Source organism: Bos grunniens, chromosome 5 (genome assembly GCF_055505025.1).
Source record: "Bos grunniens cultivar Pamir isolate PY7600 chromosome 5, Bosgru_T2T1.0, whole genome shotgun sequence".
Classification (NCBI taxonomy): Eukaryota; Metazoa; Chordata; class Mammalia; order Artiodactyla; family Bovidae; genus Bos; species Bos grunniens.
In genome coordinates, this window is record NC_141169.1 from 94,620,127 (window position 1) to 94,764,305 (window position 144,179).

General features: G+C 39.6%; 1 protein-coding gene across 1 annotated transcript; it reads left to right on the forward strand.

Moving 5' to 3' along the window:
- The first annotated feature begins 8,798 nt into the window (after positions 1 to 8,798).
- Positions 8,799 to 105,586, forward strand: SLC15A5 (solute carrier family 15 member 5). The gene is given in 9 exon segments (XM_086404076.1): positions 8,799 to 9,159; positions 11,695 to 11,917; positions 23,556 to 23,725; positions 33,860 to 34,080; positions 41,408 to 41,594; positions 58,609 to 58,797; positions 68,873 to 69,001; positions 97,531 to 97,639; positions 105,439 to 105,586. Coding segments are annotated over 9 exon segments (1,737 nt in total).
- The last annotated feature ends 38,593 nt before the right edge of the window (positions 105,587 to 144,179 follow it).

Sequence of the window (144,179 nt, forward strand, 5' to 3'; positions counted from 1 at the left end):
TGAAAAACTGCTTAGCTTAGGTAATTACATGTGTTTGAATAAAGTCCCGAGAATAAAATTTGCAGAGTTTGAAGAAACAATGAAATCAGTATCAAAGTGCTATTTATAACCATATATTTTTAAATTTTCTGTTTTTTCTCCTGCATAAATTTTGAAAGGACAGGGACGATTTTCTAACTCTGGGGTCCAGGGAGTGAGAGAGAGATGAGGAGCTCTTCCTTTGCTTTTTACCTTCTCACCTCTCAAATTGGATCCACAGGGACAGTACTACAAAGATAGAGATCTAGCTATAACCATGGTAATTGCATCTTTTAAAATAGTTAAATCTTACTTATGCCCTGTTCAGAGTTTACATATACGAAAAGTAAAATTTATAGGAAGGCAACTGTATTACTACTGTGAAAAGGATATATTTCTTGTAAATTTCCAGGATCTTTAGCAAGGGAAATTAGGATCTAAAACTAGAAAGGGCTTTAAATATCATGTAATCCAAGGGCATTAGTCACCATGAAAGGAATCCGAGGTCCTGAGAAGTTAAGTTTATTGTACAAATGTGTGTAGATAACAAGAGAACTGAGTCTAAAAGCATTTCTACAATGTTATAAACTTGATTAACTATAAACTTTATTGGTCTGGGTCAATTTCTAGTTTTCAAGGTACTCAACCTTCAGAGCTCTAAGACAGATTATTTTACCCAACTACAATGCTACAGAAATAAAAGTGGCATGAATTTTACCACAGGACAAGCTATCAATTAGTTAAGTAAGCTTAGACAAATCACTTCACCTCTCAGCCCCTTCAGTTGTAAAACACTGTAAAACAAGGTGATGGTGGTGGTTTAGCAACTAAGTCATGTCTGACACTTGCTTCCCCATGGACTGTAACCCACCAGGCTCTTCTGTCCACTGGGCACAAATACCCTGTTGCAGATTTAAGACTGTATAATTTTGATGTTAGGTGCCAGTCTATCTAAAATTATAAATTTTAAAAACCAGATGCCACCAGTCTTACTCCTGTATCTATGTTTCCAATCCTTCTTCCCCCTATGGTAAGATGCTTTCCTTAAGCAAGGCATCATTCTTTCAAAACATGTCTATTAACGACCAAACCTGTACTCTAAGCAAATGATTAGATTAAAACTGGGGGCTGGGACTTCCCTGGCAGTTCAGTGGTTAAGACTCTGCACTTCCAATGTAGGAGGCATAGATTCAACCTCAGGTTGGGAAACTGAGATTCCACATGACTTGTGGCGTGGCCAAAGAAAATTTGTTTTTAATGTTTTTTAAGTGGAGGCCTTAACATTCATCAACATCTTAAGTTTTCAAGGTCAGTACCATAGAGAGTAGTAATTTCCTCCTACAGATCTTCTCTAAAATTGGCAAAACCCAAATCTGAGGTGAATGACAAGAAATTAGTTTTACCTTCATACTGAGTAACATAGTACATGATTCAACTGCTTCCTTTTTTCTTTTAGTGAAGATATAATTTAGTATTAAAAATAACAAATTGTTTAGTAGACTTGGCAAAATTTTAGAAATAGTGACTCAAAAAATTAAAATTTTAAAATAGATTACATCTTGTGATGAATTTTGAAACAACTAAAACAAATTCATTTTCTTTCTTGAATAAAAATGTTAACTTTTTCTTAAGGTTGTCATCCTGGCATATGTTTAGCAGGGGCTATAGTCTCCTATAGTCTTCTCTAGGTGCTTTTCAAAGGTATGACATGGTGCTCCATAAATTCCCATGAAATATACGTATTATTCAGTAGAGGTGATTAAACAGCAATGTTCTGAAATACTTTTGCTTTGGAATATTTAACATCGTTACAAAATGTCATTGGGGTTATGTTTCACTTCCACTCAAAGCAGGAAGTAACTCTTCCCACATATACACAAAGGGAACTCCATTTCCCTGTTTCATCATTGATTGGATATTCTGCAGGTGCCCCAATATGTCAAATGGTAGAGATAGTTTGACTCCAGCTCTGTTCCTTAGTGGGCTTCCCTGATGGCTCAGTTGGTAAAGAATTTGCCTGCAATGCAAGATACCCTGGTTCGATTCCTGGCTCAGGAAGATCCGCTGGAGAAGGGATAGGATACCCACTCCAGTATTCTTGAGCTTCCCTTGTGACTCAGCTGGTAAAGAATCCGCCTGCAATGCGGGAGACCTGGGTCCCATCCCTGGGTTGGGAAGATCCCCTGAAGAAGGGAAAAGCTACCCACACCAGTATTCTGGCCTAGAGAAGTCCATGGACTGTATAGTCCATGGAGCTGCAAAGAGTTGGACATGACTGAGCCACTTTCAATTTCACTTAACTTTTTTCTGTTCCTTAGTGTTGAACAGTACGACTATCCACAGCAATGTCTGCTATGTAATGTACTCATCCTCCTTGACACTCTTACTTCATCATGCTGCTGCTGCTGCTGCTAAGTTGCTTCTGTCGTGTCCGACTCTGTGTGACCCCATAGATGGCAGCCCACCAGGCTCCCCCATCCCTGGGATTCTCCAGACAAGAACACGGGCAAGACACATATCCAATTAGTACTAAAGACTCTACCTTCAATTTTCTAGCAAATCCTGGCATTTCTTTTTTTCATTCATTTTTGCCTAGGTTACTATGCTAGTATTTTAGGTAGTGGCAGTAGTAAAAGCAGTAGTTAGGAATTACTGAGTTTTGTCAATACCTCTTAACTGGGGTCCATACTTCTGATCGTGAGTGGAAAAAAAATGATTTGGTATGAAAGATTTTAGCCTTTTGTATCCTGTGTTATTGTAGAAATATGTTCTATTCAATGGGTTCAATATATAAAAGAGGGATGACTTCAGGACCCAGTCCAAATTCAATATTATAAAGCCATTTATGATCTAGATTTTTTCTTATCCCTTAGCTTCCTGACTCTTTTCTCCCCGACCTTGGAGCTCCCCAATCTAAGCCTTTTGAATCCTTAAAAAACTAAAAACAGAGCTATCCTATGATCCAGCAATCCCACTCCTAGGCATATACCTTGAGAAAACCATAATTCAAAAAGATACATGCACCCCAATGTTCATTGCAGCACTGTTTACAGTAGCCAAGACATGGAAGCAATCTAAATGTCTATCAATGGATGAATGGATAAAGAAGATGTGGTATATATATACAATGGAATATTCCTCAGTCATAAAATAAGAATGAAATAATGCCATTTGCAGTGACAAAGATGTACCTAGAGATTGTCATACTGAGTGAGGTAAGTCAGACAGGGAAAGATAAATATCATATATCACATATGTGGAATCTAAAAAAATAGTACAAATAAACTTATTTACAAAACAAAAATAGTCACAGATGTAGAAAGCAAACTTATGGTTACCAAGGGGAAAAAGGGAGAGAAGACTCTTTTCCACTCTCAGCCACTAGACACAAACTGAAATAATATTCCAGGCACTGTTCTAGGAAAAAGCATATAAAGATAAATATGAAACTGCCTCTATTCTCAACACATGGCCAGTGAAGAAAATGGGGAGATTGTGATTGACATATACAAACTACTATTAATATATATAAAATAGGTAACTAACAAGGACCTACTGTATAGCACAAGGAACTTTACTCAATACTTTGTAATGACCGTATGGGGAAAGAATCTAAAGAAGAGTGGAGAGATATATATATATACAACTGATTCACTTTGCTGCACAGCAAAAAGTAATACAACCTTGTGAAAATTAATTTTAAAAAAAGTAAAGTGATCTGTATTGTGGAGAGTATGTCTTCTGTTAGAAACAAGCCTCATTTTATACATTTCCCAAGGGTGAATTGTATCCTTCTAAGGACAGTTAGGACTTCCCTGGTGGCTCAGACGGTAAAGTTTGTGTCTACAATGTGGGAGACCCGGCTTCGAGCCCTGAGTTGGGAAGATCCCCTGGAGAAGGAAATGGCAATCCACTCCAGTACTATTGCCTGGAAAATCCCATGGACAGAGGAGCCTGGTAGGCTACAGTCTATGTGGTCGCAAAGAGTCAGACATGACTGAGCAACTTCACTTTCACTTTCAAGCGATTTCAAGGACTTCCCAGATGGTGCTAGTGGTAAAGAATCCACCTGCAATGCAGGAGACACAGAAGACACCGGTTGGATCCCTGAATAGGGACGATCCCCTGGAGGAGGAAATGGCAATCCACTCCAGTATTCTTGCCTGGAGAATCCCATGGATAGAGGAGCCTGGCAGGCTACAGTACAGAGTCAGAAAGAGTTGGACCCAACTCAAGCAACTGAGCATGCACGCAGGGGATTCAGGCATAGGTATCACTTCCATGGAAATATTTCTGTGGACTTTATTTTTATTGGAGTATAATTGCTTTACAATGTTGTTAGTTTCTGCTGTACAGCAAAGTGAATCAACCATATGCATACATATCCTGCCCCCCTGCTCCCCGACAGCTAGCATTGCTATAAGCTCTACTGCACTCTCTTCTTCCTCCACCACAGCACATAACTCTCTGGAGTGTAGTTCTTGCTTAATTGTTGATATTCCTCACTGTATGGTTACCCCTACCCAGCCAAGTTTGCTATTCTGTCATCATGGGCTCCCCAGGACCTGGTAGCTACCCGGTGCTCAGTAAATATTGCTAGTGGTCAGATAGGGTTCATTAGGTGCATAACAATGCCTTTGTTTCCTTCAAAACATCCTAAGAATATCTCATCTTAAACTGTTTTTTCATTTATTCACTCAGGAAGTCAACTAGTCATGTATTCATATATAGACATCAAGTGTATTCTACCCAATTACTAGAGTCAAGATCTGGTAGCAGATTTTAAAAAAACAAATAAATAAGCAGCACTTCTTGTAGAACTGCATGAGTAAATGTTATTTCTGTCTGGTATGTCATACTCACTCTTAGCCACTAGACACAAAGTGAAATAACATTCCATGCACTGTTCTAGGCAGTGAGGTATAAAGATAAACACGAAACTGCCCCTATTCTCAACACACGGTCAGTGAAGAAAATGCAAACTAATTAAAAACTATTTTTTAAGAAAGATGTACACAGTGTCTTAAGAACACAGAGAAAACTATCTTTGAGAATCAAAGGAGTATTTGTTATTGAAGCATGCTGCTGCTGCTGCTAAGTCTCTTCAGTTGTGTCCAACTCTGTGCGACCCCATAGACGGCAGCCCACCAGGCTCCACCATCCCTGGGATTCTCCAGGCAAGAACACTGGAGTGGGTTGCCATTTCCTTCTCCAATGCATGAAAGTGAAAAGTGAAAGTGAAGTCGCTCAGTCGTGTCCGACTCTTCCCGACCCCATAGACGGCAGCCCACCAGGCTCCTCCGTCCATGGGATTTTCCAGGCAAGAGTGCTGGAGTGGGTTGCCATTGCCTTCTCAGCAATGTACATTTCTGGTACATTTCCAATGAAACCCTTGTGGAATCTGATACATTCAGGCACTGGGTGCTCAGTAAAAATCATGGGTGGTCATTAGGTTATCAAATAGGCCTTTGACTAATTTCCTCTATTAGATATGATACATTAAATATGTATTATATGTATAATATATATTATAAATATATAACATAAATAATATATATATACTAAACATGTATTATAATAAATTTCCTCTACTAAATATGATAAGTAAAATTTTGCATTCCAAAAATGATACAGGCTCTTTAATTTCAAAACATGCCTGATTTGTATTATAATTTGACATTAAATATCAAGATGTCTAAAAACTTTCCCACACTTTAACCCAGTGATGTTATTTCTGAGAACTAGCCTAAGGTTGTAGTCAGGGAATGAGAACTTTTATGCACAAATATTCATTAAATTTTTGCTTATAAGGTGCCTTCTCTTTTAAATGTGGGCTCAGGGTCCAGAGTTAAAGAAAGATTGACATAACTGATTTGAGACAAATGTAACTAACCCCAAGTGGAGGAATAGTTAAGTAAGCCATGCATCTGTCTATTAATGCAACCATAAAAATTCATGTTTACAAGGAGTTTGCAATGGCATGTTAAACTGCTTATAACATTACCTACAAAAGGGGTAGAAAACATATTATATAATAATTGTATACAATTATACAACTGAAATATTTAAATCTTGCTAATAAAAACTAGCCATGAAGGGACAACATCAAAGGAAATGCTTCAAAAAATTCAGTTTTTTTCCTTCTATTTTTAGACATTTTCCAAATTGTATCTAATGTGTGTACTTATTTCTATAATGGGGGGGGGCAATGTCACTTTATTAAGGGTGGCGTGGAGGGGGAAGGACAGAAAACAAGCCTGAGGGTGTTGGTGTTAGGATAGGATTGTATAAAGCTAAAGTATGCCTAAATTTCCACTTAAGGACTCAAGTGTATTCATAACGACAGTATTCAGTATTTCTGGCCAAGTGTTATTCTCAAGTGGAGTTGAGACTTGTCCTTTAAGTTCATTCTGAGCTCAGTATTGAGAAATGCTTTCCTATTGTTTCAACTTTACTCAGCAAATACTGTTGCTTTGGGGAAGCCCAGGTGGTTCAGTGGTAAATAATCCACCTGCCAATGCAGGAGACAAGGATTCAATCCCTGGAGAAGGAATGGCAACCTGCTCCAGGGTTCTTACCTGGAGAATCCCATGGACTGAAGAGTCTGGTGGGCTACCGTCCACGGGGTCACCAAGAGTCAGACACAACTTAGTGACAGAGCACACACTGCACACTCCCTGGTAACCATCCCCTGATGACAGGTTCCCACCACCTGAGTCATGTCCTTGGGCAAGAATGCACACAGGAGCCAAAGAATTCAAACACAATCATCACCAGGCCCCGGTAAGAGGTGGTGCTACCCTGCTTGTGAAATCACACTGCAGGAGTTCTTTGTCACATACTGGCTAAGTATTAATATATCAACCAGTGGCTGGGGACGATCTTTCCCTTCCATCTGGGGTGGAAAAAAAAAAAAACAAAAACAGTATCACTGAGGGTTCTTTGTAAGCCACAGAAATCAAAGGGGGCTAATTTAAACCAAAACTGATTGTAAATTGAGTCCTGGGACTTCCCTCGTGGTCCAGTGGTTAAGACTTTGCCTTCAGTGCAGAGAGTGTGGGTTTAAGTCCTGGTCAGGGAGCTAAGACCCCACATGGCGCTCTAAAGAATCAAAGCATGAAACAGAAGCAGTATGGTAACAAATATAATAAAGATTTGTCTTAAGAAAAGAAATTGAATCCTTTACAGAAGGAAAAACTAACCATGTCTCCCTGAAGAATGTGAACCAGAACAGTCCTAAGCTCTCCATCAGGGGCACATGGACAATCCCTATTGGGTAGTACCATCAGACTCGGCTTCCACCAGGTCTAATCTTATCAGTCCACTTATGACTAAAATTCCTTGTGGAGAAACAGCGAAACGGCCATCTTAGACCTGTGCTGATCTCCCTTGGCCAGAAGAAAGCCCCACCAGGATCTCGTGGAATAGAAGGAAGTCATTCCTCAAAGGTAAGGAGGACCACACTTTGGGGTTTGCCCTACACAATCCCAGGGTGTACCTGTTTTTCAGGAATAACTATAAATAGCATCACTTTCGCTCACAAATATGTGTAAGTTTGGATAAGAAATTGCATGATTACTCCACACAAAGGAAAAACAAGGCATTGTTAACCAAAGGGGGAGAAGCAGTGCTGAGCTGGTGAAGATAGCCACCATCCCAATCAGACCCTTAGAGGAGGCAGACACAAAGAGTTTTGCACCCAATCTCTCAGGTCAAAGAATCACAGTCAGAAGTCTTTGTCAGTCTTCAGCTTTCGACTCCAATATGAAAATAACATTTCTGTACTCACCCCCTATGTTTTGAATTATTATGACTTTGACCCAATAATTCTACTCCCTTGTCTTCCTATGTCCTTCTGCTAAACTCCTAACTGTTAAAATGTTATCTTTTTACTGCTGCTTTTTTAGCTTAATTTGTGCTCTCCTGCTTTCCAAAATAGAATGTTAACATCCATTCAACCAGCTGGAGGGTCAGGGTGATACCAGAGTCGATACTCCCCAAAGCATGTGTAGGATAGCTGCTGTACCCCTCTTGCTGACTAATAATGAATCAAATAGCGCCTTTTCATTCTGATTTCCTCTGAGAGACTGTTCTACAAGCATGGGGTCAACTTAAAGGAACACGGTTTTTGTTTAAAAATTTCTCCTTTCATTAGTGCACTTAAATTACTTTCTTGCAAACTCTGCTTGTTACCTAAATGTACTAGCACTTTTGTTACCTAATTAGCTTTCTTATCAGAATTCCAACCAAAAATAACAAGAAATGTAATAATGATAAGGTGTCCTGCCCCCTCCAAACAGATTTCCTTTCGCGCTTTATCTCTAGGTACTGTTCTGGCTTGTTTTAATTAAAGTATCAGAAATTATTAGACTCAAATTATTTCTTGATCTAGTGCTCAAATTCTCCTGAAAAACTGCTTCTTCTGCCTCCGTATTTAAACCTTTATCAGTGTGAGGCAGATGAGTTTCCACATGTATGAAACTGGATTCATGTAATTCAGTATAAATTTTAGAGGAAAAGCCTAATTTAGCCTCTAAGTAATTAGACAAACAAATCGGATTTGGCCACACTGAGCTACTATGGTTTAAATACTCATGTCTCTTCTCAGGTTCTCTTGGATCATCAAAATGAACATTAAGGTGCAAAAAAAGCCTTATGAAATTTAGCATGGAGTTGTGAAATTCAAAGCAAAGATCTTATTTATTTTTTCGTAAGAGAGATGGGGGCAAAAATCACCAAGTTCAAACCACTAACTTAAGTAGTATTCAAGGAGGGTAGTCATGTCTGTTACAGGCTTTAAAAACACCGATGAGAGGGTGCCTTTAAATCCCAGCATTGAGAAGGAGAAAACCATAAGACATATTGGTTATTTGTTTTCCTCATACTCTGTGAAAAAAATTCAGGTTGGAATCTGTTTACTTCTAGTAGAGCTGTGTGAGAGGTTCACTTTATTTGAAGTCGTCTGCAATACCATTCCCTTCTGTACTGTCAAGCTTGGTTATGGCAATTACCAGGCCGCCATTTTGAACTTGTGTCTTATTGGAGCGTCAATCCTTACCCGGGTGTTTGCAGGTTGGCTTGCTGATGTCTGCCTAGGAAGAAACAAGCTGGTCCATATTTGCTTATTTCTGCATTTTCTAGGTGAGTGTCCACTTCTGACTGGATTGTTTTACAACTTATTTTAGTGGATTTTTATTAGAATGTTTGATTTACATTATTCCCACCTTGTTTTTAGCATAAAGTGTAATAAATGAGCCTAGAATGTTGTTTCAATTTATTTTATTCTCTGTATAATTTGAGGGATACTAGTAAGTGTGTATGTATGTATGTGTGTCTCTGTGTGTTAGAAGTTGCTTTGATACCTTTATCATTGCATTGATTATATTTTATATTAATTATCTCTTCAAATGTCTGTCTTCTGTAGAATGCCCTCCTTTTCCCCCTTCCTATCACAAGCCCAAATTTGTGACAAATTCTATGTGAAATGTGATGTTTATTTGCTTCACAATTAAAATGAAATGTGCTAAAAAGGTGTTTTGAAGTTCATGTAGAATAACTGAGAAACATTTTCATGAAAAAAATGATCTTTTAATTAGTCATATAGTAATTAAGATTGCATTTGATACATGATTTCCATGTTATGAGCTATGGTTACCTGCTAAAAAAATGAGTGAATTTAACACTATCCTGGGCTACTTTACATAACAAAAAAAGAAATATATCCTTAAAATTTTGGGAGCAAAGTGATTGTAAGCAATATTGGTAAAATATCAAGTTTGTTTGATAAGGTATAGAGACCAAGTTGATGAACAGTTTAGAAATTTAGACTGTGAGGTTCAACATGGTCTTCTAGACACAAAGGAGTTACTGAAGATGAGATGAACACGTTTGGGAAATCTTCCAATAAACAATCACAGTGAGAGGTTAGAGAAAACAGAAAATCTCTGGATGCTGGTCTAGTTGATGGAGAAGTATCAATTCAGGAAAGAGCATAAAACAACAACAACAAAAAACCTCATCGACTAAATAAGAGCACAAATATGAGGGAAGGACAGAAATTAACTCCAAGTTCTGAGCTGAGAAACTTAGGAAGGTACTTCATCAAAACCAACCAGTGCAGCAGAAATGCAGTTTTGGGTGAGAGGGAAGATGATGAGGAAGTGATGGGTAGCAGATACTCAGCCTATGTACATTTATATCAGATGGCCAAGTACCATTCACTAAATCGATCAGCGTGTGATTCAAACTTGTAAACTGCTTCAGTTCTGTGAAACATAAACTAAGTCACTGCATGGCAAATATTCATTCACCATTCCACAAATGTTTCTCATTGACTACTAGGCATTGTTCCAGATTCTGGAATGTAATAGAGAAGAAGGCAGTCTCTTTTCTTATGAAGCTAACTTTCTCAAATGGGACACGAGAAAATCAAGAAATAGCTATTTTGTTGGGTGGTAATGCACAATGATGAAAAATAAAGCTGGGGGAGTGGACAGGACAGACTAGATAGTGACAAGGCTGCTCTTCTGTATCAGGGAATATTTTCTGATGAGGAGGCATTTAAGCATGATTTACTCTTTTTTACTTGGTAACAGACTACATAGCAGTATACATATACATCAGTGCCAATCACCTTTGCAGATAAGATCATCTATATCATTTTTCTAGATTCCACATGTATGTATTGATATACGGTATTTGTTTCTCTCTTTCTGACTTACTTCACCCTGTATGATAGTCTCTAGGTTCATATGTGCCTCTACAAATGACCCAACTTAATTCCTTTTTATGGCTGAGTAATACTTCATTGTATATTGTGTACCACATGTTCTTTATCCATTCCTCTGTTGATGGACATCAGGAAATTAAAAAAAACAGGGGATATATGTATATGTATGTGTAGATGTAGAGCTGATTCACTTTGCTATACAGTGGAAACTAACACAATATTGTAAAGTAACTATACTCCAACAAAAAATTTAAAAAAGAAAAATATAAGCAATTCACGTTAAAAAAAAAAACCAAAAGTTTTCTTTAACAGGCTTCTGAGTTGCTTAAGATCATAGCGTTTTCTGTCTCTATTGATTAAGAACAAATAACCGTTGTGAAAGATGGTTTTCTCTGAGGGGTGGGAGTGCAGACATCTTTAATATCTCACATCAGGTGTTTCTGAATTGTTTTAATTTTGTTTAAATGGACTTGATTTGTTCTCCCCCAAACCCTTCTCCCATATGGACTACCACATAACACTGAGCAGAGTTGCATGTGCCGTACAATAGGTCCTTGTTGATTATCTGTTTTAAACATAGCAGTGTGTGTATATGTATGGCTGAGTCCCTTTGCTACTCACCTAAAACTATCAGAACATTGTTAATCGGTTATACTCCAATACAAAATAAAAAGTTCCTCCCAAATGGACATGATTTGTTTATATATTCTGAGAGGTGGTTTGAGTTTGAGGGAAAAATAAACTAGGACTCTGGATTCATTAAAAACACATATTGAGGGAAATACTTACTTTTAGGAAAATTATATTGCCTCCAGAATTGCCATGATTAATATTTTAATAAGACTATCACAAGACGAGGCTACATTCAGAAGAAAAACTTTATTTCTGGTGTGCTTTGGTGAGTCAGTGGTCTATGCATATTTATTTCTCTTTTTCTCCATCTACAGGCACTGCTTTATTATCTGTGGCTGCCTTTCCCTTGGAGGATTTCTACATGGGCACTCACCATCTGATTAACAACGTACCCAAAAAAGAGCAGACAAGGCTGTTTCACGTAGCACTGTTGACCGTCTGCCTCGGCACAGGAGGAATCAGAGCTGTAGTCTGTCCATTGGGTGCTTACAGCCTTCAGGAGTGTGGATCCCAGAAACAAACATCCCTTTTTAACTGGTAAGTAGAGCTAGCTAGGAGAGAAAACAGGCTTATAACATCCTTTTCCTTTTGTGCATTTCTCATTGTTTGCTCTCTGGGTCCATTTTAATGGCAGTCATTCAGCCTTTGCCATTGATTGGGCTGGGTGACAGTGAGATAAGACCTGTGACAGTGATTAAGCCAGTAGTCCCAGGAGCCTATGAGTCAGGTATAGACCAATACAGCTTAATGGCACCTTCTTGAAACACATCGATGAATTTGTCCTCCACATAAACAAGTGTGAGATGGTGTGTCGTATTGAATAGAAGATGGTTTTGGAGCCAAACAGGCCTTGGTGGAAATCTCAGGTCTACACAATTGCCTGATCTTAGTAATGTCATTTATTCTTTATGAGTTTAACCATTTCTGAAGGGTTATCATAATACCTCTTCTTGGATTTTCTTAGAAGTAATAATATGTATATTGCTGGTAGAGAACATGGCATATAGCAGTAATCAATAACTTGTTTTTCTTAGTTATGTCTACATTGTAATAGACTAATTCGGCAGGGATTATAAATTCAGCAAGAAGATGAGAAGGATGGAAGAATTTTACTTCTTAAATATCCATTAAAGCATCAACCAACATCTCTATTTCACATTCACTCCACCCCCAGCACCTGACAGAATTTCTAGTCCATAGAAATCAAACCACATTTCTATGAGTCTTTCTCTCCCAGTGAGTTCTTTTACAGTGTTATGTGTTTCTAAAGAACCAATTTTAATTATCAAATGCAAATTCAAGAAAAAAATTGAAATTTTGATCTTAAGAAAATGTAGTTCAACACTTAGTAGAGAACTTTGTTGTTATTGTCATTCATTAATGGATATCAGATATATCTGAGATATGTTGTCTTTCTTTCTCTTCTCTGTGAAATGAGTTAGCAACATTTTTCTAAAATATTGCGTTTTCCACCAGTGTTAGCAATAGATAAAAGCAAAGCAGAAATAGGATCAGACAAAATGTCTAAAGAGAACTCATATTTAAAGCATTAAATGAAAAAATTATAATAAATATTATTTAGGTATTATTACATGTAGTTATCTGAGACATTTCCTTTTTTCTTTCTGTCTTTCTTTCTTCCTTCCTTTTCTTTTCCCCACCCTCCTGCCATATTATATTAATATTACAAAGCACTCAGGCCTATTTTGGATTAAGTCCAGACGAAAGAGAATAATGCTATTTTACCAAAGGTGGAAGGAACTCTACTTCTTACAGCAAATTCTGCCTCCTTGACCTGCCCAAAGGAGAAAGAAAAATCTTTCTTTTTTATTCTATTCGGAGGTTTTAATCCTTAATTAGCAGCATCATTTTGATTAAATAAGACTCTGGAGGATTAAGACTAGAGAGCAATCAGTTGTTCTGAAAGATAGCTCTGGAGAATTTATTGTACTGTGGTCTTAGTCATTCAGAATTGTGTTTAATCAAAGTGACATTTCTCAGCGTTGATTACAAAGGAGACATTATATGAATGAAATATTTCCTCGGGGAAACGGAGGGGACACCCAATGGGTTTGTGCTTTAGGACATTGGAAAGGGGGATGAGGAATAGGGTGAAAATGAATTTCTGGAGCCAGGCCACATTTAAGATGAACACCTTTAGATTGGGTTACTTATTATTTTCTGATTTCATTAAAATCTCCAATAAAGGGATAATGCAACATTTTTTTTAAATTAAGGGTTCTGAGAAAGGGATATAAAGAATCAGAATGTTATTCTTTAACATGATGAAAGACTGTAGAAATAATAAGCTCCTTGAAGGCTGAAGATGGTTGTTTTTTCTTTCTCAGTTCAAATACTAAACTATGGAAAAACTTTTATGAACAGCTGCTTGTTGCAGTTTATAGAAATGAATGTTCATTCTATTCTTGTACATACTGCAGGGGTTGGTGGCAAGATGGATAGAACCCCTGCTGGGCAGCCAGGCAGCTGGCGGGAACCCGGCTGTGTCACTTAGGTGTCTTAGGTTTTCAGCAAGTTTCTTCACCTCTCAAAGCCCCGGGTCCCTCAGCCACAGAATGTGGATGCTTTGGAGGGCTGTTGTGGAGTTTTTATGCAACGTACCAGGGCACATTATAGGTTTTCAAATCAGGGTAGCTATGACCAATGTTATTCAATGACGAGTAAGTCATCAGCTAAAGTCATTGTCCAACTTCTGGGAAAGAGGAAGGCCATTTAGGAGAAGGTCATCTTTAAAATGAGCCGTTCCTTGATTTATCATCTATTTCTTCAAGTCAAAAATGCCCCTAGAAATGACAAGCGTAGTTAATATAATGAATTTCAGTAGTGGCTTTTGAAAAAGCAACATACCACTTGAATCCATAACCACTTGAAGGTTGCATCCAGTTCCGGTTTCAGCACAGATGTCAGATGTTCATAGTTACGGGACCCTTAATGAGATGTGTCATTGCATCTCTACCACCTAACGATCATGTGAAATAGTGTAGACTGGAAGTCTCAGGCACTGAAAGCACCACTTCCGAGTGGAGCTGCCAAATGTAGGTGAGAAAACCTCTCCCAGCCAACATCACCATCTGGTACTGGATTATCCTCAAATATGTACCTCATTGAAAGAATAAAGCTAAGCTCCCTGAAATCAAGAGGCACAGTAATCTGCCAACTTCTGCTCGTGCCATCACCCAGAACTGAACCTGGCTCTTTCAGTATTTTCCAAACGCTGAGGTGTACAATTAAGAGTTACCATACTGGAGATCATATGAGTAAATACACCTGTGCAGAATCTTTTCCGGAAGCAAACTGAATGGTGAATAATTAAGTCTGTTCATGACCGTAATTTTAAATCCTACCACAGTTAAACTTAAATCTTGCTCCCTCACGTCTCTACTTTGGGTTTCCCTGGTGGCTCAGATGGTACAGAATCTGTCCACAATGCAAGAGACCTAGGTTCTATCTCTGGGTTGGGAAGATCCCCTGGAGAAGGGAATAGCAGCCCACTCCAGTATTCTTGCCTGGATAATTCCATGGACAGAGAAGCCTGGTGGGCTACAGTTTATGAGATCGCAAAGAGTCAGACATGACTGAGCGACTAACACTCACTCATATTTTTGCTTACTTCACGTGATAATTTGCATCCCGTCTGCATATCATAGCCTGTTGTGAACCAGTTGCCAGAGTGAATTCTACATGCTGTAAAGGCTCAAATAGGATATTGGTAAATTTCTTGTAAAAGTCTAGAGACTGAATTATTCCATCCCTGAAATTTTGATTATCTGGTACTCAGTTTGACTCTACATAATATATGTCTCCTACTAAACTGTTCTGATTTAAAATACTTGCTCAAATTTAATATTTTTTATCTTAGGAAAATACTAGAGGTAAAAATCATTATCCCACAGCCTTTTTTTTCAAACCTGTTGTAATATTTTACTAAAGTATTGTCTGAGAGAAAGTGAAAGTTAGTCACTTAGTTGTGTCTGACTCTTTGTAACCCCATGGACTGTAGCCCACCAGACTCTTCTGTCCATGGGATTCTCCAGGCAAGAATACTGGAGTGGGTTGCCATTCCCTTCTCCAGGGCATCTTCCCAACCCAGGGATCAAACCTGGGTCTCCTGCATTTCAGGTGGATTCTTTACCAGCTAAGCCACCAGGGAGTATTAGAGTATTGTCTGAAAGAAGTGATTCTCAAACCTAGATGTCCAGGAAAGCTTAAAAATACTGATGCCTGGATCCTGCCACCAGAAATTCTGATCATGTTAATTTGAGGTGGGAACCAGAGGCTTTTTTTTAAAGCTGCCTAAGTAGTCAGGTTTGAGAACCACTGCTCTCAAGCAGTGTTGCCTGATTTTAAGAATCATTTGAGGATTTTGTTAAAAAATGTTCCCCATAACTCTACTTAATGCAGTGTGATGACTTGAATGGAAAGGAAATTCAAAAGGGAGAGGGTATATGTATGTGTATGGTTGATTCATTTTGCAGAACAGTAGTAATTAACACAACATTGTAAAGTAATGATATGCCAATAAAAATTAATTAAAAAACAAAACAAACAAACAGAAAACACTGCCCATGTCCCGACCTCCAACTTCTCAGATCAGAATTTCCTGGGAGCATAGCTGGGGAATGTGCATTTTTACCAAGTGCTTCAGAATTTTGAAAACAGTTCGAGAGACGTAAGAAAAGAGAATTCCACACATGGTCTGGATTTTTGAAAAGAAATAGAGCTAAACACTAATGGAAGCACTTATTTTGTACGAAGATGCTTCAGAAAATTTTGGTGATTCATGACAGTTTTTCTTTACCACTCCAGAAATCTACCTGATTGAGAAAGCCTACCTAATCCTTTAGGAGAAAAACAAAATATGAAATTACACAATTCTGCAATGGTAAAATCATAATTTACAAGATACATTTCAGCTAACAAAATCAAAACAGTTCTTGGCACAGTCTTATTAGAACTCATTTCTTATTAGTACTCACTAACATGGACATAACTCTTTTTATTGCTTTGCTTTATTGTGCTTCACAGGGAATAGAATTTTTAAGTTCATAAATTTATAAATTTTTATGAATTGTAAATTTCGTAAAATTTACAAATTGCAAGTTAATGACAGCCTTGTGTGTAGCAAGTCTATTGGTGCCGTTTTTTCCAACAGCCTTTGCTGACTTTGTGTCTCTGAAGCATCTGATAATTCTCACAGTATGTAAACTTCATTATTATTATTTTATTTATTATGGTGATCTGTGATCAGTGATCCTTGATGTTACTACCACCATGCACTCAAGGCTCAGATGATGGTTAGTATTATTTAGCAATAAAATATTTTTAAATTAAGGTAAGCATATTATTTTTTTAGGCATAATGCTATAGCACATTCAATGCATTATAGCGCAGTATAAACATAACTTTTATATACACTGGAAAACCAAAAAGTTTTTGCAACTTCATGCCCCCTGTTATATCTTGGTGGTCTGAAACCAGACCCATAGTATTGATATCTTCAAGGTATGCTTGCACTCAGAATATCTTCTAAGTTGAATACTGAGGAATAGCTTGTAAACTATTAAACTATTAAAAAACCACTAGACCTTCCAAAATTCTATTTGCCTGGGCTCCAGCCAAGTTTAACAAATGTGCCCACTCAACGTAGTAACAACAGGCACCTCCTCTGTTATCTTTGCCAAAATTGTCAGCATTCAGAAAACACTCAGAATTTCTCTCTGACATACAATGATAAACTAAAAAATATTGAGAAAAAGGAAAAAAAAAAAAAAAAGAAATTTCTTACATTTCTTACTGATCCTGCAGCCTCCCGCTTTTTCTTAAGGCCTGTATGGTGGCTTTTAACCTGTAGGTGCGTCAATAGTGACTTACTATCATCAATAAACATGCAGTGGTTCAAAGATCTTAAACTCAGAAAATGAGAAAATGATACACCTTTTTTTTAAAAAAGCAACAGAGTAAATTTGAAGACCTAGTGGGCTTTATCAGGTCATTCATGAATTGGGGAGCATCTCTTCTAACAACCAGAATGGTGCTTTGAGGGGTTGTACGAAATGGAAGCCTTTTGTAGGAAGAAGGATAGGGCATGGGAACTATTAGAAAAAGAAAATAAAGCATTATTTTTGGGTCAGGATATCTTCTTTTGGGAGTGGGTATTGGGAAGGGAATGGCAACGGTTGCACCACATAGATTGCTGCTTTTTCTCCTGAGGGATGGAGAGGTTCACAAGACAGATGACTTCATTGATGCTGACCAGAAAATTCCAGACTGGTTGATTACCTTTCTGGGGAGGCTCAAAACTTCAAGTAAGTCATGTATCTAAGTCTAGGTTTGGTATCATGGACTTTAGCCCAAGTGACATTATTTTGGGCCTGGTTTTCTCTTCAACAGCATTAACAACTGTTAAAATTGGGATGTTGACAGAAGAAAGGGAAATAAAGACAGAAAGGGAATGAGAGCAAGTTAGAAGAGTGAGAGGCAGGGAGAGCAAAGAAAGAGAATGAAGCAGTCCCCTGAATTTCTTAATTAAAAATAAACCTTTTATTTAAATTTTGCTGCCTGTCCACCAAAATTAATGATCTTCTTTTATTAAGCTGTCTTTTCTTTAATAGCATTGTTGAAAAATACTTATAGATGAAAAGTAGGAAAAATTATATAAATGAATTTATTTACAAAACAAAAACAGACTCACTAATTTTGGAAACAAACTTATGGTTAAAGAGAAGAAACTTAGCAGGGAGGGATAAATTAGGAGCTTGGGATGAACACACAGATACTACTATATTACTATTGTTTAATTGTTCAGTCGTGTCCTATTCTTCTGCAATCCCATGGACTGTAGCCCTCCAGGCTCCTCTGTTCATGGGATTTCCCAAGCAAGAATACTGGAGCGGGTTGCCATTTCCTTCTCCAGGGGATCTCCCTGACCCAAGGCTCGAATCTGGATCCTGCATTGGCAGGTGGGTTCTTTAACACTGAGCCACCTGGGAAGCCCACAGAACTGTATTTATATAATAGATAATCAACAAGGACCTATTGTACAGCATGGGGAGCTCTACTCAGTATTCTGTAATAACCCAATGTGGGAAAAGAATCTGAAAAAGAATGAATATATGTACTATTTAACTGATTCACTATGCTGTATACTTGAAACCAACACAAACATTGTTAATCAACTATACTCCAATAATTTTAAGTAGAAACTGCAAAACTTCCTCTGGTCTCTCTTTCTCCAAGTTCATGTCAGCTAGGTTATTCTTTGAAGTATTTCAGTGGGCCAGTGGTCATGCTAAAAGAAGCAGTGGCTGACAACAGCTGCTGCTGCTGCTAAGTCACTTCAGTTGTGTCCAACTCTGTGTGACCCCATAGACGGCAGCCCACCAGGCTGCACCATCCCTGGGATTCTCCAGACAAGAACACTGGAGTGGGTTGCCATTTCCTTCTCCAATGCATGAAAGTGAAAAGTGAAAGGGAAGTCGCTCAGTCATGTCCAACTCTTCACGACCCCATGGACTGCAGCCCACCAGGCTCCTCCGCCCATGGGCTTTGCCAGGCAAGAGTACTGGCATGGGGTGCCATCGCTTTCTCTGATTGACAACAGCATCCACTATGAAATCAGCGCCCCACTGTTACATTGACTCTTCTAAACAGTTCAATTTTAACCCATTGAAGAGCCACAAATCCAGGTGAAGAGCCACCATAATCCTGGTGAATTATCTCAGTATCATTCCATGAAGAATAACATATTCTCTCTGAACTCTTAAAATTATCCACTAAGACTTGGGAGACCTGGAAGTTTTCCTCCCCTCTTTCATTATGTTCTCAAGTAGGATGGAAAGCCCATTTCAAACTGTTTCTCTTATAATCACTTAAAATAAGTCTGAAGCATGTCAAAATTGGTCAGTCTAAAAAATGACAAAACATTTGAGTGACTTTAAAAATTATTACTAAATATGTTTGTTAGCCATCTGTATGTCTTCTTTGGAGAAATGTCTATTTAGTTCTTTGGCCCATTTTTTGATTGGGTCATTTATTTTTCTGGAGTTGAGCTGTAGGAGTTGCTTGTATATTTTTGAGATTAGTTGTTTGTCAGTTGCTTCATTTGCTATTATTTTCTCCCATTCTGAAGGCTGTCTTTTCACCTTGCTGATAGTTTCCTTTGATGTGCAGAAGCTTTTAAGGTTAATTAGGTCCCATTTGTTTATTTTTGCTTTTATTTCCGATATTCTGGGAGGTGGGTCATAGAGGATCCTGCTGTGATGTATGTCAGAGAGTGTTTTGCCTATGTTCTCCTCTAGGAGTTTTATAGTTTCTGGTCTTGTGTTTAGATCTTTAATCCATTTTGAGTTTATTTTTGTGTATGGTGTTAGAAAGTGTTCTAGTTTCTTTCTTTTATAAGTGGTTGACCAGTTTTCCCAGCACCACTTGTTAAAGAGATTGTCTTTAATCCATTGTATATTCTTGCCTCCTTTGTCAAAGATAAGGTGTCCATATGTGCGTGGATTTATCTCTGGGCTTTCTATAGATCTATATTTCTGTCTTTGTGCCAATACCATGCTGTCTTGATAACTGTGGCTTTGTAGTAGAGCCTGAAGTCAGGTAGGTTGATTCCTCCAGTTCCACTCTTCTTTCTCAAGATCGCTTTGGTTATTCGAGGTTAGATGGCTAACAAACACATGAAAAGATGCTCAACATCACTCATTATCAGAGAAATGCAAATCAAGACCACTATGAGGTACCATTTCACACCAGTCAGAATGGCTGCGATCCAAAAGTCTACAAATAATAAATGTTGGAGAGGGTGTGGAGAAAAGGGAACCCTCTTACACTGTTGGTGGGAATGCAAACTAGTACAGCCACTATGGAGAACAGTGTGGAGATTCCTTAAAAAAACTGGAAATAGAACTGCCTTATGACCCAGCAATCCCACTGCTGGGCATAAACACTGAGGAAACCAGAAGGGAAAGAGACACGTGTACCCCAATGTTCATCGCAGCACTGTTTATAATAGCCAGGACATGGAAGCACCCTAGATGTCCATCAGCAGATGAATGGATAAGAAAGCTGTGGTACATATACACAATGGAGTATTACTCAGCCATTAAAAAGAATTCATTTGAATCAGTTCTAATGAGGTGGATGAAACTGGAGCCTATTATACAGAGTGAAGTAAGCCAGAAGGAAAAACACCAATACAGTATACTAACACATATATATGGAATTTAGAAAGATGATAACAATAACCCTGTGTATGAGACAGCAAAAGAGACACTGATGTATGGAACAGTCTTATGGACTCTGTGGGAGAGGGAGAGGGTGGGAAGATTTGGGAGAATGGCATTGAAACATGTAAAATATCATGTATGAAACGAGATGCCAGTCCAGGTTCAATGCATGATACTGGATGCTTGGGGCTAGTGCACTGGGATGACCCAGAGGGATGGTATGGGGAGGGAGGAAGAAGGAGGGTTCAGGATGGGGAGCACATGTATACCTGTGATGGATTCATTTTGATATTTGGCAAAACTAATACAATTATGTAAAGTTTAAAAATAAAATAAAATAAATTAAAAAAATTAAAATTATTACTAAATAAATTATGGCTAATTTTAAAAATTATTAATCCCAAAAGGTTTGCTAAATTTTGCAGCGATAAGGTTTTTCCCCTTTATTTGTATTCAACACTGTGGAATCATGAAGACCAAAAAAAAAATTACCATTTATATATACTCCCAATTATTTGCAGTTCCCAGTCTGTGTTTAAAAGTAGACTAAAGAAACATATTTTTACTGCTGCTTTCAATTTTCCTTAATCACTAGTATTTATTTTGCTTTAGTGCTTTGCTCTCTGACTTTCTGTGCGAGAGGTGCTTTATATATTCAATTTGCTAGTGAGCTATGAGATGAAAGGAGTCTTAATGGTGAGTTTGAAGACTGTGGATTTTTATTTCTTTTATTTTTTTTACAGTTGATACATATATAATTTTACCCTTAATTTTCTATGGCTTGTCCTGTCCATGGATCAACAAAGACATATATAAAACGTGATTGTACTGGGCAATTCTTTTAGAAAATTACACAATCAAATAGGTCGGGTGACATTTGTTAAAATACACTTAGTACTTTATGTGAAATCTCTTCCTATACAGAGATATTCAGCACTATAATTCTTTGGTTTATAACTATATTTCACAAGATGTAAGTCTTGGAAGAATTGTAATTTTCCTTGACCCTCTTTAAAGTAATTCCGTTTACATTCCCCAGTGGTGTACTGAAGAGTCTCAGGGAGTCCTCATGGATTTCTCTGCAATACTTAGCATTTGAAACAGTGTTTCTTAAAAATTAAAAGGACTATAACATTGCTTGCAGCTCCAGCTTCTCTTTGTTATTACCAGCCACAGTTCAAGTGTCCGGCTTGAAGAAGCATTAAAGATGACCTGAGGTAGAGCCAAGGGACTCTATCCCATTGTCCTAGAAAATTCTAACTTTGTACCTCCCCTGCATGGTGGTACATAAATCACTATTAGTAGGTTATAGTCAGTCAGCTTGCTGGGCATGACCATGCTTGACATTTGATTACTTTTCCAGGTCAGTTATGGAGAGTAGATGTTCAAGATTTTGAATGGGGTGGTCATTTCATGGGTGCATACATATTCAAAACTTAATTTGACAAGATGACATTGGTCAGACCACCATATGACCAATTTTAAGATGACTCTCAGACTCAGTGTACTGTTTCTATATGTACCCCTCTTCTTCTGCCAATAAAAGCTCTTGACCACTGATTGTCAGTGGAGGGGAGTCAGCCTTTGGACAGGAGTCTGCTCTCCCCCTTCCCTGGTTGTCGTGTCCGGGGTCTTTGTGACCCCATGGACTTAGCCTGCCAGACTCCTCTGTCTATGGGAATTCCCAGGCAAGAATACTGGAGTGGGTTGCCGTTTCCATCTCCAGGTAATCTTCCCTACCCAGGGATCAAACCCAGGTCTTCTGCACTGCAGGCAGATTCTTTACCAACTGAGCCAGCAGGGAAGCCCCCTGCCCTAGTTGCTGGCACCCAAAACAAAGCAATTTTTCCTTTCTACCAACTTTGCCTCTTTATTGGCTTTTGAGCAGTAAGCAACCAGACCCTGCTTAATAAGTATGTACTTAATAAGAAAGCTAATAAACAAAGATGCAGATGGCCAACAGGCATATGAAAAGATGCTCAACATATCTAATCATCAAGGAAATGCAAATCAAAACCACAATGAGATATTAATATTACTTCACACCCATCAGAACATCTATCATCAAACAGAACACAAATAACAAATGTTGGTAGGGATGTGGAAGAAAGGGAACCCTTGTGCACTATGGGTGGGAATGTAAATTGGTACAGCCACTGTGGAAAACAGCATGGAGGTTTCTCAAAAAATCACAAATAGAACTACCATATAACCCAGCAATTCCACTTCTGGGTAGATATATCTGAAAAAAAAAAAAAGAAAAACCAAACCACTAATTTTGAAAAGAATCATGCACCCCAATATTCATAGAAACATTATTTACAGTTTCCAAGTTATGGAAACAGCCTGTGTCCATCAACAGATGAATGAATAAAGGAGATGTGGCATATACATACAATGGAATACTACTTGGCATAAAAAAGAAAGAAATTTTGCCTTTTGCAGCAACATGGATGGAATACCCTCCAGGGTATTTTGTCAAGTGAAATAAGTCAGATAGAGAAAGACAAATACTGTATGATTTCACTTATATATAGAATCTAAAAAATGCAACAAACTAGTGAATATGACAAAAGAGAAGCAGACTCACAGTTGCAGAGAATGAACTAGTGGTTATGGGGCGGGGGAATATAGAGGCTGGGGGAGTGGGACATACAGACTGTTGTATGTAAGATAGCCTACAAGGATGTATTTATACAACATGGGGAATAGAGCCACTGTTTTGTAACAACTATAGATGGAGAATAACCTTGAAATTTTTTATAAAAATTTAAAAAATGGAATTTGAAAAAAGAAAGCTAATAAACAATATTTGCAAAATCTAGCTTGCCTCATATGCTACTACTTTATAGCTTATGTTTATTAAAAGAATTAGCAATTATTATATGAAGTTACTCAATGGCAATTTTATTTTTGTTTTTGATTCCCACGTTTTATTGAATCATGAACCTGAATGCAACTGTGGTCTTTCTGGGAATATCTTATATCCAATACTCAGAGGCCTGGGCCCTGGTTTTACTTATTCCTTTTATGTCTACACTTATGGCTCTGATAACTCTTTATATGATGCACTATAACCTGATTTACCAGCCAGAAAAATGTAAGTAAATCTCACTTTGCATTTTTTTGTTTGTTTGTTTTTATGGTTTTCTTGATGCATCTTCTTCCTCTTAGGTTCCCTATAATTTCACTTTCAACTCACAGAATTTATAGAGTCTGTCACTTACTTCATAAACAAAAGTAGAAAAAAATCATATATGATCCCTTCTATCTAGCTCTCAGCTTCAACAATTCTCAGTTCATTTCTACTCACTTTTTCCCCATCCCTATTGGTAGTTCTGAAGCAAGAACTAAATATCACAGTGCTTCATATGTGTGTATATAAAAAGAAGCTATTTATATGCTCAATACTTTAAAAATATAATCACAATGTCATTAACGCACACAGAGAATTTCTTAAGATGATCAAGTATCTGTTAAAAAATGTTTCCCTTTTAAAATCTGTTTATTTTGTTTTGTTTTATAATTTATTCAAATGAAATCCAAATAAGGCCCATATATTCCAAATGGCAGCTATGTCCCTTAAACCATATATATTCCCCCTTCATCTCTATTTCTCTCCTTTCTATATTTTTTTCCTTAAGAAATCTGAACATTTCACATAATCTGAATTTTGCTGATTTCATCCATTTAATGTCATCCAAAAGGTTTTCCCTTTTTATTTCCCCTAAAATGTCTGACAGACATAGATCCTTGATCAGATTCAGATCTGATCTGAATTCCTTCACAGATGATGTTAGGTACCTCACACTGTCTCATTATCTGCTTTTGCAGGGTCAATACCCATTGTTAATTTTTGTCTAAATCTATGATCCCACTGGGGGTTGCAGGTTGGTGATATTTTATATTTCTTCCTCTTTTATTAGCTGAAATATATTCTCAATAACTATTTCATTACACAGAAGTAGTTTGTGTAAGGAAAAAAAGATAAATGTCTAATTCTTTCCCTTTAATTTTAGATTTTCAAATTAATGAGGTGAACTTCAGTGTCTTCCAAAGATGATCTATTAGTTGTTTTTAACCTATTGTTAAAAACAACTAACAGGTCATCTATTAGTGACCCTGTGGACTGGACTGTAGCCCACCAGTCTTCTCTGTCCACAGGATTCACCCAGCAAGAATACTGGAGTGGGTTGCCATGCCCTCCTCCAGGGGATCCTCCCAACCCAGGAACTGAACCCGCATCTCCTATGTCTCCTGAATTGGCAAGGTGGGTTCTTTACCACTAGTGTCACCTGGGAAGCCCATAGATTCCATATATATGCATTACTATATAATATTTCTGTCTTACTTCACTCTTTATAATAGGCTTCAGGTTCATCCACTGCATTAGAACTGACTCAAATTCATATCTTCTTGTAGCTGAGTAATAGTCCACTTTATATATGTACTACAGTTTCTTCATCCATTCATGTGTCGATGGACATCTAGGTTGCTTCCATGGTCTACTGCTGTAAATAGTGCTGTGATGAACAGCACTACAAGGTTGCTGTTGTTCAGTTGCTAAGTCATGTCTGACTCTTTGTGACCCTGTGGACTGTAGCCCACCAGGCTCCTCTGTCCATGGGATTTCCCAGGCAAGAATACTAGAGTGAGTTGCCATTTCCTTCTCCAGGAGATCGTCCCAACCCAGGGATTGAACCCACACCTCCTGCATTTCAGGTGGATTCTTTGCCCTTGAGCCACTGGTAGAGCCCTTCCACGCACAAGACTTTTGTCTTTTTGCTTTGTCTTTTGCATAGTTTATGTTTGAAATAAAATTTACCTATCTTCTTTATGTTTCTAGATTTTGAACTTTGGTGAAAAAGTTTTCCTCACTCCCAGATTATAAAAGAATTCATTCATATTTCTTTTGGCATATATATATATATATATATATATATATATATATTTACCTTTATATTTGTGACCCATTTGGAAATTGTATTAGAATAAGTTTTAAGAGTGAACTCAATTTTATCTTTTTCCATATGACTGTCATATTATCCGGCCTCTTATTAAAAAGTGTATTTTTCCCACTGCTTTGAGATGCCACCTTCCTGTATACCACCACTTGCATTTCTGTAATTTCTGTTCTCTTCCTTTTATCAGTCACTCTCTTCATATTATCTCTCTTGTTTAAAAAAACTCTGATCTTAATTTCTAACATATTTTACTTTCAGTGGTACCTTCACTGTTACCCCTACTTATACCCCTTATCTATACAACTACCACTAATAGCAATGCAAGAAGTTATATTTTTAAAAATTAAGCACATTCACCACTGGTACTTCCTTTCACCCCATATCAGTGAAGTGGGCAAGAAGGGCACAGGGTTTCCTTTTACAGACTATACTCCACGGACTTTGTTTCTGCTCTTGCACCATCCGGAGCTTTACTTTTCCACCTAGCACGTTGTGTTGAAATGATCTATTTCTGAATACAGTTAAAAATTCATGTGTCAGTTTGGCAGAAACCAACACAATACTGTAAAGCAATTTTCCTTCAATTAAAAATCAGTGAAAGTCGCTCAGTCGTGTCCGACTCTGTGAACCCATGGACTATACAGTCTATGGAACTCTCCAGGCCAGAATACTGGAGTGGGTAGCCTTTTCCTTTCCCAAGGGATCTTCCCAACCCAGGGATCAAACCCAGGTCTCCGGCACTTCAGGCAGATTCTTTACCAGGTGAACCACAAGGGAAGCCCTCAATTAAAAATAAATACATTTAATTATAAAAGAAAATTCCTGTGTCGTATACATACTTGGAATATAGTAAATGTTCAGCATTTATTATTGTTAAACTGAGTGCAGAAGATGAGACATAATTGAATTTAATGAGTTGCCAAGACGTCACAGGCAATGGCTGATGTGGAACCAGAACCCAGATCTTACTTTTCTCAGGCTAGAGCTTGTTTTTTTTACACTACGTACTGAGGCAGTGAGACAGGGGAAACATTACCCTGGAAGTCTCTGCCTTGTTTCTCAGAGCTCTGTGTTCTGTCAGTCACAGCTGGGCAGTATACAGCCTCCTGCCAGTCTGTGGAATGGGTTCATTATGCAAAAAGATGTCTGAGAGATCCTCTCAGCCCCAAAAGGCAAAAAAGAGGAAAATGTAAAGGAAGTATAAACTTTTGTCAAAAGACCACTTTGGCATATTCTGGAGTATGTAACTGTCAAGTAATTCTGCTTTTGTGAATGTGTTAGTCACTCAGTCGAGTCTGACTGTTTGCAACACATGGACTGCAGCCTACCAGGCTCTTATGTCCATGGAATTTTCCAGGCAAGAATACTGGAGCAGGTTGCCATTTCCTACTCCAGGGCTTCTTCCCAAGCCAAGGATCAAACCTGGGTCTCCTGCATTGCAGGCAGATTCTTTACTTACTAAGCCAACAGGGAAGCTTATACATAATTTTTACATTCAGATTTTCTAAATAACTATTCAGCATCCAACCATTTGCTTCCTAATCTCCTATTGGAAAGTATATATTTATCTGAATAAAGAACTACAATTCTTCATGTAATACAAATTTAATCAGCTCGGTTTACTGCCAGACTACTGTAGTTCATATGCTATATATTTTAACATGTGATAAGGTAACCTTTCTTTGGCCAGTTACAAGAAAAAATTGTATTCGTTGCAGGTAAAGTTACAAAATGTTCACCAGCGGTTTACTTTACATAATACTCTATAAAATGAATATTTTGGAGTTGTTTTGCTTTGTTTTGTTTTATTTTTCAAAGTTATATAATCACCCAACTATGGTGAAGTAAAACTCTGTCTTCCCTTTAGAAAAGTATATCATCCTTATTTTGGCTTCTTCCTCTCTGATGACTAAATTGGAACTTCCTCAAAGCTGTAATTCAAAGCCATAGGTGACCTTAAAGAAATGATTTTTTATATGCTACCTTTTATTTTAAGGTAACTTTTCAAATGTGGACCATGCATTCCATTATGTTTAGCTGTCAAGCACAGTCTTCATTTGCATTTCTTCCCACTGCTGTAATTTTGAGAACTGGCAGGTGACCAAAGAAGAAGAAGAAGGAAAAAAAGTGCATCTACCATCTAGAGTGCAATGTAGGATTTTTTATTATAATTAAGTAGCATAGATATTCATGATTAGATCAAGGTCAGAGGAGCAGACCATCAGAGCCAAGGACTTAAAGGTACAAAGAATTAAAAAATTGCTTTCTAAAGTTTTTTTTTTTTTTTTAATAGTAATGGTTACCATCTTTTAAGTTTGGCAATAAGCATTTAAAATAGCTCATCTGTTTTATTTTAAAATGTGCACACTGGTGTGTTTGCCATGCACATTTAAACTGGAGCTTGAAGTTTCAGTTGCATTTTCATTTCAGGTTTTTTTTCCAGCTTCCCGTTTCTGCTCCTGGTGTAGAAAAGCAATTTGAGGATTATAATGACAATGGATTTTTCTAAAGGCTGAGTCTACACGACACACAATATTATTTGTACAGAAGGCTTGAGTTTCCTATTAAGCCTAATAGATTAATCCAAGAATGTGGTATGATGTTTAGGTACAGATGTTTTCAGTGGGACTTCCCTCCTGACACTCAGGGATAGTTACAGTTTAAATGGATAATGGATGCTCCCTCTGCATAGACAGATGACAGCATAGTTCCTTTTTCTGCCTCCTTACTGGCTCCCTCTCAGTCCACCTTATCAATTAGGTTTATTATTTCCTCTTTCCTCTGACTAACAGTCCATCTAGTTCATTGTCCACTCTTTCTCCTTGGCCACCTTTTCTCATTCTTATAGTCTCCTAATGGAGTTGTTGTTGTTCGGTCACTCAGTTATGTCCAACTCTTTTTAACCCCATGGACTGCAGCATTCCAGGTTTCCCTGTCCTTTACTATCTCTCAAAGTTTGCTCAAACTTATGTCCATGGATGCCATCCAACCATCTCGTCCTCTGTTGTCCCCTTCTCTTCCTGCCCTCAGTCTTTCCCAGCATCAGGGTCTTGAGTCAGCTCCTCACATCAGATGGCCAAAGTATTGGAACAAAGCCCTGGAATTTATTCCAGGACCCCATTCTTCTCTCTTTACCCTCTTTCCTTAAGTGACCCACACCAAACACTCCATCTCATTTAACCTCTCCTCATCTTGAAACTCACATTCCTGACTTCCTATTCACCATTTTCATTTGGTTATCTAGGGGTCATCTCAAATTTAAGGTGACCAAACCTCAACTCTTAATTCATCCAACTGCAAATGTGCTTGCCTTTTCCATCTTCATGTAAGGGGAATAGAAGTAGAATCTTCAAATCTTCTCATTTCTTCACCCTCTCCCCATGTCAAAATATCCTGTTGATTCTTCAAAAACACTTCTCATTCTTTTTTTAACTTTTTATTTTATATTGAAGTATAGGTGATTAGGTGATAGGTAATTAACAATGTTGTGTTACAGATGTACAGTGAAGTGATTTAGTTGTACATATATCTATTCTTTTTCAAATTCTTTTCCCATTTAGGTAGTTATACAATATTGAGTAGAGTTCCCTGTGCTGTACAGTAGGTCTTTTTGGTTATCCACTTTAAATATAGCAGTGTGTACATTATATGTGATGAAAACTCAGCCATTAAGAAGACTGAAATAATGCCATTTATGGCAGCATGGATGGCCTTAGTGATTGTCAGTATATACTGAGTGAAATAAATCAGAAGAGAAAGACAAATATCATAATGGTATCACCTATATGAATCTAAAAAAAGATACAAATGAACTTATTTATAAAACTAAAACAGACTAATAAACTTAGAGAGTGAATTTATGGTTCCCAGGGAGGCAGGATTGAGGAGGGGCATAGTTAGGGGTTTGGCATTAATAAAACTGAAACAGATTTATAAACTTAGTGAATTTATGGTTCCCAGGGAGGCAGGATTGGGGAGGGGCATAGTTAGGGGTTTGGCATTGACATGTAAACACATCTCATTCGGTTCACTTCTCTTCTTCCTGGTCTCTGGTCAAGTCATCACTACCTGTTAACCGTCTTCCATCTTTGTCTCTTGTTCCGTAAAATCCATTATGCATGCAACTATCAGAGCTCCAGAGTAACTTTTTTAAAACCTACATCATATCTTATGTCCACTCTGTGTAAAATTTCTTAAAGGTTTCTCATAACATGAAAAATAAACTCCAGGTTCCTTACTTTGGCCTGTAAAATCTGACCCTGACCAGTTCTTAGACCTTATTTCCTTCCATCATTCTGAACTACAGCTTCATTGACCTTTACTGTTTCTGAGCTTCTCCCAGCTAATTTCTACTTCATGACATGCTTGGTATATGCTTCCTCTGGGTCATTTTGCCTATTTCCAATCTATTCAACTCTCAATTCAAATTTCAACTCTTTAGGTGTTGTCTACACCCTACCCCAGGCTTCCCAGGTAGAGCAGTGGTATAGAATCCACTTGTCAATGGAAGAGACACTGGAAATGAAGGTTTGACTCTTGGGTTGAAAAGATGTCCTGGGGTAGGAAATGGCAAATCACTCCAGTATTCTTGCCTAGGAAATGCCATGAATGGAAGAGCCTGGTGGTCCACAGTCATGGGATCACGAAGAGTCTGACATGACTGAGCATGGACACGCACACCTTATTTCTACAGTCTCTATCTTATCACTTCACTTTGTTTTCATCATTGAACTCACCTAATATTTCCCAGCTTGTTTAGTGTCTTCTCAGGGACCTATAGATCTTCTTCACTACTATATTCTTAAGGACCATAAAAGTTACTGGAACATAGTAGGTATGTAATAAAATATGTTGAATGAATGAATGAATGTTGGCATTCATATTTGTTGGGCATCACTTATGCACAATCACTGCAGATAGTGATTGCAGCCATGAAATTAAAAGACGCTTACTCCTTGGAAGGAAAGTTATGACCAACCTAGATAGCATATTCAAAAGCAGAGACATTACTTTGCCAACAAAGGTCTGTCTAGTCAAGGCTATGGTTTTTCCAGTGGTCATGTATGGATGTGAGAGTTGGACTGTGAAGAAAGCTGAGAGCTGAAAATTGATGCTTTTGAACTGTGGTGTCAGAAAAGACTCTTGAGAGTCCCTTGGACTGAAAAGAGATCCAACCAGTCCATTCTAAAGGAGATTAGCCCTGGGTGTTCTTTGGAAGGAATGATGCTGAAGCTGAAACTCCAGTACTTTGGCCACCTGATGCGAAGAGTTGACTCATTGGAAAAGACTCTGATGCTGGGAGGGATTGGGGGCAGGAGGAGAAGGGGACAACAGAGGATGAGATGGCTGGATGGCGTCACCAACTTGATGGACGTGAGTTTGAGTGAACTCTGGGAGTTGGTGATGGACAGGGAGGCCTGGCGTGCTGCAATTCATGTGGTCGCAAAGAGTAGGACACGACTGAGTGACTGAACTGAACTGATGCACACTTGAAGAGCTAGCTAAAATTTTAGATCTTGTTCATACTTAATCATTTCTTGTTCTTAATCATTTTGTTTTCATTGTTACGTATCACCATATCAGATACACTTTTACTTGTCTAAATATATTCATTTTTCAAAGTGTGTATTTAAGGTAGGCTACTGAAAACTTGGTCCATCAAGCAATGCTTATCATAAATTGTTACTAGGGTATAGCAAAGAAAATAAAGTCACTGGGAGAAAACACAGTAGAAGTATTATGGAAAGTTACATCATATATCTGTTGAATTTAATCATCAGATGATCAGGTTTTATATTTTGTATCTTTGTTTTTATGTTATTTCTTAGGTATTTCATTTTATCATACTTCACAAATATATTGACTATTATAGTTGAGAAATTTTTTAAAAAAACTTTTATCTTTTAACACAGCTAATTTCAGAAGCACTAATTCAAACTCCCTTTCTTTAGAAATAATAAGATAACAATATTAATTATTTAATAAGATTGGAGATATCAATTTATCACACATAAAAGCAGATCCCAATTTTCCTTGAGACATAGTGATTTGTTTATGTGAAGAAGAAATAGTGAGTTTAAAACATTATATTCAATAAAGTCCTGAATTTAAAACATAGGAAGGAAATTAGGGAAAATACCTCTGGAAATAATCTTTTATCCTTCAAACAGTTATCATTTAATAATAAAGCCTATTTGAAAGCACAGAGTAAGTTGGATCAATGCCAGTAATGACCCTTCTGACTACTTGGTACTGTTTCACGAGTTAAGCAGAGAACAGGTTGATGAGCAACTGAAGCAGGATCAGAAGGAAATGTCAGGAAGTTAAGTCTCCAAGCCCAGACCTGTTCAAATTCAGTCTCTAGACTGTTCATCAAGACATTTTTAGTTCTCATCTTACCAAAACCTTAAGTAAACTAATTGAAATAGCTGAGAAAGTTTCCTAATAGAGCAGTTCTTCATCCAATAGTAAAGAGATGTCCCAATTATTTCGTTTTTAAGGGACACAAACCTTGTCTCCTTTGGACTTCTCAGTTCTGGGGGCCTTTCATCCAAGTCTGGCCACAGTGACTACAAGGCATGAGTGACAGTAGATATGAGCCTGTCTCCTGTCAGCAATTATCCCGACATACTTCCACTTGACCTCAACACACTTCACAGAGGCAGCCAAAGAGCCTCTGCTGTAATCATTCTTGGTCACTAACAATTTGGGCTGGATTTGATTCAGTGACTTAGAGGTGAAAGGCTCCATATTCAATTACCAGGCCCCCAGCTTCCTCAATTAATCAAAGACTGACATAATAGGTCTATTACAACTCTTAAAGAAAAGACCAGATCCAATCAATATCATCACTCTATAACCATAAAAAGAAATTAATATTCTTTATTTAAATCTGAAAACCAACGCTGTGGCATTTAAATGAACTTGGTTACAATCAATGCATTTCGTCTAGAATTTTATTATGGGAAACTTGAACATATTTAAAATGATGATCAAACTGTATACTCTGAGTTTCTAAAGCAGCCTTCTTTGGAGAAACTCAAGCATGTTCCTATCTATTTCACTGTTTATCCTGCAACCATGGTTTGGTGTCTTTGTAATTTGAGGCAGGGTTTATCTGGTCTAAGGGAGTGCTATGAAACATTGTAACATTCATGATGGCACCTCTGAACTGCTAACTAAACCAGGATCTCTTATCTGTCATTGGATTAGGAAGTCCTAATAGAGTCAATTGAGAAGGCAATGGCACCCCACTCCAGTACTCTTGCCTGGAAAAACCCATGGACGGAAGAGCCTGGTAGGCTGCAGTCTATGGGGTCCCTCAGAGTCGGACACGACTGAGCGACTTCACTTTCACTTTTCACTTTCATGCATTGGAGAAGGAAATGGCAACCCACTCCAGTGTTCTTGCCTGGAGAATCCCAGGGATGGGGGAGCCTGGTGGGCTGCCATCTATGGGTCGCACAGAGTTGGACACGACTGAAGCAATTTAGCAGTAGCAGCAGCAATGGAGTCAATGAAAAGGTGAAATTTGAAAGATTATAAAAGAAGCAACAATGAGGTTGCAAATCACTAGCAGTTAAGTGATTGCAAATATCTAAAACAATAAAATGCTTCTGATGCTAAGCAACAGCCATATAAACCCAGAGGAAACTACTGGAAAAGTCAAAAGCCAGCTAATCTAATCTGAACTTTTGGTGACACTATTAACATATATAAAGTCATTTGAAGAGTTCAAAGTTTAACCTTATGTCTGAAATTCAAGGATAAAGCCAAAGCAGAGAATATATTTCCTTTCATCTACATGTCAAAATAAGAAACCACCTTCTACCTGACAAGGAAAGTGAGGATTATTTATATGGCAATTTATATTAAAAAAAAAAAAATAGTACCAGTTCTTTGTGTTAAGGCTGTAAAAGAAAGTTCAGGTTGTCTCATTCATTAATGTGTTAAAGTTAGAGGCTTCTGAGAGATTCTGAAATCTTTTACTTTGGTGCTATATTTTGTCATCTTTCTTCCCTTTTTAATATGCTCCCGTTGATCTTACCTTTTTCATTTTTCACATCGGCTGTCAGGCACCACCTTGGGCTGGTCACCAGGATGCCAGAACCCTCGTCAGAAGCTTGTTCCTTTGAATTCAGCCCCTTGGGTGCTAAAATCTTCTCACTTTACTGCCCTTCATCTTTACCATTGTTATCTTTCTGATAGATATTTTGGAAAACTGAAAAATATTCCTTTACTAAATACATAATATTTCCAATTATTTGCAGGTTGCTCCCCCCTGACAACATTTAGGGTGTTTGTTAATGTACTGAAAACATGTTGTCTGCAGTATTGCCACCTTGGTGGAGGTGTGACAAGCTGGTTGGACCATGCCAAGGACAAAAATGGCGGTCGCTGCAGAGAGCTCCTTGTGGAAGACGTAAAATTTTTCTCCAACCTTCTGCCACTCTTTATTTTTCAGCTCCTCTACAAAATGTGCATTATGCAGGTGAGGAAAGATAACTAATACTACCCACAGAAACAGTAAAATGATTGCATGATAACATTACAAGTAGACATTTCTTTTCACCCCAACAAGTGCTTCCCATATATTTCTTTAGGATGTTAACCTATAAATGCTTCTAATCATTACAGGTTCTAGCTTTTAAGGACTAAGTGGAGTCAGGTATAAGCATTCCAGAGGAGGATCTGAGTGTGGCATTTTTCCTGTAGAACTGCAAGTGTCTTTCAGTAGGTGCAGACAAGGCAGACAATACTTTACAGAATTTCCAAGGCGTGTGAGTAACTCAGAAAAATATGAGATCTGTGGGCAATTACGGGCTTCTCAGGTGGTGCTGCTGCTAAGTCACTTCAGTCGTGTCCGACTCTTAGCGACCCCATGGTCTGCAGCCTACCAGCCTCCTCCATCCAAGGGATTTTCTAGGCAAGAGTACTGGAGTGGGGTGCCATTGCCTTCTCTGCAGGTGGTGCTATTGGTAAAGAATTCACCTGCCAGTGTGGGAGATGTAAGAGATAAAGAGTTCGATCCCTGGATCAGGAAGTTCCCCTGGAGAAGGACATGGCCTCCCTCCCCAGTATTCTTGCCTGGAGAATCCCATGGACAGAGGAGCCTGGTGGGCTATATAGTCCATGGGGTCACAAAGAGTCAGACATGACTGAGCATCTGAGCAACAAAATTGGGGATAAATTAACTTTGCTTTCCTCCTTGACCAAGCCTTTAAAAATTGGTATTAACAAGTAGCTAAATTGGCTGATTCAGTTATGAAGAAATATAAATGATTATAAAAATCTTTGAAGAAATTTAAAACTCTTCATTGCTAACATCTAACTTGGAATTAGATGGCTAATGAGTGAGTTAAATCATAGAATAGTAGATTCTATGATCTATAGGTCTAGAAAAAAATCTTAGAGATTAAAATACTCAATTCCTTCATTTGTTGAAGAGGAAACTGAGACTTGAAAAAAATTAAGTGATTTGGGGTAAGTAGGTCAAACAGTGAGTAGTAGTGAAAGAAAAGGCAGAATCTTATCTTCTGACTCTTAGTACAATGCTTGCTCTAAACCAGGGGTCAGCAAATTACTACCTGCAAACCAAATCCAGCCCACTGCCTTTTTCACATATCCTGTAAGGTAAGAAGGTTTTTGCATTTTCATATGATTTTTAAAAATAAAAAAAAGAATAATATTTTGCAGCACATTATAATTATAATTGGGTGCACAATTATAATTATAAATTGTATGAAATTAAAAATGAGGTGTCCATAGAAAACAAACAACAAATTTATGATTACCAAAGGGAAAGGGCAGTAAGGATAAATTAGGAGCTTGGGATTAACATACACACTCTACTGGGTGGCGCTAGTGGTGAAGAACCTGCCTGCCAGTGCAGGAGATGTAAGAGACACGGGTTCAATCCCTGGCTCAGGGAGATCTCCTACAGGAGAGCATGGCAACCCACTCAAGTATTCTTACCTGGGAAATCCCATGGACAGAGGAGCCAGGCAGGGTACAGTCCATAGGGTCACACAGAGTCAGACACTGCTGAAGTGACTTAGCATGCATGCAGTACTATAGATAACCGACAAGGTCTTATCTAACACAAGGAACTACATTCAGTATTTTGTAATTACCTATAAGAGAAAAGAATCTGAACAAGTGTTGGGTTGGCCAAAAAGTTCATTTGGGTTTTTTATAACATCTTATGGGAAAACCTGAATGAACTTTGGCTAATCTTATATATACATAGAGAGAGAGAGAGACAGAGACAGAGAGAGAGAGAGGATGAAGTGAAGTGAAAGTTCCTCAGTCATGTCTGACTCTTTGCAACCCCATGGACTATATAGTCCATGGCATTCTCCAGGCCAGAATACTGGAGTGGGTAGCCTTTCCCTTCTCCACAAGATCTTCCCAACCCAGGGATCAAACCCAGATCCCCCGTATTACAGGCAGATTCTTTACCTGCTGAGCCACAAGAGAAGCCCAAGAATACTGGAGTGGGTAGCCTATCCCTTCTCAGCGTATCTTCCTGACCCAGGAATCGAACTGAGGTCTCCTGCATTGCAGGCAGATTCCTTACCAACTGAGCTATCAGAGGGCCCCCATATGTTGAGTGTACATATATTGAATCACTTTGCTGTATACCTGAAAGTAGCACAATGCTATAAATCAACTCTACTTCGATTAAAAAAAAAGAAAGTACAATTGTTAGGAAAGAATAAGTATAGGAGTTCTCCTTGTTTAGAAGGATGCTGCCAGCAACTAGAATAAAAGCCTCTTCTTTTAAAAGAAAAAACAATTCAGTGTTCATAAATACAGTTTTATTGGAACACAGTCTTATGTTTGTTTGTAATAGTATGTCTGTTTATGCATGCACACAGCAGAGTTGAGTAGTTGCAACAGAATCCACACGTGGAAATATTGTCTATCTGGCCTTTTACAGAAAAGCTTGCTACCCTTGTTCTAAACAATGCATGAAAACTAGGCTGATTTAGTAGATTTAACCTCTCTCTTGACTCCACAATAATAGATGGTGCAAAAATACAAAAATACCACCTCTATATATGAACATTAATATTATAAAAAATCTTAGAATGAAGAAATTAATCTTGACTACAAAATTGCTAACTGACCCATGGGCGGCCTTGAACCTTCTGTGCAAATAGCACAAATTTTTGATTCTTACCCTCATAATGTAGTGACTCCTACTATTTCTTTTGACTAAATTCAGCCCTTTTCTGCAAACTGTCATATATTTTAAAATTTGACATAAATTATAATAAACTTTGATAAACTAATTTTTAAGCATATCACCAAATCTAGATGCCTACTCTGTTGCAAAGAACAAACACTAATATCATTGATCACCTGTATGTGGCATAGTCTCTAAAGGATGACTTCATTTGTTTATTTTTGCTTTTATTTCCAATATTCTGGGAGGTGGGTCATAGAGGATCCTGCTGTGATGTATGTCGGACCTAATTAACCTTAAAAGCTTCTGCACATCAAAGGAAACTATTAGCAAGGTGAAAAGACAGCCTTCAGAATGGGAGAAAATAATAGCAAATGAAGCAACCGACAAACAACTAATCTCAAAAATATACAAGCAACTCCTACAGCTCAACTCCAGAAAAATAAACGACCCAATCAAAAAATGGGCCAAAGAACTAAATAGACATTTCTCCAAAAAAGACATACAGATGGCTAACAAACACATGAAAAGATGCTCAACATCACTCATTATCAGAGAAATGCAAATCAAAACCACTATGAGGTACCATTTCACACCAGTCAGAATGGCTGCGATCCAAAAGTCTACAAATAATAAATGCTGGAGAGGGTGTGGAGAAAAGGGAACCCTCTTACACTGTTGGTGGGAATGCAAACTAGTACAGCCACTATGGAGAACAGTGTGGAGATTCCTTAAAAAACTGGAAATAGAACTGCCTTATGATCCAGCAACCCCACTGCTGGGCATACACACTGAGGAAACCAGAAGGGAAAGAGACACGTGTACCCCAATGTTCATCGCAGCACTGTTTATAATAGCCAAGACATGGAAGCAACCTAGATGTCCATCAGCAGATGAATGGATAAGAAAGCTGTGGTACATATACACAATGGAGTATTACTCAGCCATTAAAAAGAATACATTTGAATCAGTTCTAATGAGGTGGATGAAACTGGAGCCTATTATACAGAGTGAAGTAAGCCAGAAGGAAAAACATAAATACAGTATACTAACGCACATATATGGAATTTAGAAAGATGGTAACAATAACCCTGTGTACGAGACAGCAAAAGAGACACTGATGTATAGAACAGTCTTATGGACTCTGTGGGAGAGGGAGAGGGTGGGAAGATTTGGGAGAATGGCAATGAAACATGTAAAATATCATGTAGGAAACGAGTTGCCAGTCCAGGTTCAATGCATGATGCTGGATGCTTGGGGCTGGTGCACTGGGACGGCCCAGAGGGATGGTATGGGGAGGGAGGAGGGAGGAGGGTTCGGGATGGGGAACACATGTATACCTGTGGCGGATTCATTTTGATATTTGGCAAAACTAATACAATTATGTAAAGTTTAAAAATAAAATAAAATTGGAAGAATTAAAAAAAAAAAAAAGGAAAAAAAAAAATAAACTCTTTTAGTTGCTTAAAAAAAAAAAAAAAAAATAAAGGATGACTTCACAGTGTCTTAAGTCAACCCCCACAGCATGCCTCAGGACTGATTTTGTTATCCTAAATCTGAGTCTCAGAGACATTAAGTGACTTGCAATTTGCTCTTGGTTGCCCTACTAGCAATATGGCAGCATGGCTGTCCCAACCCAGGGCGGGTATCAGTGCCCCCACTTCGCTGTTACCAACTATGCCTCTCTTGCATCTGGGTTAAAAACCCTTATACAGGCTTTCCCTGATGGTTCAGTAGTGAAGAATCTGCCTGCCAATGCAGGAGACAAGGATTCGACCTCTGATCAGGGAAGATCCCACATGCCTCAGGGCAACTAAGCCCATGCACCACAACTATTGAGCCTGTTCTCTAGAGCCCGGGAGCCACAGCTACTGAGCCCATGTGCCTCAGCTGCTGAAGCCTGGGCGCCTTAGAGCCCATGCTCCACAAGAGAAGCCACTGCAATGATAAGCCCGAGCACCGCAACTAGAGAGTAGCCCCTGCTAGTGGCAACTAGAGAAAAGCAGCAAAGCAACAAAGACCCAGAGCAGCCAAAAATATAATAAGTAAATAGATAAAATTATATTTTTAAAAATCCCTGTACAATGAACTCCCTGGGCAGTCCAGTGGTTAAGACTCTGTGCTTCAACTGCAGAAGTCATGGGTTTGATTCCTGGTCAAGGAACTAAGATTCTGTATGCCAGGCGGTGCAGCCAAAAATTAATTAAAAAAAAAAAACTCTCTACAGACTATACAGGTTCCAAAATCATATACAGTAATGTTATACCAGAAACTCCAGAGAAAATGGTTAGAATATACTTCTCAAGGGAGGCAGGTGGAACTTCCGCTGGGATAGGCTGGTGCTAGATTTTTGCCTCCAGATGAAATAATCACCAGTATAAAGGAGATCAAAGCACCAAGAATAAAACATCATAGCATGCCATATTTTAAATTTAGTAGCAATTATTGACCTTCAGTTCCAAGACATACATTTAAAATATGTTGATATTAAAGCCGATGATGTTGCCATTTGACATTACTGGCCATTCAGAGGTGAAAATGAATCTCTATTGACAGCAATTATTCCTGAATACTCAGAGGCTTGTATGAAATAAGAGTATTTAAAATTTTAAAAGGAGATGATTTCAGAACTTGAGGCAGAAGCAGAAATGATTTCAAGCTTTCAAGACATCGGAGCCTTTTCTTAGATTAGGCAATATATGAATATTGCTTCACTAAAGATTAATCATACATTCGCCACATTATTAAGTTAACAGGTTTCTGTGTCTGTGATTCATGCTGATAATAACTTTATTCCTATTAACAATAATTCTCATTTGAAATCAGTAACAGAAACTTCCAAGTTGTGCTGTGAGCCTCTCAGTCTTAGAGGAGCTCTGCTGCCAGCACTTTTTCTTAAAAAAAAATCATTCATTTTCCTCTGATTAAGGAAGGAACTTAATATTTTGATGGAACTAGGGCAGAACTAGTTAATGTTCCCTTCTCTCTTGCTGTCTTTAACCAACTATAACAATCCTGTTTACTAACCCAAGGGTCAAATCCAAGATCGGAAGATAAATTATCACCAGGACACATTTTATATAGATTAAAAAAAAATCTCAGTGAAAATGTAGTCCATCCCTGGATGGAGGCAGTTAACAGAGCAAAAGGCTCATTTTATAATCGGTGGACTTGTTAGCAACTGTACTGACTTATGACTGCTTCTCCTTATCCTTCTCAAGTTGCACACCTGATAATTAGAGAAGGAGATAGTGAAGGTTTCAAACAAGAAGTTATCATCTGGATGTTTGAGCCAGGTTGCTCTCCCAGGATGGGGGTAAAGCAGGAATCCTAATGAAGTTCACACACTGTAAGAAAAAAAAAAAAAAATATATATATATATATGTATATGGAGACTCCATCCCTTAAGGACAAAACTTGGATTGACTTTCTGACCAAGCCAATTAGTAGCTTTGTGTGCCACTGGGAACTAAAGAAATACCCTGTGCTGCTAATGATAATGACAAAGATGTGATTATTGCAACAAAGCTCATGAACTATAAAAGTGAGAAGATACACCTTTCCTCTGACACTGAGCTTTAGTTCTGACCTAACAGTTATAACCTAACAAAAGGTTTGGATCACATGAAGAGACTCCAGGTTAATGTCAGAGTTTTAGTTAGTATTAGGATTTATTTTAAAAATGAAATTCTGACCCTATGTTGAGGGTTTGCAGTGAGGCAGAGGTATTGTTAGTTGTTGTAGGTTTTTTTGTATGTTTGTTTTTAATTTCTTCTACTTTATTGTGCAACGTTTTTCATGGAATTCCCTTTTTGGTCCTCTAGTGCTTCACAATTAGTTTAAAAGGAGAGTATAGACACAAGTCTGTTTTCTCTCTTTTTTTTCTCATTTTACTTGACATATTAAAAATGAGACCCAATCCAGGGAGCCTATAAATATAGCCTACATCAAGTAATGGGTTTCTACACCGGGCCCCTCTTCTTAGGGAAAAATCATTCTTACTTACTTTGCTACCAAACACAATGTTATTTAAAGGATATACTAGCCACAATCTATTGTTTACGAGTGAAAAGAAAGTCTTAATACTTTCTGCTGGCTTTTGCTTTATTGCTGGGAAAAACAAAAACTTTACTTGCTGATATGCAATATTTGTTACCTGATTTCTTATGTGTCATCTGAAGCACAAAATTAGGGTCTTTGTTACTTTTCCAAGGGAAATTAAGAAGGAAGACTAGATGACAAAAGATTCATCATAAAGGATCAATAGCATTGTCAGTAGACTAAACAGAGCTCCTACTGACCTTTGTCAGCTCATAATCATGACCTCAAAGACATGGGGAATGTCCAACTTATCTGTCACAGAGTACAGGCAAGGGACAAGGCATCTGCCACAGGAATCTTCCTCTAAAGTTAAACTACTGTCTTTTTTTTCTCTTTTGAAATCATTTTATTTATTTATTCATTTATTTTGACCTCACCATGGGGCACGTGGGATCCTAGCTCCCCAACCAGAGACCAAGCCTGCACACACCCCCTGCATTGGAAGCTCAGAGTAGTAACCACTGGACCACCAGGGAAGTCTTAAACCACTGTCTTAATGCCTGGCTCTTTCCCTGTTGAAAAGCAGATTCCTTCAGGATATTGTCTGCAGACCGTGAATTCCAGTCTTAATCTGCGTGGATCGCTTCTGCCAGTTTCAGTCATGAATGTCATCAGTATCCTACCGTTACTCATTCTGGCTCCTTTTATGGAATATTTCAGCACCTGCCTGCTTCCCTCTAAGAGAGATGGCTCTTTTCTGTCAGCATGCATTCGTAAGTACAACTTACCATTTCTAGTAAGTGGTTTGTAACTTTTTTTTTAATTGGAGGATAATTACTTTACAATATTGTGCTGATTTCTGCCATACATCATCATGAATCAGCTACAGGTATACATATGTCTCCTCCCTCTTAATCCTCCTTGCCACCTTCCACACCACTGTAGGTGGTCACAGAGCACTGGGTTGAACTCCCTGTGTCACACAGCAAATTCCCACTGGCTGTCTGTTTTACGTACGGTAAAGTGTATGTTTCCATGCTACTCTCTCAATTCATCCCACCCTCTCCATCCCATACCAAAATAAGAAACACTGTACAAGACTCTAAGTTAGCTATGTGCTCTGGAATAGAGTCTGATTTTGACAAATTAGGAAGAAGGTACATTCAAGAGTATTGATGTCCAGTTTCTCAAGTCTCTACATGGACATCAGTGTTCCATTTTCTTCCTATCTTTTTATGCTTCTCAGAAGACACACCTGATATAAAGACTAGGCGAAATTTTCAGTGCCACCAAATAGCCTCTCCTTCTTCATGTAAAACAGTCTCTACTCCTAAGTTGATGCTGAGAATGTTTTAAAAAATTAACACAGGTAAGCAATAATACTTGGGAGGAATTAACTTCTGAACCAGCAAAAAAAAAAATTATTACAAGTTAGTACTGTGATTCAGTTTCAGTACAGTATTTCTTCCAATAGTAAGGTGCGCAACAATAATTTTCAAACAGTTTTTCCACCTTGAAATATAATTGACATTGTTGTTCAGTTGCTAAGTCATGTCCAACTCTTTGGGATTTCATGGACTGCAGCACACCAAGCTTCCCTGTCCTTCATTTAAAATTTTAATTTTTTAAAAATCATAATAGTTTCATGGATCTAAAATTTCATGTACAAATAAGAAAGAAAGTGAAGTCACTCAGTCGTGTCCAACTATTTGCGACCCCATGGACTGTAGCCTACCAGGCTCCTCAGTCCATAGGATTTTCCAGGCAAGAATACTGGAGTGGGTTGCCATTTCCTTCTCCAGGGGATCTTCCCGACCCAGGGATCAAACCCAGGTCTCCCGCATTGTAGGCAGACGCTTTACCATCTGAGCTACCAGGAAACCCATGTACAAATAAGGTCTACTTATATTTGTATATTCTCTGTACTCCTTTGGGTGTCTATTTACATATTCTTAAAGAATTATCCTTCCATTTTTAAAATAAAGATTCAGTCTCTCAGTCGTGTACGACTCTTTGCAAGCCCATAGACTGGAGCACACCAGGCTTCCCTGTCCTTCACTATATTCCAGAGTTTGCTCAAACTCATGTCTATTGAATCGGCCATGTTATCCAACCATCTCATCTTCTGTCATCCCGTCTCCTCCTGCTCTCCGTCTCTCCCAGCATCAGGGTCTTCTCCAAGCAGTTGGCTCTTTGCATCGGGAGGCCAAAATATTGAGCTTTGGCTTCAGAATCAGTCTATACAGTGAATGTTGAGGGTTGATTTCCTTTAGGATTGACTGGTTTGATCTCCTTGCTGTGCAAGGGACTCTCAAGAGTCTTCTCCAGCACCATAATTCAAAAGCATCAAATGTGTGAGTTTAAGGTACACAATGTTATAAATTGATACTATTCTATATTGCAAAATATTTATGACAATAAGGTTGGTTAACACATCCTTGACCTCATATAATTGCTACTTTGCTGTTGTTATGGTCCCCTCTTAATTTTTAAAGTGAAAAAAATGTAGGACATCTTACACAGATTCCATCCCTGGATCAGGCAGATACCCTGGAGAGGAAATGGCAACCCACTACAGCATTCTTGCCTGGAAAATTCCATGGACAAAGGAGCCTGGTGGGCTACAGTTCATAGGGCAGCAAAGAGTTGGACACGACTGAACACTGACCTCATATTATTACCATGTTGTTGTTGTTGATATGGTCTACTCTCAATTTTTTAAAGTGAAAACAATGTAGGACTTCTTACTCAGAACACAATCTATAGAGGGTAAAGTAAAATTTCTGCCAATGAAATGGGAGAGGAGGAGCATTCTGGTGACATTCTCCTCTGCCTTGCTGTGGTCCCCCAGGCACTGCCATGGAACAAGAAGATAAGAAATAGGAAAACCAAGCTCATCTGATGACCAGAGACTGGGGTCTCAGCCCCTGCTCTGCTGCTGAGCTGTTTGTTCCTGGGTGACTTGGGAAAGCCACTTAATTTTGTCTTCTAGTTCACTTTTTTAATTGAGGGCCATACCCAAGATAAATGTTAGAACCCTTTGTTCTGTAAAACTTTTGAAATCATTCAAGGTGATAATAGCGCCTAGAGCACAGTTGGGGCACAGTGTGGAAGCTCTACAAATATTAGCTAATACTAAGTCATAGTTTGCAGAGGCAGGTCTAATTGTTTGGTGAGGATAAACAGAAAGCTGAGGAAGTTTGAAACTCTTAAGAAATAGCATGCAATGGCAACATTATGTCTTATCATCTACTTGAGAAATAATTTCAATGAGAGTCAAGGCCAGGCATCTGGAAGTTTCTTTTCTCTTGGTTCAGTTCAGTTCATTTCAGTTGCTCAGTCGTGTCCCACTCTTTGCAACCCCATGAACTACAGCACGCCAGGCCTCCCTGTCCATCACCAACTCCTGGAGTTCACCCAAACCCATGTCCATTGAGTCGGCGATGCCATCCAACCATCTCATCCTCCGTTGTCCCCTTCTCCTCCTGCCTTCAATCTTTCCCAGCATCAGGGTCTTTTCAAATGAGTCATCTCTTTGAATCAGCTTCAAGATCAGTCCTTCCAATGAACACCCAGGACTGATCTCCTTTAGGATGGACTGGTTGGATCTCCTTGCAGTTCAAGGGACTCTCAAGAGTCTTCTCCAACACCACAGTTCAAAAGCATCTATTCTTCGGCGCTCCTGTTGTTTTTCTTAAAACCTCCTTTGTAGAGATCTGTGAAGACAACACAATCTTCTGGCAACCCATTATTATATATATATATTTTTGCTGTTTCTCTGTTTATAGAAGTTACATTTTAGCATATATGCCTCCTGTTATTTACCAGAGCCATCAACAAGATCACTCTAGACCACATCACAGAATAGATTTGTTTTTGGAAAGAACTCAAAGTGACTAAACTCAGTTTATCTTCAATTGTAGAGGTCTTCAGTACTAAATATTTTTTGATTTATTCTGTAAGCCAGTAGCCCTGACATTATTTATTGTTATAGGTTTAGACAAACTATAAAACTTAATAGGTTTTAACAATCCTTAAATCTTACAAACTGCTTTTTTTTTTTTTGTCTGCTAATATAGAAATCCAAACCAGTATTTAGTGAATGCCCAGCACTATTTGAGGATACAAAAGAAAAGTAAGACTTTGTACATACCCTCAGCAAGTGTACTATTAAAATATAATGAATGCAGAACAACGTGGGGGTAAATTTATATTACAAAATGCCAAAACTCTTGGCAGTCCTGTACAAAATCATGAAAATTCAGTCTAAGCTTCTGAATTATGTTTTATTACTAAAAAAATTTTAAAATTGGGTTACTTTAGAGAAATATGGTATACAATATGGATGAAAGAACTACTTTTTAAAATCCTTCCTGTGAATTCCCTGGCAGTCCAATGGTTAGCTTTCACTAACGAGGGCCCGGGTGAGGACTCAGGTACATTCTCTGGTTGGGGAACTAAGACCTTACAAGCCACATGGCGTGGCCAAAAAAATAAAATAAAATCCTTCTTGAGTATAAGAAATCTTAAATTCACTTGAAATATGAGCACTTTCTCTTGGACAATTCTCCAGTCTCACCTATTTGAAAGCATGTCTATTCTTAAAGAAGTGTATGTGTTTTTCTGGAGGGAGGAAAGTTAGCTAGAATTATCTGATATATTATTTGATGTTAATGAACTAAATATTCCCTGTGAAGGTTGGTAACAGACTTAGTGGGCAGGAAGAAAAGGAAAAAAACTAGATTCATCTAAAACATCTGAGCTATATCCTTCTGAGTACAAATTACTGAATTCAATTGTTTCTAAGCCAGACTCCATTCATTTGTTCATTTACATACTTGCTCACTTATTTGCATAATATTTTGCTCTGGGGAAATAAAGAGGTGTGATGATATGTATCTTTTAAACTAGATGTTTGCTTAAGTTTTCCATATCCTGCTTGTGATTATGGAAGATTAATAAGTTTTATCAGGACATAGAAGCATAAACCTAGAGTACTTTTTGATAGTGATTTACATAACTGAATTAATCTAACATTAAAATTCACTTTCGCTTTGAACCTAAGTGCCTTGAAAATGTGAGTGAAGTATGTAAGTATATAAATTATGAACAAACAAATATTTATGAATTCCTCATTTGAACCTAGGCACCTTCCTATGCATATCCCACTTAATCTCATGATAAATCATCATTTACTAGGTCAAGGATCTCAAAAATAATGTCTTATTTGAATTCAGACCTTCTAATTGTAAGGCCATTGTTTTATTATTTGTTATTATTATTCCACTTACTAGCTATCTATAGTTCCTTTTAATTGGAGTATAATTGTTTTACAATGTTGTGTTAGTTTCAGCTGTACAATAACGTGAATCAGTCATAGGTATACATATATACTCTCTCTCGAGTCTCCCTCCCATACCCCGATTCCTACCCTGATTCCACCCCTCTAGGTCATCACAGAGCACCAAGCTGAGCTCCCTGTGCTATATAGCAGCTTCCTACTAGATATCTGTTTCACACATGGTAGTGTATATATGGGAGAAGAAAATGGCAACCCACTCCAGTGTTCTTCCCTGGAGAATCCCAGGGACGAGGGAGCCTGGTGGGCTGCCATCTCTGGGGTCACACAGAGTTGGACATGACTGAAGCGACTTAGCAGCAGCAGCAGCAGCAGCAGCAGGAGTGTATATATGTCGATGCCACTCTCTCAATTCATCACCCCCATTCCTTCCCCCACTGTGTCCACACGTCTGTCTTCTACTTTTGTACCTCTATTCCTGCCCTGCAAATAGATTAATCAGAACCATTTTTCTAGATTCTATATATATACATTAATACACAATATTTGTTTTTTTCTTTCGCACTTACTTTACTGTGTATGACAGGCTCTAGGTTCATTCACATCACCACAACTGATTCAATGTCATTTGTTTTTATGGTTGAGTAGTATTCCATTGTTGGAGAAGGCGATGGCACCCCACTCCAGTACTCTTGCCTGGAAAATCCCATGGACGGAGGGGCCTGGTGGGCTGCAGTCCATGGGATCGCTAAGAGTCGGACACGACTGAGCGACTTCACTTTCACTTTTCACTTTCTTGCATTGGAGGAGGAAATGGCAACCCACTCCAGTGTTCTTGCCTGGAGAATCCCAGGGACGGGGGAGTCTGGGGGGCTGCTGTCTATTGGGTTGCACAGAGTCAGACACGACTGAAGTGACTTAGCAGCAGCAGCAGCAGCAGCAGTATTCCATTGTATATATATACCATATGTTCTTTATCCATTCATCTGTCAATGGCCGTCTAGGTTGCTTCCATGTCCTGGCTGTTGTAAATAGTGCTGTTTTGAACATTTAAATTATAGACATTATCAGTGTTAATTTGGAATCCTTACTGCTATTTCTAATCAAGGCTATGAAGTAAATGAAAAATCCTTCTGCCATCACAATGAGTTGGTCTTTAAGGTTCCCCCACTCCCTTTCCAGAGAAGGCAATGTCACCCTACTCCAGGACTCTTGCCTGGAAAATCCCATGGATGGAGGAGCCTGGAAGGCTGCAGTCCATGGGGTCGCTGAGGGTCAGACACGACTGAGCGACTTCACTTTCACTTTTGACTTTCATGCATTGGAGAAGGAAATGGCAGCCCACTCCAGTGTTCTTGCCTGGAGAATCCCAGGGACAGGGGAGCCTGGTGGGCTGCCGTCTATGGGGTTGCACAGAGTCAGACACGACTGAAGTGACTTAGCAGCAGCTTAGCAGCAGCACTCCCTTTCACAGTCAGTCACTCCCTGTCCAAGGACTGTAATGTTTAAGGAGGCAGATGGTGCCAAAGCTGAGATGCCTAGGGTTTGACAAGGATAATAACAGCCCAGGCAAAGAGTGAGGGGTAGAGAAAACTCATTTGGTTGGTCAAAGTAGAAATTTAACACAGGAAAAAAAAATGAGCTTGCTTTTCTTTATCTAGCTCATAACAATGCAAGGAAAGAGGGGGTTTCTGATTGAAGATAGGACATTCTTGAGTTTATCAGCTAAAGAAATTAACAAGTATATGACCGTACCAATGATAAAAAAAAATCTCCAAATCTTTTAGAACTTGGACGACAAAGGTTTGATACACACAGAGTGTTTCATCAAGACTGTATTTTCCTAACATTACATGAGACAGATGTATCTATTTAAAAGTCAGCCTTAATACACCAAAAATCTAGAATCAGTGATATTATGATGTATCCTGTGTCATAGTTTGATATACTTTGTTTTAGCTTTTTTCAGTTCAAAAATGTTTACACCATGAGTATTTCCTCTCCTACCATTAGTTAAAATCCAGTATGTGACATTTAGTAGCTAGTGCTGACACACACCAGTATTAATCTGACTAAAATTAGCCTAATTTAGATTGTTATTAAGCCTTATACAAAGCAGAAGTGCACAACGCAGTAGGTAGCTGTTATCTTGGCTTTTAAGTAACATTGATATTGAAATGCAGATGAAGTATATCCAAATATCTTCCAGGCCTTCCTCTTTAAAATAAAATTTGAAAATTCAAATCCTAATTCAAAGTTCTTTATGATTCAGGTACAACCAAGGTGCTGGTCGCTTTTTATATATATACCTTCTACTAGTTTATATATAGTTTATATGTAGTACCTTCTACTAGTTCTAATAATTGACAGAGTTTCTTTTTGGTTGGAATCAAAGTGCTTGATAAATTAAAAACCAAGCCAGGGATCCAGTTACCTTCATTGAAAGTAGGATTATTTCATCAAAACTACTTTTTCTCTAGTATAGTTTTCAGAACTGTGACACCAAGAAACATCATGGTGTATACCTTCTGCAAAATACCTGGCAGGAAGTTTTGTAAACACTAAAAAAAGTAACATGCAAATATCTAGCCTGAATAACTCATTCATTCAGTTATTAATTTGTTTAATAAAAGCACATCAATGTTTTTAGGTTCTTACTTTTAAAGTTGACATCAACACTGGAATTAAATTTGAGGTAAAGTAGACCAGAAGGAAAATAGTTTTTTTCCAGGGAAAATAATTTTTCCATGGGTTGGAGGGGGATGGTTTCCAAATGATTCAAGAGTGTTACATTTATTGTGCACTTTGTTTCTATTTTTGTTATATCAATTCCATCTCAGATCATCAGACATTAGATCTCTGAGGTTGGGGACCCCTAAATTAGACCATCTAGTAAGTCAACTGAAGCAATATTTTATGCCTTACAGATATGTTTGTGTAACTGATCTCCATGCAAATGAATGACCTGTTCCAGATTCAGAAGTTAAAACACAAACTGAAGCTGAACCTCCTGAAATGAGTTCCCAGTGGTCTAAAGAGAAACAAAAGACAGAATATGGATAGCTCAATTCAAACACAGGAACATACCACTAACAGGAGAAACAGCAAAAAACATATGCCAAGTAGCAGGTGAGAAAGATCTTCCCCAAAGGCAGAAATATATACAATGATAAAATCATAGCTATCTTTATAAGAGTGTTTTATGGACATCAGTGTGTTCTTACATTAGCCAGTTTCCTGTTTTTGGAATTTGCCAAAATCATGGATCTGAGGACAATTTCTCAAGGACTCAGTAGAGTTTCATCCTTTCAGTTGTGTTACATATCAGAGACTCATACGTTAAATGACACATTAAAAAAAAATCCATAGTTTTCTCAGTGAGGCAAATTTATCCAATGTTTGAATCATCTTTACATATTTATATTGTAGTGTTAGATTTTGCTTCAACAGGAAACGGCAAGTACAACCAAAATGTTTGAATAAATTCTGACTTAAAAAATTCATTGTGGTCTCATTTGAAAAATTATCACATGGTGGGATAATAGAATAAACTCTAAGCGATTTAATACTTTTAGAGAGTTGTCTACAACCATGTGTGTGTTCAGCCTCTTCAGTCATGTCCAAATCTTTGCGATCCTATGGACTATAGCCCACCAGGCTCCTTTGTCCATGGGATTCTCCAGGCAAGAATACTGGGGTGGGTTGCCGGTCCCTCCACCAGGGGATCTTCCCGACACAGGGTCAGACCCAGGTTTCCCACATTGCAGGCAGATTCTTTATCATTTGAGCCACCAGTGAAGCCCCTACAATGACATAGCCAATATTAAAGCATACATTATTTATCTGAATATAAGATCTCCTTTGGAACCGTGTGCTTTATCTTGTAAATACAGATCTGCTAGAGGTTTAAAATGTGTACTTTCTGATGAACTACACTCTGCTTTGGACAAGTTATGATCTCATAGGTGTTAAGAATAAAATTGGAGCAGATTTAATTTAGGTTGGAATGCAGCTTTGTTTTGAATTTTTTAAAAAGCCATTTTTCATCTGCGCCAGAGTGCAGTAGCAAATAAAAAGCAAATGCAGTTAGTTTGATGTTTCAGTTAAAATATGCTTTGCCCTAAAATATCTAGGTAGATGAACTAAATATTTGTGCTTTGCTTGAAATTGTTTGGAGAACTGTCTTTCGTTGGATTTTCCTAGAACAGGTCTCAGAGCTTCTTGGATCTGGTTGAATGTAGGTCTGATCAAACCTTCTAGGATGGAGCTTGAAATTCTGTCTAGCAAGCTGCCAGGTGATTCCTATGCTGTTGATCAAAGACTAGACTTTAAGTTTCAAGGACAGAGCAAAAAGCCAAGAGACTGCTCTCTCACATTTCATGCTTGTATACTGCCAGCAGAGGCTTAGGTAAAAAAATGCTACAATTTCTCATCAGGTCAGAGCTAAAATTCAGCAGTAGGCAATAAAAGCTGACAAGTCAACCAAAATTTGGCCAACCACTACACTCATGGGCCAAATCTGGCCTGCCATTTGCTTTTGCAGTATCTGCAAGCTAAAAGTTGTTTTCACTGATGAACATTTGCAATTGATTTGATAAGAAATGATAACTTTGAATACCAATTAAGTGAAATTACATTATACCCTCAAAAAAGCATTATTAGTTTGAATCTGATCAATAAAAAATTTGTAGAAAATGTATTCTATTTCTTGTTATATAATACTTACATAGCTTCAAAATGTTGCCTTTTGTCACATAAAACCAAAAATACTTACCGCTGGTTTTTTACAAAAAATATTTGCCCATCTCTTGTCTAATCTATTGCCTCTAAAGCTATAAAATTTCCTGGATAAAATACAATATAAGCCTTTTTATATACAACAGGTGATAACAAAAAAAAAGGTGGTGGGGGGGAGTGGACATGATATCTTTGTCTAAATTACACTAAATTAGAATGAGACGTACTGTAGAAGATACACAGAGAATTCAAATTCTAAAATAAGAAAGCCAAGAAAATTTAAAAATCTATTCTATCTACTTCGATCCTTTCTTTGAGGTTCATGGGAATATCTTACAATTTAATTGCACAATATTTGAACAACTTAATTTTTTGCATAAAGGATCTTAGTTCCCTAACCAGGGATTGAACCCATGCCCCCTGCATTGGGGAGCTCCGAGTCTTAACCACTGGACTGCCAAGGAAATTCTTGAACAATTTAATTTTCACGTAATACCTGAACATACTTGTAATCAGTTGGCTAGTGCTACCAGAACAAGATATCATACACTAGGTGGCTTTAACAACAAGTTTATTTCTTACAGTTCTGGAGGCTAGAAACCCAAGATGAAGGTGTTAGCAGGTTTAATTTCCCCTAAGTCCTCTATCCTTGGATTGTAGATGGCCAATTTCTTGCTGTCTTCACCCTTCCTTTCCTTTGTGTCTGTATAGACATGGTATCTTTTCTTCTTCTTACAAAGATAACAGTCATACAGAGCTTCCCTGGTGGCTCAGGCAGTAAAGAATTTGCCGGCCAGTGTAGGAGACCCAGGTTCGATTGCTTGGTTGGGAAGATTCTCTGGAGAAGGAAATGACAACCCACTCCAGTATTCTTGCCTGGGAGATCCCATGGACAGGGGAGCCTGGCAGGCTTCAGTCCACCCTATTGCAAGTGTTGAACATGACTGAAGCAACTGAGCACCATATTAGGCTACTGTCCCACTCTTACGACCTCATTTAACCTCAATCGCCTCTTTAAAGGCTCTGTCTTCAAGTAATGACTTTGGAGGTTATGGCTTCAAATGTATGAATTTTGAAGGAACACAATTCAGTCCATTGTATGTGTGTGTGAAATTGGGTTGCATATTATGCTAGATTGGCAGCATTTTTTTCCTTTCTCAGTGGTATGAAAGAATGTTTCCTCATATAGCTAAGTTAATCTTAGATTCAGGGAAGCATGGTAGGTGAGAAAATCAATAGTTTTGAAAGTTTTTTAACAGTAAGTAACAGTCTCCAACTGTTGCTTTCTTTACATTCAGTCAGTCATAATTCCCAGAGGCAAATCATTTTTTTAAATCTTTAGGTGTCATTTGTCTAATATTGTTGAATAATATGATTATAAAAAACATTTTTAAACAATAATAATATGTATGTCATTGCAAAACCAAAGAAATAATTTATTTTTCTGTACTTAATAAATAGGTCGGTTTCTATACAGTTGCTCAGTCATGTCCAACTCTTTGTGACCCCACAGACTGTAGCCCACCAGGCTCCTTTGTCCATGGAATTTTCCAGACAAGAATACTGGAGTGGGGTGCCATTTCCTTCTTCAGGGGATCCTCCCGACCCAGAGATCAAACCCACGACTGTCTCTTGCCTTAGAAGACGAATTCTTTACATCTCGTGCCACCTGGGAAGCCCGTACTTTAGCCTTTAACTTCCTAGCTATCTTCAGTATCACTCCCATTCTATCAACCAGCACCTGGCTCTTAGAGTTATCATCCTAAATGCCAATTCTAATCTTTTCACTTGTGTTTAATATCTTCAATGATTCCATTTTCTTCAGAGTAATTTGAAAATTCCTTAAAAATTTATGAAATGCCTCTTATGATCTGACCTCGATCTGTCTTCTCCCCTGACACCTAAATAACTTGTTTCTCACCATTCTGAAAATTTGTCTGATACTCTCATGACTGTGCTTTTGCTCAGGCCATTCATGCTGCCCTCACCTCTTCCTACTGAAACCCTTCTTTCTTTCTTTTTTTGTATTTATTTATTTATTGGCTGCACTTGGTCTTAATTGCTGCATGAAGGCTTTTTCTAGTTGCAGCAAGCAGGGGCTACTCTGGTTGCACTTTGAGGGCTTCTCATTTTGGTGGCTTCTCTTGTTACAGAGCACAGGCTCTATAGCGTGAGCTCAGTAGTTATGGAACATGGGCTTAGTTGCTCCGAGGCATGTGAGATTTTCCCTGACCAGGGATTGAACCATGTCTCCTGAATTGGCAGGAGGATTCTTAACCACTGGACCACCAAGGAAGTTCAGTCTTTCTTTCTTTAAATCATAGAAGGATTTCTCTCACTTTTCCAGCTGGAAGTAAATTCTTCTCCTTTTAGAATAGCATTATAAGTCTACAAAAACTGAGAACAATTTTTTTTTTAATCTTACCTCCCCAACTGCCCTAACAGACAACTTTATGTATAGCAGTAATAGAGTAAATATTAAATCAAATTGACATTTTAGGTCTCTTTCTAGTGAGTTTTAGTGTGCTAAGTATAGATAAATTCTGGGATGAATTTTATCTTCAAGGTGTATGCATGTTAGTCACTCAGTTGTGTCCAACTCTGCAACCCCATGGACTGTAGCCCTTCAGGCTCCTCCATCCATGGGATTTTCCAGGCAAGAATACTGAAGTGGGTTGCTATTCCCTTCTCCAGGGGATCTTTTGACCTAGGGATCAAACCCAGGTCTCCTGCATCAAAAGCTGATTCTTTACCCTCTGAGCCACCAGGGAAGTCATATCTTTAAGATAGGTAATATTAAAATTCCTTTTTTTTCAATCTGAGCTGTTAACAGAACCAAAATCTCTACTTCATTATGAACGGGCCCTCATGGAATCTAATTTAAAGTAATAATATATTTTAAAATTCCTTAAATTTTCTGTTATTCAGATTTCCTCCTTTTTTATACCTTCTGTTTTTTGAGGTCTCAGAAAGAGCAGACATTATGGATACATTTAAATGTTGAGATACAATCAAAAAATTTACCTACCAGTTTCTCTATCAACTAAAACAAACACTAAGCTATTTAAACACTAGATTGATTTTTCTGAATTGAAAGTTTGCTTATCTGAAATTTTATGCAAGTTAGCAAAAGGTGACTATCTCTAAATTTCAAGTAAATTCCATCAAGCTAAAGTTTGCCTCTGCTCTAACAATGGGATTAAGTCCAGCAATATGAATGATAACTTGAGAAATGAAATGGGTGCAGTAGATATCAGTTCAGTTCAGTCGCTCAGTTGTGTCCGACTCTTTGCGACCCCATGAATTGCAGCACACCAGGCCTCCCTGTCCAGCACCAACCCCCGGAGTTTACCCAAACTCTTGTCCATCGAGTCAGTGATGCCATCCAGCCATCTCATCCTCTGTCGTCCCCTTCTGCTCCTGCCCCCAATCCCTCCTAGCATCAGAGTCTTTTCCAATGAATCAACTCTTCGCAGGAGGTGGCCAAAGTATTGGAGTTTCAGCTTTAGCATCAGTCCTTCCAAAGAACACCCAGGACTGATCTCCTTTAGAATGGACTGGTTGGATCTCCTTGCAGTCCAAGGGACTCTCAAGAGTCTTCTGCAACACCACAGTTCAAAAGCATCAATTCTTTGGCACTCAGCTTTCTTCACAGTCCAACTCTTACATCCATACATGACCACTGGAAAAACCATAGCCTTGACTAGATGGACCTTTGTTGAAAAAGTAATGTCTCTGCTTTTCAATATGCTATCTAGGTTGGTCATAACTTTCCTTCCAAGGAGTAAGTGTCTTTTAATTTCATGGCTGCAATCACCATCTGCAGTGATTTTTGAACCCCCAAAAAATAAAGTCTGACACTGTTTCCACTGTTTCCCCATCTATTTCCCATGAAGTGATGGGACCAGATGCCATGATCTTCGTTTTCTGAATGTTGAGCTTTAAGCCAACTTTTTCACTCTCCTCTTTCACTTTCACCAAGAGGCTTTTTAGTTCCTCTCCACTTTTTGCCATAAGGGTGGTGTCATCTGCATATCTGAGGTTATTGATATTTCTCCCGGCAATCTTGATTCCAGCTTGGGCTTCTTCCAGCCCAGCGTTTCTCATGATGTACTCTGCATATAGGTTAAATAAACAGGGTGACAATATACAGCCTTGACGTACTCCTTTTCCTGTTTGGAACCAGTCTGTTGTTCCATGTCCAGTTCTAACTGTTGCTTCCTGACCTGCATATAGGTTTCTCAAGAGCCAGGTCAAGTGGTCTGGTATTCCCATCTCTTTCAGAATTTTCCACAGTTTATTGTGATCCACACAGTCAAAGGCTTTGGCATAGTCAATAAAGCAGAAATAGATGTTTTTCTGGAATTCTCTTGCTTTTTCCATGATCCTGCGGATGTTGGCAATTTGATCTCTGGTCCCTCTGCCTTTTCTAAAACCAGCTTGAACATCAGGAAGTTCACGGTCCACGTATTGCTGAAGCCTGGCTTGGAGAATTTTGAGCATTACTTTACTAGTGTGTGAGATGAGTACAATTGTGTGGTAGTTTGAGCATTCTCTGGCATCGCCTTTCTTTGGGATTGGAATGAAAACTGACCTTTCCAGTCCTGTGGCCACTGCTGAGTTTTCCAAATTTGCTGGCATATTGAGTGCAGCACTTTCACAGTAGATATAAACTGTAACAAAATCTCTTCTCATTTTCAACCAAAATGTCCTAGGTAATTCCTTAAAAATAAGAGAAGAGTTGAACTGCTATCTGAATAATTTCTTCCATTTATACTCTCTACCCACTTAATTACATTTAATATTTTTTCCTAAGAAAAAGTTCCTAATCTTTAATCCTGTAATAGTTACTTTACTTTTTCTGCAAGGATTAGAGAAATGTCAGAAAACCAAGGACTGATAATGCTTACAGTTTGTTTCATAACCTTTTTTAAAATAGTAATTACAATCTTTTGAAGAGATCATTTATTTTAAATTTTCCCAGATCATTTTTTATTCAGACATAGATTTTAATTTTTTTCAGAATAATGTATTTTATCTCAGGATAAAAGCTCAAAATCATTGCCTTAGCTTCAACAATTGCTACTAGTTGCTACCAGGAAGTGTTACAATAATACTTGGGCATGCTCAGTCACTTCAGTTATGTCTAACTTTTTGCCACCGCATGGACTGTAGCCCACCAGGCTCCTCTGTACATGGGATTCTCTAGGCAAGAATACTGGAGTGGATTCCCATCCCCTTCTCCAGGGGATCTTCCCAACCCAAGGATTGAACCCACGTCACCTGCATCTTCTGCATTGCGGGTGGATTCTTTTCCTCTGAGCCACCAAGGAAGCCCAATATTACCTATATGTGATCTTATTTAAATCTCATAGGCATCCTACAAAATAACCACCTTTTAGTGTCAAGGAAGGGCTTCCCTGGTGGCTCAGATGGTAAAGAATGTGCCTGTAATGTGGGAGACCTGGGTTCAATCCTGGGTTGGGAGGATCCCCTGGAGCAGGGCATGGCAACCAACTCCAGTATTCTTGCCTGGAGAATCCCCATGGACAGGGGAGTCTGGTGGGCTACAGTCCATGGGTCGCAGAGTCAGACATGACTGAGAGACTAAGCACACACACACAGAGCCAAGGAAAATGATAGTGAGGTTAAATAACTTAGGCCATCTGGATAGTCAATCAGTAAGTTCAATTCAGTTCAGTTCAGTCGCTCAGTTGTGTCCGACTCTTTGCGACCCCATGAATTGTGGCATGCCAGGCCTCCCTGTCCATCACCAACTCCCAGAGTTCACCCAGATTCATGTCCATCAAGTCAGTGATGCCATCCAGCCATCTCATCCTCTGTCGTCCCCTTTTCCTTCTGCCCCCAATCCCTCCCAGCATCAGAGTCTTTTCCAATGAGTCAATTCTTTGCATGAGGTGGCCAAAGTACTGGAGTTTCAGCTTTAGCATCAGTCCTTCCAAAGAACACCCAGGACTGATCTCCTTTAGAATGGACTGGTTGGATCTCCTTGCAGTCCAAGGCACTCTCAAGAGTCTTCTCCAACACCACAGTTCAAAAGCATCAATTCTTCGGCACTCAGCTTTCTTCACAGTCCAACTCTCACATCCATACATGACCACTGGAAAAACCATGGCCTTGATTAGATGGACCTTTTTTGGCAAAGTGATGTCTCTGCTTTTGAATATGCTATCTAGGTTGGTCATAACTTTCCTTCCAAGGAGTAAGTGTCTTTTAATTTCATGGCTGCAATCACCATCTGCAGTGATTTTGGAACCCCAAAAAGTAAAGTCTGACACTGTTTCCACTATTTCACCATCTATTTCCCATGAAGTAACGGGACCAGATGCCATGATCTTGTGAATGTTGAGCTTTAAGCCAACTTTTTCACTCTCCTCTTTCACTTTCATCAAGAGGCTCTTTAGTTCTTTTTCACTTTCTGCCATAAGGATGGTGTCATCTGCATATCTGAGGTTACTGATATTTCTCCCAGCAATCTTGATTTCAGCTTGTGCTTCTTCCAGCCCAGCGTTTCTCATGATGTACTCTGCATATAGGTTAAATAAACAGGGTGACAATATACAGCCTTGACGTACTCCTTTTCCTGTTTGGAACCAGTCTGTTGTTCCATGTCCAGTTCTAACTGTTGCTTCCTGACCTGCATATAGGTTTCTCTAGAGGCAGGTCAGGTAGTCTGGTATTCCCATCTCTTGAAGAATTTTCCACAGTTTACTGTGATCCACACAGTCAAAGGCTTTGGCATAGTCAATAAAGCAGAAATAGATGTCTTTCTGGAACTCTCTTGCTTTTTCCATGATCCAGCGGATAATGGCAATTTGATCTCTGGTTCCTCTGCCTTTTCTAAAACCACCTTGAACAGTAAACAGGGAACTCTAGCAGCCATTTCTGAGAGACCAAAGCCTAAGCATAGGAAAATCACACAACACAGTCAGCTGACATCTGGACATCCCCAGAATAACAATAACAAAATGTTGAGGATACATCCTCTAGTGTCAGTGTGTAAGAAATATTACACTGATCTTGGGTGTTGACTGAAAAAATATGCTCACAACCTGAAAGTAGAGAGCTGTTCCATTCGATGAGAATTTTTAGGACTTCAAGCCAGGGAGGCAGCATCTCAAGTAGCCCTGAGAAACTGCTCTGAGAGGTGCGGGATGGAGTCAGATTATATAGAAGTTTGCAACAAAGGGAGAAGATAGTCTGAACATCGAAGATTACTGGTAGTTAAGGAAAACCAGATATCTCACGGTAAGAAATTTAGCTCTCTTCTATGTATGGGAGAAGAGGGCATGACAGCCCACTCCAGTATTCTTGCCTGGAGAATCCCATGGACAGAGGACCCTTGGCAGGCTACAGTCCATGGAGTTGCAAAAAGTCGGACATGACTGATGTGACTTAGCAGGCACACATGCATGTCTGGGAAGATGCAAGCATCTGGACTCACTGAATTCATTCCTTTCACATGCACCTCAGCTATCTGGGGCCAGTAATCCTGCATTTTCACATCCCCAGCTGCCCACTCCCTCATTCCTGTCTGTAAGGAATGTCGTGTCGGCAGCTATATCACAGGGATTGTTCTTTCTTTTGGGGGCCCTCCGGGTTGAGAAATTCCCATTTGGAGGGCCAGAATCATAGATGGCTGTGAAATCCTTGTTTATAGATATGGCAAGAGATATTCCATTTCACTGACTTTTAAAAAAATTTTTTTTTTCCTTTGCATTCTTCTTCAGTCGCTGGCAATCTTGGTGCCGCCTTGTCTGTGTTGGTAGCTGGCTTCTTTGAAATACACAGAAAGCATTTCCCTCCAGTGGAGCAACTTCTTTCAGGCAAGGCTGTCACCGTCTCCTCCATGGCCTGGTCCCACCTCGTTCTTCAATACGTTTTACTCAGAGTGGCTGAAACCCTGGTCAACCCAGCATGTGAGTAATAATTTTTTTCACCTCCTGTTGGAACATACTGAGTCTTTACTCGGAGTTCATTGCCTCAGGTGGTTGGAAATCTGATCCTGCCCCAGAAATTTCCCACAATGCTTCACAACAAGCTTATGCATCATCCTCATTTAAAAAGAAATTACAGTTTCTCTTTGTTCTTTTACCACATACAGACAATGATTAATTCTACCTGAAGTTGATAGGATGGAATGGAAGATTTACTAATCTGGTTAAAGGTAGCAATCATTTGGTCAGAAACAGGAGAAAATTCTGCTAAAACTTAGAAGATAAGACCGATATGTAATCTTTCCTCTGATCTTCTCCCTGCCCTCTTCCCACCCTGTCCCTCTCATTCATAAACTCACTTATATACTCCCTCCAAAAACGACAATTGTAGTGTACGTTGAGAGTATCAGATCAGATCAGATCAGTCGCTCAGTCGTGTCCGACTCTTCGTGACCCCATGAATCGCAGCACGCCAGGCCTCCCTGTCCATCACCAACTCCTGGAGTTCACTCAGACTCACGTCCATCGAGTCAGTGATGCCATCCAGCCATCTCATCCTCTGTCGTCCCCTTCTCCTCTTGCCCCCAATCCCTCCCAGCATCAGAGTCTTTTCCAATGAGTCAACTCTTCGCATGAGGTGGCCAAAGTACTGGAGTTTCAGCCTCAGCATCATTCCTTCCAAAGAAATCCCAGGGCTGATCTCCTTCAGAATGGACTGGTTGGATCTCCTTGCAGTCCAAGGGACTCTCAAGAGTCTTCTCCAACACCACAGTTCAAAAGCATCATTCTTCGGTGCTCAGCCTTCTTCACAGTCCAACTGTCACATCCATACGTGACCACAGGAAAAACCATAGCCTTGACTAGACGAACCTTTGTTGGCAAAGTAATGTCTCTGCTTTTGAATATGCTATCTAGGTTGGTCATAACTTTCCTTCCAAGGAGTAAGTGTCTTTTAATTTCATGGCTGCAGTCACCATCTGCAGTGATTTTGGAGCCCAGAAACATAAAGTCTGACACTGTTTCCACTGTTTCACCATCTATTTCCCATGAAGTGATGGGACCGGATGCCATGATCTTCGTTTTCTGAATGTTGAGCTTTAAGCCAACTTTTTCACTCTCCTCTTTCACTTTCATCAAGAGTCTTTTTAGTTCCTCTTCACTTTCTGCCATAAGGGTGGTGTCATCTGCATATCTGAGGTTATTGAGATTTCTCCCAGCAATTTTGATTCCAGCTTGTGCTTCTTCCAGCCCAGCGTTTCTCATGATGTACTCTGCATATAGGTTAAATAAACAGGGTGACAATATACAGCCTTGATGTACTCCTTTTCCTATTTGGAACCAGTCTGTTGTTCCATATCCAGTTCTAACTGTTGCTTCCTGACCTGCATACACATTTCTCAAGAGGCAGATCAGGTGGTCTGGTATTCCCATCTCTTTTAGAATTTTCCACAGTTGATTGTGATCCACACAGTCAAAGGCTTTGGCATAGTCAATAAAGCAGAAATAGATTTTTTTCTGGAACTCTCTTGCTGTTTTCATGATCCAGCAGATGTTGGCAATTTGATCTCTGGTTCCTCTGCCTTTTCTAAAACCAGCTTGAACATCAGGAAGTTCACGGTTCACATATTGCTGAAGCCTGGCTTGGAGAAATTTGAGCATTACTTTACTAGCATGTGAGATGAGTGCAATTGTGTGGTAGTTTGAGGATTCTTTGGCATTGCCTTTCTTTGGGACTGGAATGAAAACTGACCTTTTCCAGTCCTGTGGCCACTGCTGAGTTTTCCAAATTTGCTGGCATATTGAGTGCAGTACTTTCACAGCATCATCTCTTAGGATTTGAAATAGCTCAACTGGAATTCCATCACCTGCACTAGCTTTGTTCATAGTAATGCTTTCTAAGGCCCACTTGACTTTACATTCCAGGATGCCTTGCTCTAGGTGAGTGATTACACCATGATGATTATCTGGGTCCTGAAGATCTTTTTTGTACAGTTCTTCTGTGTATTCTTGCCATCTCTTTTTAATATCTTCTTCTTCTGTTAGGTCCATACCATTTCTGTCCTTTATCAAGCCCATCTTTGCATGAAATGTTCCTTTGGTATCTCTGATTTTCTTGAAGAGATCTCTAGTCTTTCCCATTCTGTTGTTTTCCTCAATTTCTTTGCATTGATTACTGAAGAAGGCTTTCTTATCGCTTCTTGCTATTCTTTGGAACTCTGCATTCAGATGATTGTATCTTTCCTTTTCTCCTTTGCTTTTCGCTTCTCTTTTTCATACGTTGAGAGTATATAAACATGCAAATGAAATGAAAGTTTAAGCCAGTTTTCCAGACAACTCAGTGTCTTTAAATTAAATGACACTAAATTAAGTGTGATCACTAATGTTTCATAAGACAGGTTCAAAATAACTTTATTAAGTATCAAGGGTTTTCTGTATCATCTAGATGCTGATATTAATTAAACTAGCCACTTCAAAATTCATCAAAGTATTTCAGTGACTTCTTACAAAACTGCAGTATGTATGTGTGAGTGTGTGTGTGTGTATACTTATCAGTGTGATCTACTGCATCTTATATTTCTGTCTTCCTTATAAGTTCGCCACACAGAGAATCCTGATTGTAACTCAAGCCAATTATACTTTACCAAAATTACTTTTACAACTTCCTGACTCTCTTCCTGCCTCTAATGTCTTTCCCATTCTATCTGCTCAACTCAACCTTTTGAGCAATATTCATAGATGACAATTCTAACTAATTCTCTTGTCTAAAACCTTCAATTATTCTATTATCTTCAATTATTCTTAAATTCCTCAAAGCAATATACATATATATATGTATTTAATATATATGCAAATATACATATATATGACATCAAGGTAATTCTTGTAAAAAAATCAAAATAAAATTAAATGTAATTACAGCCATATATGTATGTTAGACTTCTTTTTTCTAATTTTAAGTCATTTCATTCACATGGAATAAATAATTTTATGAGATTCTAAGATGTGACTATCACTGTTTGACACTAGAGGAAATACAAAAAAAGTATAAAAGAATGTCACCACACAAATGTTTGTGACTTCCCTGATGTTTCCAGAAAATTGTTGGAAGTAGTCAGCTGACATTTTATAGGTAATGAATGAAGGTGATGAGTGAATGCTCATGTGCTCAGTTGTTAAGTCATGTCCAGCTCTTTTGCGACCCAGTGGACTATAGCTTGCCAGGTTCCTCTGTCCATGGGGTTTTCCAAGCAAGAATACTGGAGTGGGTTGCTATTTCCTCCTCCAGGGAATCTTCTTGACCCAGGGATCAAACCCGAATCTCCTGTCTCCTGCAATGCAGTTGAACTCATTACTGCTTGAGTCATCAAGGAATCAATGAAGGTGATGAGTGAATACAGTTAGGAAATTCCCAGCCAGCTAAGCAACTGTGGTTCAACATTTGAAAGCCAGTGAGATACTTTTAACCAGAGAGTTAAAAAGGCAGATCATGTCATATTAAGCACTTAGTCCATCCATCCCTGATTTCCCATCTGAAAACTGAGGTCCAACTAAGTCCACTGACTTTTCCTCTATAGAGCTCATGGGACAGGGAGCAGAAGATTTCATTTTAATTTCCAGCCTTGTTATTAACTACACATGTGACCTTAAAAATCCACTTAACCACTAAGCTTCACCTTTTAGACCTTTAAAATGGAAATACTTATAATTCTTCCTCATATCACAGCATCAGTGTAACAGTCAATGGGAATGAAACCTACTCCTGAGAATTAAATGACAAAATGTGAGAGGGTGTTTTGAACTATGAAATCAAGAATCATTCTTCTGGAAGGCAGTATGGCATAGTTGTTAATATCCATGAATCTTAAAGTCGGATGGAACTGAATTCAAACCCAGTTCAGCCACTGACTTAGTTGTGTGACCTTGGCAAAATTAGTCTGCATTTCTGAGCCTTTCTCATCATCTGTAAAGTGAGGAAGGGATGTTGTAAGGACTAAGTGAAGTATTTCATGTAAAGGAAAAAGCAGTATGTACACAGACAATATATAGGATAGACCACACTCACCATTAACAATTGTATAGCTTCCCTGGTGGCTCAGACAGGTAAGAATCTGCCTGCAGTGGGGGAGATCTGGATTTGATCCTTGGGTTGGGAAGATCCCCTGGTGGAGGGCATGGCAACTCACTCCAGTATTCTTGCTTGGAGAATTCCCAAGGACAGAGGAGCCTGGTGGGCTACAGTCCACGAGGTTGCAAAGAGTTGGACACGATTGAGTGACTAAGCACAGCACAGCACATGTGTGCTGTTATTATTGTTACTATGCTTCAGGGAAATTAATAGTCCAAGACTCAGGGCTCAAGCACAGATGTCCGGCTCACAGGTCATAGTAGAAAACCACACCTCCCACAACTTGAACACCAGGAGATTTGATAGTGGGAGCAGTATGGTGTCTTTGTCACCAGTCATCCAAAGTCCCTTTTTTCTTCTTACTTCTCACCTCCAATCCAACAGCAAGTCAGTCTTTACTCTGAAGTATAATTTAAATCTGGTCCTGTCTCATCTCTCCTTTTTCTATTCACCTGGTTTCTAATCCCAGTTCTTTTCTTCCCCATGTACACTTCTTATTTTTTAAAAATAAAAGATTTAATATTCCAGGGATATAGTGGACTTAAGTGTGAGCTGTTTAAAATATTTTTAATAAACATCACTGCTGGAAAAGTGGCATGTAAATGCACAGGTGGGAGTGTGTCTGGCAAGAAAATGCAAGGGGTCTCATGCAGTTGGAAGAATGAGGAAGAGATAAACTGGTCAAACTCTCAAACTTCTTTTTGCTCCAGGAGGGGCCCAGGTTCAATCATTTGTTTGGAAAACTAGATCCCACATGCCACAACTAAGAATTCACATGCGACAACTAAAAACTCCTGCATGCCACAACTGGAGAAGGAAATGGCAGCCTACTCCAGTATTCTTGCCTGGGAAATCCCGTGGACAGATGAGTCTGGCAGGCTACAGCCCTTGGGGTCGCAAAGAGTCAACACAACTTAGAGACTGAACCACCACCACTGTGCTGAAGCTGAGACCTGGCACAGCCAAATAAATAAATAAAATAAAATAAAATTTTTTAAAATGAATTGGTCAGCAGGGTTATGTGGTTTTCTCTAGCTACGTCAGACTTCGTGGATCTAGGAGCAGATAGTGAATTGTCTTGCCAGTCAATTTCCAGAAGGAAAGAGACAGGCAAAGAAATGAGGGAATGTGGAAGAATATGATTCTAATAGTTGACTGTGGAACTTAGCTTGGATAAAAAGAGTAGTGAGAACATGTAGGGCATGAAAGAGGTGAAAATAAGGAAAGGAGTAATGGAGTGGAATCCCTGAAGGAGGACAGGCATTTTGATGGTTGGGTCATTGAGAGTAAGCTGGGAAGATGGAAGGTGGTAGTCAGAGGCCAGTGCACAAAGTTGAGATTATAGATCAGTGACAATCACTACTCTGGGGCATGCGTTGACAAACTTTTTCTTAAAATTTTCAGATAGTAAGTGGTTTGGTTTTGCACTCATTTCTGGTGCAACTACTGAACTCTGTCATTGTGATGTATAAGCCGTCAGACAAGATATACAATGAATGGGCATGGCTGTGTCCCAATAAAACTTTATTTATAAATAGGTGGCAACTGGACCTTACCTGACGGTAGTTCACCAACCCCTGGTCTGAGGTACAAGATTCAGCATGTGTCCATAGGTGTGAGTGGCTAAGGTCAAGTCGGGGACAAGGATATTGGAAAGGGGGCCATGGAACTGAAAAACCAAGATATGACAGAATGGAAGGTTGGAAAGATGATCTATATGTATGTGTGTGTTAAAATTGCAGGGGACTTCTCTGGAGGTCCAGTGGTTAAGACGTCACTTTCCAATTCAGGAGGGTTGAGTTCACTGGGGGACTAAAATCCCACATGTATTGAGCCCCCAAAATAAAAATAAAACAGAAGCAATATTGTATAACAAATTCAATAAAGACAGAAATAGTACACATCAAAAAATATATATTTTTTAAAAACTGCCAAGAATTAAGGCAGAAGTGGAACCAGAGAGTGTAACCATGAGAGGGGAGCTGATGACTTTGAAAAATATAAGAAAATGTCACAGAGATTGGCAGCTCATAGCAAAGACAAGAAATATTAGGTGATCTAACCAGGTAACATGAAATTCAAAGTTGAAGATTTTATAGAGATGAGGGAGGAATAATGATCTGAAACTGTTAATAGCATAAAGTTCCATTTTCTAGTTCTGCCATACTTCTCCACATGTTCAAAACAAACCCCTCACCAAATGCAATAAACACATTTTAACTGTTTAAGAACAAGTGAAGTAAAAGAAATTTCCAAGAATGAGTCTCCAGTACCAGCTGCCTGAGGAAGGTAGTTATGGCTCTATAGTTTGTAGATTCCACATAAACTGTGATGGGGCATCTCTGCAAACACTACAGTCTCCACCTGGAGACACATTTCAACTTGCTCTTTGGCAACAAGACCAGCTTTCCCGTACACTGTATATTTTTTCACTATGTCTTCATAGTAAAATGATCTTCCCTGGTGGCTCAAGCAGTAAAAAATCTGCCTGCAATGCTGGTGACTCAGGTTCGATCCCTGGATCTGGAAGATCCCCTGGAGAAGGGAATGGCTACCTTTCCAAGTATTCTTGCCTGGAGAATTTCATGGACAGAGGAGCCTGTTGGGCTATAAAGTCCATGAGGTAGCAAAGAGTCAGACACGACTGAGCGACTAAAACTTTTCACAGTAAAATTAGGATTTTAGAATAGTGGCAGACTTGTTGATTACATCTATACTACAGTATGCTAAAAGAAATATCATGGAACCTAAAAAAATCAAGTCGATGGTCACCGAAGTCAAAAAAGATCAGAACACGCAAGTAGATGCCTGAAATTGGAGATCGGAGGACTTGAAAAGTGAAGTCCTATAAAAGGGAACCAGAGATTTTCAAAACGAGGAAAATGACACCAAAGAGAGATTAACCAGCAGGCAGAGAGCTGGCAAAGTGTGCTCATGAATTATATACCGCACCAGAAGTTCTAGCAAGAGAAAAGCACGGGATTAATAATTAACTAGCAAAGTAATAATGGGCCCGAATGTTCTGCTTTTTCTCACTGAAAGAAATCATCCTACTTCATCTTCCTGCCCATTGTTTGTCTCCTTGTATTTAGAAAGAGGAAAGTTCACCAGCCAAATCCTTTTTGTAACTGAGTCATTCCTGCCCAAAGCCTCTTCAGTGTTTCTCTTGCACTTTCCTTTGGCTCTTCCTGAGAAAACTTGCAAGCTTGGCCTCAAAGTCCTGCAGGTAATTTGCAGGGCACAAGACAGCTCTGGAACCCACGTCTCCTGCTGCCGATATTTGAAGCCTTTCTTCACAGCATTTTACTTCTCATCATCATTACCTTAATCTCCAATAACAATATTTGTGATGTTAAGCACCTGGTTAGTGCTGCCCTTAGTATTATGCATATCTCTGCTCTCTGCCCTCCCAGAGTTCAAAATCCAGGGAGGATGTACTGATACTTTCTCCCACCCTCAGCCTTAGCACTTCAGCACATCTGAAGCACAGAGATTCCTTTAAATGTTTATTGAATGATAAATAAAAACACATGGAGAACACAGAGAAAGCAAAATGAAAACGTTAAATAAATACAGGAAGGAATGCTATGCTATGCTATGCTAAGTCACTTCAGTCGTGTCCGACTCTGTGCTACCCCATAGACAGCAGCCCACCAGGCTCCCCCATCCCTGGGATTCTCCAGGCAAGAACACTGGAGTGGGTTGCCATACTAGGATCCCACAAACCATGAGGTGCAGCCAAAAAACAAATTTTGTAATGCATATAAAAGGATTTGCACAGTGCCTTGCACAAATAGGGGATATTTGATTTGGTAAAATTAATATTGTTACAAATAGCTAACCTTATTCAGTTCTTGTATACATCATAGCAAGTAACAGTCATACACCTCCAACAAGTACATAATGAATGATCTTACTACCATTTCATAGAGAAGAAGGCTGAGGCTTGAGAAGTTTAAGTATAGAATCTGCCTACCAAGCAGGAGACATGGCTTCGATCCCTGGGTTGAAAAGATCACCTGGAGAAAGAAACGGCAACCCACTCCAGTATTCTTGCCTGGAGAATCCCATGGACAGAGGAGCCTGGCGGGCTACAGTCCATAGGGTTGCAAAGAGTTGGACATGACTTAGCGATTAAAAAACAACCTAAAATCACAGAAGTAATAAACATCTGACCCAGGATTTTATCATAAGCTTATCTAAGTCAGAGCTCACACTGTCCACCGCCATGCTAGTTTTCTATGATAGATTGAGTTTTCCATGGGGAATCTAATGATTTATATGGACAACAGAATCATAGAATTTACTGATATCACCATGATACTATCCAGTACAAGTCTTCCCAGGTGGTGCTAGTGGTAAAGAATCCACCTGCCAATGCAGGAGATGTAAGAGGCACAGGATGGATCAATCCCTAGGTCAGGAAGATCCTCTAGAGGCAGGCACAGAAACCCACTCCAGTATTCTTATTTGGAGAATCCTGTGGACAGAGGAGCCTGGCAGACTTCAGTCCATGGGGTCACAAAGGGTCTAATACAACTGAAGCAACTTAGCATGCATGCATGATACTCTCCAGTACAAGCCTTAGCTCAATCCAAAATCCAAAAGAAATATTCAAATTGCCGTATAACTTGGGTGACTATTTTGGGACACTCAACCACCTAGCAGTTAAATTTTCCTTATAGCTACATAGGAGTGTATTTTGCCACATTTTATTTCTTGTAGATATCTGTAAACTGTAACATTGCATCAGCTCAGTTCAGTCGCTCAGTCCTGTCTGACTCTTTGTGACACCATGGACTGCAGCATTCCAGGCTTCCCTGTCCATCACCAACTCCCGGAGCTTGCTCAAACTCATATCCATCGAGTTGATGATGCCATCCAACCATCTCATCCTCTGTCGTCCCCTTCTTCTCCTGCCTTCAGTCTTTCCCAGCATCAGGGTCAGTCGGTTCTTTGCATCAGGTGGCCAAAGTTTTGGAGTTTCAGCTTCAGCATCAGTCCTTCCAATGAATATTCAGGACTGTTTTCCTTTAGGATTGACTGATTGGATCTCCTTGCAGTCCAAGGGACTTTCAAGAGTCTCTCCAACACCACAATTCAAAAGCATCAGTTCTTTGGCACTCAGCTTTCTTTATGGTCCAACTCTCATATCCATACATGACTACTGGAAAAACCATAGCTTTGACTCAACGGACCTTTGTCAGCAAAGTAATGTCTCTGCTTTTTAATACACTGTCTAGTTTTGTCATAACTTTTCTTCCAAGGAGCAAGCATTTTTTAACATCATAATATATCTTACTCTAGTAATGTTAACAAAAGTGAAGTGAAAGTCTGTCAGTCATGTCTGACTCTTTGCAATCCATGGACTATACAGTCCATGCAGTTCTCCAGGTCAGAATACTGGAGTGGGTAGCCTTTCCCTTCTCCAGGGGATCTTCCCAACCCAGGGATCAAACCCAGGCCTCCCACATTGCAGGCGGGCCACAAGGGAAGCCCAATGTTAACAACGCCCAATAGAAATTTTACCTGCATCAGTAAACTTTCTTGGAGGTATGATCAATACTGATTTGAAGAGTACCTATACTTTTACTTTAGAGAGAATTTTCTATGAATTTATGGTTGCTGGGAGGAAGAATGGAGGGAAGGGATAGTTAGGGAGTTTGGGATCAATATATACAAACTCCTGTATTTAAAATAGATAAACAACAAGGACCTACTGGTTAGCACAGGGAACTTGGCCCAATGTTATGTGGCAGCCTGGATGGGAGGGGGATTTAGAGGAGAATGGATGCATGTATATGTATGGCTGAGTCCCTTTGCTATTCATCTAAAGCTATCATGACACTTCTAATTGGCTATACTCCAATATAAAATCAAAAGTTTAAAAAAAGGAATAATGTTCTAAATTCTGAACTTTTGTCTTCTCAGTCTCTGTAATACACAGATTTGTTCCAAGTACCATCAGAGGAACCTTTATGAATTGCTTGACACTGATCAATGGATTTGCTTGTTTCATGGGGGCACTGCTTTTCGAGTCGGTCTACCTCATCTCAGAAGGTAAAAAATAGTTCCATGGTTTGCTTATATATATATATTGATTTGATGACTAGAGAATTGAGAGACAAAACCTTAAGAGAGGCTTTGCCAGTGTAGTCTTTTTTTTAATTGATCCACTTTTGCAATTAAGATAGAATTAAGATAGGAAATAGACTCTTGCTGTATTCATTAATTTCTGGGAATTGTTTTTCTTTTGATAGGAGGAGGTAATTACAGAATGTCACTTCTCATGAGACCCTGTCTGCTGTCTTTCTTTATTGTACTTTAACACAAACTGGTCATTATATTCTTATTAGGTTTTTCAACAGGGCTGTATTCAATAATGGGTCATAGACAACCCTCAGAAAAGGTAAGTCCTGTGTAAATATAGGAGGATGGGGGTATCTGGATGATCCTTTATCCAGAAATATAGTCTTCAACCAAAGAGAAATTGTGAGTTGAATTGGAAAAATTTCCCAATAGATATTTTGGTCAGAAAGCGAAAGCGAAGTCGCTCAGTCATGCCCGACTCTTAGCGACCCCATGGACTGCAGCCTACCAGGCTCCTCCATCCATGGGATTTTCCAGGCAAGAGTACTGGAGTGGGGTGCCATTGCCTTCTCTGGACTGGTCACTTACTCTAACAGAAATTTCTCTAGTTCCTCCAAGGAATCAGAATAGCTTAGTTATGCACAAACTCTCTCTCCAGGTGCTGCTGCTGCTAAGTCGCTTCAGTCGTGTCCAACTCTGTGCGACCCTATAGACGGCAGCCCACCAGGCACCCTTGTCCCTAGGATTCTCCAGGCAAGAACACTGGAGTGGGTTGCCATTTCCTTCTCCAATGCATAAAATTGAAAGGTGAAAGTGAAGTCGCTCAGTCGTGTCCAACTCTTCGAGACCCCATGGACTGCAGCCTACCAGGCTCCTCTGTCCATGGGATTTTCCAGGCAAGAGTACTGGAGTGGGGTGCCATTGCCTTCTCCGATTTTGGTCAGAAGAAACAACCAATCTGAAAAAGTCACATGCTACATAAAAAGTACTACTCTTACATGGACTGGTAGAAAAATCAAACAGAATAACATTAAAGATTAGCTGTCATGACGAAATGTCTTTGCCTGTATGTTAAATCTACAGACTTTTTCCTTTATTTGTTCTGAGATGTTAATACAGCTTAAAATTTATTAAATTTGCTTGTGCTTATTTTATGGGAAATACTGAAAGCTTATTGTTCTCTCCTTTCAAAAATAAAATACATTTTAAAATTGTAAACAAATATTCTATTCTTTACAAATAAATTTAATTTACCTACCTTCCAACTATGGAAAAAATAAATTGTATGAAAGAGAAACTCCTTTTAACACTAGGTATCCATTCAAAAAATATTTATGAGGATCCACTCTGTTCCAGATACCATATTGGGTACTAGAGATACCATGCCAAGAAAAATTAACTTACAGATCCTCACAAAATTTCCAGGGGTGTAGGGAAGCAATAAAATTGAGTAATAAATTAAATGATAGGCACAGTAGAGTTCAAGGAACAAATCTACAGTCTTTGATTGTTAAGATCAAACCCTGTTCTTAGTTAACTGAGAAAGTTAAGCCAAAGTATGTAATTATGTGAGACATGGTTCCAGTTCTTATGAGCTCACATTCAAACTGTCATAACCAAGTGTGAACAACAGAATTTGATCTCTGATGATCGGAGTCTTTAAATGTAAACAAAGCCTAGAACACCAGTATTAGGATTTTATAAGATGGCTTGGAAAAATCTTACTAAAACCTCTACCTAAACATCTCTTGACAAGCTGGCTATAAATGTGGAGATTCCCCACAAACTCCCCCTCAGAACTGATAATTTGCTAGGAAGCACAATACTTGTGATTACAGCTTTATTATAGCAAAAAAGTACAAATCGGAATGAGATAAAGGCAGAAATGCATGAAACAAGGTCTGGGAGGGTTCCAGAAACAAAGCTTGTTTCACCCTCAGAGATGTGGTACCCAACTGGCACATCAGTATGTGACAATACACAGAGCACTCTCACCCAGGAGGTCTTACCTGAGCTTCAGTATGCAGAGTTTTTTTTAATTGAGGTAGGGGCTTCCCTGGTGTCTCAGACTGTAAAGAATCTGCCTGCAATGCAAGAAGACCCAGGTTCGATCCCTGGGTCCAGAAGATGCCCTGGAGAAGAGAATGGCTACCCACTCCAGTATTCTTGCCTAGAGAGTCCCATGAACAGAGGAGCTTGGCGGGCTACAGTCCTTGGGTTCACAAAGAGTTGGACATGACTGAGCAACTAACACTTCTGTCTTATGTGGGCAGGATTGACTGAACCATTGGCCATGTAGTTGAACTCAGTCTTCAGCCTATCTTTTCTCCCCAGAGACTGGGCTGATACCCACTCTGTGGCTCAAAATCCCAACCCTCTAACCCTATGGTTGGTCTTCCAGGCTTGCCAGCTCCCATTCTGAGTCATGCCATTAACAAAAACCATTAGGTGGAGCTTAATGAGCCAACCATGAATAACAAAGACACTTCAGTCACTTGGGAAATTCACAGATTTTAGAGTTTACTTCCCAGGAACCAGGAAGAAAGGCCAGACAATTTCCTTATTACACACAACTGTTCTTGCAAATATATTTTACTGAAAATCTATTTTTACTGAGAATCTGCATTGTATGGTAGGATCTGTTATATAACATTACTGGGTCTATTACAACAATTTTATAAAGTTGACAAAGCGTCTACTCTCTAGTTGCAGTGGGCAGGCTTCTCATTGCAGTGGCTTCTCTCCTGGCAGAACACGGGCTCCAGGGTGCATGGGCTCCAGTAGTTGCAGCACAAGGGCTCAGTAGTTGTGGCTCCCTGGCTCTAGAGCTCAGGCTCAATAGTTGTGCACATGGGCTTAGGTGCTCTACAGCATGTGACATCTTCCCGGATCAGGGATGGAACCACATTTCCTGCAGTGGCAGGCTGATTCTTTACCACTGAGCCACCATGAAAGCCCAAAAGTTTATATAGTTTTGGCAGTTTGGTGCCCATTAAAGGAGGTCTACCAAGAACACAATGAGTACATCTTAGCATCATGCAATGTGAGGCAGAGGGGAGGAGCAGTCTCTAAACTTATATTGAAAAGAACATCATTTTTTAATATAAATTTATTTATTTTAATTGGAGGCTAATTACTTTACAATATTGTATTGGTTTTGCCATACATCAACATGAATCTGCCACAGTATACACGTGTTTCCCATCCCGAACCCCCCTCCCTCCTCCCTCCCCATCCCATCCCTCTGGGTTGTCCCAGTGCACCAGCCCCAAGCATCCTGTATCCTGCATCAAACCTGGACTGGAGATTCATTTCATATATGATATTATACATGTTTCAATGCCATTCTTCCAAATCATCCCACCCTCTCCCTCTCCCACAGAGTCCAAAAGACTGTTCTATATCTCTGTGTCTCTAGAACGTCATTTAAATTACTGCTAATTCATTTAATTTACTTATTTAAAATATGTTTCTATTCATACTAATACTGTATTGCATCAAGTCATATCCTAATCAGTTAGAAGCTTGTAATTGGGTGTCACTGTAGAGGTCATCTAATCTAACACTGTACCAAAAACTAGAAGATGCACAATCTTCTTCTAGTACCCAGGGAATGTTCTCTACTTTGAGAAGTAACCCATCTGTTGATAAATATATTTCCCAGAATAAATCTAGTTTTTCTGTCCACATAGCAACTCTTCAAAACATTCAATAAATATTTGGGGCAATAATGTACAATGTTAAAAGAGTAGGTTCTATAGCCAAACTCCACGGATTCCAATCCAGGTAGTCTAGCTGTGTGTCTTCAGTTTTCATGTCAATAGCAACAAAAAATAATTCATTATGTTGCTTAGAGGATTAAGTAGTTAATATGCCTAATAAGTATTCAATAAAGATAGCTATTTTGACCCCCTTCTAATATATAGACAAACCACTCCAATTTTTTTCATAGTACATGATTCCCTGATTTTTCATTATCAAAACCCCTCTATCTTGATGGATAGATAACAATTTGTCAGTATCGTTCTTAAAATATGGTTTCCAGACTCAATCACAGGCTCAAAATGGGTACATCCAAGATAGATATGTTACTTTTATCAATCTTCTCAATCTCTCTCTCTCGGCATTTTTTTTTTTTAATAGAATGCCAACAGAGATTGTAGTTACTTTTTCAGCAGTTGCATCACACCTATATTCAATTAAAACCTGAGGCTTCTTTTTTTATTTTTAGCAGTTTCTCTCAGTTCAGTTCCAATCATCTTATCACAATTTCTTTGTCTAATTAAATGCAGGACTTTATCTCTTATCCTTAATAAATGTCAGCCCATCATTCTAAATAACAGACAGTTTAAAAACTTGATTCTGTCATCTGGTGTATTTCTGGTCTTTACTTCTTTACCAGCTTTGTGTCACTGGCAAATTTAGTAAGCAAGTTTCTAGATTTCTTTCAGGTAATTGATAAAATTGTTGAATTGGACAGGACCAAAAGCAGAGCCTTGTGGAAAATTCCTGGAGACCTCACTGTAAGTTAATGGTAATCAACTAATCCTCCCCTTTTGGATATAATCAGCCGCCTCATCACCCAATTACTATCATTGAGCCCACACGATTCTCCATCATTCCCAGAATGACATCACAGACTTTTGTCACACAGTTTTTTCTGGGAGTAGATACATCTGAGTTTGTGACAGTCACTTTAGCCATCAGATTAGCATTCATCAACAAAGGCAATGAAGTTCATTTAGATGATTTGATTTTAGTGACCCTAAACTGGCTTATGGTGACTAATTAGGGCCTCTAAAAGAGAGTGATCCTTAGACTATCTGCATGATTTCAGGTAGGACACCATCTCGTTAAGAATGTTTAAAAAAAGGAAACGCTGCACTTCACTGTTCTCAGAGATGATGAGAAGATAAAGTTAAATAATGTATTTGAGCATTTTAATGTTAGAGATTATTTTAAATATAGAATAAAGCCATAGTGGCCCATTCAGTTAGAAATAAGATCAGTCTGTTTAATCAAACAACCAGACCAATTTCTTTGACAGAACTGAGCATCATGAAAAAGAACTCTATAGCTCTATGTTTAAGCATCCCACAGGCCTCCACATTCCATTTAGCATATAGGATATTTTAAATCTTTAAGGATTCATGTCAGCAGAGCATGTGTGTATGTGAGTGTGTGTGTGTGAGTGTTAGTGTATGATTGGAAAAGATGATCAGTTATCACAGTCTCCAAGCTGCATTAGTCATTTTTAGCACCATGATGGAGAATGGTGTGAATGCGGTAAATTCAAAAGATTTCTCAAAACTTGACGGTGCAGACAGATAGCTGTTAGAGTGACATTTTCAGTACAAGTGAGAAAACTGATGCTTCTGGGATCTCTAACTCTAAGTGCCTTAAAGGAGAAGATACAAGACTAAACCCATCCTCCTACACTAATCATTTCAGGAATAGTTTATCTAAAAGTAGCAATGCTAATAAAAAGGGAGTGAAGAAGTCAGTCAAACTGCTTATTTCGACTCTGTGCCATTAGCAACCAGATCAATTTTCTCACATGCGTGAGCACAAGCTTACCTTCTGACAAAAATAACAAAATGGGAATTCAGTGAAAAGTGACATCTTAGTTACGGACGTGGAGGTGATTGAAAGATCCAAAGCAGAATGTCTCAGAGTAAAAAAGGATAATTGGGCAGAATCAAGAGGTCAAGGTATACATCTTCCTGTCCCTCTTAGTCCTTCCTCTTCGGAGTTCAGCAAAGGGGCAGAGAACGTAGCCATTTAACGCCCATCAAGAGCCATTTTAAAATAAAACTGTGATCTTTTAAAATTCTCATTTAAATATCTCTGATGATTGAGACCACTGACAGCCTTGTCGGCATGAATCACTGAGTTGTTCTTGAAATGGGAATTTGCAGTTGCAGTAAACTTGAAAGAAGGAAATATTTATGCATCTGGAAAGCTATTCAGCTGGATTTCACAGGTCCGCGCCTATTTTCTTAGAGATGGGTTTCTTCAAACTCAGGTCAGTGCCTAAGGTCCAACCTCATATGGGTTTTGAAATGACAGACCCAGAGGGGAAAAGCGGCTCGCTACGCAGTAATTCACCTATGTTGTTATTCAGTCGCTAAGTCGTGTCCAACTGTTGCCTGCCAGGCTCCTCTGTCCCTGGGATTTTCTAGGTAAGAATGCTGGAGTGGGCTTCATTTCCTTCTCAGGGGATCTTCCTGACCCAGGGATCGAACCTGTGCCCCCTGCATCTCCCGCATTGGCAGGCGGATTCTTTACCACTAGTGCCACCTGGGAAGCCAGGCCATATTCTTCATTCGATTGTCAAGTAGTTTAGTGCCCCCATTCCCATGGATAATATGGCAGGCCCCCAGTGCTCCACAAGCAGGCCCTGCTCTTCCTCAGTCAGAATCAGGTGCAGAGACCCCCTCATCTAGTGGGATTATAGGTCCCAGAAACAATTTATTCTACATTCTCAACGTTTGGCTCTGCAGAGACCCTCGGCATTGCCCTGAGACCTTAAGTTTTCACAACAGTATCAGGTCAAAGCTCAAAATACCTTTCCAACATGGACCGCAAGTATCCAGTGCTATTGGCTCATGAGAGGTAGAAAGGGCAGAATTTGGAGTCAGAGCACTTGAGTTCAAACTCAACTCTGCCCTTAATAAGCTGTGAAGTTTTTAGCTCTAGGGGTTCAGAACAGGTCTCAAGATGAGTTCCTTTGGCAAGTGGATTATTTTCAGTGAAAGACAGTGGGAACCCTACTGCCTCTCCCTTAGCTTCCTAGAAAAAAATTTAAATTGGAAAGTTTTCCCCAGAAAAAAAGAGTTTTCATCAGAGATACATTGTATCTAAGATGGCAGGGCAAACATCTAATTACCAAAGGTCTATATTTATCTAGGCCTATGTGCTCAGTCTGTCAGTTGTGTCAACTTTTTGCAACCCTCTAGACTTCAGCCCACCAGACTTCTCTGTCCACGGGATTCTCCAGGCAAAAATACTGGCGTGGGTAGCCATTCCCTTCTCCAGGGGATCTTCCTGACCCAGGGATCAAACCCACATCTCCCACAATGGCAGGCAGATTCTTTACCACTGAGCCACCTAGGAAGCCACAAGATTCTTACACTATTACGTTATTATATTTATCTATATGGCAGGGCGGACATCTAGTTATCAAACATCTGCTGTCTTTCTTATCATCCTATGAATGACCCTCCTTTTTTGGAAGCTCTAGGTCCCTATCCCATTTCTTACATCATGATGGCATATATACCTCATTGTATCTTTCTCTCTTTGAACCTGTCATGTGTGTGTGGGAGGGAGGGGGGGGGGGTCCTTGTAAGGACAAGATTCAATTTTATTTTCTCCTGTCAATCTGTCTCAGGTCAGTTTCATTCTTAGACCAGCCAGAAGAACCGAGAGGGACAGAAGAAAGGATTTTGCACTCCTGACTGCACATTACTTAATTTTTCTGAGTCTCAATTTCTCCTTCTCTAAAATGGTGTCACTAACAACTTCTAAGATATCTTGGACGACCAGAGGAAATAGATATAAAGCACCAAATCAGTAAAAGCACACAAAAAATAATGATTTGTGTTGTTGGGTGGTTGTTATTGTAATTTGAGTGGGATCTCAGCATTTTCCAAGTGGGCTAGGATTATCATGGATATGATGTTCTAGTCTGGCACTTTTATAATTCTTCAGGAAAGAATATGTTCCATAAATGCAGAGCACACGTGTCCTAGTCAGCTTGAATTCTAGGACTGGATTGGGATGAGATGAAATAAAGCTATGTTCTGAGATTTTTCTTGGCCCTCCTGGACCCATGTCATTAGTGGTACACCCTTTGCAAGGCAAACTTACACATCTAGATAGAGTTAGACACACAACTGTGTTCCTGCCTGCAGTGTTGAAGTTGACTCCAGAAAGATGAATGGTTATTTGCCTTGGTAAGCATAAGGGTGAAGAATTTCTGGTAGAGAGAATATATAACAAGTGAAAGTGTTAGTCGCTCAGTCGTGTCCAACTCCTTTTGACCCCATGCACAATAGCCTGCCAGGCTCCTCTGTCCATGGAATTCTCCAGGCAAGAGTACTGGAGTGGGTAGCCATGACTTTCTCCAAGGGATCTTCTCAACCCAGGGGTCGAACCCACATCTCTTGCACTGGTGGATTCTTTAGCACTGAGCCACCAGGGAAGCGGGCATATATCAAAGCCTAGAAGTAAGGAGTCACCTGGTGCATCAGAGGAACTCAGAGAAGATCAGTAGCCTGAAAATATTCAGGGAGAATCACGTGAAGTCAGGTCAAGAAAGTAGGAGTAAAATCATGCAGGAACTTTGGCTTACAGATTTTTTTTTTTTTTAAAGCTGTATGCAATATATATGGAATCTAGAAAAATGGTGTTGATGAACCTATTTACAGGGCAGGAATAGAGACACATAGAAACAGATAGAGACATAGAAAATGGTCTTGTGAACATAGTGGGGGAAGGATAGGGTGGGACAGTTGAGAGTGTAGCATTGACATACATACACTACCACGTGTAAAACAGATAGTGGGAAGCTGATGTATAGCACAGGAAGCTCAGCTCAGTGCTCTGTGATGACCTACAGGGATGGGATGGGGTGGGTGGGAGGGAGGCTTAAGAGGGAGGGGATCTATGTATACTTATGACTGATTCACCTTGTTGTACAGCAGAAACCAACACAACATTGTAAAACAGTTTCCCTCTAATTTTAAAAAATCTGTATGCAATAAGAATTTATAAAGGCATTAAGCAAGTCACATCTATTTGTATTTTAAGATCACTGTGGATGCAGTGTAATTTGAAAAGGAAAGAAGCATGGCTTGGGAGAAGCAGGATGGGTTCAACTGAAGTAAAACTCAGGCAAGTCTAGTAATGATGAACTAGTGACAAAGTAGGCAGATGGAGCGAAATGGATGAATGTAAGCTTGATTTTAGAGGTAGGATGAACAGTATTTAGTGATGGTTTTGAGTTAGGAGGTGGTAGCATGCGGGAGACAGAAGTGGGGTCAAGGAAGTATTCCAGATTCTGCCAAGAGATAACTGGGTGGGCAAAGATTCTATATACCAAATGGAGAACATTGGAAGACAGATAGGTCGAAAAACTTATCACCTGTTCATTTTTTAATACATTAAGTTTGACCTATCTATGAGACATCCAAAGGGAAATACCTGGAGCTCAGAAAAAGGATCTGGGTTAGACATATAAATATGACAATCTGTGGCAAAAAAAATAGCATTTGAATCCAAGGAAGTGGACAAAATTATCTAGTGTGAGTATTAAGAATGAGAAGAAAAAGAGAGAAGGACCTAGGTGTTAGAGGTTGGGTGGAGGAGAAATGGCCGGCTAGAGAAGGAAGAGGACAGCCAGAGAGGTAGGGGGAAATATATGCATTCATGCGTGTATGTGTATGTGCATGCATGTGTGTTTGATGTGCTGTGTGTTCATTGAAAATAGGAAACGGTAAATTGTGTTAAATGCTACTGCGAGATCTGAAACTATCACCACATTGATAATCGGCTATACTCCAATACAAAATAAAACGTCTAACAAAAAACAAGGACCAGTAAGAAATGAAAAAGAAAATTCTAAAGGTGCTCTGAGGGTGAAATAGCTCAAACAAGTAATGTAAGGAATGGTCAAAAAAAGAAGAAATAGAAAGTATAAAACTTGGAAAATTCGTCAATCTTTTAGTTTCAGAAATGCTGCTCGATGAAGTAAATGAAGTCAGATATTAAATATCTGTATAGAACACATTTCTATTTAACAGCAGCAAAATAGTCATTAACATCATTTGATAATGAGCAATCCTTTCCCTTATATTCCCTATATTTTATATAAACAATATATGTTTATGTATAAAAAAATGCTACTGTGAGATCAAATAATAGAATGAAGAATGGAAAGTATTCTTAGATCTGCAACATTATGATCCCTAACAACTGTAGCAAGAGTCATTTCAGCAATGAAAAGAGAAAGAAAACCAGATTGGAGCAGGGTCAAAAATATCTACTAATTGAGGAAATAAACGAATCACATTTAAAACAACTTTTTTTTTTTTTTACTTCACAATATTGTATTGGTTCATCTAGTCAAGGCTATGGTTTTTCCTGTGGTCATGTATGGATGTGAGAGTTGGACTGTGAAGAAGGCTGAGCGCCGAAGAATTGATGCTTTTGAACTGTGGTGTTGGAGAAGACTCTTCAGAGTCCCTTGGACTGCAAGGAGATCCAACCAGTCCATTCTGAAGGAGATCAGCCCTGGGATCTCTTTGGAAGGAATGATGCTAAAGCTGAAACTCCAGTACTTTGGCCACCTCATGTGAAGAGTTGACTCATTGGAAAAGACTCTGATGCTGGGAGGGATTGGGGGCAAGAGGAGAAGGGGACGACAGAGGATGAGATGGCTGGATGGCATCACTGACTCAATGGACGTGAGTCTGAATGAACTCCGGGATTTGGTGATGGACAGGGAGGCCTGGCGTGCTGCAATTCATGGGGTCGCAAAGAATAGGACACGACTGAGAGACTAATCTGATCTGATCTGATTGTATTGGTTCTGCCACACATCAACATGAATCTGCATGGGCGTACACGTGTTCCCCATCCTGAATCCCCCTCCCACCTCCCTCCCCGTACCATCCCTCCAGGTCATCCCAGTGCACCAGCCCCAAGGATCCTGTATCAAACCTGGACTGGCGATTCGTTTCTTATATGATATTATACATGTTTCCATGCCAATCCCCCAAATCATCCCACCCTCTCCCTCTCCCACAGAGTCCAAAAGACTGTTCTCTACATCTGTGTGTCTTTTGAAGAACTTTCTCTGAAGATTTAAAAAATAAAGCGATGGCTGGAGGAAGCTGTGAGTAGATTTGCCAACTTCAGCAGATAAAAATACATGACACCCAGTTACATCTGAATTTCAAGTAAACTAAAATTTTTTTAGAATAAATATATCCCATGCAATATTATGGATGTACTTTGCATAAGTTACACTTTATAAAGTTACCAGTGCAATATTCAGGACATGCTCCTTCTAAAAAAATATTTCAAGGTTGTTCTCAAAATCAGATTTAACTATGGGTCCTGTGTTTTATCTGGGAAACTGAGATGTGAGTTCAAGATACTCTTTTTTAATCTTGAAAGATACTTGAGCATGTTTAACAGATGAAAATATCTGGTACAAGTGGAGAAATTAAAAATGCAAGAGAATGGGGGAGAATGGATACACGTGTGCGTATGGCTGAGTCACTTTGTTGTGCGCCTGAAATTATCAGAATGTTACCAATGGGCTGTACTCCAATAAAAAATAAAAAGTTTTTAAAAAAGAAAGAAATATATGTGAGCAAAAAAAAAAAAAAAGATGCACGAAAGAAAGGGAGATTGACTTCTTATCAGAGGGTGGATATTTCTTTCCTCTACTGAAACAGAAGAAAGGAGAGTGGGTGTGCAGGTGCAAGCAGATGTGTAGTTCTTGTATTAGAAATATACGGGAATCTTCCTTTCAAGGGTCCCAACTTTCTTCATAAAGTAGGCAGCAAACCATTCCTGAGAGCAAAAAGGAAATAGGATGAGAATGAAGAATGAGAAGAACGGGAGATAGGAGACTGTTATTTCGAGAGCTAGAAAAGATGATTTAGAAGAGAAGTGTTGGACTTCCCTGGTGGCCCAGTGGTTAAGAATCTGCCCGCCAATGCAGGGGACACAGGTTCAGTCCCTGGTCCAGACAGATTCCACATGCCACAGGGCATCTAAGTCCATGCACCACAATTACTGAGCCCATGTGCCTAGAACCTGTGCTCTGAAGCAAGAGACACCACCACAATGAGAAGCCCATGCACCACAACTAGAGAAAGCCCATGTGCGTCAATGAAGACCCAGCACAGCCAAAAATAAACAAAAAAAAGAAGAAAAGTGTTAAGATGGGCGGTAGTGTTGAAGGCGTAGTTGACACTGGTGATCATGAAGGGCAATTTCAAACCTCCTAAAGCATGATTCTACCCAGTAATATTCAGGTGCTCAAGGCAGTCATGAAACTGTCCAGTAGATTTTAAAATGGTCTAAAGACCACAACTGGCAACCCACTCCAGTGTTCTTGCCTGGAGAATCCCAGGGACAGGGGAGCCTGGTGGGCTTCCATCTATGGGGTCGCACAGAGTCAGACACAACTGAAGCGATTTAGCAGCAGCAGCAGCAAAGACCACAAGACACAGGGAGAAAGGCACAAACTCTATTCATGACTTTAAGTACTCTGGGGTAAATCTTATAGGCTATTTTCTTATAAATATGCAAAAAAGTGAGAAAGCTTTCTTCTCAAATTCTGAAATTAATGTCTGCACCATTAGCTAATTGAAGCTGCAAATGAGTGAACAGACTGTACAAGCAGGCAGATTTGGGACAAAAATCAGTTCCTGCTATAAGCATGATGTTATTTAAACTCAATAGTTCACTCTTTGAAATAGCTCCACTTAGAGATGGATTTATTAAATCAGTCCACAAAAACATATTAGGTTCCTACTATGTGCAAGTACTGGCTAGATACTGAATTAATAATACCAAGGCTGATGTTTAATTAACAAGAAGAATCTTATAGAAATATTTGACACTCAAATTAATATCAGATATATTCATTTGACTAATGCTATTACAATTACAGTTCATAGCTAATGGCATTATCGGGCTATTATCACAAAGCATTACCTCTTTTCTAAAACTCATTTCCATGATAATTCATTGAAATCATCATGAGAACACACTATCTTGATGGGTTTTTACCTCCCAATGCTCTTCAAAAGAATGAACTCACCCTTCTAAGAAAGCTTGTTATCCCAAATAGTACCCAGGCCTGTTCTGCAGTTCAAGTGAACGATGCATAGAGATTTCTCTACAGTTTTGAAAGACACTGTGTCCCTTCCTGGAAACAGCAAGCTGATTTCATTTTTATCCACAATTCCCAAGAAGTAGAAATGCAAATTTAAGTCTCCATGCAGGCATTGTTATGAGAAAAAAGTATTGAGCATGTATAGATTCAGGACCCAAGCTCCAACCACCCCTTCATTCAACAAATACTTATTTTATCTCCTTTACATGACTTTAGGCAAACAGTTCAGCCTCTCTGTGCCTCTGTTTCCTTGTCTTTAAATTGAGGGTAATAATAATTTGAGTAGTTATTAGATAAATATGAAAAAAATGGTAGAAAAGCCAAAGTTAGAATATAGTTGTTAGGTATTATTTCCTTCAGGTATCATGAAAATTAATGTGTTTTAAAAATTAACTCAGGTAGGAGAGCTATGAATCTCAAATGAAGCATTTAAATCAGGTTACTGAAAGGAAGAAGGAAAGAAATTAACATTTATTAAGTGTCAGTTATATGCAGACCTTGCTACATGCATTTCACAAGGATATTATTTCATTAAATCTTCACAACAATTCTTTGGGGGTAGGTATTTGTAGCCCCATCACGGATAAGAAGGAAATGAGCTCAGAAAGCTATACAAGTTGCCCAGACCCTATAGTGGTGGATTCCTGATTGGAAAGCTCTTTTTACTGCATAGGGTTTATTTCTCGAGATGCAGAAGCACATACACCCTGGAGAATGATGGTTACATCTTTTTAATTGCCTACTTCTTGGCTCCAAAGCCAAAAGCAGACAGTGAAGTGATAGATGTGCCTAAAATAAAGTAAGGTGTAAAACCCATTTCAGTTTTGCCTCAACCATTTTGGATGTTTGCTAAACCATTCCCATTATAAAATAAGTTTTAAAAAATCTAACAAAGTTTGAAGGAAATAATTGCTCCCTGTGCCCAACTGAAGTCCTTGAAAAATTTCAAAAGGCATTGCTGCTGCTGCTGCTAAGTCACTTCATTTGTGTCCGACTCTGTGCGACCCCATAGACAGCAGCCCAACAGGCTCCCCCGTCCCTGGAAGGTTTTTGACTTTTCAGTTCAGTTCAGTTCAGTCGCTCAGTCATGTCCGACTCTTTCTGACCCTATGAATCGCGGCACACCAGGCCTCCCCGTCCATCATCAACTCCCGGAGTCTACCCAAACCCATGTCCATCAAGTCAGTGATGCCATCCAGCCATCTCATCCTCTGTCGTCCCCTTCTCCTCCTGCCCTCAATCTTTCCCAGCAACAGGGTCTTTTCAAATGAGTCAGCTCCTCGCATGAGGTGGCCAAAGTATTGGAGTTTCAGCTTCAACAACAGTCCTTCCAATGAATACCCAGGACTGATCTCCTGATCTTTTGACTTTTAAATAAAGACAAAAATAAACAAATAGGACCTAATCAAACTTACAAGCTTTTGCACACCTAGAGGAAACCCTAAACAAAATGAAAATACAACCTACAGAATGGGAGAAAATATTTGCAAATGATATGATCGACAAGGGCTTAATTTCCAAAATATATAAACAGCTCATACAACTCAACAACAAAATAAACAACCCTATCCAAAATTGGGCAGGATATCTAAATAGACATTTCTCCAAAGAAGATGTACAGATGGCCAATAGTTACTTGAAAAGATGTTCAACACTGCTAATTGTTAGAGAGACGCAAATCAAAACTATAATGAAGTACCACCTCACACCAGTCAGAATGGCCATCATTAAAAAGTCCACAAATAATAAATGCTGGAGGCAGGGTAGAGAAAAGGGAACCCTCCTGCACTGTTGATGAGAATGTTAGTTGGCGCAGCCACTATGGAAAACAGTGTGGAGATTCCTCAGAAAACTAAAAATAAAATTGCCACATGATCCAGCGATCCCACTCCTGGATACATACCCAGACAAAACTGTAATTCAAAAAGATGGATGCGCCCCTATGTTCATAGCAGCGCTGTTCACAATAGCCAAGACATGGAAACAACCTAAATGTTCACTGACAGATGAATGGATAAAGAAGATGTGGTATATATATATATATATATATATATATATATATATATATATAATGAAATATTGTGTGTATGAGTCACTCAGTCATGTTTGACTCTTTGTGACCACATGGACTGTAGCCCACCAGGCTCCTCTGTCCATGGAATTCTCCAGGCAAGAATACTGGAGTAGGTTCCCATGTTGTTCCCTTCTCCAGGGGATCTTCCTGACCCAAGTATCGAAGCCAGGTCTCCTGCATTGCAGGTGGATTCTTATCATCTGAGGCACCAGGGAAGCTGGCAGTAATTACTGAACATCTGTGTGTGATAGAATGAAATATCACTTAGTCATACAAAAGAATGAAATAATGCCTTTTGGAACAACATGGATGTAAATAGAGATTATCATACTAAATGAAGTAAGTCAGAAAGAAAGATAAATACCATATAAAATTACTTATGTGGAATCTGAAATATGACACAAATGAATCTATGAAACAGAAACAGAATCACAGACATAGAGAACAGACTTCTGGCTGCCAAGGAGGAGAGGGTTTAGGGGAGGAATTGAGCGGGAGATTGGGGTTAGCAGATGTAGGCTTTTATATGTGGAATGGGTAAGCAGCAAGTCCTGTTGTATGGCACAGAAAACTATGCTCAATATCCTACGATAAATCATAATGAAAAAGAATATTTTAAAAACAGTGTATATTTACATGTACAACTGAATCACTTTGCTCTACATCGGTAATTAATACAGCATTGTAAATCAACTATACTTAAGTAAAAAATTTTAAATATTTTCACAGCTCCATAACATTCAGAATGAAATGTTAGTAAAAAGAGAAAATACTACCTCTTCCTCCAAAAAGAGATAGTTGAAATCTGCCTTAAATCAAAAACAATATGCTTGTCATTATATATATATATATTATATTTAGTGTGTGTTGTACTGCAGAAACCAACACAAAATTGTAAAGCTATTTTCCCCCAATTAAAAAATAAATAAAATTTAAAAAACACCCAATATGCTTTAGCACTTAAAATAATGTCATGTATACCTGAGGCATTGGGTAAATCTAGGATTTCAATACAGAATATAATGAAATGTCACTGAAGGGTTCAGACTCGACTGGTTATTGTCACTTGGGGTATTATAATTTCCAAAATAAAATCTTAGGACAGGTTCATAAATAGCACATAACTTGCAACTTACAATATCGAGGCCATTATCCAGACTTTGACTGCTGAAAAAGAGTTGATTGTAGTGGAAAACCAGCCATTTTTGGTCTTTTATAATAAAACAGAAACAATTTTTAGAAGTCAAATACCCTCAAAAGTATGTTTGATGAAGTGGTTTAAAAATATTTTTCTCCCATAAAGGTGCCCATATATGTTTTACAATATTATTATTCTGCCATATATGATGAAATAAATTCAAAGTATAAAGCAATGGAGAAAAAGCTGTGGCCATGGGCTCAGTAGTTGTGGTTCCCATGCTCTAGAGCACAGGCTTAATAGTTGTGGCACTCAGGCTTAATTTCTCCACAGCATGTGGGATCTTCCCAGAACAGGGATCAAACCCATTTCTCTTGAACTGGCAGGCAAATTCTTTACCACTGAGCCACCAGGGAAGCCCTATGGTTATTTATTTTAAACAAAATTAGTGCCTGAATTAATCCTGCTGAAAGCTCAATAAACAGATTTGTATCAAGTACCTGCCTTTTGTTCTTTCCTTAAAATTATCGAGAGATAGTCCAATGTCATTTGAAATTCTTCTCTGAAAGAAAAAAGAAAGCTTACTTTTAACAATTACTTGATATGTTTTATTGCGTGGATAGGGATATATATTGATTTAATTTTAATATATATCATATACATGTATAATATATATTACTTTGCCTTTTCCTTCTTAAGGAATATTTAGATTTTTCCCATTTTCTAATGCTATAAATATTATTAAGGTGTGCATATTTTATATAATCTTAAAGTACATGAGATAAGGATTGTCCCCTTAGACTAGAATCTTGGAAATGTGATTGCTCTTTCAATGAAGTTAAATATTTTAAAGACTCTTGAGAAGTAAAGCCAAATTGTTTTCTAAAAGGCTAATCAATTATGCCACCAGTGTGGTAGGATAATACTTGTCTCAATGTATTAATTTCAGCCCTGAGCATATTACTATTTTAATCTTCATCAATCTGATTAGCAAAAAATTATATTCCATTGTTACTTTAATTTGTATTTTTAAGAACAGGAAATTGAAATTTTTAATGTGAGGAACATTGCTTTTTTTCTTCATAAAATGACATATCATGTTCTTTGCCCATTTTTCTTTTAGTCTATCTGTGTTTTTTCTTATTGCTTTCCATGTTCTTTAAACTTAAGGGATATTATTATATCATTGCCATTTATTGCTAATATTTTCCCAGTTTTAACTAAACATTTAATTTTATAGATGAGTGTTTTACATGTGTTTTGTTGATATATACTAATAATCAAATCTATCAACCTTTTTCATTTTGATTAACTTCATCACATTTATCTATGGTTATGGAATTTTGCATGCTCAGTCACTTCAGTCGTGTCCAACTCTTTGCAACCCCATGGACTGTAGCCCGCCAGGCTCCACTGTCCATGGGATTTTCCAGGCAAGAATACTGGAGCTGGTTGCCATTTCTTACTCCAGGGGATGTGAACCCAACCTGGGTCTCCTGCATTGCAGGCAGATTCTTTACCACTGAGCTACCAGGGAAGCCCTATGGAATTCTAGTAGAATAGACTTATTCATGTGGACTTAATTTTTGTATTAAGTGAAGATAACACTTATTTGATTCAAATAAACAAGTTTCACAACATAATTTGATATATATTGAGAAAAGTTAGCTAAATCAAAAATATTCCACAACTATAGGATAAATGAACTAGACTTAGTTCTCAGGTGGTCTTAGCATTGTTTCAAGGATCTCTTTCCATCTTGTTCCTTTCCAATCCCTCTTGAGTTTAGCTTAGTATCACTCTCTTTTTAATTATATGGTTTTATGATATATAATGCATCCAGTGGCTCAATGGGTAAAGAACCTGCCTACAAATTCAGGAGACACAGGAGATGCAGGTTTGATCCCTAGGTCAGGAAGATCCCCGGAGGAGAAAATGGCAACCCACTCCAGTATTCTTGCCTGAAAAATCCCATGAACAGAGGAGCCTGACAGGCTACAGTCCATGGGGTTGCAAAGATTCAGACACGACTGACCAACTAATCATGCATGCATGCAGTGCATATCAGGTATTACTAATCATACTTCTTGTGGTGATTCACTTATAAAAATATAATAAATGTAAAAAGTATATTCCCTATGGTTTATGCCTCCATATGAATTTTGAAGTCATTTTATTAGTTTTACCCAAATCCTGTTATTTAAAAAAATAAGTAGAAGTCAATAGCAAATTTTAGGGGAGAAAGTTTTTACTATAATTAGTGTTCCATCTAAATGTGTAACATTTTTAATTTATTAGTGTTCAAAAATTCAGTTTAGTAAGAATTTTTCTTTGCATATATCCTGAACATTTCTTAGAGTTATTGTTGGCATTTTATGCTCTTTTTCTTTTTGCTGTTATGAACTGAATCATTTTCCCTCATTACAACTCACTGAGATAATCACTATTATATAGGGAGATTATTAATGTTTATGTCTTCATCTTGCATCTAACTTCTTAAACTTTCTTAGTAAATTTATGAGGGCATTTTAGTTGATCCTTTTAAGTTTACAGCTGAATTCTCTAATCTTAAGATAAATATAATTTTCATCCTTATTTTCAATATTAACTCCTCTGCTTTGCATCCTCATCAGGACACAGAACTTCAGGGCAATGTTAATACCAGAATACAGTCACATTTTATCTTTCTCATAACCTTAATAGGAATTTTTCTTAATTTTCTATTAAGCATATTTATAGGTTTATAAAGAGAATCTTAAAGGATGTTATCATAAGAACATTTCTGTTTCTTGTTCTCTAAGATTTAAATGAAGCAGGCTAAATTTTATTGAATGCTTCTTAAGCAGTTCTTGAGATCACCTTTTGATTTTTCTTACTGCTCCTGACATTACAGTATATTTAATTAATAGATTTTTCAATGTTAAATCATCTTAACTACATGGGATAAACAATCCTCAGTAGCATCAATACTTGATGATCTTTTGCTCTGTAAGATCTGGAGGAATGACACTTCTTCCATGAAAATGAAAAGGTACATTCAGACCTAATGTGTCTTTGAGTATCATTCTTTGCAATGTTTCTTTCCCTGCTATTTCTTGCCATTAAGATTTTTCAATTCTTCTAGGTTCTATTTTGGCAAATAACGTTTTCCTAGATAATCATCCTGTTTCCAGAACATTTTTTGACACTAACCTAGCATACTCATAACTTAACACTGTTATATCGTCTGATTCTTTTGTTGTATATTTTGATTGGATTTGTCAAGTTTTATGTTGTTGTTGTTACATTTTCCTGCAATGAATCAGCTCTTAGAACTGTTTAATATACTTTAAGATATTGACTTTCTATTCTATTTCCTTCCTCTCCTACTTTCCTTAGATTTGTTTTATTTTCTGATTTTTCATGTTCAGTGTTTAATTCATGTATGCTTGTTCTTACTCTAAAAGTGAAAACAGTATGCCTTTAAATGTCTCTTAATAGGATTTAAATCTGTATGCTTAAATTTGTAAATGCAATTTTCTCATTTTCTTTATGTTCTAAATACATTGTGATTGTAAATTTCATTTCCTTTTTGACCAGCTAGTTATTTAGGAGCAGAATCTTCAATTTACAGGAATTTGGTTTGTCATTAATGTTATCTAAACTTCTATAAGTCCTCTAACATTTTTCTTTGTACTCAACAATATTGTAATCTTAATTAAACTCTTACCAATCATATTATTCCTTTTTATTGAAGTATAGTTGATTTACGGCATTGCATTAATTTCAGGTGTACAGCAAAGTGCCAATTACATTATTCTAATTCTCTACATTATTTTCCTTTTTGCCTACTCTATCAAAAAATGAATCAAACTATGATGTAATCATTCAGCAGAATTATTTATCTATCTGTGTTTTTCTTTGCATTTCCAACAGATTTTTTTTATGTTTCATTACCTTGTTATATTTCATTGACATAGCTGCAATTTGAATTGAGCTTTTTATCAATATAAAAAGATCCTCGATGTCCCTTTGACATGGTTTTGCCTTTGAATTCAGTTTTTCCTGAAATTAGTTTTTCCGCTATTTTATTTTTACATTTGCTGTATGAGTTTCTCATTTTATCATTATTTTTTTAACCTTTGTTATTTTGTGTTGGGGTATTTTGTAAACAACAGTAATAATATGTATTATCATCACATTTCTTCCCTCATATGGATTTTTTTCTATTTACTCATCTCAGTGAAAGTGTGTTACTCACTCAATTGTGTCTGACTCTTTGTGAACCCATGGACTGTAGCCCACCAGGCTCCTGTGTCCATGGCATTCTCCAAGCAAGAGTACTGGAGTGGATTGCCATTTCCTTCTCCAGGGGATCTTCCCCACCCAGGGATTGATACTGGGTCTCCTGCATTGCAAGCAGAGTCTTTACAATCTGATTTACTGAGGAAAGCTCAAGGAACAGATTTACTGAGAGGCAGTATCTACTAACTGAGAATGTATATGGATTTCCTTACCTCCAGTCACATTCCCAGGTGGCGCTGGTGATAAAGAACCTGACTGCCAGTGCAGGAGACATGAGAGACATGAGTTCAATCCCTGGGTCAGGAAGATCTTCTGGAGGAAGGCATGGCAACCCCACTCCAGTATCCCTGCCTGGAGAATCCTATGAACAGAGGATCCTGGCTGGCTACAGTCCATGGTGTTGCAAAGAGTTGGACATGACTGAAACAACTGAGCACAGTACAGTCACATTCCATATTTTTGCCAAAGTCTTTTGTTAAAGATCCCCATTAAAACCCAAGTTACAACGAGAAGCAGACTGACATGAGAACGTTCTCTCCCCCCATTTTCTAGTTCTTCAACACTCTGATCATACAGTGTGATTATAACCTTCAGTCTCAAGCATACTTGACTTTCGGGTGCTCCCAGAACTCTTGTTCACCTATAATACTTCTGAAGACTACACTTCTGGGATGCAACGTCCCCTGACTGTGCTATGCCCCCATTACTTCTTGCCTGATGGTTTATGCAAGTTCCACTCCCTGATATAATAGTTTAGAAGCAGAGGTACCTGGTGCTGGGTGCTGGCTAGAGGGGTATATGGAAGGGCTTCCCCAAACATCACCAAAAAAAAACCCAGTAACTGTGCATTAGCTCAACAACAAATACCATCTTTCTGTCTAGGACTGACCTTGATTTCTGGGATGGGGGCATATCCCAGTCACCTCCTATTCACGATGTTAGTGAGAGAGGGATCCTGCTGCCTAAATAGCATAAGATGAACACGTGGGCAGATGGGACTGAAAGCAGTTTATCCCATCACCCGTGTTCATGTTAGGGTACAAGAGCATGCTGTGCCCGGCCCTATGGGGCTGCACCCAGCAAGAGAGCATACAAGCAGGGTCTGTGAGGAACAGACTTATAGCAACAAACAGTGATGTGATCTCTGCTTCCCATATGAGGATGTGACTGCTGGGCTGAATAATGGTGAAGGACTGGTGAGAAGTGAAATCTGTTGAGGACCAGTTGGAGTGTAGCTGGTCTGGCTGATAGTGAACTAGCCTGAGGGGACACTATCCCCCTGGGTGGGGAACATATCTGATGAAGCAGGGAAATTTGTGGTCAGGTCTTTAGGGCTCTGTGACCCTCAAGACACAAAGGCATTACATGAAACGTTAGGCTTCACATCACAGGGCATAAGATGCAATAGGAATAAAGTATTTTTTTCACATCAGTAGTTTTGTGCTGTTTACAGCATCATAGCATGTGTGGGTCACTATATGTATTTCTCAAGCCCATTCCTAAAACCTTAAATTTAGTGTAAATTATTTTAAGTCTCATAATAAGTTGAATATCAATCCCAGGATTTAGGTGGAGATACCATCTTAGATATTTTGGATGTTATTTGAAGCAAGCTATTGCAAAGACTGCTGTCCAGATGTTTTTAGACTGTTGACAAGATGCTAAGGAAAATCATAATTAATCATTACATTAGCACCAATAGGGAGCTGTAGTTGTACAGTTTTAAGAGTAAGAAATGAAGGTTCTGGAAATTCCCTCCTGGTCCAGTGGTTAAGAATCTGCCTTGCAATGCAGGGGGCACAGATTTGACCCCTAGTTAGAGAAGTAAGATCCCACAGGCTGCAGGGCAACTAAACCCGCAGGCCACAACTAAGACCGATGCAGTCAAACAAATAAATATTTAAGAAAAAGAGAAATAAAAAGCTCAAAATAAAAAAGAAAATGAGGGTTCTACCGAGTGAAGTTTCCCTTTACCTCTCTGTGCCTTCATCTTTTCATTAATAAAATACAAGAACTAGTTTAGATAAGTCTATGGTCCTTTTATCTCTAAAATGACCATGATAATTTAAGATAAACAGAAACATTTTATTTAGTGCCTATAAAGTCAAATGTTCGAGAATAATTACTGGCATACCTCAGAGACACTGTAGGTTTGTAAAGCAAATATAGCAGTAAAGCAAGTCACGTGAATTTTTTTCCTTTCCCAGTGTATATAAAAGTGCTGTTTACACTATACAGTCTATTAAAACAGTATGTATAAAAGACATTGTATATTAAGATACTATATTGTCTATTAAGATGGTATAGCATAAAACATGTTTACACTGTAAGTCTGCTAAGTGCCCAGTAACATATGTCTAAAAAAAACAATGTACATACCTTAATTTAAAAAGGATTCTGTTTGGGGGAAGTTTCCTGGTAGTCCACTGGTTAGGACTCTGCATTTCCACGGCTGGGGGCCCGTAGTTCCCGTGGTTGGGGAACTAAGATCCCACATACCACATAGTGTGGCCAAAAAAAATCTGTTGGAAAAATGGCACCGGTAGTCTTGCTTGACAAGAGTTGCCACAAACCTTCAGTTTGTAAAAAATGCAAGATCTGTGAAGTGCAATAAAACAAGGTATGTGGTGTATCTGTTTGTATGTTTCATGTTACTAATCCATGAGCTCCTTTGCTTAAGCGATGGAATGCCCATTTCCTGGTACATAAAAATTTCTTAAATGATTTTCAAATGAACAATTAAATCTAGCTGAGTGAGAGATGATTTAGGGGGATGGTGAATAATGCCAAATATTTTGTGAGTGTTCTTCTAGTCAGTAGTCTAACACTCATTACTAACAAGCTGGTTACAATATCAAAATACGTCACCAAGGCTTAACTGTCAGCATTAACAAACAGCACTTTGTCATCCTCCAGACTCTTCATGTGGCTATTTTTTTCTCATGTTGTTAACCTTCCTGTCCACCCCAGCTAAGACCTAGAGAAGTCTCGTTAGTCCCATTCGAGACCTATAGCCTTCACTTTGTCTCCTTTTGCAAGGATGCTCCTGATTTCAATCAGCTACTAGAAATGTCAGATGAAAAATGGCACAAATGTGAATTACGACAATAAAAGTTTATAAGCTACTAAAATAAAGTTATAGTACCTAAGAGCTGAGTCAACTGACAATGTTAAATGGAACATTTTACAACCAGTCCTGGGATAATGATAAAAAAAAAAAAAAGGCACACAGAACATGAAGAAATATCTGACAGGAGATGGGCTCATGATCAGGCTCAGGCTCCATGAGTTTGTATGAGCACCTCTCAAGTGAGGCGCAAGAAAGGATAGCCTAATGCTTACGGGGTTACCCTCTCTGTGTTCAACCCTCAACATCTATTATCTCTTTTTCTTTTCATACCAGCTCAGTGAGAGGGGGTACTGCTATCATTTTAGAGAGGAGAAACCAAGGCTGAAGCCATCCATTTGGGCAAATCCTCAACAATCAAACTATTAAATAATAGACTTCAAAAGTCTCTCTGATTCCAGCAATGCTTTTCTATATTTTTTTCTATCTCTTTCTATAGGCAATGCTAGCTCTAAAGAGGAGAAGGCAATGGCACCCCACTCCAGTACTCTTGCCTGGAAAATCCCATGGACATGGATGGAGGAGCCTGGTAGGCTGCAGTCCATGCGGTCTCTAAGAGTCAGACACGACTGAGCAACTTCACTTTCACGCATTGGAGAAGGAAATGGCAACCCACTCCAGTGTTCTTGCCTGGAGAATCCCAGGGATGGGGGAGCCTGGTGGGCTACCGTCTATGGGGTGCACAGAGTTGGACACAATTGAAGTGACTTAGAAGCAGCTCTAAAGAGCATACATAGACATGTAATCTCATATATAAAGCAAAGTTAAGCTTCACAAAGAATCTCTCTCTCCAACTTGATGCTAGTGCTTGCTCCATGTAATCAATTCAGGTGATGGTTTTCTTGACCATGAAGCACACCATGTAAATTAGCTACACAATCAAAGGCTTCCCTGGGGGCTCAGATGGTAAAGAATCTGCTTGCAATGCAGGAGACCCGGGTTCCATCTCAGAGTTGGGAAGATCCCCTAGAGAAGGAAAGGCAAAACTATGGAACCAGAAGGAGATCAGCATTAGGAAGAAAGACGAACATTAAAAATCATATTTTAGAAAGAATACTCCTATATATAAAATAGAAAAGTAATAAGAACCTACTGTATAGCACAGGGAACTCTACTCAATACTCTATAATGGCCTGTTTGGGAAGAGAATCTAAAAAACGAGTAGATATATGCATATGTATAACCGATTCACTTTCCTGTTCAGCAGAAGCTAAGAAACATTGTAAATCAACTATACCCCGATAAAAATTTTAAAAGAATAAAGGAGTATTATCAGGAGCTTGACTAGGTGGTGTGGTTCTCTTTTATTTTTTAAATAATTCCAGTCACAAAATATCTTGTGTTATTTGCAAATTTCCACTGCCTTTCTCTAACTTTTCAAGTACTACATCCTCCTGTCAGCCCCATGCATATAATACCAGGTGACACTGTTTCTCTTGTGTGCCCACCCCAGCACCCCCAATGAGAGAGATGCATGCACACTAACCCCACACCGGGCGCGTGTGTGCATGCTCAGTCTCTCAGTTGTGTCGAACTCTTTGTGACCTTATGAAGTATAGCCCGCCAGGCACCTCTGTCCATGGGATTCTCCAGGCAAGAATACTGGAGTAGGTTCCCGTGCCCTTCCTCCTCCAGGGGATCTTCCTGACCCAGGGATCCCAGGGATCAAACCCCTGTCTCTTATCTCTCCTGTACTGGCAGGCAGATTCTTTACCATTAGCGCCATCTAGGAAGCCCTGATAGTCTGGTATTTGCTGTAATTGCACAATTTCTTAGACATATTATGTTTTACCTTTAAAGATCTTACAAAATTTATATTCTTCTCCCTCATCTGACTTTGTTATGGAATAAAGATAGTCTTTTCAATTACTTATTATGGAGTAAAATTCATGCTCCAAGAAGAATTAATGTCATGTTAATTCTGAGGCTTTGCCTACTCTGTGCAAACTCCTCTTACTCTAGCCAGAGAAACACGGTGATAAAATGGTATAATCGCATGACATGCAAAGTGCTGATGTGAAATGAAAAGGACAGAAATATGATTGGGATATTAATTCGCGAGAAATAAGGAAATGGGACTGTTTGAATAGGCTTAGCAGGATGGTTTAGTTCTTCCTGAAAATAAGTGTGATGCTATCTCAACTTACCTTGACCTCTACCCTGACTCCCCCATTCAGGTACAATCAAATGTTTAGTTTCTAAACACATACACACACACACACACACACACACACACACACACACCCGCATTAAAAGGGTTACAAAATACCCAATAGACAGACACAGACATTCAGTGAAACTTCTCCTAAATATCAGATAAAGGCAGCATGCCAATGTAGCAATAAAACCATAAATTTCTATTGTAATGGAACACAAATTAATAAAATGGGGAAGTAGAACTTACAAAATAGCTTTAAACTCAATACCAGATTTCATTATAGGTCCTAGACTATAATGGACACAAGATAATTTTCATGGTTGATCCATAATAATAGTCATTGGGAAGTTAAATGACAGAAGAGCAGCAGCTTTAAGTGGGAAATGGCACAATTCTTCACAGCTGTCATGCTTGTGCACTTGCTGACTATCAACCTTGAACAAAGCATTTAATTCAAACCCCATTTAAAAGTATACACTGTCAAGAGAGAGGCCAAAAACCATATACTAGTTAAGGAAGCAACCTGTAACCTATGTGCCAGAGATGACACTGAACATCAAGTCAGTTGGAACGTAGACGGATTGCTCACCACCCAGTGTAGGAGCTGATTATTCAGAGATGATCTCTTCCTGGTCTCATACTGCATAATATTTTGCGAGGTGGCCACCTGATGGGAAGAACTGACTCATTGGAAAAGACCCTGATCCTGGGAAAGATTGAAGGCAGGAGGAGAAGGGAACAACAGAGGATGAGATGGTTGAATGGCATCACTGACTGGATGGACATAAGTTTGAGCAAGCTCTGGGAGTTGGTGATGGACAGGGAAGTCTGGCATGCTGCTGCCCATGGAGTCGCAAATAGTCGAACGTGACTGAGTGACTGAACTGAACTGACTATTTTGCCCATTCAGAACTGCAATTGAATTTAAACTCTCTCTCTGAAGATAGATTTTGCCTTTTAAGTAATCTTTTAAACTTCCATAATACTATATATCTATGATATATTATTACTACTAAGATCCTACTGCTGTTTTTAAAAGTAGTGCATAAAAATAAGTGGTACCTGTATAATGTGTACAATAGAATACATCATATTTCATAGAACATATTCAATATTAAATTTAAACACCCACCGAAGAAAAATTGAGTGTGTGTGTAAGTCATAGTGATAATATGGATATAGATATATAGATTTAGGTATGAAAAGAGAGTTCTAGCAAAGATCCAAAGCAAAAGTCACAACTTACTGCTGCTGCTGCTAAGTCGCTTCAGTCGTGTCCAACTCTGTGCGACCCCTGAGAGGGCAGCCCACCAGGCTCCCCCGTCCCTGGGATTCTCCAGGCAAGAACACTGGAGTGGGTTGCCATTTCCTTCTCCAATGCATGAAAGTGAAAAGTGAAAGTGAAGTCACTCAGTCGTGTCTGACTCTTAGCGACCCCATGGACTGCAGCCTACCAGGCTCCTCCGTCCATGGGATTTTCCAGGCAAGAGTACTGGAGTGGGATGCCATAGCATAGTAAAAGCAATGACCTTGAACTCTAATTAATTTCCTATATACTCAGTTTGGGGCTTCCCAGATGATGCTAGTGGTAAAGAACCTGCCTGCCAGTGCAGGAGATATAAGAGATGCGGGTTCGTTCCCTGCATCGGGAAGATCCCCTGGAGGAGGAAATGGCAACCCACTCCAGTATTCTTGCCTGCAGAATTCCATGGACAAAGGAACCTGGAGGACTACAGTCTGACTCTGCAATCCCATGGACTGTAGTCCGCCAGGCTCCTCTGTCCATGGGGTTACAGAGTCAAACATGACTGAAGCAACTTAGCACAGCACAGCACATACTCAGTGTGACATCAGAAGGAGGTGAAGATTTCTTACTTAAGGGTATTAAATTGAGGAATTCTCATTTAAAAGAAAATCTTCACATGAACCACAGACTGCAATATGACCAAAAGGGTCTGTGGTATTAAAGTAACACTGGATTTATCCTATCTCAGTTATCAAAATAAAGTAACATCTGGCATCTACATGTATTATCTCACTAACCTTACAATTGGGCTTCCCTGGTAGCTTAGCTGGTAAAGAATCCTCCTGCAATGCAGGAGATCCCAGTTCAATCCCTGGGTCGAGAAGATCCCCTGGAGAAGGGATAGTCTACCCACTCCAGTATTCTTGGGCTTCCCTGCTGGCTCAGACAGTAAAGAATCCACCTACAATTCAGGAGACCTGGGTTCGATCCCTGGGTTGGGAAGATCCCCAGAAGAAGGGAATGGCTACCCACTCCAGTATTCTTGGCTGAAGAAGTCCGTGGACAGAGGAGCTTGGCAGGCTACAGTCCATGGGATCACAGAGTAAGACACAAGTGAGTAACTTTCACATTCACAACCTTACAATTAGCACATGCAATGGGCTATCTGGTGATGACAAATATTTTTCATACATTCAATATATTTTACCAAACAATCCCTGTGGGGGTGCCAAGCACTGCTCTATATATTAAACATATAAGAATAAATTAAAAATGTGATTCTTGCAAATTAGAAGCATAATCAGGTTCTTCTGATACCTATATTGTGCTATAGAAATCAAGTTTTTTGACCTTCAAAACATTTGGCATGCTTTGCTTATTATTTTACTGTTAATTACAGAATTAAATGAATTTTGACTCTGAGTTTCAGATGTGCTTTTTTGCTCTGTAGATATTATTCAAGCGAATAAAACTCTATGAATTGTGGAATGATAAAATATTCACAGAAACTTACAACTCTGCAGTTGAATAACAATTACATTTGTTCCAAACAGGCAATTGGTTTCCAAACACATTAAACAAAGGCAATTTAGAAAACTTCTTCTTCTTCTTGGCATCATTAACATTGTTGAACGTCCTGGGATTCTGGAGTGTTTCACAAAGGTAAGTAAGTGTGTGGTAAGATGAACAATTTCTGAGTCCATGAAATATTGATCTGGGAGCCATCACTGAGCCAATGGGAATCTTGTATTCCATGACTGGACAAATTAGCATATTAGAGAAATTTAACAGATATTCAGAGCAAGAAATTTCCATTTAGACTTCACTTTTTCCATCAGTCCTTATAATAAAAAGTTCTTTGCTCAACTCTAAAACAAGATATTTTTCCTCCAACATACAGTGCCATTTTAGAATTAGAAATAACCATATCGATAATAAGAATGAATGAGTCATTATCATTAAAAGCAAATATCATTAAACAAATAGCTAGAAATCTAATGAGGCTTAAGATTTGGATTCCATTCAGGCCTTTAAATCAGCAGTGACCATTTCAAGGTCAATAACAAACTGTGCAAAATCATTTAGCCAGTCACCTGAGACCATTCAAGTGGCTTAATATGTATCATCTACCATCCATGCATTGCCAGCCTGTCTCTCTCTCTCAGTGATATCTTCTTGGATGGCTGTGTGCTTTTGAGCAAAGTGCCTCACCTCTCTGAGCCTCTGTCTTCACACATGTAAAATAAGGACAATAATTCCAACCTTTTGTGGGCTTTTTGGGGAGATGAATTTTGATAAAAGACCAAGCACAATGTCTGCCATGTTGCAGGAACTAAATATGTCTATTTTCCTCACTTCTTTCCATTCATTTATCTATTTAGTCATTTAGTCTCTCATCTAGTGCCAGTTATTCCTTGCCTGAATCATTCTTCTATTCCTCTAATAAATCTCTTTTGGAACATCAGTCATGGGATGTGGTAAATCAGAAGGACATGAAGTCAGTATCAGTCAATGTTCCATGCCACCTATGCCCTCACTATCATGGGGCCTATGGTCCAGCGTAAGAGAAGCACTGAGACCTCATGCGAGACAGAATTAATGACAAAAAAAAAAAAAAAAAAATTAAAAGTCTTAAGGGCTTCCTGAATTTTAAAATTTCTTACCTTCCGAAGTATATGTTATCAAAGTGACCCTCTGTACTGTAAAATCTCCTTAAAAATGCCCGCCTGGTTCTTAGATTGACTACCTCATTAGAAAGTCAGATTCTTGCAGAAGGATTCAACAGCAATGTGCCCGTCTTTGCAGCAAAACAGAGTCGGCAATAAAAACTGAAACTGAAGGCAAGGCTTCTTTCCCCTCTGGCCACTGCCTCCAAATACATGAGTGCCACCCATCAGCTAATTCTCACAAACCTGTGTTGTGTCTCAATTTCACGTACTCTCCCACTGTAAGATTTGACCTGTGTTTCAAAAAGTAGTTTGGGTCATTTGTCGAGATGCGCGCGGACCTCAAGTTTGTCATACAGAGTGGAGTAAGTCAGAAAGAGAAACAAAATCGTATCTTAACACATAAATGTGGAATCTAGAAAAACGGTAGAGATGAACCTATTTGCAGGGCAAGAATAGAGACAGACAGAGAATGGACACGCAGACACACGGTGAGGAAGGCAAGGGCAGGCTGAATCAAGAGAATGGAATTTACATATATATACCACCATGTGTAGAATAGATAGCTAGTGGGAACCTGTTGTATAGCACAGGGAGGTCAGCGCGGTGCTCTGTGATGACCTTGAGGGGTGGCACGGGTTGGGGTGGGAGGGGATATATATATATACATATAGCTGATTCACTTTTTTGTACTGCAGAAACTAACACAACATTGTAAAGCAACTATATCTTAATTTAAAATATATATGTCAATAAAGTTGAAAAAAAAAAAACAATCTTTAGATTCAGCCCAGTTGAATCCAGTCCTACAGCTTAGCTGCACAAACCTTGGCAAGTTGCTTAACCTTGCCAAGCCTCAGTTTCTTCTTCGTCAAAAGGAAACCATAAGAATGGTAACTGTGCCATAAGGCTATTGTGAGGATAAGTAAATACTCAAAAATGTTAGCAATAATAATAATAATGGCCTCATGTGTTGCTTTATGCTCTCTTCTTCCTCCTGTTTATTTTTCACCTAGACTCATACTGAGATATGGCCAAGATGACCATGACTGTGGGCTAAATTCAGGTAGCACTAGCATGAGAACCAAAACTCTATTAGCTCTGGGACTGACTCACATTTATTCATTCATCCATTCATTCAACCAATGTGTTAAGCATTGTTCCAAGCACTTAAAAAATAAAATTGAAGAAAGCAAAGTACTGGTCTACGTGGAGCTAGCATCTAGCACTCAAAATATTTAAGTGTGATTATTCTTCTGTGATTGTTGAGCAAGTGAGTTACTATAAAGTGAGAGATGCTAGAGCAGGGTTCAGAGAAGGAGGCAGGAAAAAAAATATACAAAGCACCAGAGATCGGAGGAACCAGAGATGAAAAGGACTAAGAGATAATGTAGGCAGGGCTTGTGCATGTGTGCTAAGTCACTTCAGTCATGTCCGACTCTTTGCAACACTATGGACTATAGCCTGCCAGACTCCTCTGTCCATGGGATTCTCCAGGCAAGAATACTAGAGTGAGTTGCCATACCCTCCTCCAGGGATCTTCCCAACCCCAGGCATGTCTCCTGCGGCTCCTGCATTGCAGGTAGAGTCTTTACCACTGAGTCATCGAGGAAACCCCAATGTAGGGCTTATTTAGAAAGAAATCGGATTCTTACCAAATCTTCTCCATCTCCTGTATGCTTTATTTTATCTTGCATCCTTTATGAGGGAAGGAAACAAAGAGAGGATGAAACAAACCAGGATGAGAAGAAATTAATTTTCCATATGTTGAGCATTTCTGTCTTAAGCAGCATGTTTGTCCACCTCTCTGATCTTATCACTCTATACATGAGAACTGTGGTGTTGGAGAAGACTCTTGAGAGTCCCTTGGACTGCAAGGAGATCAAACCAGTCCATCCTAAAGGAAATCGGTCCTGAATATTCATTGGAAGGACTGATGCTGAAGCTGAAACTCCAATACCTTGGCCACCTGATGTGAAGAACTGACTCATTGGAAAAGATCCTGATGCTGGGGAAGATTAAAGGCAGGAGGAGAAGGGGACAAGAGAGGATGAGATGATTGGATGGCATCACCAACTCAATGGACCTAAGTTTGAGCAAGCTCCGGGAGTTGGTGATGGACAGGGAAGCCTGGCGTGCTGCAGTTCATGGGGTCACAAAGAGTGACTGAGTGTCAGTCCATGGACATGACTCAGTGACTGAACTGAACTGAATACATGAGAACACTGAAGTGAAAACCTAATTGAGTAAATTGTGCTGCTGCTTCTTTTTTTTTATTTTATTTTTTTAAATTTTATTTTATTTTTAAACTTTACAATATTGTATTAGTTTTGCCAAATATTGAAATGAATCCGCCACAGGTATACCTGTGTTCCCCATCCTGAACCCTCCTCCCTCCTCCCTCCCCATACCCTCCCTCTGGGTCGTCCCAATTGTGCTGCTTCTAAGTGCCATGGAGGAGCCCTCTTCCTGCTCTGATGACCCCTTAACTCTATGGGGATGGCGACTGTCCCTTCAGCTCAAGTAACTGTACTCAGCACCACCTGTTGATCAGCCTCCACAAGAAAACAATGCTTGTCCCATTTCAGAAGAAAGGAGAGTCTGAGAAATTTGCCCATAGAGATTAAATAGCTAGAACCAACTACATTAGTTCAAAGGAACACATTGCCTTGGGTATCTATTCCCAGTTGGGATTGGAGAGGCCAAACCAAAAGCATTAAGTGAGAAACGGTATGGAATATAAGTGATTAGATCAGTGTCTGCAATGAGAAGTGCAGGATTCCAGCTTATTTCTATACTGATTGCTTCTGTCTAACACTGGCAAAAAATAAGGGGCTTCCCTGGTGGCTTGGTGGTAAAGAACCCACCTGCCAAAAAGGAGACAAGGGTTCGATCCCTGGGTCAGAAAGACCCCCTGGAGTAGGAAATGGCAACCTACTCTAGTATTCTTGCCTGGACAGTCCTATGGACAGAGGAGCCTGGTGGGCTACAGTTCACGGGGTCGCAAAAGGATCAGACATGACTTAGCAACTAAACAACAACAAACAATAAGGATGGAAACAGGAGAAAACACAGATGTCCCAGGGATGGTATTATTGAAGCATTATTTATGAGAGAGATGATGTTTTATCTCAATACACTTCCAAACACAATCTAGCTCTTAACAAACCCAAAGGTATATCTGGTCAGAGCCAGATATTGGTGATAAATCTATCAATGTCAGTCCCAAGTATCAAGGAGGGTCCCAAGCTATTCTTGTCCCAAAGATCCTGAGGCCAGTGGATTAAAGATGAAACAGCACCCTCACTAACATACAAGTGGAATTAGGTCTGTGTTAGCATACAAGGGCACCCCACCATCAAGTTTATATTACTGTGCTACAATCCTGGTGTAAGTCCTAGAACCAAACTAATCTTGTTGAGGTCTGTGGAAAATCACTTAACTGGGTATGCTGCTGTTTAGTTGCTAAGTCATGTCCAACTCTTGCAATTCCATGGACTATAGCCCACCAGGCTCCTCAGTTTGTGGGATTTCCCAGGCAAGAATACTGGAGTGGGTTGCTATTTCCCTCTACAGAGGATCTTCCCAACCCAAGGAGATCAAACCCGTATCTTCTGCATTGGCAGGGGAATTCTTTATCTCTGAGATAGCAGGGAAGCCCTAGCTAAGTATACTTAGGAATATTCCAGAGTGCCAGACCAGGTGTACCTTCCATGTCTAAGAAGAAACAAAAGCAAACAGTTTCCTGCCTCTGTCTGTATTAGAGTCCTCTTCAATCACATCTATTTCTGCTTTATTGACTATGCCAAAGCCTTTGACTGTGTGGATCACAATAAACTGTGGAAAATTCTTCAAGAGATGGGAATACCAGACCACCTGATCTGCCTCTTGAGAAATTTGTATGCAGGTTAGGAAGCAACAGTTAGAACTGGACATGGAACAACAGACTGGTTCCAAATAGGAAAAGGAGTTTGTCAAGGCTGTATATTGTCACCCTGTTTATTTAACCTATATGCAGAGTACATCATGAAAAACGCTGGACTGGAAGAAACACAAGCTGGAATCAAGATTGCCAGGAGAAATCTCAATAACCTCAGATATGCAGATGACACCACCCTTATGGCAGAAAGTGAAGAGGAACTCAAAAGCCTCTTGATGAAAGTGAAAGTGGAGAGTGAAAAAATTGGCTTAAAGCTCAACATTCAGAAAATGAAGACCATGGCATCCGGTCCCACCACTTCATGGGAAATAGATGGGGAAACAGTGGAAACAGTGTCAGACTTTATTTTTCTGGGCTCCAAAATCATTACAGATGGTGACTGCAGCCATGAAATTAAAAGACGCTTACTCCTTGGAAGGGAAGTTATGACCAACCTAGACAGCATATTCAAAAGCAGAGACATTACTTTGCCAACAAAGGTTCATCTAGTCAAGGCTATGGTTTTTCCTGTGGTCATGTATGGGTGTGAGAGTTGGACTGTGAAGGAGGCTGAGCGCCAAAGAATTGATGCTTTTGAACTGTGGTGTTGGAGAAGACTCTTGAGAGTCCCTTGGACTGCAAGGAGATCCAACCAGTCCATTCTGAAGGAGACCAGCTCTGGGATTTCTTTGGAAGGAATGATGCTAAAGCTGAAACTCCAGTCCTTTGGCCACCTCATGCGAAGAGTTGACTCATTAGAAAAGACTCTGATTCTGGTAGGGATTGGGGGCAGGAGGAGAAGGGGATGATAGAGGATGAGATGGCTGGATGGCATCACTGACTCGATGGACGTGAGTCTGAGTGAACTCCAGGAGTTGGTGATGGACAGGGAGGCCTGGGGTGCTGCGATTCATGGGGTCGCAAAGAGTCGGACACGACTGAGCGACTGATCTGATCTGATCAATCACATCTGAAATAGTGACAAACACCTGAGGCTCTCCAGGTTGGGGCTGAAGGAAGTAGGTGGATGAAATGTTTTCCCTTGCTGGAAAGTATTATAGGAATATCGCTATAGATCTTAATATAAATATGCATCCTACATCAGATGCTAAGATATTAATAAAGGATATTATAGATGTTTATTGGGCTTCCCAGATGGCACTAGTGGTAAAGAACTCCCCTGCCAATGCAGGAGACATAAAAGACACGGGTTCAGTCCCTGGGTTGAGAAGATCCCCTGGAGGAAAGCATGGTAACCCACTCCAGTATTCTTGCCTGGAGAATCCCATGGACAGAGGAGCCTGGCGGGCTACAGTCCATAGGGTCGCAGAGTTGGACATGACTGAACTGACTTAGAGTGCACGAACACATGTTTATAGCGGGGGAAAATAGAAGGGTAATTATTATTACAACTTGACACCATCATCCCTCTAATATTGTAAAACACATAAAGTTAATATCATTGTGCTTAATTTGTTAATGATACCAGTAATCTTTTGTACATAACCTGTAACAATTAGCGAAAGAGACCTAAATCAGAGACAAAGGACTAGTTATTCAAAGCATATCCTTTTCTTATAGGTATTTTTAGCAATGTTGACAAGGGAAAGAAGGCAAAGCTAGCATCAGAAACCTTCACAAATTAAAAAAAAGCCTAACCTCGGAGACTTATGTGTCTTTGATAAAACTGAACTTATGGTTCTTATTCATTTGTTCATTCAACCAATATTTATTGGACATCTGATACGTACCCTGGAAGAGGAAATGGCAGCCCACTCCAATATTCTTGCCTGGGAAATCCCATAGACAGGAGCCTGGCTGGCTACGGTCCATGGGTTCCTAAAAGGATCGAGCATGACTTAGCGACTAAACAACAACATGTACCAGGCACTGGTCAAAGCAGTAGCATACAGCAGTGAATAAAACAGCCTGAAATTCCTCTCCTCCTAGAGCCTCTTCGAAATGTTGAAGAAACAATTGGTCTTCAGAGGCAGCATGCTATCGAGGAAAACAGTCAGGACTCAGAGAGTTCTGGTTTCAAACCTAAGCTCTGTCAACTCTTACTCCTGTGAACCTAAGCAAGTTATGTAACCTCTTAAAACATCAGTCTTTTTTGCCTATGAAATGGGAATGGTTCCATCCTTCCCAGGTTGTAGTGAGAATTTGGTAAGTTAGGGTGAGTACCGGGCCCTGGCTTACTGTCTGGCATTTAGAAGATGGGGAATCCAGATTTTGCATAAGTCAGGGATAAGGGGACACAGTTTAGAAACACATTTGTAGATTTCTTCTTCAATAGTGGTGTTTTCCACACAGTCTCAGCGCTAAATTTAAAAACCCCTAGTGCATCTGACCACTCTAATGTGGCATTAGTGGTAAAGAACCCACCTGCCAATGCAGGAGACATAAGAGACATGAGTTCGATCCTTGGGTCAGGAAGATCCCCTGGAGAAGGAAATGGCAACCCACTCCAGGATTCTTGCCTGAGAAATCTCATGGACAGAGGAGCCTAGTGGACTACAGACCGTAAGGTTGCAGAGAGTCGGACACGACTGAAGTAAATCTTTCCAATCCTGCCGCCATTAAATCTACAAAGTTGATAATTCCAGACTTCCACGTTTCTCACCATCAGACTCATGGCAGACTGTAAAACAGCACCACCTAAAGGTCCTTGTGAGACACCGTCACATGTCCTAAAACTCCCTGTGTCGTTTTATCCAGACTCTTCTGGGGAGCAGGGCTCTTAAATAATCATCACCGTTGTGCCAGTATCTATGGGACTGTAATAAAAGGGAGACAAGCAGGGGGAGAAAGCAAATGATTTATCAAGTCATCTACATCTGGCCTTAAAAAAAAACCTTTCTTTCTTTCTTTTTTAGGTATTGTAATCTAAATCATTTTAATGCCCAGAACGCCAGTGGAAGTAATCTCAAAGAAACCCTTCCCCTCCAGGAAAAGTCTTTGAAATTTTACGGCAGTACACTGGAATTTTCTTCAAGTATTGATCTTTAGGAAACAGCCCTGTGAAACTATTCGACTCAACCCATCATATGAGCGGAGTATTCACTGTCTTCTTCAGCTGGACGCTATGCCTTTTAGTTTAAGAGCTAATATGTATTGGTATGAGAGTGGCCTTATGGACGCTATCTGTGTACTTTAATGGTTCAGCCGTTTAAAGCAATGTATATGACACTTCTTAGTTGTCATAGTTTTAAGTCCTTAGAATTGAAATAATAGTATGTCAATATTCTTCCCTTCAGTACATTTATTGAGCCCTTATTACATGCCAGGCATAATAATCAGACACAGTTTATGTCAGAGTAAATAACAAATCTAAATACAAATAACCTATATATTATACATAAATAATAAGCCTATATAGTTTTACTGTACTTCATCTTGCTCTTACACTATCAAGTTATGAGTGAAGGAAACTTTCTCTGAATTAAACAGCAGCATTACTGGGTCCAGTGATTAAGACTTTGCCTTCCATTGCAGGGGGTGCAGCTTTGATCCCTGGTTGAGGAGCTAAGTAAGATCCCAGCCACAGCCAAAAAGCCAAAACACAAGCAATATTGTAACAAATTTAATAAAGACTTTTAAAAAATGGTCCACATTAAAAAAAAAATCTTAAAAAAATTTTTTTAAAAAACAGCATTACTAAAATAGAGATCCTTCACCCAAAAGTGAATATTCACATACTGAAGAAATTGTAAAATAAATATAAGTGGTGGAATTATTTAGATTAAAGAAAAGAAGAAAATTAAGGAGGTTAAATGAGTGTTGGGGGAAGGGCAAGTGATCAAATCAAAGATACTTAAAGAGATTCCCTAACCTGGTCTCCACTGGTACTAGTTCAGATGCATTCAGAAAACTGTTTTCCAAAAGAGATTTTACCATTATAAGCAAATAAATGTGAAAAAATTCATTAAAAAAATACAACTAGGGTCCCAAATCTTTGTAGCAGTGTTTATCAACATTTTGTGAGGACCCCCAGTTTTAGGCAGATCTTTCTGGTCCCAACCACAGACTGCTTTAAGGCAAAACTTTTCCCAGGAATTGGCAGTTCTGACAAATCCACCCAAATCATTCTTATGCTCTCTAAAATCTGAGCACCACTCTTTTCTGGGACAGTTCATGCTGGATAGGAGAGGTGGGTTTTATCAGTTGATTGGAAATGATTCTTCAATTAAAGCACCTCCCTTGTGTATATCTAAAACATTTTAGATCTGCAGAATAAAAGATTTATACATCTTGATGAGGTGTGATATGCATTTTTAATTGCAAAAGAGCAGCTGTAAAGCACCAGGTGTTTCTCTTACTCAAACTATTTTTCATTTGTTTGTTCTGAGGACAGTGAAAAGACAAACCCTTACAGACAAAAATTCTTGCCCTGTAACTTTTTCGAATCCTTTTTTTTTTTTTTGGCATTTGTTCTCTGATGAAACAGTGAGGCCGATCCCTGATCTGCCTTAGAATCTTTCTTTGTTGTAAAAGGTTAAATGCTGAGTTTGTGATTTGGGTTTAATCAATGCTCCAAAGATCAAAAAACCTTTAAACACACCTCATCTCAGAACAAGTCAGAAGCTCCAACAGTCCCTCTCACTGTTAGAAATAGGGTTTGCTTTATTTTGTTGTCCACCCCTCCCAAATTTGCCTTTGTCTCCTTAATTTCTACATCATGATAGGAAAAAGTGCTCATTATGCTTTCACTCGTCATTAGCGATAAAAAAAGATCTACAGAATTATAAAGATGACCCCAAGCAAATACCAAAAGAGCTTAGAATTCTCACACTGGGGATGACACTCGTGATTAGCTAAATTGCAGGGACTACACACACTTGCATTGGAAACAGGAGGCATTCACACACTAGTTTCTTGTCTAGTGCTTAGCAACATTATCACTGAGCACCTGGAATAGTTTAGGCATTAAGTGTAATTGGTTTTGCTTTACATAAATCTGTAGCTTTGTAAATAAGCAGAGCATTTCAGCTTCTCTATAACACCAATTAACTTAAAGGGATGTGTTGTTTGCAGAAGCCTGCTGGGTTCTGTACAGTATTTTCTCCAGTAATATGCTCAGTGGCAGGCAAAGTTCTGTGTCCCCACAGTGTTGCATTGACTCCCAGTCACTTGTTGCCAAGGGTCTGAACTCAGACACTCGTTTGCTCCATTTTTCAGCTGTAAAACATCGGGAAGATGAAGTCTTTCCTAAGAATCACCGTCTGTGCTTTATTTCTGTCCACCACCGAGACCTGAAAGATGAGGTACTTGAAAATGTTTCCTGTGACCTGCAGAGCACACATCTGACACCAGCTGACTGTCCACAACTGACAGCTACATCTCTTTCCTCTTTCTTTTCTTCTCGTAACACTTCAATCCAATGCAGCCAAAAGTCCCTGCATTGAACTGTATACAAAATTAAGAAAACCACTGTCTTTTTTTTTTTTAATTAATTTTATTTTATTTTTAAACTTTACATAATTGTATTAGTTTTGCCAAATATCAAAATGAATCCACCACAGGTATACATGTGTTCCCCATCCTGAACCCTCCTCCCTCCTCCCTCCCCATACCATCCCTCTGGGTCGTCCCAGTGCACTAGCCCCAAGCATCCAGTATCGTGCATGGAACCTGGACTGGCATCTCGTTTCATACATGATATTTTACATGTTTCAATGCCATTCTCCCAAATCTTCCCACCCTCTCCCTCTCCCACAAAGTCCATAAGACTGTTCTATACATCAGTGTCTCTTTTGCTGTCTCGTATACAGGGTTATCGTTACCATCTTTCTAAATTCCATATATATGCGTTAGTATACTGTATTGGTGTTTTTCCTTCTGGCTTACTTCACTCTGTATAATAGGCTCCAGTTATGATGTGAATCTGCCAGTGAAAATGTTCCCATCAGAGTGACTTTTTAGATAACAGTTAGAAATCTGCTCCTGGAAGTTGGTAAACTTTTTCAAGCTTCTTGGATATTTCCCCTCATTGTCTCTCTCTTTTTTATTAATTAATTGTTAATTAATTAATCAATCAGGTATTAGTTGCTTCACCCGTGATGTTTTTAGTTGCATCATGCCAGATTTTTAGTTGCGGTATGTGGAGTCTAGTTGCCCTGCCAGGGATTGAACCTGGGCCCCTTAAGTCTTAGCCACTGGACTACCAAGGAAGTCCCTCCCCTCATTATCTCTTGGACTCAGCTTAATACTTCCTCATATCCCTTTCAGGTAATCTTGATTTATAACATTCATTCCACCCTGGCCAAAATCTAATTCTCTTGGTTTCTGAAAGTGTTTTATCGACTATCAGAGTAACAGTATCACCAAAAAACAGCTCATGATTCCAAAATGCTTCCTATTAATATTACATGATTTACAAATTGAAGGAGGGAGACTCCTAAAAACCACAGGATCCCTTTGCTGTATGACAAAAGAGCTTCAGCCTTAGCACCTTGAACCAGTCCGGTGGTGGGCATAGCCCATCACCACTGCTAGAAAAGCTGACATACAATCACCAGCCACAGACTTATAAACAAGGTCCTTAAATGAAATCAACAGCTGAGTGATGACAGCACGCAGGTGCTGCTAACATTCAGGTCTGCTTGTAGAGAACAGGGAAATTAGAGGAACCACTCATAATAACAACTCATATCTGTGTCACCCTTTACAGTTTACAAGCTGCTGTCACATGTATCATCACATTTGGTTGGCACCACCCTGGGAAATAGACACATTTTGGCAAGCCCGTTTCGTACAGGAGACATTGCAGCTCTGAGACATTGTGAATAATCGAGTCACAGAGATAGTGGATGTCTCAAGATGTGCACTTGGTCTGTCTGTTTTTAAAGTGCCAGCCCCTTCTACAAAAGACACTCATAATAGTCACCAACAGCAGATGATTCCCAGCCACTTGGGTGAAACACTCTCCACATCATCCCAAAGGGAACAAGAATGAAAGGAAAGACCACATAAGGGTCCGCTGTTGTTTAGTAGCTAAGTCGTGTCCAACTCTTTTGTGACCCCGTGGACTGTAGCCCTCCAGGCTCCTCTGTCTATGGGATTTTCCAAGCAGGAATACTAGATTGTGTTGCCATTTCCTTCTCCAAGGGATCTTCCTGACCCAGGGATTGAACTCATGTCTCCTGTATTGGCAGACAGATTCTTTACCATGGAGCCACCTGGGAAGCCCCACTGGGGTTAGAGACTCTGACAGAATGGTTACCCAGAACAACATTGTTCTAACATCTCTTCCCCAGCCCTTAGCTCCCTCTATGGAGCCAGCCACTGTCTTTGTGTGGATCTTAGGCTTTTAGGAGCACTGCACTGAAAGACGCCCCCAGACTGAACACCCTGGGGTTGAGAAAGAGGGTCTTGGGTTCAAAACATCCTTTCCTTCCCTTTGCAACAAAATGCCCCCAGATGTGTTATAGTCAATTCCAAATGCCTTAGGAAAGAACAGGTTAAGGAAAGCAAATTTACCCTCCAAAATATTATTAATAATGGTGAAGACTCCTAAATGCTAAATACAAGGCTCTGTTGTGTTTGTGTGTGTGTTTTTTAATATTAATTCATTTAATCATTAGCTTCCCAGGTAGCTTTAGTGGTAAAGAACCTACCTGCCAATGCAGGAGAGGTGGGTTCGATCCCTAGGTTGGGATGATCCCCTGGAAGAGGGCATGGCAACCCATTCCAGAATTCCTGCCTGGAGAATCTCATGGACAGAGAAGCTTGGAAGGCTTCCATCCAAAGGATCACAAAGAATCAGACAGGACTGAAGCGACTGAGCATGTGCACAAGCATTTGGTCATCACAATAAATACTCTGTAAGTATAATGGTAAATCCCATTTTACAAATACAAAACATGAAACACAGAGGAGTTAATAACTTTACAAAGTTGTACAAGCGGCACGGACTGAGTGAAAATTTGGACCTAGGGAGCCTGATTACAAACTCTAGAGGCAAGCCCTTTATATGGAACTGCCCCTCACTAGAGTTGTTGCCTACAATAGATTTTTATATATTATCAGGGCAATTCCAGGGAAGACAGTGCCTTGGCCCAAGGCATTTCAGTATCTTCTGTCCCAGCACAAAAGAAAAGGACTTCTTCCATCAGTAAGTGTTGGATGCAAACAACATCAACTCTTAACCCCAGGGACTGCCCCTCCCTCTCTTTTGTGAATAATTATTGCTCTTCTGCTTAAATCCAAAGGCATGACTCTAAGGGCAGAATTTCAGGCTCTGTGGCAATTGTTGTAGGGATCCTTTTGGAGTTTTCCTTAATCTATCATTTAAGCTGTCTGTTCCTCAATTGACAGTCATTGTTAGATCAAGATGGAACCTTAGGCCAACTAGTCTCCACTTCCTTAGCCTCTACATGGACATTCCTGGGATTCCTCCAGTAAATTTAGTAAAAGTGTCAAAGATAACGGAGCACTGTGATGACAAGACCCAGTCTCTCTGTCTCACTCTGCCTATCTGTCTGTCATACATACACAAACTCATTCTCTCTCTCCGTATCTATCTTCCTCCCTCTCTCCGGGTGTGTGTTCAACTGAGGTGGACTATGGTCTATGGTCTAGCATCCATTGTCTATGGTCTAATCGATACTATTTGACAGCCAAGATCTTTTCCCCAAGTGATACATTGTCACAAGTCTACTCAGAGACCTTCAGATCAGTTCAGTTCAGTCGCTCAGTTGTGTCCGACTCTTTGCGACCACATGAATCGCAGCACGCCAGGCCTCCCTGTCCATCACCAACTCCCGGAGTTCACTCAGACTCACGTCCATCGAGTCAGTGATGCCATCCAGCCATCTCATCCTCTGTTGTCCCCTTCTCCTCCTGCCCCCAATCCCTCCCAGCATCAGAGTCTTTTCCCATGAGTCAACTCTTTGCATGAGGTGGCCAAAGGACTGGAGTTTCAGCTTTAGCATCATTCCCTCCAAAGAAATCCCAGGGCTGATCTCCTTCAGAATGGACTGGTTGGATCCCCTTGCAGTCCAAGGAACTCTCAAGAGTCTTCTCCAACACCACAGTTCAAAAGCATCAATTCTTCGGTGCTCAGCCTTCTTAGTCCAACTCTCACATCCATACATGACCACAGGAAAAACCATAACCTTGACTAGACGGACCTTTGTTGGCAAAGTAATGTCTCTGCTTTTGAATATGCTATCTAGGTTGGTCATAACTTTCCTTCCAAGTAGTAAGCGTCTTTTAATTTCATGGCTGCAGTCATCATCTGCAGTGATTTTGGAGCCCAGAAAAATAAAGTCTGACACTGTTTCCACTGTTTCCCCATCTATTTCCCATGAAGTGATGGGACCAGATGCCATGATCTTCGTTTTCTGAATGTTGAGCTTTAAGCCAACTTTTTCACTCTCCACTTTCACTTTCATCAAGAGGCTTTTGAGTTCCTCTTCACTTTCTGCCATAAGGGTGGTGTCATCTGCATATCTGAGGTTATTGATATTTCTCCCGGCAATCTTGATTCCAGCTTGTGTTTCTTCCAGTCCAGCGTTTCTCATGATGTATTCTGCATATAAGTTAAATAAGCAGGGTGACAATATACAGCCTTGACGTACTCCTTTTCCTATTTGGAACCAGTCTGTTGTTCCATGTCCCGTTCTAACTGTTGCTTCCTGACCTGCATACAGATTTCTCAAGAGGCAGATCAGGTGGTCTGGTATTCCCATCTCTTTCAGAATTTCCCACAGTTTATTGTGATCCACACAGTCAAAGACTTTGGCATAGTCAATAAAGCAGAAATAGATGTTTTTCTGGAACTCTCTTGCTTTTTCCATGATCCAGCAGATGTTGGAAATTTGATCTCTGGTTCCTCTGCCTTTTCTAAAACCAGCTTGAACATCAGAAAGTTCATAGTTCACGTATTGCTGAAGCCTGACTTGGAGAATTTTGAGCATTATGTTACTAGCATGTGAGATGATTGCAATTGTGCAGTAGTTTGAACATTCTTTGGCATTGCCTTTCTTTGGGATTGGAATGAAAACTGACCTTTTCCAGTCCTGTGGCCACTGCTGAGTTTTCCAAATTTGCTGGCATATTGAGTGCAGCACTTTCACAGCATCATCCTTCAGGATTTGAAATAGCTCAACTGGAATTCCATCACCTCCACTAGCTTTGTTCACAGTGATGCTTTCTAAGGCCCACTTGACTTCACATTCCAGGATGTCTGGCTCTAGATGAGTGTTCACACCATCATGATTATCTGGGTTGTGAAGATCTTTTTTGTACAGTTCTTCTGTGTATTCTTGCCACCTCTTCTTAATTTCTTCTGCTTCTGTTAGGTCCATACCATTTCTCTCCTTTAATGAGCCCATCTTTGCATGAAATGTTCCCTTCGTATCTCTAATTTTCTTGAAGAGATCTCTAGTCTTTCCCATTCTGTTGTTTTACTCTATTTCTTTGCATTGATCACTGAGGAAGGCTTTCTTATCTCTTCTTGCTATTCTTTGGAACTCTGCATTCAGATGCTTATATCTTTCCTTTTCTCCTTTGCTTTTTGCTTCTCTTCTTTTCACAGCTATTTGTAAGGTCTCTCCCGACAGCCATTTTGCTTTTTTGCATTTCTTTTCCATGGGGATGGTCTTGATCCCTGTCTCCTGTACAATGTCATGAACCTCATTCCATAGTTCATCAGGCACTCTATCTATCAGATCTAGACCCTTAAATCTATTTCTCACTTTCACTGTATAATCATAAGGGATTTGATTTAAGTCATACCTGAATGGTCTAGTGGTTTTCCCTGCTTTCTTCAACTTCAGTCTGAATTTGGCAATAAGGAGTTCATGGTCTGAGCCACAGTCAGCTCCTGATCTTGTTTTTGTTGACTGTATAGAGCTTCTCCATCTTTGGCTGCAAAGAATATAATCAATCTGATTTCAGTGTTGACCATCTGGTGATGTCCATGTGTAGAGTCTACTCTTGTGTTGTTGGAAGAGGGTGTTTACTATGACCAGTGCATTTTCTTGGCAAAACTCTATTAGTCTTTGCCCTGCTTCATTCCATATTCCAAGGCCAAATTTGCCTGTTATTCCAGGTGTTTCTTGACTTCCTACTTTTGCATTCCAGTCCCCTATCAGCACCCAAACTTTAATCTGTCATCCATCTTAGACAGGTTTGAATCCATGTACTGGCTGGGAATCAGGTTGTTATAATACTTAAGCCTGTTAAATTACAAGTGACCAAACCTTGTCTAAACACAGTATCGAGTCAATAGCTGATGACAAGTGTCTTTTACAGTGGTAGCAGCAAGTCAGAAGCACATTTGAAGACACTGATGCTAAGAGCAAGGCAACACTGCTAACAGGGATAAAAGAAGGCAAAAAAAATGGAATCAGTGGGAGGCAGAAATTTGGCAAGAAGCAGGGCGAAGTCACCAGAACATTGAAGAAACTATTAAGAAAGCACATGCACAATCATTATGGACAGTTTTCATTTTCCCAAAGCCATCTCTGGAAACAAAATGAGAGTCAAGAGAATTTTGAATTCTTATGCTGAATTCTCATGCTGAATTTTTAAGGAAGAGAAAGAGCTCTCTGTCAGAAATGCCGGAGAGGAAGGGTGAGCTTTAGAAGCCAGAGCAGTAAGACATCATCTGAAGACACTGATTTCCCATGTAATAAAATAGGTATCTTCAATGAGGCAAACACCCTTTTTTAGCTAGATTAACTCATTAATGTGAAAAATCATTTACGATGTAGCATGGATTAGCAGAGAAAGCTGGAAGGAGAGAAGCCCCTGGATTTTTTGGTACCTGCTTGTCTAGCCAGTGAACTTCATGGACAGGAACACATGTAAGCTTCTTGGTAATTTATGCCTTCTCTTGTGTGCGGCATACAGTGATCTTGGCCGGCCGTCTGGGATGTGACTCCTGCTTTGAGAGAAATGATAACGTTTCTAGCACTCAGTGTTGTTGTGGGAGGCAGACTGTTGTGGAAGTGTTATTATTAATGAGCATTACTACTGGACAACTTTAACTTCCATTTTGGGTTGGGATGCATTGCACAGAGTAAGTGCCTTAATTTCCCTGAATTGATGAGGGCCCCCTTGAGCGTAACAGAATGCTTCCTAATGCATTCCCACGCCTCACTCACATGGGTTAAACCTTCCTGACTGGTTTCTACAGTATCTCCAGAAATGCAGACTTCTGTCTTCGTGCAGCTTATACAGTTCTGCCTTATTTCTTTGCAGCCAACCATGCCTGAAAGACGGGAACAAACAAGATGGACAAGTGTGGCAGTGAATGAACCATTTTACTGCAATTAGAAGTTCACAGAGAATAAATTATCCCCTCATTCAAGCTGTCCAGTAGTAATGCTCATTAATAATAACACTTCCACGACAGTCTGCCTCCCACAACAGTCTGCCTCCCACAACAACACTGAGTGCTAGAAACTTTATCATTACTCTCAAAGCAGGAGTCACATCCCAGACGGCTGGCCCAGATCACCGTATGCAGCACACAAGAGAAGGCTTAAATTACCAAGAAGCTTACATGCGTAACTGTCCATGAAGTTCACTGGCTAGATGAGCAGGTGCAAAAAATCCAAGGACTTCTCTTGTTCCAGTTTTCTTTGCTAATCCATGCTACATCATAAATGATTTTTCACATTAATGAGTTAGTCTAGCTAAAAGGGTATTTGCCTCATTGAAGATACCTATTTTATTACAGGATCTTTATTTTCTACATGTGGCCATAAGATTATAGAGAATATGTGGTCCATGAAAACAGAAATGTTTGTGGAGAACTGCATCTCCACCTATACATGTATGTATATATATTCATATGGGCTTCCCTGGTGGCTCAGTGATAAAGAATCTGCCTGAAGTGCAGGAGCCACAGGAGATGCAGATTCAATCCTTGAGTCAGGAAGATTCCCTAGAGGAAGGCATGGCAACCCACCCCAGTATTCTTGCCTGGAGAGTCCCAAGGACAGAGGAGCCTGGTGGGCTGTGGTCCATAGGGTCACAGAATCAGACACAACTGAAGACACTGCACACACATTATACATATACATATACTTGCTTCCCAGGTGGCTCAGTGGTAAAGAATCTGCCTGCCAAGCAGGAGACATGGGCTTAGTCCCTAGGTTGGGAAGATCCTCTGGAGAAGGAAATGGCAACCCACCCCAGCATTCTTGCCTGCGAAATCCCATGGACAGAGGAGCCTGGCAGGCTATAGTCCATGGAGTCACAAAGAGTAGGACACAATGCAATTATACACAAATACATATAGTTACATCCATGTACAGAAGGAGCATTCCAGTTAGTGGGCTTCTCCATGTCTTTCTACATGGGCTCCTTTGGGCTTCTTTGAAACTTGATGGCTGGTGGCCTATGGCAAGTATCCCCAGAAAGACATAAAGCCAGGCAGAAACAATATCATCTTTTGTGACCTAGCCAGGGGCTGCACAGCATCACTTCTACTGCTTTCTGTTTGTTGAAGTAATCAGAGAACCCTGTCTAGATGTGAAGAGGGGAAACTGGATCCAACTCTTCATAAGAAGTAGCAAGACTCTAGAAATGCACGTGGGACCCCAAATGTCATTATGGACATTTTTTGTCTAAAGAAGAACAGATATCTGTTAGACAAAGGGCAGAAGCAGGAGCATTTCAGGTAACGTTGGGAAGTAGCATAAGCAACATGGAAAAGTACAAAACAGCACAGATTATTCTGAAAACTGCAAGTCATTTGGACTTTTGACAAGAGCAGTTGTTTGGAGCACAAGATTCGAGGGCAGAATAACATGACAGATTTGTGTTTCAAAAAGAACACTCAGTCCAAAAATGTAGAGGATCAATTGGTAGGGGCAGACAAAAGTTAGCTCAGGATAGTCACTATGTGTAAGTGAGTATTGGTAAGAGATAATGAGATCCAGACTTTCCTGGTGGTCCAGTGCTTAAGACTAAACCTGCCAATGCAGGGGACACAGGTTCAATCCCTGGTCCAGGAAGATCCAGCATGCTGCAGAGCAATTAAACCTGTCTGCCACAACTACTGAGTCCACGAGCCTAGAGCCTGGGAGCCACAACAAGAAAAGCCACTGCAACGAGAAACCAGTGAACTGCAACAAAACGCAGCCTCAGCTCAACCCAACTAGAGAAAACTCATGCCCAGAAATGGAGACTCAGAGCGATGAAAGATAAATAAATTAACTTTTTATAAAAGATAAGGAGATCTGAGGTTAGGGTAGAAAAATGTGGGTGGGATATGGGAAAAACATCAGAGATTCAAAAGCAGAATAATAAGAAATGATTGGATTTCCACTGGGACTGAATAATCTCACGTAACTCTCACAACCTCTCTATGATCTAGGAATTATTCTTGTCTTCATTTTGTACATAAGGAAAGTGAAACAGAGAAAAGCCAAGCTGCTTGCCCATTTTCCCCACAATTAGGACTTGGATTCTTAGAGTCCAACATGGAAGCCCATATATTTAATCACTAAGCTATACTAATTGGATGTGGTGGTGACAAAGGAAAAAGAGTTCAAGATCATCACCAGGTTTCTGATTCAAGCAACAAACTGACTGTTAATGCCACTCATCTAAAGAAAGAAATACAGGAGGATGGGGGACCAGGATAGTGGAAACGATGCAAACATGTTTGCATAAAATGAGTTTGAGGTATCTGTAGGAAACTGACCAACCTAGACAGCATATTAAAAAGCAGAGAGGTTACTTTGCCAACAAAGGTCTATCTAGTCAATGGATGTCAATGTCAATGTCTAGTCAGTGGATGTGGGAGTTGGACCATAAAGAAGGCTGAGTGCCAAAGAATTGATGCTTTTGAACCATGGTGTTGGAGAAGACTCTTGAGAGTCCCTTGGAATGCAAGGAGATCAAACCAGTCAATCCTAAAGGAAATCAGTCCTGAATATTCATCAGAAGGAGTGATGCTGAAGCTGATGCTACAATACTTTGACCACCTGATGCAAAGAACTGACTCACTGGAAAAGACCCTGATGCTGTGCAAGACTGAAGGCAGGAGGAGAAGTGGGCAACAGAGGATGAGATGCTTGGATGGCATCACCAATTGGGTGGACATGAGTTTGAGCAAGCTCCAGGAATGGTGATGGACAGAGAAGGCTGGTGTGCTGTAGTCTATGGGGTCACAAAGAGTTGGACACGACTGAGCAACTGAACTGACTGACTGTAGGGAATTGAGTGGAGATTTCTAAAACCTTGTCAGTGATCTGTACACGGCATAATGGATTTTGTTCACATAGAAATGAATCCGAATCATCAAGCAGTTATACTTAAAAAGGACCTTAAGGAACATCTAATCAAGTTTTTTATTTTATAAATGAAGAAATCTAGGTCCAGAGAGGTGATGCAATTTGCCCATATAGAAACTCCTATTTCATTGCAAAAGCTTCCAAGAGTTCTGACACTCAGTCTGGCTCCATAGAGTATAAATTCTCAAAAGAATTATTAGGGAAGAAGTGTCCATCATCAAATGCTGGATTTAACAAGCAATTTAGTTTGATGTCTTCAGGACTTCTCAGAAGCTTTATTATATATACTGGGAATTTCTGAGAAATGGATTTGCTATTCAGTGTTTTCTAAATTCATGTGACCACTCAATCCTTTACTCAGAGAATACTTCTCAGCACTGGTATTCTTTGCTCTACATCAGAGATGCTGGTAGGATCTCTGTAGGCCAGACCTTACAGAGGGAATGGCAGTCACTGAATTGGGAAACCTAAATGCAATGGGAGTGATTGGACCCCAGAGTGGCAGAGGCCAATGGCAGCACTCAACCACCAAAGGCCAAGTGAGCCTTCTTACTACACTGAACAGCAGAGTCAAAGCGGAACAGCCTGACTCATGCAGACCTATGGCACTGACTAGTTGACCATGGTGTGCCCAGAAGTAAGATGCTAAATTCTTATTTAATCTGTACTGGCAGAAAAAAGTTCTAGATCAAATGAAGGCAAGTTTAACCTGATCATAAAAACAGAGAATTACAGCCACTTAATCAAATTTCAGACTTGAGCCTCTTTCCAGAACAATTTGGATGAAAGGGAACCAGGTCCCTTTGAGAAAAGATCCCAGTACACTGCAAAAATATACTGTCAATTTTTCTCCCAGGGCTCTCAAAAAGGGATCTGCTGCCTTTTACTAGAGTACCTGTATACTGTGCATAAAGAAATGACCAGACCATTTGGGAATTCCTGGATTCAGGCTCTGAACTGACACTAATTCCATGAGACCCAGAACATCACTATGGCACCCAGGTTAGAGTAGGGACTTATAAAGACCAGATGACCAGTGGAGTTTTAGCTTAAGTCTAATTCACAGGGGGCCCAGTATGTTCCCAAACCCACCCTGTGGTTATTTCTCTAGTTCCAGAATGTGTAATTGGAACAGACATATTAGCAGCTGGCACAATTTCCACATTGACTCCCTCTCCTTGTAGACTGAGGGTAACAGTAAGACCCCTACATATGAACCTTCAAGTTGTGAACTTTCAAAGATGTGATTGTGTGTTTACATGTCCAATCGCATAAGTTAGTTCAGCTATCTGACATACATGGTCACATGTGTACATCCTCTACAAGTGGTTGTGCTTCGTGCACTTTACTGTACAGTACTCTATAGTACTGTATGAGTGAAGTAGTATAGTATCTTTATTTCAGCCCAGGATGTCTGGAAGCAAGCATAAAGGCAGTGGTGATGTAACTGGTACTGTACTGTATAGCCAATGGTGTTGAGTAGTTAGGTTAACATTGTTGGATTTATGAATGCACTCTCAGAATGGAACTTGTTCATATGTAGGGAACTTACTGTATTACGGTCGGAAAGGCCATTGGAACACATTAGAATAGCCTCTACATAGGAAAACAGTAAACCAAAAGCAATACTATATTTCTGGAGAGACTACAGAAGTTAGTACCAACCATTAAGGGCTTGAAAGATGCGGGTCTGGTGATTTCCACCAAACCCCATTTAAGTCTCCTATTTGAACTGTGAAAAGGACAAGTATCAAAAATAATAATAATAATAACCAACAAAATACAAAAGAAGACAGCAAGAAAATAAAGGAAGGACCAGGTAATTATAATACTAACAGGAAACAAAAAAAGTGGCAATAATAAATCCTTCCCAATCAGTAATTATTTTAGTGTAAATGGTTTGAATTCCCCAATCAAAACACATAGAGTGGCTGAATGGACTAAAAAAAAAAAAATCAAACTATATGCTGTCTATAAGAAACTCACTGTAGGTTTGACTCATACACTGAAACCCAACAGCACATTAGAAGGATTACCATAACCAAATGGGATTTATTCCTAGGATGTAAGGATTATTCAACAATGAAAATGAGTTAATTTGATATAACACATCATAGAATAAATGATGAAAAAAATCATTTGATTATCTCAGTAGATGCAGAAAAAGTATTTGACAGAATTCAACACCATATCATAATAAAAATTCTCAAAAAAGTAGGAATAGAAAGAAATCATCCCAACACAATTAAGACTATATATGAAAAGTCTTTTTAAATATAATTAAGACTATATTTGAAAATTCCATGGACTACACAGTCCATGGAATTCTCCAAGCCAGCATACTGGAGTGGGTAGCCCTTCCCTCCTCCAAGGGATATTCCTAACCCAGGGATTGAACCCAGGTCTCCCACATTGCAGACTGATTCTTTACCAACTGAGCTATCAGTGAAGCCCTAGACTATATAAGAAAAGCCCACAGATAACATCAACTCAATAGTGAAAAACTGAAAGCTTTTCCTCTAAGATCAGAACAAAGCAAGGATGTCCAGTCTCACCACTTCTATTCAACATGGTATTGGACATCCTCACCAGAACAAACTGATAAGAAAAAATAAAAGGCATCCCAATCAGAAAGAAGTGAAACTGTCCTTCTTTGCAAATGGTATGATCTTGTATATGGAAAACCCCAAAGACTCCATTTTTTCTAATGTTAGAACTAATAAGCAAATTCATTAAATTTCAGGATATACAATCAACATATAAAAATCAGCTGCATTTCTATACAAAAAGAATGGACTATCCAAAATTAAGACAATCCATTTACTGCCTGGCATGGAAAAGAATAAAATACTTGGGAATAACCAAAGAGGTGAAAAACTTGCACACTTAAAACTACAAATCATTAATGGAAGAAATTTTTTTAAAGAGACAAATACATTTATTTATTAGAAAAAATCAAATAAAAGACATTCCATGTTCATGAATAGAAAGATTTAATATTTTTAAAATACCCATACTGCCTGTCCAAAGTGATCTGCAGATTCAATGTCATCCATATCAAAATCCCAACAGCAATTTTTACAGAAATTTTTAAAAACCTAAAATTCATTGAAACCACAAAGGACCATGAATAGCCAAATCAATCTTGAGAAAGAACAAAGCTGAAGGAATCAAATCTCCTGATTTCAAAATATACTATTAAGCTATAGTATCCAAAACAGTATGGTTTTGGCATAAAGACAAAGAGATCAATGAAGTGGAGTAGAGAGTCCAGAAATAAACTCACATATATTGGGTTAACTAATCCTCAATAAAGATGCCAAGAACACACAATGGATAGTCTGTTCAGAAAACAGTATTGGAAAAACTGGATCTCCACATAGAAAAAAATGAAGCGGGACCCTTGTCTTACCCTATACACAAATATCAACTCAAAATGGATTAAACATTTTAAACACAAGACCTGAATCTGTAAAATTCCTAGCATAAAACAAAAAATGCTTCATGACATTGCTCTTGGCAATAATTGTATGGATACAACATCAAAAGCACAAGCAACAAACACATAAATATACAAATAAGACTACATAAAACTAAAAAGTGTCTGCACTCCAAAGGAACTAGCAACAAAATGAAAAGTCAATCTATCTAAAATTTCAAATTTCAAAGCTATGGTTAAACAGTTGCCCTAAATCTAAGAAAAGGACTGCTGCTGCCGCTGCTGCTAAGTCGCTTCAGTCGTGTCCAACTCTGTGCGACCCCATAGACGGCAGCCCAACAGGTTCCCCAGTCCCTGGGATTCTCCAGGCAAGAACACTGGAGTGGGTTGCCATTTCCTTCTCCAATGCACGAAAGCGAAAAGTGAAAGTGAAGTCCCTCAGTCGTGTCCAACCCTCGCGACCCCATGGACTGCAGCCTACCAGGCTCCTCCGTCCATGGGATTTTCCAAGCAAGAAAAGGACTAGCATCTTCAAACTCCCATCTTCCCATTGGCTGTGCCACTCCTTGTGATGAACCCAAGTTAATAAAGATCAAATATCACAGACATGCTAAATTTTTGTCTTGACTTTGAGGGTATATAATAACTCTCTGTCTTTGGTATCTGATATAAGAAGGCATATGTCCAAAGAAAATCCCAGACAACTAGTATCTTCCTTGGGCTTTATTATTCATCCCTAGAAACAATTTAGCTCCTATGTACAGCTGAATTGGATATGAATGAGAAAAAAAAAGTGGAAAAGAGCACTTTTCTCACCCTCACATGTGTCAATCATAAGTAAAGTTACTTCTGCGCAGAACTAGTTAACTAAAGACATGGTAGCTATAAATGTAATGGGAAAAATGAAAATAAGGAAGGAAGGAAGAGAGGGAGGGAAGGAAGAAAGGATGAAATGAAATAAGGAGAAAAGGGAAGGTGGGGGGAGAGAGAGGAAGGAAGGAAGAGAGAAGTTGACCCTTCTCCACAGAGTGCAGAACATTTCAATTTAGTAAGTTTGGTGCAGCTGTTCTCATAAACCCATGAAAAGTGGAGCCAATTGTCCATTAAAGATTTACCAGCCATTCCTAATCTTTGCTATGCAAAGTGTCCTTGGAAGATTTCCCTGTACTAGTTGGTGAGAATTATTCTTCCTTTCAAAGTCATTTATGGTCACTGAGGAGTCTGAATGGTAAGCAATGGACTGTTCATCATATAACCAAAATTTTATGTGATTACTGACTTTGTCAGATCTCAAGTTGTCCCAAGGAACTCTAATAAGACCTTAAAGAATGTGCAAAAAAAAATTTAACCAACTATCTGAAAAGTTAGATAAATGACATTTTAAAAGCCAACTATTTCCTTAAATTTGGGGCTGTGTAAGGGATATTTACTTGAGAATAGTAACCTTTCCCTCCTAACCCACTATATCCAGATTTGCAAAAGTGCAGCCAGGGTTAAAAGAATACTTCTAATTCTTCTGAGATAACAACCAGCAAAATCTAGAGAACACCAGCAACCCTCTGAAATGTCAAAATAGCCTGGTTCAAATTGTTCAACTCTTCATGCTCACATTAATTATTTCAAAGATATGTATTGACTGCTGCTCTGCCCATATAGTACCTAGTAATACAAAGGTGAGGAAGACAGAGAAGATTACTCATGGGGCATATAGTCTAGGGAAGAATCAAGAGGTAGGTTTCATCTAAATGCTGAAAGACATGCAGTGAAATGAAACTCGATCAGCCGTGTTCAACTCTTTGCGACCCCATGGACTATACAGTCCATGGAATTCTCCAGGCCAGAATACTGGAGTGGGTAGCCTTTCCCTCCTCCAGGGGATCTTCCCAATCCAGGGATTAAAACCATGTCTCCCACACTGCAGGAGGATTCTTTACCAGCTGAGCCACAAGGGAAGCCCAAGAATACTGGAGTGGGGTAGCCTATCCCTTCTCCAGGGGATCTTCCTGACCCAGGAATTGAACCAGCATCTCCAGCATTGCAGGTGGATTCTTTACCAACTGAGCTATCAGGGAAGCTGGAAGATGAATATAACTTAATCAAACAAGGGGGACACTTGGCAGCCCTCAAGTGACTGTGTTCATACAGGAAGTCCTTGGAGATCTAGAATTATTCTTATAAAGTCTCTTAGAAGGGGCCTCATGTTCTTCTCTCCACTCTCATTCTAGGATTAGTTTCAAGGAAAGTGAAGAAGGGAATAGAATCCTGGGATGATTTGGGGAGTCCAAAAGAACTCTTCTGGAAGTCAGGAGGCAGCATCCGTGTTCACTCCAGTCAGTCAATCAACAAACATTCATAGTGATCCTTGTTCTGTGCCAGGCATATCTTTACAGGGCTTTTGTTGTTGCTTATATCACTAAAGCAAGGCAGTAGTAGAGCTGAATGGCTTCATGGGATGCTTGGGGCAGAGAGTCCAAGGCATGTCCAAGTCTCCTGCACTTCCACTTGCCCTCTTCAGGATACAGAAGTTATAGCTCTGAAAGAGAGGAGAGAAAGACAGAGAACAAACAAGTGCCCCCCAAATGTGTTTTGAGGTCATGATGAGGGGTCACAGAAGCACAAAACACCATGGTGAACCAAATGGGAGAGTGACCTATCTCAGGATAAACCAGTGAAGGACAGGTGAAGACCAGGGACTAGGTACTGTCTCATTAGTATTGTTATGAGACTGTGCTATGAGCTCCTATTAGCACCCAGAAAAAGCAGAAACTATGACTTAAGGGCTTCTCTGGTGACTCAGACAGTAAAATAACTGCCTGCAACACTGAAGACCCAGGTTCAATCCCTGGGTCAGGAAGATCCCCTGGAGAAGGAAATGGCAATCCATTCCAGTATTCTTGCTTGGAGAATTTCATGGACAGAGAAGCCTGACAGGCTACAGGCCATGGGATTGCAAAGAGTTGGACATGACTGAGTGACTAAAACTTTCGTTTTCATCTTTCATGACTTGATGGAATTAAAACCACAAACAGGGAAAACTCAGAACTGACTTAGAGTGCATTGTTTATAGCCAGAGAGTAATAATGTCTTTGAATGTGTATTTAGCTGAATTATATAAAGTTTTATTTTCTACACAACCAAGACACTTGAAAATATGGTAACCTGTACACAAGCTCTGTGTGTGAGTGTGTGTGTGCGTGTGTGTGTGCGTGTGTGTGTGTGTGTACACGTGTGTTTACACACAAACCAAATGCACTTGAACATTGGACCCTTCAGAATAGCCACCTTGGGAGGTTCTATTTATGGTATTGTCATTGTTCAACACTTTCTTAAGCCTTCAGCATCATTTTATAAACCATACAAGAAAATCAATTCCATTACTTCATATTGACTTTCCATGTTTGATTACCAATTGTAAAAGAAAGAAAGAGAAAAAAAGATCCAGTTAAATCAAGGTTTTATTTCCCAATCTTGGCATTTGCAGTCTTCTGGCAGTTTTCAAAATTCAACAGATATATGTTTATTAGCTCTGAATATATGCAAATATGAGCACTGGCAAAGCTGCTTTGAGCAATGGCTACTGTGCTGTAATACTTGTTCTATCAAGGTGACTCTTTCCAATGAAAACATTCATTTGAATGTATTAGTATATTTGTGGAAGACAAGATCCAACCCCCAGAAAACAGCTACGCTTCATTTTAGTCCTGGGTATGTACAGGAGTGATGAAAAACTCAACTTTGACTGAATGGTCTTTCCCCTTGAAATACCACGTTCTCTGTCACTGTCTCAAGCTCCACATGCCTCCAATTTCTCAACACTTTAGAAAGAGCTTTCTCAAGGGGGCCACAGCATCAATGCTGCCACACAAGAAGAGAAGAGAGTTTTGAGAGTTGGAGTCACGCTTCCTCTGCTGTCTCACACACAGGTATCTTTGCATTTTTACAAGCACTACTCTTAATCTCATTTTTCATTCCCATCTTGCAACTTTATGCCTTCCTATTGATCTTAGTTCTGCTGCTTAGAGACACCAATGAGAAATACTGAGAACATTCAATAAATAAAAAATATCCATCCACCCTGAACGTGATTCCTCTTTAGAAAATTGTGCAAGTATCAATAAAATAGCATTTTTCTGCTCCCTGTTCGTTCCTGAGACCAAAGCCTATGCCCTGAATGTAGAATTGACTCCAGGGATAGGTAGAAGGTGTTCTAAATTTCAAATCTCAGTCCTGGTTCTGAAGCCCAATATTGCCTTAGAGAAGTTTCCTTCTATAATTATTGATTACCTCTCACATACTGGAATTGAAGTCACATCTACAAAGACCTTAGTTTAGATTGTAGCATTTGTGAATCTTTCCTGAATGAGAAGTACATTCATTTGCATTATTTCTATAAAAGAATTTGTTTGCAAGTGAGAAAACGGTCTTCTATCACATATATTTTGCCAGTTTGAATTTAGTCAGGGACCTTGGTGTAATGGTACATATTTAATATAAACAATACTTTGTTTTAAAATTTTTGCAGTCACAGATCACCTAGGAGGTAAATCTTTTTATCACACAGTTGAGTCAATTCAGGGATCAAACTTAGGCTCTTTATCTCTGAACTATGGACAACTGGAGTAAATACCAGAGAGAAGGATAGAAAGAACTCTGATCTAGGCATAGGTGATAGGCCTATGCATTTGCTCCCAAGCTATGTGGGTTTAACTGGACTTCCCCAAGCTCCTTTTATGTGTGAACACGAAGGGGCTGACACCTGATCTTCAATATCACTAATATTTTCAGGCTTCATGGACTAGGTATGAGGATATATTTTCATAAGCATCTGATTGCACTTCGTGGCAACCTTATCTGTCTCTCTTCCCTCATTTCCAAGTTTCTTAAGAGCACTAAAAATATTTTGTCTATGGAGAGAAAGACTATTGAGGAGCAGGAGCTGAGACGTTGCATTGGGAAATGGTCTTGTTTAAATTTTTAAGTTCTAAGTGACAAAAAAAGTCAACCTAAATTACACAAAAGAAAGTGAAAGTCGCTCAGTTGTGTCTGACTTTTTGCGACCCCATGGACTCGTCCATGGAATTCTCCAGGCCAGAATACTGGAGTGGGTAGCCATTGCTTTCTCCAAGGGATCTTTTCAATGCAGGGAATGAACATAGGTCTCCAATTGCAGGTGGATTCTTTACCAGCTGTGCCACCAGGGAAGCCCAGATTACACAAAAAAACAGGAATTTATGGGCTTAATGCTGTTGAAAAGTCTAGATACTGGCTGAATTTAGACTGACTTGGATTACATCAAATGTATAGGCTGAATCCCTAACCCCTCGTATCTTTAAATGTGACTGTATCTTTAAATGTGTCTTTGCTAACACCATACACAAAAATAAACTCAAAATGGATTAAAGATCTAAACATAAGACCAGAAACTATAAAACTCCTAGAGGAGAACATAGGCAAAACACTCTCTGACATACATCACAGCAGGATCCTCTATCACCCACCTCCCAGAATATTGGAAATAAAATCAAAAATAAACAAATGGGACCTAATTAACCTTAAAAGCTTCTGCACATCAAAGGAAACTATTAGCAAGGTGAAAAGACAGCCTTCAGAATGGGAGAAAATAATAGCAAATGAAGCAACTGACAAACAACTAATCTCAAAAATATACAAGCAACTCCTACAGCTCAACTCCAGAAAAATAAACGACCCAATCAAAAAATGGGCCAAAGAACTAAATAGACATTTCTCCAAAGAAGACATACAGATGGCTAACAAACACATGAAAAGATGCTCAACATCACTCATTATCAGAGAAATGCAAATCAAAACCACTATGAGGTACCATTTCACACCAGTCAGAATGGCTGCGATCCAAAAGTCTACAAATAATAAATGCTGGAGAGGGTGTGGAGAAAAGGGAACCCTCTTACACTGTTGGTGGGAATGCAAACTAGTACAGCCACTATGGAGAACAGTGTGGAGATTCCTTAAAAAACCGGAAATAGAACTGCCTTATGATCCAGCAATCCCACTGCTGGGCATACACACTGAGGAAACCAGAAGGGAAAGAGACACGTGTACCCCAGTGTTCATTGCAGCACTGTTTATAATAGCCAGGACATGGAAGCAACCTAGATGTCCATCAGCAGATGAATGGATAAGAAAGCTGTGGTACATATACACAATGGAGTATTACTCAGCCATTAAAAACAATACATTTGAATCAGTCCTAATGAGGTGGATGAAACTGGAGCCTATTATACAGAGTGAAGTAAGCCAGAAGGAAAAACATAAATACAGTATACTAACGCATATATATGGAATTTAGAAAGATGGTAACAATAACCCGGTGTACGAGACAGCAAAAGAGACACTGATGTATAGAACAGTCTTATGGACTCTGTGGGAGAGGGAGAGGGTGGGAAGATTTGGGAGAATGACATTGAAACATGTAAAATATCATGTAAGAAACGAGTTGCCAGTCCAGGTTCGATGCACGATACTGGATGCTTGGGGCTAGTGCACTGGGACGACCCAGAGAGATGGTATGGGGAGGGAGGAGGGAGGAGGGTTCAGGATGGGGAACACATGTATACCTGTGGTGGATTCATTTTGATATTTGGCAAAACTAATACAATTATGAAAAGTTTAAAAATAAAATAAAATTAAAAAATAAAAAAATAAATGTGTCTTTGAAGTTGTAAGTAAATGAGATCATTTAGGTGGCCCTGAGATTGTTGGAGCTTCTGCCATACTCAAAATCTCACCCCAAGGGGCTCACAAGGTCTCCTGGAAGAGCCTTCTCCACCCCATGTGGATAAGTAGCCACTGCTGTGTCATACCTTCCCTCATATACATACTCCCTAAAGAGTCACTCAGGAGGATAGCAGTGGCATAGCTGTAGTGTGTCCCTACAATGAGGCTACCAATCACAAAGGTTCTGCATTCCAGGACCCCCAAGACCCCCCAGGTACCACCACTGCCATATATCCTTGTCAGAGCTTATATGTATCTTGACAGCTACCGACATTGTAACTCTGCTACAGTCTCTTAGACTCTATATGTTGAAGCCCTCAATTTAATAAAGCCACATTTTCTTCCCCTACCAAAGAGTTTTCCCATTTAGAGCTCCACTCTGTCACACAAATACCAAAGCAGAGTAGCCAGGCACCTTTAGGTCTTGTGAACATCTTAGTGGCAACAGCCAAATGGAAATAATAGACACCGTCATGTATTCTAAACCCTTTCAGCTACAAGGCTAGTAGTAGTTAGAGCAAGCTTGGGTGCCTGGAGCTCTCTTCTCCAAGAATTTCTTTCCTGAACAGAGACTTGACAAGTAGAGTTGACAAGTCCCTTGGGCAAACCGGCTCCTGGTGGGTAACCTCACTGTCTTGGTTTTGTCCAAAGGAGTAAATGTGTCCAGGTGTCTGGAGTGACAGCAGCTTAAACTCAAGTGGGGAACTCACAAGCAGTAAATTCAGTCTGATGATGAATTTGGTCAGGATAAAGTCTGAGCCTGACAACTTGTCCATAACTAGGGAGTTCTGGGGGGTACAGATTACAGAAATGTTACTCTGTTTCTCATAGAAACTGCGTGATTGAGTGTTGCTTGAAATTGAATGTAGTGTTTTTGACACATTATAGAGACAGATTTCATAGGAACTTAGCTCTGAGGGGGAATTTTGATAGCATCTAATACAATTCCTTCTTTTTGGCATTTGAGGAAACTTTTTTTCAGCTAGTGAGTGACAAAGCTGGAACTAGAATCCAGATATTTCTTTGTTTTCTTTCCTCACAGAAAAACCACAGGGACAACAGGGAAAAGATTTCTGGTACTCTTAAAGCTTTGGCATCTGCCACATTTGTCCTGGATTATGGAGAATATGTGGGCTTTCCTGGTGGCTCAGATGGTAAGGTGTCTGCCTGCAATGTAGGAGACCTGGGTTCGATCCCTGGGTTGGGAAGATGCCCTGGAGAAGGAAATGGAAACCCACTCCAGTATCCTTGCCTGGAAAACCCCATGGACAGAAGAGCCTGGTAGGCTACAGACAATGGAGTTGCAGAGTCAGACACGACTGAGTGACTTCACTTTCTTTCTTTCTTTCCGTAGAGAATATACCCTCATATAATCCAGACCACTTCTTATTCTGTACTTTCATGAGAAAGAATAGAGAGAAACTGTCAAACTTAGAAACTGTCCAGTGAACTTTCAGTGGCATCTATTTCCAAGGTCTATACTACAAAGCCAGAGTCTTATATCTTATTTTCCATTTTATGTTCCATAGCAGGTATCCTGACTCTTCCAGTTTTTCCATGACTTTTTTCTCATCAGTGACCCATCTAAAAGGAATGATGTCATCTAAATGATTTTGCCTCTCACACACCCACTCTATTTTCCCCTAAAATGAGGATACAACTCTAGAAAGCTAAGGAACTCAGATCTCTTTAAAATATCATAGCTCTCTCTGAAGTTGGCCTCAGCTCCAAAGCTAGTTCTCCAGAGGTAGGAGTTTTCACAGAACACAAAACAATAAAGGCTTGGGTCACTTTAATGATGGAAAAATAAAAGAAAAGTTCAGAGTCACACTAAGACACTCTAGGGACATGACTGGGACACATGCGATCTTGTCCCCAGGCTACTAGACAGGATCTATACATTATTCAAAGAATAATCTTGCTGACGCTGATCCCTGTCCACAATTAGATAGAAATCAGATATACCTTGAGAGAAGTGTGTGTGTGTGTGTGTGTTTGGTTCATGGCATTTAGCTCAAATTGTTTGCTGATTATTTATAATGAATACGCTTCATGAAAACTAACTTAATAACCTCACTCAGTCCTGCCTCCCACTTTTTCATTCATGCCAATAAACAAGGACCTACAGGACTAGTTCCCTAGGTCATCACCACCATGAGTGATTTAGTTGTCAGCTTTTCCAGTAAAGTTGCCTACCTGGATTTCAATTAATGCTAATTATTATAGGGACTCCATTACCCAAGTGAGGAAATGTCTCCCCTGATAAAGTCAACGCTACAGAAAAAGAAATTCAAATTTGCCTGCTTCCAATCAAGCATCCAAATTCTAAGTGTTCCTAATACCCAACCTGGGGGCTTGTCAGGTGGTGCTAGTGGTAAAGAATCTGCCTACAATGCAGGAGACGCAAGAGATGTTGGTTTGACCCCTAGGTTGGGAAAATCCTCTGGAGTAGGAAATGGCAACCCACTCCAGTATTATTGTCTGGAGAATCCCATGGACAGGGAAGCATGGTGTGCTGTAGTCCATGGAGTTACAGAGTAGGATGAGACTTAGTGACTGAACAACAGTAAAGGTCTAAGTGGCTGCCCTGAGCATTGTAGGATAGTTTGCAGCATCCCTGGCCTCTACTTATTGGATGCCAGTAGAACCCACTAGCTGGGATTATATACCAAATATATCTCAGTTCAGTTCAGTTCAGTCACTCAGTCACATCTGACACTTTGAGACCCCATGGACTGCAGCATGCCAGGCTTCCCTGTCCATCACCAACTCCCAAAGCTTGCTCAAACTCATGTCCATCGAGTCGGTGATGCCATCCAACCATCTCATCCTCTGTCATCCCCTTTTTTCTCCTGCCTTCAATCCCTCCAAGCATCAGGGTCTTTTCCAATGAGTCAGCTCTTTGCATCAGGTGGCCAGAGTATTGGCGTTTCAGCTTCAGCATCAGTCCTTCCAAAGAATATTCAGGACTGATTTCCTTTAGGATTGACTGGTTTGATCTTGTAGTCCAAGAGATTCTCAAGAGTCTTCTCCAACACCACAGTTCAAAAACATTAATTCTTCAGTGCTCAGCTTTCTTTATAGTCCAACTCTCACATCCATACATGACTACTGGAAAAACCATAGCTCTGACTAGACAGACCTTTGTTGGCAGAGTAATATCTCTGCTTTTTAATACACTGTCCAGCTTGGTCACAGCTTTTCTTCTAAGGAGCAAGCATCCTTTCATTTCATGGCTGCAGTCACCATCTGCAGTGATTTTGGAGCCCAAAAAAATAAAGTCAGCCACTGTTTCCATTGTTTCCCCATCTATTTGCCATGAAATGATGGGACCAGATGCCATGATCTTAGTTTTCTGAATGTTGAGTTTTAAGCCAGCTTTTTCACTCTCCTCTTTCACTTTCATCAAGAGGCTCTTTAGTTCCTCTTCATCTTCTGCCATAAAGGTGGTGTCATCTACATATCTGAGGTTATTATTTCTCCCAGAAATCTTGATTCCAGCTTGTGCTTCCTCCAGCCTAGCATTTTGCATGATGTACTCTGCATGTAAGTTAAATAAGCAGGGTGACAATATACAGCCTTGACGTGCTCCTTTTCCTATTTGGAGCCATTATGTTGTTCCATGTTCTCCATGTCCTCCATGGTAAGAGGGGCAAAATCACATTTAGAATCAAATCCCATACTCACCAGAGACGCTCAGAGGGCTCAAAAAAACCTTGTGCACACCAGGAGACCCCACAGAGACTGAGCCAGACCTGCCTTTGAGTGTTTGAGTGTCTCCTGCAGAGGTACGGGTCAGCAGTGGCCTGCCACAGGGGCAGGGGCTCTGGGTGTTTCAAACCTGGGTGTGCCATAAGCCCTCTTGGAGAAGGTCGCCATTAACCCAACCAGTGATCTGCCTGAGGAAACAGACTCTTGGAGGACACAAACAAAAACTTGTGCTCACCAGGACCCAGGAGAAAGGAGCAGTGACCCCACAAGACACTGACCCAGACTTGCCTGTGAGTGTCCAGGAGTCTCCAGCAGAGGCGTGGGTTGGCAGTGGCCTGCTGCAGGGTTGGGGGCATTGAGTGTGGCAGTGCGTGCATGGGACCTTTCGAAGGAGGTCACCATTATCTTCATTACCTCCACCATAGTCTGGTCTTAGGTCAAACAACAGGGAGGAAACACAGCCCCGCCCATCAACAGAAAATATATCTCAAGACATTGCCATATGCCCCCAGAGGGGAAGGGGGTAAAACTACTCTGAGTTGAAAACCACTTATCTAGGGTCATAGAAATGGGTCAGGAAGAGGCCACAGGTAAGCTGGCTCTCAGAAGATGATTGTTAACCTTTTTGGCATCTCAGTACTCTCACAGAATCCAGTGAGGAACTCTTTCATCTCATATCCACAAATATACTTAAGTACATATGGTCAAATTTTACTTCAAAAACTCCCTCCAGCTGAAAAATTAATGCTCTAGGGCACCCTTTTTTTACATCAACACTGGAGTTTTTCATACAAGACTTTCCCAAGAAGCCAAGCAAAAAGAAAATAAAAGGAATGTACTAAAAATGCAGACGTTCAAAGACAGACAGACAAGTTTTACAAGATAGAGATATCTTAAAATAATTAAAGTCACCTTACAAAAGGCTTGGAACAATTTAAGGACTCACAAGCTCTACGTTTTTCCTTCTATTCTGAGTGATCTCATCTCATTGCTTTTTTCCAACTCTCCCCTTCCTTCCCAGACAAGCATGGAGTTAGAAGTAAGAATAGTAACAGCTAACTTTTACCTATAACCACCATCCTTGGTGGTTCACACGGTAAAGAATTTGCCTGCAATGCAGGATACAGGTTCAATCCCTGGGCCAGGAAGATCCTCTGGAGGAGAGAATGGCTACCCACTCCAGTAGTCTTGCCTGGAAAACCCAATAGGCAGAGGAGTCTGGCAAGCCTCAGTCCATGGGGTCACAAAGAGTCAGACATGACTGAACGATTTTCACTTTTACCTATAACTTACTAAAGACTGTAGGGGCTTCCTGGTGGCCCAGACTGTAAAGAATTTGCCTGCATTTCATGAGACTGGGGTTCAATCCCTTGGTCAGGAAGATCCCCTGCAGGAAGGAATGGCTACCCACTTCAGTATTTTTGCCTGGAGAATTGCACAGACAGAGGAGCCTAGCGGGCTACAGTCCATCAGGTCACAAAGGGTCAGGCACAACTGAGTGACTAACACAATCGCTATCATTAACTTACTAAGGGCCAGGCATGTTTGGAGTACTTTTACTTATATTTGCCCATGTCATCCTCACAACAACTCCATGGCATAAATACTATGATTATTTCCATTTTACAGATAAGGAAACTTAGAGATTAAGTAACTTTCCCAAAGTCACTCAGCTAATAAGTGGCAGAAGCAAAAGTTAATTGTAGGCCAATCCCAGAGTCCATGTTTTTGGCCTCCCTGCCCTCCAAACAATGTGTGGTCCACAGTCCTAAGTGGACAGTGGAAAGCAGTTACGTAATGGTGAGACAAGATCTTCATACATTTTCCTAGGATGTATTGCCATAGCAATCAACACTCACAACACCTGGCCAACTTCATTTATTCCTTATCCCTCGCTTCCCCTTCAGTTTCTCTGCCTCTTATCACCTCTCTTCCCCTAAGAGAGTAAAGCTTTGTTTCCTCATAGCATCCTGACTAATCTCCTGTGAATTCAGATGATTCAGGTATCACTTACTATTGGTTCTTAAAGTTTGGCCAAAGAACCATCCGAGGATGAATCACCAGTAGTACTTATTAAAATGGCAGATTCTTGGGTCCTACCATAGATCCACTGAATTAAAGTCTTGATTAAAGGACTTCCCTGGTGGTACAGTGGATAAGAATCCACCTGCCCACACAGTGAACATAGGGTCAGTCCCTGGTCTGGGAAGACTCCACATGCCAAGGAGCAACTAAGCCCATGTGCCACAACTACTGAGCCCACCTGCTGCAACTACTGAAGTCCGTGAGCCCTAGAGCTCACTCTCCGCAGCAGGAGAAGCCACGGCAATGAGAAGCCTCTGTACCACAACAAACAGCAGCCCCCCCTCGCAGCAACTAGAGAAAGACTGAACACCGCAGTGAAGACCCAGCACAGCCAAAAATAAAATAAATAACAAATAAATAAAGGTAAAATCTCAACTAAAATCAAAATTGCATTAGAGCACAAGTCTCTAAGCAAATTTCTTAGAGGATTCTGATGCACACAAAGGCTGAGTTCCATATGTTGTTATTCAGTCCTCAAGTCAAGTCTGACTCTTTGCGACCCCATGGACTGCAGCACACCAGGTTTCCTTGGCCTTCACTATCTCCCGGAGTTTGCTCTGACTCATGCCCCATTGAGTGGATGATGCCATCCAACCATCTCATCCTCTGTCACACCCTTCTCCTGCCCTCAATCTTTCCCAGCCTCAGGGTTTTTTCCAATGAGTCAGTTCCATGTAGATTTCTGTGACTGGCTAGCTCAGCAAGTTAGAACTAATTATGAGGCTGTTCAGTTGTCAGACAGAAGAGTCAACTTTGCTTGGCAGTTTTACTCTTATCCTTTCCTTATTTATTTAATATTCTTCCAAACTACAAACAGCTGAACAACATGGGAACATGAGGAAATAGTCTAGATAAAGTCAAACATTACCAAAACTGAAACTACTAATTTCAAGGGTGTTATTTTGATCCAAAATGGACAATATTTTTTAAATTGGAATTTCTTGAATGAATAAAATGCCTAACTTTCAATGAAGATACAGTAATAGTTTCTGAAAGAGGAAAACATAAATTATACTCCAATTCTTGCTTGACTCATATCTGCGTCTTAGATCTAGAGATCTTAAAGATAGCATAACCTGTAATTTGCTGCATCCAGCATCTTGCAAGGTTACATTGTGGGTAAATTTATTTTTACAAAATAAGGACAATAAAGGCTTTCAGTGGGCTAGGCGAAGCCAATGGACAAGAGTTGAGTCTTGGCCGTAGACCCTGATTAGATAACTTCTTCATCAACACAACTCCTGTACCATCAAACCTCTCAGCAGTTTAGAATCACTCTCCACCAAGACAAAGGTCATAAAAACTTCTGAATCTTACTCAGTCATTCATATTAGGAGTGTCTCTGAACCAACACTAGTGACAGAAATACTAAACCACAATGGGGAAAGATATGGGTGGGGGAAGGATAAATTAGGAGTTGGGATTAACATAGACACACTACTATATATAAAACAGATAATCAACAAGGACCTACTGTATAGCACAGGGAACTCTACTCAATATTCGGCAATAACCTATATGAGGAAAAAATCTGAAGCAGAATGGATATATATATATATAACTGAATCACTTCACTGTACACCTGAAACTAAGACAGCATTGTAAACCAAATATACCTCAAAATAAAATAAAAAGTATATTAAAAATAAAATAAAAATAACCTCTCTACCTATTCAAAATAAAACGATAATACTATAAACTACATAGAAACATTGGTTTTATTGCAAAGGCTACATAACAAAAAAGGGAGTCAGCCTCCTCCTTGCAGAAAAACTCATTGGCAGCCTGGTGGTCTATGCTCAGAAGTGCACATGTATGTTCTCCCAGCAGATGAGCACCCATATCATTGGTCCAGCAGGAACCATGTGCCGTCACTGCTCTTTAGTTACCTGCAAGTTCTTTTTACCCCTAAGTGAAAATAAAATAGTCTCCTGGTAGCATGGAATTAGAGATACGAGACTCCATTTGGGAGCTTGATGGAAACTGTTGGAGAGTGAGGAGAGTCCTGTTTTCCATATTTGATGAATGTTTCAGACAGAGGTTCCATAACCAGTTAACTCCTTTGGCTCTTTGTCCTGTATTTGATTTCTGCACAGCCATGGGGTTGATGGTGCAAAGTAACTTTTCCTCAACTTTGTAAAGTAAGCAATTCAATATCACTGTAAGCCAAGTCTATGCCCTGACCAGTAATGCAGAAGAAGCTGAAGTTGAACAGTTCTATGAAGACTGGAATGCACAAGTAGGAAGTCAATAAACACTTGGAGTAACAGGCAAATCTGACCTTGGAGTACAGAATGAAGCAGGGCAAAGGCTAATAGAGTTTTGCCAAGAGAACACACTGGTCATAGCAAACATCCTCTTCCAACAACACAAGAGAAGACTACACATGGACATCACCAGATGGTAAATACCGAAATCAGATTGATTATATTCTTTGCAGCCAAAGATGGAGAAGCTCTATACAGCCAGCAAAAACAAGACCAGGAGCTGACTGTGGCTCAGATCATAAACTCCTTATTGCCAAATTCAGACTCAAATTGAAGAAAGTAGGGAAAACCACTGGACTATTCAGGTATGACATAAATCAAATCCCTAACAGTGGAAGTGAGAAATAGATTTAAGGGACTAGATGTGATAGACAGAGTGAACTATGATAGATCTGATAGCCTGATGAACTATGGACAGAGGTTCATGACACTGTATAGGAGACAGAGATCAAGACCACCCCCAAGAAAAAGAAATGCAAAAAAGCAAAATGGCTGTCTGAGGAGGCCTTACAAATAGCTGTGAAAAGAAGAGAAGAGAAAAGCAAAGGAGAAAAGGAAAGATATACCCATCTGAATGCAGAATTCCAAAGGACAGCAAGGAGAGATAAGAAAGCCTTCCTCAGTGATCTGTGCAAAGAAATAGAGGAAAACAATAGAATGGGAAAGACTAGAGATTTCTTCAAGAAAACTAGAGATACCAAGGGAAAAATTCATGCAAAGATGGGCTCAATAAAGGACAGAAAAGGTATGGACCTAACAAAAGCAGAAGATATTAAAAAGAGGTGGCAAGAATACACAGAAGAACTGTACAAAACAGATCTTCATGACCCAGATAATCATGATAGTGTGATCATTCACCTAGAGCCAGACATCCTGGAATGTGAAGTCAAGTGGGCGTTAGGGAGCATCACTATAAACAAAGCTAGTGGAGGTGATGGAATTCCAGCTGAGCTATTTCAAATCCTGAAAGATGATGCTGTGAAAGTGCTGCACTCAATATGCCAGCAAATTTGGAAAACTCAGCAGTGGCCACAGGACTGGAAAAGGTCAGTTTTCATTCCAATCCCCAAGAAAGGCAATGCCAAAGAATGCTCAAACTACCACACAATTGCACTCATTTCACATGCTAGCAAAGTAATGCTCAAAATTCTCCAAGCCAGGCTTCAACAGTACCTGAACCATGAACTTCCAGACATTCAAGCTGGATTTAGAAAAGGCAGAGGAACCAGAGATCAAATTGCCAACATTTGCTGGATCATTGAAAAAGCAAAAGAGTTCCAGAAAAACATCTACTTCTGCTTTATTGACAATGCCAAAGCCTTTGACTGTGTGGATCACAATAAACTGTGGAAAATTCTGAAATAGATGGGAATACCAGACCACCTGACTTGCCTCTTGAGAAATCTGTATGCAGGTCAGGAAGCAACAGTTAGAACTGGACATGGAACAACAGACTGGTTCCAAATAGGAAAAGAAGTACCTCAAGGCTCTATATTGTCACCCTGCTTATTTAACTTCTATGAAGAGTACATCATGAGAAACGCTGGGCTGGAAGAAGCACAAGCTGGAATCAAGATTACTGGGAGAAATATCAATAGCCTCAGATATGCAGATAACACTACCCTATTGTAGAAAGAGAAGAACTAAAGAGCCTCTTGATGAAAGTGAAAGAGGAGAATGAAAAAGTTGGCTTAAAACTCAACATTCAGAAAACGAAGATCATAGCATCTAGTCCCATCACTTCATGGCAAATAGATGGAGAAACAGTGGAAACAGTGGCAGACTTTATTTTCAGTCAGTCAGTCAGTTCAGTCGCTCAATCATGTCCGAATGTTTGCGACCCCATAAGCCACAGCACGCCAGGCCTCCCTATCCATCACCAACTCCTGGAGTCTACCCAAACCCATGTCCATTGAGTCGGTGATACCATCCAACCATCTCATCCTCTGTCGTCCCCTTCTCCTCCTGCCCTCAATCTTTCCTAGCATCGGGGTCTTTTCAAATGAGTCAGCTCTTCTCAGCAGGTGGCCAAAGTACTGGAGTTTCAGCTTCAACATCAGTCCTTCCAATGAACACCCAGGACTGATCTCCTTTAGGATGGACTGGTTGGATCTCCTTGCAGTCCAAGGGACTTTTCAAGAGTCTTCTCCAGCACCACAGTTCAAAAGCATCAATTCTTCAGTGGTCAACTTTCTGTATAGTCCAACTCTCACATCTTTTGGGGGCTCCAAAATCACTGCAAGTGGTGACTTCAGCCCTTAAATTAAAAGATGTTTACTCCTTGGAAGAAAAGTTATGACCAACCTAGACAGCATATTAAAAAGCAGAGACATTCCTTTGTCAACAAAGGTCCATCTAATCAAGGCTATGGTTTTTCCAGTAGTTATATATGGACGTGAGAGTTGGACTATAAAGAAAACTGAGCACCAAAGAACTGATGCTTTTGAACTGTGCTGTTGGAGAAGACTCTTGAGAGTCCTTTGGACTGCAAGGAGATCCAACCAGGCCATCCTAAAGGAAATCAGTCCTGAATATTCATTGGAAGGACTGATATTGAAGCTGAAAGTCCAATACTTTAGCCACCTGATGTGAAGAGCTGACTCATTTGAAAAGACCCTGATGCTGAAAAAGATTGAGTGTGGGAGGAGAAGGGGAGACAAAAGATGAGATGGTTGGATGGCATCACCGACTCAATCAACATGAGTTTGAGTAAACTCTGGGAGTTGGTGATGGACAGGGAGGCCTGGCATGCTGCAGTCCATGAGGTCGCAAAGAGTCGGACAGGACTGAGTGACTGAACTGTACTGAACTGAACTGTGCTTCAGCTTCTCATCACTAAAGGAATAAATTTCATTTGTGCTCTCCTTCCCTCTGTAAGGGGTTTCCCTAGTGGCTCAGAAGGTTAAAAAAAAAAACAAAAACCTGCCTGCAATGCAGGAGACTGGGGTTTGATCCCTAGGTCAGGAATCCCTGGAGCAAGGCATGGCAACCTACTCTAGTACTCTTGCCTGGGAAATCCCATAGACAGAGGAGCCTGGAGGGCTACAGTCCATGGGGTCCCAAAGAGGCCCTTCATAAACCCTAAGGACTAAGTAAGTATCTGTAGCACCTTTCTTTTCAGACTGTTCCACTTTCCTAGGTTTTTTTTTCTTTCTTTCTTTCTTTTTTTTTTTTTTTTTTTGGTGAAGCCTTCAGGAGCTGTGCATTGTTCCTGACAGTTGCAAAGAGAGAGTTGATGTGATTAAATACATTTTCATCACCTGTGAGTAGATAATAAAATATATTGTAAGTAAAACTAAATCCTTCTATTTTCCATTTTAACTAGACCAAAGATCTCTGGAAGATTTATATATATATATATATATATATATATATATATATATATATATTTATTTATTTATATTAGCTTTTAATTGCTTCCTAAATTCCTAATATATTTGACATTTATTCTGTAACCACTGTGTCCTCAAGTGTCCTATCACTTGAGTTTCTCAACAAATCTGAGGACAGGATTGTGATAACCATCTTACAAACAAGAGCCTGAGGTTTAAAAAAGCTAAGCATATGTGTCTAATGTCACAGAGCAAGTAAGAAATAGAAATAAGATTCAAATTCTGGTCTCTTAACTCTCAGTCCAATGTCAGGCTAGCTGTCTTACAGCTATTACCAAGTTAGGTACAATGGATGAGAAAAAAAAACTGAGTGACCAAAATTCAGAGCTTCTCTCTTGCTAAAGAATCCCATGTACTTTGTATTTTTCACTCTGGTGAGGAAAGTTTTCACATGTTCTGCAATGCTGGCACGCTCCCATATCCTCACCCTTTCCAGCTCATACTGTTTCCTCTGCAGGAATTATAATAGCTGTATCCTCAGTTACTTTCTTTTTAGAACTTTTTGGGAAAACTGGCCATTGTAGAGGATTACAGAAGTAAATATGCAATGACACAGAGTGACATGAACCCAAGAATTTTTCCCACTGAACTCAGTCTCTAAGTCTCCCATTTCTAGTCCATCCTGCTGTTGCCAGGGGCAAGCAGTACTGCTAAACACACCAGAACTCTTGTAGGATCTTTCTAAAGGTTCCCTGCAAAATGTATTGCTTTTATAACTGCCAGTTAAATGATGCCTTGACTGCATTTGAGGAAGAGTGGGGACATCCAGTGGCCATGTCGGTTGATAACAACTGAATTATCACTACAGTGATATCTTCTGATTTGATACAAACTCTAGAACTGCAAAGGCTGTTAAAGATTTTTGTTTTCAACAAATTTAAATTACTGCAAAAGGGACATTTTGGTACCCCTCAAACTTGTATTTAGAGTTCAATTGACAAGTGCATCTCCCCAGATAATCTTTATTTTTCAGATGCCTAGGTCATAGTTTACTGCTCAAAATGATCAACCACATCAAACCAAAGTACATGATGATCTTAACTCTTCCCCAAAAATATCTGAATTTTTAGGCCTTCCAGATGGTGCAGTGGTAAAGAATCCGTCTACCAATGCAGGAGACTCAGGTTCGATCCCTGGGTCAGGAAGATACCCTGGAGGAAGAAATGGCAACCCAGTCCAGGATTCTTGCCTGGAAAATCCCATAGACAGAGGAGCCTGGCAGGCTACAGTCCATAGGGTCACAAAGAATCTGACATGCCTGAGCAACTGAGCACTCAATAGACTCTTTGACTTGGTACATTTACATGGATGACTGCCTGGCCTCAGTGTATGCATTGTACACATATGTTGGATGCGGTCTTCCTTTCCATATGAAGAGAAATGAAACAGTTTGAGGGATCAAGACATTTCATTGACCAGCTAGTGCAATTTTGAAACTGAAATTTTTTAGTTTGGAAGGAACATGTGTCTTTTTTAAAAAACTCATTAGTTAATTTATTTTTGGCTGCACTGGGTCTTCATTGTTTTGCACAGGATTTCTCTGGTTGGGGTGAGCAGAGCCTACCCTCTAATTGTGATGCTTGGCCTTCTCATTGTGGTGGCTTCTCTTGTTGCAGAGCACAGGCTCTATGGCATGCGGGCTTTAGTAGTTACGGTGCATGGGGCTCAGTGGCCCGTCAGCATGGGGAATCTTCCCGGACCAGGGGAACCCGTGTCCCATGCATTAACAGGCAGAGTGTTAACCACTGGACCACCAAGGAAGTCCAGCACATGTGTCTTTTAACCTCCCTAGAATAATATTATTGAAAGGTGTTGATGTTGTTCTGCCATGTGATGAAATAGTTTGGCCAATTAAAAAAATAAACACATGATATTGTTCAAGAATGCAGTTTAATGACTGTACCCTTTTTTTTTTTCTTCTCATCACATGGTAAATTCTAAAACCATTTAAAACTCAATGTTCATATTTGCAACTGAATAGAACAGCTCAAGGTAGAGAACAAGATAAACAGATCAAGGACCAGGGAATTCCCAGCATGGACTCTTTGGAACATACATTGTTGTATCTGCTCTGAAAGTTGCTTTACTCAGGGGCAGCCGGCCTCAAACAAGTTATGAGTAGGTATGTCTAATAGGTATGTCAAATTTCTCAGTCTTGGTCCCAACCCTTGTTTTCTACAACACTCATTGCAGGTCTCAACACATGTGCCCTGTGGGTCATTCTCCAACCTTCCTTAACCTTTCCATCCACTACCAAAACTAACCACGGCATACAGGACTCTGCTCCCAGGGCAGTGTTCCTGATAAGAAGGGAAACTGATGAAACTTTAGAAATGTAAAGATGAAAGACACATGCTGGTTGCCAGTATTATTCCTCCAGAAGAATTTTCTCCCAATAGAAGACAATGCCTGATCACAAAGAAATATCTTCCAATATTGGAATTTCATCCAAGAGTTTAACCTTCCATCTCAGAGTTTTATAGACTCTCAGCTACAGATAAAATCAATCCTGGGACTTCCCTAATTGTCCAGTGGTTAGGACTCTGCACTTCCACTACAGGGGGCCCAGGTTTGATCCCTAGTCAGGAAATTGCAATCCCACAAACCATGTGGTGTGCCCACCCCCCCCCCCCCCCCCGCCAAAAAAAAGGTCCAATCCTAACTCTTAACCATTAAAATTAATCAGAAGAAATGAAGACTTACATTCTGGCATCCAAAAAACTAAATTTTGCTTGACAACCACAAATCATATGTTGCATGTGTTATACTTAACTCTATTGTCACTCACATTCACCTTGAATACAAAGCTCAAAGACAGTTCATCCCTTGATAATTCTTCTAGAATGTATTTCCTTTCTGAGGTTCATCATTGCGATGCATAATTCAGGATTATACTGCAGGATTGCTTTAGAAAGACTGAGGACCAAGAGACCAGAGTTCCAGCTCCAGTTCTGCTACTCATTAACCATCCAACCCCACATCAGGCAGGGTACATTTCAAGTTCAGTTTTCTCATTAGATCTCCCGGTGTAATGTTATAAAATATTCTCTCATCCCATTTCCTTGTTTGGAATTGATTTGTCCAGTACAAACAAATCCCCTGGATTGGGAAGATGCCCTGGAGGAGGGCATGGCAACCCACTCCAGTATTCTTGCCTAAAGAATCCCCATGGACAAAGGAGCCTGGCAGGCTACTGTCCGTGGGGTCACAAAGAGTCAGACACAACTGAAGCGACTAAGCACAGCACACATGACTGTACAAAAGCAGACTGAGTAATATTCCAGTGTACACACATACCATATCTTCTTTATCCATTCATCTGTTGGTAGACACTTAGGTTGCTTCCAAGTCTTGGCTATTGTAAATAGTGCTGCACTGAATATTCAGGTGTATGTATCTCTTTGAATTATAATTTTCTTCAGAGATGTGGTATATTTATATACCAGGGAAGCCCAGATTAACATATATTCACTGCTATATATTAGGCTTACCTGGTACCTCAGACAGTAAAGAGTTGCCTGCAATGTAGGAGACTCAGGTTTGATCACTGGGTGGGGAAGATCCCCTGGAGAAAGGAATGGCTACCCACTCCAGTATTCTTGCCTGGAGAATCCCATGGACCAAGGAGCCTGGCGGGTTGCAGTCCATGGAATCACAAAGAGTCAGACAGGACTGAGCAGCTAACACTTTCACTTTCACTGCTGCTGCTGCTAAGTCGCTCAGTCGTGTCTGACTCTGTGCGACCCCATAGACGGCAGCCCACCAGGCTCCCCCATCCCTGACATTCTCCAGGCAAGAACACTGGAGTGGGTTGCCATTTCCTTCTCCAATGCATGAAAGTGAAAAGTGAAAGTGAAGTCGCTCAGTCGTGTACGACTCTTCGCCTGCAGCCTACCAGGCTCCTCCATCCATGGTATTTTCCTGGCAAGAGTACTGGAGTGGAGTGCCACTGCCTTCCGCATCACTTTCACTACTATATATAAAATAGATAACCAACAAGGACTTATTTTATAGCACATGGAACTATATGCAATGTTTTGAAATAACCTATAAGGGAAAATAATCTGAAAAAATATATATATTTATATGTATACCTATATAAATAAAACTAAGTCACTTTGCTATACACCAGAAACTAGCAAAACATTGTAAATCAACTATACTTCAACTAAAAAAATTTTTTTTCTAACATCATAAAGTCTTTTCAGAAGATTCTCTCCTTCTAAAAGAAAGGATCACAGAAACTCACTACCCGAAAGACCTTCTATACTTAGGAAATTATGTACCAACCTTTGGTGTTGATGATGTGTGGCATAGGAATACCTTGTGTAAATCCTTCTCTAAACACTCAAAGCACTTTATTATACCTCCTGTCTGCCATGAGATACAGAAAAGGGGAGAACAAAATACGAACCCAGGAATCCTGCATCCTCACTTTCTGCTCTAAACAATTATCATACTGATTTCTAAAGAAAGCAGGAAAAAATGAGCAGTCCCGTTGCTCATGCCATGGTTCTCAACAGTTTGCCATCATACACATTTGAAGATCTTGCTTCTTTCTCTCCTGCCAACACAGGAATAGGAGGCAGAGCAGCCATGAGGGATATCACGAGAATTTGCTTTCTCGGTCTTAAGAAGAGCCATTCCATTTCTTGCCTGAAGTTTAACTTGATTATGCATTCATTAAAGACGAGTGATGGTGATGATTAA